General features: G+C 32.4%; 1 protein-coding gene and 2 long non-coding RNA genes across 5 annotated transcripts; 1 reads left to right on the top strand and 2 right to left on the bottom strand.

Annotated features, from left to right (window-relative positions):
- Nucleotides 1–75,552: 75,552 nt before the first annotated feature.
- On the bottom strand, nucleotides 75,553–111,923 carry LOC127717528 (uncharacterized). 3 transcript variants are annotated; one of them, XR_007989219.1, is made up of 3 exons: nucleotides 105,807–105,889; nucleotides 104,021–104,162; nucleotides 75,553–76,018 (listed from the first exon to the last, which is right to left on the bottom strand). It is a non-coding gene; the product is annotated as an uncharacterized LOC127717528 (long non-coding RNA). The 3 variants fall into 3 exon arrangements; XR_007989220.1 differs by lacking the exons at nucleotides 75,553–76,018; nucleotides 105,807–105,889 and adding exons at nucleotides 102,168–102,666; nucleotides 111,890–111,923; XR_007989218.1 differs by lacking the exon at nucleotides 75,553–76,018 and adding an exon at nucleotides 102,168–102,666.
- Nucleotides 111,924–115,960: 4,037 nt separating this feature from the next.
- LOC127717526 (uncharacterized) lies at nucleotides 115,961–120,179 on the top strand. Its single transcript, XM_052223206.1, has 4 exons — nucleotides 115,961–116,038; nucleotides 117,373–117,455; nucleotides 118,553–118,646; nucleotides 119,912–120,179. The coding sequence occupies exons 1-4, from the start codon at nucleotides 115,972–115,974 to the stop codon at nucleotides 120,145–120,147; spliced, it is 480 nt and encodes a 159-aa protein (XP_052079166.1). The 5' UTR covers nucleotides 115,961–115,971; the 3' UTR covers nucleotides 120,148–120,179.
- A 17,424-nt stretch (nucleotides 120,180–137,603) lies between these two features.
- LOC127717533 (uncharacterized) lies at nucleotides 137,604–141,748 on the bottom strand. Its single transcript, XR_007989227.1, has 3 exons — nucleotides 141,667–141,748; nucleotides 140,523–140,664; nucleotides 137,604–138,100 (listed from the first exon to the last, which is right to left on the bottom strand). It is a non-coding gene; the product is annotated as an uncharacterized LOC127717533 (long non-coding RNA).
- Between the last annotated feature and the right edge of the window lie 2,431 nt (nucleotides 141,749–144,179).

Raw genomic sequence — 144,179 nt, 5'->3', positions numbered from 1 at the left:
TGTGTTTAACATTTGGGATACTGCTGGACAAGAAAGATTCCGACGTTTAGTGTCTATGTAACTTCGAGATGCAAAAATAGCATTGGCTGTATATGATATAAGTAGTCATGTAGGATTCTTTTAGTCATAAGAAATATATATTTTCCCTGAATGATTTCTCATTTTGTCTTTAACATTGGCGGTTTGAAGGCGTCAATAGTTGATTAAGCTCATGATTACAACGTATAGGCGTGACATTTCTCTATGTTAATAGTTTATTATATATCAATTACTTATGGATCAAATTAAAATGACCATCAATAACCATCGGGATATTTCAGTACCCTACATCAAACGTTTGAAAGACTAAGCCTAAGGGTGAAAAATCAAAAAGCATAACAAACACAAAGGTTACATCATGTCAAAACAAAAAAGCTAAAACTATCCTCAGTCATGTCAGCCTGTATCTGTACTCGATCAGATGTATCTGAAGCTGTCAATGAGATGTAAATGTGCTTGATCCGTACTCAATCAAATATATGAAAAATTTTGTCTTAAACACTAGAGAGCAACATATGTCTTAAAACGAGTTTTACACTGAACAAACTTTCAAAACTAGCTAGGTTCTCTAAAATGGCGAACAGTTTCATCTCTTTTTCTTGGTGTCGAACTAATTTTTTTTTTATAACATGTAAAAAAAAAACAATGGCTTCTTCGTAAAGTTGCAATCAACGCTATTGTATAATATTATACACTTCAGAAATCCTTTGAAAATATAGAGAGTTGGATGTTACAGTTGCAAATGTACGGACATAGGGACTTGAAATGTGCATTGATTGGAAACAAAATTGACTTAGACGACCTGCGGGAGGTTCCAACGTAGGCAAAATAAGACGTTGCTAATTTTGATACACTTTAGGTTATTTTGCCTCTCCTGTAAAGTTGACCCTAAGATTAATCAGTTGTTTGTCGTTGTTCCAATCTCATAAAGTCATTAAGATTGATTTATGGTGCTAAATTCCAATTCCAGCACTTTTTCTGTATCGTGTTGGCAAGTTATTATTAGTTGAGGAAGACGGAGTGCTCGAAGTGAACCATCGACCGTTTCAGAAAAACTGACTTTGTTGTCAAATAAGAATCGAGATCGGACATCAAAATCGGAACATTTGTATTGCAAGTTTTAATAAATCCTGCAGTCTTTTAACACTAATCAGGTAAAAAAGGGAATCTAAAAAAGCAATAGTAGAATTCTGAATTCATATATATATAGTTATATTTTACGCATCTTTACTGTTTGTACGAAATGCTGTTCATTTTTTGCATTGACCTCCATTTACTAAGTGCGTGTAAAGAAGACCTGTGCAAAAGATACCAGAGACACATAATAACTCATAGATCGAAAACAAACTGACAACGCCATGGCTAAAAAAGAAAAGACAAACAGACAAATAATAGTACACAAGACACAACATGGAAAACTGTAGCCTAAACAACACGAACCTCGAACACGGAAGTATTATCAGGTGCTCCGGAAGGGTAAGCAGATCCTGCACCACATGTGGCACCAGTCGTGTTTCTCATGTTATTACAATCCCGGAAAGTAGTCTAATTCGGTTGTTCACATTCGTAGAAAGGGAACGGAATTGTAGTTACGACATTAGCAACATATCCGATATCATCCGTGACGGTCAACCAACTAGTGGTGGCATCGGTAAAATGTACAAAGGGATGATTTCAACTTCACCATTTGGAACTCGTGGTTAAATAGCTAACTTGTGAGCAGCAATCCTTTAACAAGGAAATCATGATTGGAAATACAAGCCCGGGAATATCGCATCAATTGGGAGATATATACTCCGTATGCAGGCTGCAACTGACGGACTGCACATATTTAGATCAGTCGTAAGTGCATCAGAAGTGACGTGAAATTTAGTATACTTTCTTGAAGTATACAGCTATGGTTTCGGTTTCTAGCATTTTAATAGTTTATTTATTCATGTTATTGTGCATTTTAAGTTTAACACATCACTATCAAATACCACACTTGCATTGCATCTATCTTATTGAATATTAATCTAATACTATTTTGTCTGTTTTGATGACAAGTTTTTAAAATCTCTGATTACCAACATTTTACATTCGAAACATTGTGTCAAGACAGTTACTCGACGTCAAATAGAATTCCATTCAAAACGTTTGTATAACAAGCATATTGTTTATATCTTGAAAGTTTTTAAATTTCTTCTTTTTATTTTTCTAATTTAAGTGGACACTAAAGACGTCTGTGCTTTCAAATACACCACGACATGTAAACAACATTCTGTCTCAGTATTATTTTATTATTAGAAGAGAATATTGATTTCCGCTATGAAGGAATGTCTTTCTGAATATCTTCATCAGGTATACTGGAGACAAAACGTTCGGTACGGCAAGGTATTTAATATTTGAGTGCATACACATATTAATGTAGTTATACAATAGAAACAAATAGTAAACTTTGATATATTCGTGGAAAAAGGCTTTACTCATCAGATTGACACATACGAGGCTAGCGCTCAAAACCCAATTAGCGTGAAGACAAAAGAACCATCTATCTTCGAGTACTAGTATATACTGAAAATCAGATCAAAGTAAATGACAACTAATAAAGAAACTAGGTTCTCCCATACCATTTTCCGTATTTTCTGAACTAAAACAATTGTGTAAAACGATCATTTTTTTTTATCTCAAAGGAAGGACAACTACTTGCAGAGGGCCATGGTTTGTATTTTGAAGAGACATCTGCCAAATCTGGGGAAATAATAGACAAAGTCTTTCGTGATATCAGTTAAACAGTACGAACAGTAGCAAATGTTGGAGGGTAAAAGATTGTGTTATAAAAATCAATGCAGCAAAGATTGAATAATTACCAGGGAAATATTTGAATGTAAGACAGGATTGCTTATGAAGGTATTTGAATTCAAGCTACACCTTTGAACATTTTTTAGAAGAAGGTTTATATTTTTTTCTAATTTGCATGATAGTCAAGTTATTTAAACTAATTAGAAATGGAAATCTTAGTCTTCAATCATATTTGTCTTATATAGATAAGTTCATCTGATCTACATTTTGTTGTATATATAATAATATACCAATACTTCTAAAAATGTTTTTGAAAGTGAACAAAAAAGCTGTTACTACTATTTCCATCATAATTAAATTCAAAAACAGATTACAAACCAGGTTTATAACACAACTTTCATATGTGGCAGCTACTTCGTGAATTTAAAAGTCAAATTTGGCAACAAGAAGTTTTAATATGTGTTTTCTTTGTTCTTTGTGGCTAAGATTCAAACTAATGAATGACAAAGTTGTGTATATTTGTAAACACCTAAGTTTGTAATGTATATATTTAGATTCCTGTTAGAAAATCAATTTTCCTTGTAGGAATTTATGAAAAAAATGCTACCAGGAATATTCAAATAAGAGGAAATTTTGACATATATCAGGTATGAATTTTACATTATTCCTACTACGAAATCCTGTTAATTTTAATTTTTCGACTGTTTTCCTTGCAGATTCCTGCTACAATCAAGCTGGAATATGCACACTTTCCTGGTAGGAATTCTTAACAAATTCCTACTAAATTCTTTGAACATTCCAGTAGGTAGTTCGTACAGGTAAAGTCACAGTGCTGGCGCCTTTATTTCTTGTCGGATCCTAATGAAATAAGAATGAAGATTTCCAATTATGGAAACCATGAATGTGTTAATTAGATAATTAAGAAAATTTGAAATTTGGCAGGAGCTTATACAAATCTTCTATACAATATTTTGTCACATGATTACGCCTCCATTTTTATTTAGATCTTCCTTAGCTTCGAAACGTGTTTCCAATTATTCAAACCAGTGAGGAGTTCAATTAAGAATTAAAATCAAATAGATAAACTTTTTTGTTTTGTTTTGTTTTGTCAATAATATCCAAAGTTACGCATTTAAGGAGGCGCGGTTAAAGTCAACTTACAACGTTTAAGTACTTTCTTTTTTTTTTGCTTAGATGTTGGTGTAATATAAGCATTTTATTTATTTTTGTGAAATAATGTCAGTATTCATATACATAAAAAAAAGGAATTATTGTAGTAGTAGACAGTTAAAAAAGGATTGTAGTAGACCATGAAAACTGAAAGATGTCAAATTTTTGCGCATAAAAATATTTATTTTCAATTAGGTACTTCATTAGTCGAAAAATGTAAAAAAAGAGAAACGATCATCTACTGTGTCTATATGTGATGCATATGTCCGACGGAAGAAGAAGATATGCTGCTGCTGCTAAGATAAACTCCTTTGACATGAAGTTTATAATCTCTATCATAATGTTGTTCGTTTTATCCAGATGGAAGTACTGGCTGTACGACAATAGCATATATACTTTTAGTTTACCGAATATAAATGGTATCGTTATGATGATGTACCCATTCCCTCTTTACGCAAGTGTAAGTGATTTGTTTGTCGTCCAGATGGAATATTATAGCTGCAATGAGGAGATAGAAATAAGACTTAGCTTAATTTATGTAAAAAGTATTTGGAAATATTACATTTTTATTAAATTTTCAAGATTGTAGAAAAAAACAACATTTTTTGTTGTATTTTTATCTAATTTATAAATAAAAAAAGTATTGATCATTTTTTTCACTGAACTTTGAATAAATAATCTCCAAACAGTCAAATACAATTTCAAAAAGAGGGATCCATGTATAATTTTTTCTATACATATTCCACTCCTAACAAAACTATGCATTACATTGAATTGGTTGATATGGAAAATGCCATTAACACAAATTGATATTCATATTTTCATCATATTTTGTTTTTAATTCCTGTAATTCAGTTCATACGCACGAACAGTACATCAAAATCTGTGAAGAATTAACTAATAAATATCAATTCCTTTTATTTCTAATTATTCTGGCCCTAAGCATGATAGGTGTTTGAATTATTTTGGTAGTATTTGTTTTTAGATTTTCTCCTTCGAAGACACCATTTACTTAAAAAGAAATGTTACACGATTGATTGTTTCGGTAACAATATTATAGTTTTTCGAAGGATATTACTCCAATTAACAGACTTTACACAGTGGCTTAAAATATTTAACATAGACGTAAAATGCAAATCGTTGCCAGATATGTTAAAAGTTATTATACAATGTATATTTTAAAAAATTAGAGATATTTGAAAAAAGAGCAATAAGATACCAAGGGATATTCAAAACTCGAAAATAAAAAATAAAAGAAAACCTGACAACTTAATTGCAAAAGTGAATCACATCACTACATAAAAAACTAAAGATATCAACGCCAAACAACTCAAAAGTGGGTTCGAATGGCTATGCATACCCTTCCGGAGCAAATGGGATCGCCCAGCTTTTTGATGGTGTTCGTGTTTTCCGTTTTCCATATAAAAAGAAGATGTGGAATGTTTATCAATGAAACAACTCTTCACAAGAGACCAAATGACCCCAAATGACACATAAATTAACAAGTATATGTCATCGTATGGACTTCAACAATGAGCAAATCCCATACAGCATAGTCAGCTATAAAAGGCCCGAAATGACTCATTTAAAAGAATTCAAACGAGAAAATTAACGGCCCAATTAATGTACAAACAAATGAACGACAAACAAATATGTAACACAGCAACAAACGAAAATCACTGACCTACATGCTCATGACTTGGGACAGGCACATACAAACAGAACGAGGTGGGGTTAAACATGTTAGCGGGACACAAAGTACATATCTGAGAGTATTTGCAGTTACTGACAGCTAGTTCGAAGCCAACTACAACTAATAAATTAAATCATGTATCTAAAATTAAATTATCAATCAGTTCACATCCAACATCCAATGAATTAGGGTAAAGACGTAGTAAACAGTCGGAGAAAACATGACCCTTAGCAATGCCCAGATACAGGTATCGACATTTTGTAGATCCTCGAGAGTGCATATGTATAGATCAATAATGTTTAGTTTGGTTTTATTTTACTGATAACAAAATCAAAATTCATAGAACTAATCACAGTGTTGAAATAGTAACTTTTAGAATAATTTTATTTAAAGGATCGATAAGTTTTCCAGGATCGTTCTAAATTTCCGGGTACGGTATCTTAAACGAAGACTTGTTTTTTGTTAAAATTTTGTTAGAACTTTTCCTATGATCATTATCTGATACAAAGTTTAAGACACGATAGGTTTGTACACACGACATTTTTTACTCAGGAACCACTCACTTATATCATAAATATCAAACCGATAACAATTATGAAAATGATTTGTTCAAAGACCAGTTGAAGGTCTTCTCTCCTCATTTGCATCATGTTTTAAATAAAAAATATCAGCTTTTGATATAAACTTCATTGCTGGTGTCAGTATATATCTTTCCCTTCACTGATGATTAATGGTTTAAAGAGAAAAGAAAGATTTATTTATCCAATTCGGGTTTACTCATAGTCAATCATTGTGTCAAGTAATAGCTGACCTTCCGCTGATTGCTATATAGCACAATACTTTGGAAAGTATCTTTAAATCCAATCAATCAATCAATCCGCAGATTCCAAAATTATAAGGCTTTTACTTGAAATAAGGCAGGTAGGTTGCAACTTTATGAAAACAAAATATCTTTCCAGGTCTTAAATAAAACCTTAGTTAAATCCGATTAAAAAAACATGAAGCTCTAGGTATTTTTGAAGCAGAAAAAAATGTGCAAACAATTGCTACTTAATCATTTGTGTTAATTTTCACAAAAAAGTCTCTTCCGGTGGGTGACATTCATCAAGGTCATATTTATGCAACCTAATGCAAAAGATGCTATAATTTTAATCATATATTGATATGAAGTAAGAGGAGAGGTAAAAATCTAGAACTCAATTTCATTGTTATAAAGCATGGACATAAAGTATTAAGATCCTATGTCACTTCTATATATGATAAATAGAATTTAAAATAACATAGATAATTTTAAACATAAGTGGGGAAAAACTCCAATCAAATGTCGAAGTGCAGTTTCAATCAAAAGTTAATTGTTACGACATGTCGGTAAGAAAAATTTAGTGAAACTATTTTTTTAGATATCCTTTACGGTTTCTGAGTAGTATCGAAAATAAGCAAAAGTAGAAGGAGTAAAACTCCCATCTAGAACTGGGGACTAAATTGAAACAAAGCTAAATATGTTTGCTGACGATACTCAACTTTAATAAAAGTGAGGAGTCTATCGAAGAAACATTTAAAACTTTAAAACTGTACGAAAACGCGTCAGGGGCAAGAATGAATATGGAAAAGACTGTGGGTATGTATTTAGGCAAGTTGCGAAATAAAAAACCAAAACAAAATAAATGGTCTAAGCGGCCTGTGTAAGCATTAGGGGTTTAACATGGGTATTGGGTGGACTTAGATCAAATCATGGTTAGAAATAATAAATAAAATAAAAAGCTGTATAGAGGTTTGGAAGTCAAGAGATCTCACATTTACGGGAAAAGTTTTTATTATTAAATCTTTTGTATTGTCTATGATTGGAAGCGAAATTGAAATGAGATGTATTCCAGATATATACGAAAAACAAATAAATAATATTATATGGTCCTTTATATGGGACGGGAAAACAAACCAAATCGCAAGAAAAGTGTGTTGTTCACCGATGGAAAAAGGGGGGGGGGGGGCTAGGAATGATAAACTTAAGAGACTTTATTAAATCAAAACAGATTAAAAGTATGTACAGTAATGTAAACCAAAAAACACAAAAATGGAATGCAATAGGTAAGTACTGGCTAACGTCACTAGACGAAAAATATGATATAGACTTTTTTATATGTTCTTGTTCGGACACTAGAGGTTTTAATCAAATAAAAATGTCTAAATATTATAAAGAACTTTTAATTTCCTGGACTGACTTATAGAAAACCCCAAAATCTGCCACGAAAGAGGACCTTTTAGAAGAAAGTATATTCGGCAATTGTAAATTCCAGTTCAAGGGTCATGCCTTATATTATGCAAATTTTGCCTCCAGTGGAATCAAAAAAAATAAAAGATATATGGGACTTAAACAATGAATACTTTAAAACTTCTTTTGAAATTTTTAGCAACCTAAAAGATAAAAGGAACTGGATAACACAATATAGCCGCATTAAAGCTTCGTTAACGCCTCAACAAATTGAGGTCAGTCCTGCTATCGAAATTAGAAATTGGTATATGTTAATTGTCGACAAAAGGTAAATAATTGGAACAAAAGAAAGCGTATTGAGTGGAAAAAATCTGTACTTGTGTATTTTGAATGAATACTAATCATTTCATTTTCTTAACTTACGCTAGCATTTTTCGAAAGATTTTAAAAGAGGAGTTATGCAAGATTACAACAAACACTTTTATGATAAAACGATATCAAATATTGACTTTTAATAATAAAAAATCAGCGAGTTCCTTATCATTTGTTTATAATGTTTTTTTTTTTGTGTTGTGGCTATCTGCAACACCCAAGCATATTCATTCTGCATAAAAAAAGAGTCGTTGGACAATGTTCGATCTTTTAAGCTCCACCTGCCGCCAAAGCGCGGTATAAGACACTGCAACAATTCTTAAAAATAAGGTGATATTTGTTGGTTGTTTTGAATTCATTCCTTCAAGATCTTATTGCTGCCTCATTAAGTTTTCCGCACGGAATTTCATAATTGTAATTACCTGGTTTTCTTCCAATTCAACATCTTTGACTACGAATTTGCTTGTTCGGATTCCACATATGTCAATAAAAAATCAATGAACAAAAATCTACATAATTCTTTGCAAGTTTTCAATTTGTTTTCTTATAACATTAACGTTCCAATTCGTTAAATGGACAATTCGAATGTGTTCATATTCATATTGGTTTGATAAACTGGTGTAACCGCCGTTGGAAACATGAGTAAGGTCAGAAACATTTCCTTCAACGTTCATATTGTCGCAATCATTAATGAACATGTGATCTATGGAGAACATTTTTAAAAATACGATATTGCAACTTGATCTGTCGAAAGCTTTTACTACTTTGTTGTTATGACGCTTTCTTTCAATTCAAATCGAAACGTATCAAATAATATTGAAATCAAAACAAATCAAGTGACCTGCTAAAAGTTTCTTAACACTAAAACGGAAAATTTAGAGAAATGACATATAATTTAAAGTCGCTCTTCTGTGGAGGAAACGCAGCTTAATGTGAAATAATTTGTCGTAAATTACATTTGAAACAATTATAGAGATATTTCAAAATTTTGTTATCTCTGGAATTTAATATTATAACATTTGTTTTCGATATACATATATACGTTATGCTTTCGTTAATAATTCTCCGACTTCTGTATTTCTAAATTTCGTTTGATATCTTCTGCCAATGTTTTGAATCATAGTAGAATTATGTAAATAATTAAACGTAACATTAAACAATAATGAAATTCAGACCGAAATTTCTTATCAACATTAATATCGTTAAGGATACCAAATCATATACACTAAATGCACATAACCTCTACTGGTGGACTTTCAGTCCCCAATGGTATCATCAGTTAAGTATTCAGTACTTCGGTACTGACATGTTTTATGACAATCCTTTCTTAAATTGTCAGTTTATAAATTTTAAAGTTATAAAGAAACTTAGGTTTCAACCCCCTCGGGCATAGTTGGCTATTTTTTAGGTTATTTTTGGTCGTATAACTCTTCAAAAGAAGTAAAATCACAAAAATTCTGAACTCCGAGGAGAAGACCTCATTTCGTGTGTCGCTTCTCTTCCTTCCACAGTAAATTAATTATCATGCTTCTGTGTTCTATAAGTTCCATGCATAGTCGCATTTGTCATCCTCGCTTATGATTATTTAGTTTGGATTATCTTGGGAGTAAAACGAAAATAAAGGCGTCCGGATATTGTTTCCGTCATTGGAATTCATAGCCAAGACTTTCGTTTAGGACTGTTTTAAAATTACACATAATTTCACAAGTACTTTGGGACAGGACAATTATTTTCGCGTTCTTCTGTATACTATGATCATGCATACACTGTAAATAAAGTGTATTTGCAATTTTAACTATAAATTCCAAGTTTACTATCCACGGCGGATAGTAAACTTGGAATTGATAGCAAATAGCAAATACACTTTATTTATAGTATATGTATGTTTATAGTATACAGAAAAACAAAAAATAAAAAATAACGAACTTTGGAAAAAAGGGGGAGGGCTAAAACAATTGTCCTGTCCTCAAGTACTCCTGACTTTTGAAACCTTTCCTGAAATTCTCCAGTCATAAAATATTTTACAAAAAGTAATCCTACAACAGTTTACATACGATTAACCGCGCTCAAAATGCCCGCGATTTCGTGGGTGTTTTCTAGTATTATATATTTATGTATTTCTCTGTCCTGAGTGTTATTCCGTTTATTTCTGTCACGTAATATTGTCATTTTAGCAGTAGTATTAACATTGCCTTATGAGCGGGAGGTTTTGTTAGCCATAAAACCAGGTTCTACCCACCAATTGTTCTAAAAATGTCCTATATCAAGTCAGGATTATGGCAATTGTTATCAAATAGTCCGTTTCTATGTATGTTGGCGTTTGTTTTTGTAACAGTATTTCTATTGTTCCGTTGTTTTCCTGTAATAGTTGATCTGTTTCCCTTGGTTTTGGTTGTGACCCGGATTTGTTTTCGCTTAATCGATTGATGACTTTTGAACAGCGGTATGCTACTGTTGCTCTTAGGCCAAAATTAAAATTAAGTTTGTTTCCCCACGCCCCGACCGACTGAGAAAATAGCCGCCGACTCAAAAATTTTTTTTGAGTTCCGAGTTGAAATTGTTTTTTTTTAAATATCTCGGGTACGACCAGATCCGGGTACGACCAGATCGGGTACGAACTTGCGTACTTGCCGGCATGGTACAACAAATGGAAGTTTTTAACGACCTTGACTGGCTACACAGCACTTGCACGGTCGGTCAAGGAAAAAAATAAAAACGACATGGTAGACTGGTTCCCTGTCCTTTTATCTGTTTGTTTTTGACAACTAGGGTGACTCAGACAGGAGTCCAGATACCCCGTATGTTCAGGGTTCTCGTTAAGACGCGTATACGCGTCCTGGACGCATGAAAATTGAGCTAGACGCGGTCATTTTTAAAACCAGTGAGTCCCTGGGACGCGTCCTGATTGGATCCCCTGAGTCCCAAACACATCGTTTTGCCTAGAAGATTTATAATTCGACATTGTTTTGACAAGAAACTAAACCGAAGTCGATGTCGAAAAATCTATGTGAAGCGTAGATCAATATTTTTGACAGCTGATTGATTTATAATTTACTTTTTGTCTGCATGGTTGAACAAGCCAATGAACGATCATGACCCAGTTTTGTCAAATTGAAAAGTAAAAATTGTTTGCAAACTTTTTTTTTTAAATACAAATGCTTGACTGTACCTTAAATGGAATGCATATAAATCCAAACTAATTATTAAAAGCAGTATTATCCAGAAATTAAATGAATTCCTTGACCACAAGTTTTCTTTTGTTGACAAATATGTCACATGTTCACTTTTGGCGGGAAAAATACTTGGGGAAACACCTAAATAACAGACAACCCTGTCTGGATATTTATAGACATTTAAAATAAACAGCTGATATAGGAGTGCTAGGAAAATAGTTAAACTTGGTATATATGATTCAATCTACACCAATTTAATTGGGAAAAGGGTGTAAAGGGGAAGGGGTTAATTTGTAAAGTTTTTTTTTTTGTCATTTAAATTTTGGTAACTAAAAATCACCAGACAAATTCTTTTAGTGAGTTTATTATCAAATAGTCCATTCATATTTTTCAAAAATATGTTCCTTTAGGATAAGGGGGACTGGCCAAATTCTTTGCAGTTTTTAAATTTTTCTAATAATTTAAAAGTCAAAAATCATGTTAATATAAAGGAAATTAAGGGGGTAGACATTCTAACACTTACATTAAAGTTGCTACAAATGGTCGATTTGTTATGCTCTGTTGGGTATTAAAAAAAATTTATCAAGATATAAAAAAAAACAAAAAAAAAACACCTACCTACCTACCCACCTACAACAATGTGGGTAGGGGTGTGGGGAAACATACATTTTTTTAATTGTGGCCTTATTTATAACAATTTGGTTAAGACTTTTTATTAGAAAACCAATTTTCTTTCATTTGCAGATATTTTGCTGGTAATTTGTTTATAAAATCATCTCTAGCCCAACCCCCATTCCCCACAATCTTGATGGGGTTCGTTTTGCCAAACACATTATAAACAATAATTGTATGTATGTAGATATAAGACGATGTGGTATGAGTGCAAATGAGACAACCCTCCATCCAAGTCACAATTTGTAAAATTTAACCATTGCAGTTCAAAGTACGGTCTTCAGCACGGAGCCTTGGCTCAAACCGAACAACAAGCTATAAAGGGCCCCCAAATGACAAGTGTAAAACCATTCAAACAGGAAAACAAACGTTAAATCTATATAAAAAACGAGAAACACTTATGAACAACACCAACAAACGACAAAGGACAGGTGCAAACATATGCGATGCAGCGGGTTTAAAATATTAATAACTATATTCGTCGGCATAAGCAATCACCTTATCTTTATTATTTTGAATATGTCCTAAATCATGTAAATGTAATACTACTCATTTAACTTATGATGTAGTTATATCTCAACCACATCATGTTAAAATAACCATTGTAAAATAAGGAATATAAAATAAATATAAAGTAAATACCTTTTTTCTACGAAAATGGATGTTTCATATACGATTCACTAAGGAATAGGTCTACATTTTTGAAAATATACCTGGAAAACCACTAAAATTAAATATATGTGCTATTTTAAGCGCATAATGTAATTTGGAATGAAAAATGAATTGTTTAAACCGAATTCACAAATTACCTGGAAATATATCCAAAGCGGATGTCCGAAACTAAAGTCGTGACATGAAATAAAATGCTATCAGGTGGAGTCAACAGTTTTCAGTGGAATTAACCTAAAACAAAATCTACATATCCCGAATATGAACATGAACCCATACTTTCACATTATTTTCCTATATACATTGTTGGAAAAAATCATAACCTTAAGACTCTTTTCGAGTTTTCTGTCTCACTTATTGTAATTCGGTTACTTTAAAAAGATCAATAACTGTTTTGAAATAATAACAAATGTGTTATCTCGTATCAAACAAATGAACACGGAATGGATGATACCATCGAAATAGCCTTTACCAACTCTACTCACGTAGTCATAGCGAAAAAAAAAACCAAATTGGTTATAAACTAAAATTCTTTGCTATAAACGGAAAAAACAAATATTTTTTATATGTCTTATGGTTCATGCGGGCATTTTTTGCAGTGTTATATCTTTCTTTTCACAATGTTTTCATTCTAACTAAAATCGATACATATAGTCTCTCTACTGAACACAAAATAATTGCACAGCACAAACAAAATTAACCCAGTATTTCATAATAATTTCAAAGAAATATTTCCGACTTACCTTCTGCAGAAGTTATAACTAAAACTACAATGTGAATAGAACAACCACTTCTTAAATCAACTTCTCAAATGATTTGTTTAAAAGTAAAAAAAATAATTGTATTTTCGGAAATTCTTTAAATAGATTGGTTATTTATTGTCAGCGCAAGAACGTTTGATTGGAGAAACGGAGTTAATTCAACTTAACTAAAAAGTAAAATAACAAAAATACTGAACTTGCATATGACTATTTGAACCGTAAGCGGCAAGCCTTTTGATACCTTAAATGTGTTATTCTATTTTCAAAGCTTGCATTAAGTATATATCTGAGTGTTAGTCTATGAGGATTGAATACAATATATCTTCAATCTTTCACACAATTGCAAACAAATGTTTTGCTTACAACTTATAAATGAATTTAAATATATGACTGCACAATATGCAAAATCACTGATTAAGTTGTTTTTAACAGAGATTTAATTTTTAGCAAGTATAGGTAAATCCTCCTCAATCAAATCATTTAATCTATCCCTATCATAGTTTTGGATCATGGTTTGTCTGCATAGATATAGAATAAGTATGACAAATTATCAAATGTGTTGTTTGATTATTGTTTCAGGGGTATACTCAAATTTCGTTCGTACGATAACGCCTCTTTTCCTGAGCTTACATTACCGACGTTGTACTTCCTTTGAGCAACATGATGAATGCATCACACATATGTCATTTATTCAATAAGTTATTAAAACTGACTATAGGGGGAGGGTTGAGATCTCACAAATAAAATTGAGAATGGAAATTGGGAATGTGCCAAAGAGCGAGACAACAATCCGACCAAAGAGTAAAAAAAAACAACAGAAGGCTACCAATGGGTCTTCAACACAGCGCGAAAGTCGAAATGGGGAATATATCAAAGAGACAGCAACCCGCAACCCGCAACCCGCAACCCACACCCAGAGGCATACATAAAAGCAACAGGAGAATACAGTTGTTCCATTAGTCATAGATCGATTCAGAGAAAACAAAAATTCGGGTTACAAACTAAACCGAGGAAACACATCAACTATCAGAGGAAAACAACGAAACAACAGAAACACTGAAGTGCAACAAAAATCTTATGACAATGCAACATACATAGAAACGAAATATTTGATAACAATTGCCATATTCCTGACTTGGTACAGGACATTTTACGAAAAAATGATGTATTGAACCTGGTTGTGTGGCTATCCAAACCCCGCGCTTTTATGGCAATGTCAAATATACCGCTAAAATGACATCATTACATGACAGGAATACAGTACAAATAAATGCAAGAACACTCGGGACAGAGAAATACATAAATAAATAATATAACAGTACATTTCGACATGTTAACCACAAATTAAACACGAATACCTGAAACAATCACTAGTAGCAATATTTGAGTCTGAAACGGTCATTTTGGTCTGATCAAGTCTTAATCGACTGGATTTACTGCTAGAGAAAAACGTCAAGACTTTTTCAGACTTTCAGACGCTGTCACGATATACCGTGTTAAGTCCGTTCAGTCATGTCAAGATAAACAAGAGAGATTGTTCTTGCATCCGATTAAGACTTGATCAGACCATGTTCAGATCAAATCAGACTAAAGGTAAAAATGCTGTTTAGACTTTGTAAGATCGTGTTCAGTCGTGTTAAGATTTTAAATATTCGGATGCAAAACGGGCGACACTTTCTCTGTGTTTATTAGGGTTTGTTTCCCTTTCATGAATAAAATCGGAAAAGAATGGAGGGTATTCTTTTGTGGTCTTTTAATGTTATGTTGTATTTCTATTAATTAAATAACGTTTGCAAAGTTGCAATTCATTTTTTTTCCGATGTTATTTCACGTAAACATTTAATTGGTTATATAAGAAAAGAATAATTGGTGTGACCGGAAAAGTGTGCAAGTCATAAAAACTTTGCAGTCGTGCTTTCTTGCATTAAGTAATTTAGTATTTATTCGTTCCGTCTGTAAAGATATAATGATTAGTAATAAATATCAAAAATGTTCTTAAACACATTTTCGTCTGTGATTTAAAATAATTGTTCTTACCCATATAAAATTAGTCAAGGAAAATATATTCTGAGTATCTTATTTACTTTATATTTTTCTAATTTTTGACAGATGACAGATGTTTGGTGAAAGTTATTTACATTTTAATATACGGATTATCTGAGCATTCAACCGAAACGGACTGTCAAACACTATCTTAATAATTATAAATACCCGTGCAACGCTGTGACTGTTTTATCCATGAAAGTTATGTGAAATATGTTGCCATGTTTTATCATATATAAGGATACACCGGATAAAATTATTACATTTACAAATTATACAACATTATTTCAAAATAAATGCAACAAGAATGCAAGCATATTTCAAAAATCTAGGTAACAGTTTATATTTAGTATAGGTACCTATAAAACCCGATTTTGATACTTCTCTGACCTTTTTAAGCATCAAGTCTTTTTTAACAAGAACTAAAAAAAAAGAATAAACTATATTATAGAAAAATATAACATAGAATAAGTTATGAAACAATTATTAAAAAGAAAATGTACATAATTATACATCTAGTTTACGGTTTATATTTCTGTTTCGTAGCAGATTTGTTTTATATAGCACCCGTGTTACTTCTCATTTCAAAAACAAAATGTCAAAGTGGCTTGGTGCCTAAATGGCTTCATGGTGCTTCAAAAAACATATCCTTCTAATGATTAAAATTTAATAAATCTTCATTTATCAAGGCTAATGAACAATTTCCCAAACAGTAAAAAGAAAATATGTAATAAAAAGTAATTATTTCAAGATTTGTCTCTTATATAATCAATCAATTGTCAACAAATTATATGTGACTTTTTGTCCTACCAAATTTGTAACTTTCTGTCCTGTGACTTTCTTTCCGCTGTCCGTTAAAAAGGACCTCCCGCACTCAGGGAGAGAAAACTGCCGAGACTACCAATGCTAATTGTTAGATAGAATAATAAGTACATCAGTCATTCTCAATTTTATATTTATATAATCAAAATATGCATGCTGGTGCTTAAAAAAATCTGTTTCAAATGTTTAATTTAAGGAATGCTCTGATTTCAAAACTTAAATCTTTCTCTGTTGCTTTCGATTGATATCATTTGCATATCATGTAATATTGTTCGCTGAACATTCAACTATCTTAGCCAAGCATGTGCACTTCGGAATGCAATCTATTGAAAAAAAAAATAAACCAGTTTTAAATTATGTACATTGTGCGAGTGTCGTGTTCGACTTATAATCCTTTAATCCATAAAATAGTCATCAGTTACTATTAATACAATTATACTGTTGCATTTTTGACACTTTACTCAGAAAGATGTGAATATATTTTAATTTTCTTTCAACAAAATTTCCTACTTCAATTTGCTACTCGTCTTAAAAAAAAAACACATTTATTATTTCATTTTTGCCATCGAACTTCCTGATAGATATGTTTTTTTTATCTATCTATCAGGTAAATATCAAAAATGAATCCAGAGTTTTTCAAGTACATTGACGGTTGTGAATTAAGGATTAGTTACTTTTGAATTAAGGATTAGTTACTTTATGGAAAACTCATTTACCTGAATGGTAATATTATCGTTAGTCTTTCTTTTAATAATTTGATAATTTTTCCTCTTTTGAAAATTATAGATAAAGAATAAAATGAAAATTTGTTTTCGATTGTATTCAGGCAGAGAGAAACATATTTTTTTTTTTTTTTATTTCAAATAATTACGGAAGATTTTTAGTACGGATATAAAACAATTCTTAATCTTTTCCAATTTGCAAATATAATTCGGTGGGTTTTTTTTTTTGCACATGGTTGGTGAAAATTGTATGATCTAACTTCTTTCAGAGGTCTGTTAAACCTTGAAAATATGACAATTCCGTGAATCACACGTTGCTACATAGAATTCTTGCAAAATTCAGAAACTTGCAGTACGGTTATATTTTATATTTTCTCCGTTGAAAAAGAAAGTGTTAAAATAAGAAGGTGTAAACATGAAAGGGGGAGGGTTGTTACACGACACGTTCTTCGCAATTTAATGTTGAACGAATAGAAGCTTTCTTACTTTTTTTCAAATATCGAATACACAATCAAATCTCATTCAACGTGCGTGCGCTCATCGTTCATCATTCTGTGTGTTTTCCATTCAACGTGCGCTCAACGTTCATTCATTCTTAATCGTGTTAAGTGCGTTCAACGTTCATTCATTCTCAATTGTGTTTAGTGCGCTCAACGTTCATTCATTCTTAATCGTGTAATGTGCACTCAACGTGTGTTAATTCTAAATCGGATGATATTCATTCAGTCTTTAGTGCATTTTGTAAGGTGACTTTACAGACTTGTATAACCATAACTGATTGGAAAACTTTTTTTTAATTGCGAGATACTCATTTTTTCATCTACTTGTACATGTGTATCATGATGTTATAGAAATGGGTTTACTATTATGTAACTTTATCTTTATTCAATTGCGATATATTTGAAACAGCAAATATCAAATCTCTTGTTCTCGATTTTGGGTTAAAACTTTACTTACGTCTATAATTGAGTCTGAAAATTAAACCCATTAGTGTAAGAATTAGATCTTTAAGCTGACAAATGTTTGTCTCTCAACGGGATTTGAACTCACACCTTTGATACACTGCAGCACCAATCGCAATATGCATGTATATATATATTTTGGACATCTTATTAATAACGTTCAACTTGAGTCATTTCTCCAATGTTGAACTATGCTAGATTTAAATTCTGAACGCTTATTTGGCAAATTCATATTCTACTTAGATATTTTCAATCATTTAGGTTTTGATAAATACCATGAAAGATATCAGATTTGTCCCAGTTCCTGGTGGTCACATGCATGTACATGAGGGTATTTCATCAAGAATATACAATATACAAGGTTGTCGGGTGAATGTGGATTGCGGATTAAGAAGATGAATGTCAAACTTGAATAAACAAACTGAGGCAAAATTAACACGGATATGTATTTTCTCTTTAGCAACTTTTTTATTCTCTGTTCTTTATTTTAATTTAAACTTAGCTAGATACGTTTTGTGGCATATAAAATAAAATGTAGTACGTGAGGTCTTGTGTGTATCCTAACCTAAGGATCGCTGTGGCTTTATAGCTCAAAACAGTATTATTTGTTTTGCCTGAGCATTTGATGATTCTTTCTTCTTGATTTCATAATGAGAATAAATCCAGAAATCTGGAGTGAATTCGGAACACTTTACATTGGTTAAATAATGAAATGTATGTTTCAGAAATTTATATACACAAGTCTAAATTCGGTTTTGACGCCCGGGGACACTGTCGTTTACAGTTAAGACGAAAATCTACACATGCATGTATGTTCTTATAAAAAAGAAGATGTGGTATCATTGCCAATGTTCATAATTATATCATGATTAATGTTCTCCCCTAATAATCCATCTAACAGTTGCCAATGGACGTTAAACAACCAACTATTAATTCATTCATCTTATCCATTTAGGTTTGTGATAATTTGTTTATCAACTACATGAAACAACTGCAGATTTACACTATAATTAGGAGGCCGAAATTATTGCACACATAAACCACTCATTCACATCCCTACGTCTTGATCCCCTCACAAAACAACACTTTAAGCACGATTGCCTTTATATACATGTAACTGCTTATACATTCTCTTGATTGAACTTACTTGAATAGTTGTCTCATTGGCAATTATACCACATCTCCTTATTTTTACATAAGAGCTAAATTCATCAAAGGCCAACTTAGTCTGAGCTGAAACCTTCATTTCTTAATAATTTTTTTTGCTAAATTTATATACTGACAATTTACGAAATGTTTGTTATATATTTTTGTTTGTAACATAAGCATCAAAATATATCAGCTATGAAGATTTGTATACCCTTAAATAAACTCATATTTTCCTCGGGCAATATCCGCGGTAATAACAATTAATACTTTAGTACAATAAAAACCATTATCAGGAAATCGGTATGAAAAGTGTTTGCAATTATTGAAACCAAGTAAAAAGAAGTGTATATATATATGTATCAGTCGGAGGTGCAATGGGGACCCTGAAGTCTGATTGTCACGCTGAAGTTAGATGGTCTGCGCCGAAGTGCAGTCGGCCGTCCGATGGTGTGCGATGGTCTGTATGACCTGAGACTACTATAACACATATAGCAGTCTCAGATATGACGCGTGAAAGCTAGATGTGCAGTATATTTGTTTCAAATTCAGTACATACATTTGCATTTACTAGTGTTATTGTATATGTATCTATTAGTTACAGTTGCGTACTAAATGAGAGATCGTCCTCTTTGATTTTCTGGATGTGGAAATAATTCTGCGTTAACATTTTTCTTTAACTTGTTCCTCTCATTGAGATCCTCGTTTACCGTTATATTATAATAAGAAGAGTCTTTGGACCCGTATGTGTTTAGGGAATGCATTTATTTCACGGTTCAAAGTCCTACATGCGTATATAGAATTTTACTCAGAACTCTGAAAGTTGATACCAGCACAGGTTATGCTTAAACCTCTTAATTCTAGATGTCAGATAACTTACTTGTGTTTGTGTTGGATTGCTGTCTGATTGACGCATACCCGCCATTTTAGTTTTCATTTTTTTGTTTAGGGGTGCATCCAGTTGCACCTTTTCATTCAAAATATATTAACGTGACGTAACCTTTAAAGATTCGTTACTTCAATATTTTAATTTTTTTAGGGAAAACGAAACATCTTTTCGCATGTCGCACTTTGGGTAATTGTTAACCTTGTTCTCTTTGGCAAATATGGCCTTGAATTTCAATTTTGATATAAATATAAAAAAGCCACAAATTGATTACTAAATGGATATTTTTTAAAACCCCAAAAGCTAGGTAATACCAATCTTTTGATATAGGTTCCAAAATCAGCACGTTTTAGAGATTTTTTGAAAATACGATGGTTTTGTGCATTGTTCTAACCTAAAACATGAACAAATATAACTAAATAAACTAAAAATAAAATAAACAAATGTATTCTTGTCAGATCAAAATACCTTTAACATGCCAGTGCATTGATACAGATTATATTCTACTGAATTTTCTATATCGATAATATAACATTCGTTAGTATTACGTAACAAATATATAAATCCTGTGTCAGGTGAGAAGTGACAACGGGTGGTATGTATACTAAAATGTTTATCGTCTTCCCTTATACACGAGGGTGTGGATGGGGGTTTACAGAATAGAGAATAGTTGACAAAAATATAAAGAATAGAGAAAATGACCAAACAAATAAAAAATGGTGAATGAAGAGGTACTAAAATATAAAAAATAAAGAATAATGGGCAAAAGTATACAGAATAGAGAAAAATGGCATAAAAATAATAAAAAACAGAAATAATGAATCCCTCTCCAGACCCTCATAGTCTGACATTAAGCTTTAGGGCAATTAAGGGCATACGATACAGTTTTGATCTCACGATGATTTTTTTTTACGAAAGTTTGCATTCAAGCTATTTCTAACCAAATCAATTTGAATATGAAATAAAAAGTATATCTTCATGTAAATAATAGAATACAGAAATAATGAACCCCTCTCCAGACCCTCATAATTTGCCGATGACATTAAGCTTTAGGGCAATTATGGGCATACGATACAGTTTTGATCCCACGGTGATTTTTTTTACGAAAGTTTGCATTCAAGCGATTTCTTACCCAATCAATTTGAATATGAAATAAAAAGCATATCTTCGTGTGCTAGATATAAAAGATAAATGGGTTCGAAATTTTCAACATTTACTTAAAATTTCGGTTTCTTGGACATTTCTGTCCTTTGAACAGACATCCTTAACTTTTTTGTTTCAAAAGATAAACATATGCAGATTTCGGTAAAGAGATTTGAAATATCTTCGTTACAAAATAAGCCTCTACATTTGTGTAACAATTCTTTGTTAATAATTCATTTTTATGAAAAGAAATTGATTTTAGAAAAAAAAACGGCATTTTTTTTATGTATATTTATGTAGTTTAAATAAGAAAAACGTCGGTGATTTCTTCATAAAAGTTGGAACGAATCATCTTCATACAGTATAAGTGTCTACAAAAAGAACGAATTCTACAATATATAAAATTCTGTCAAAAATCAAACATTATTAAGGTTATCCTTAAAAGTGATGAGAATAATAACATACTTATTGAATTTCATCCAATTAAATTTTAATGCAAAAAGTTCTGAGAGAAAGTTTAATGTCTGACTATTAAGATTAATTCTGCGAATTGTTTTTGTCTGCAAAAACATCATAGAGAGAGAGCGAAAGAGAATGACAACCACTTAAATGTTTATTATTAAAAAAAAGACTCCATGTAATAGAAATAAAACGACTAATTATTTTACACTTTAAATTTCGATTCTCGAAAATTCGTCCGAAGAGATTTTTTTATATTGAATTTGTCATTGTTTTAAATAGTTCCAATTTAGTTATATGCAATTATCTAGGGATCGTCGGGTTGGGTTTTATCTTTCCAATTAAAAACGCATGTTTTAAACTCCCGGTTACGCTTGACCACAGAGATAACGCGTATTCGTTGATAAACATACTTACCGTGTCGACAACATCGGCGCGTGCCAACTAATTAAATAGTTATTTGATTTTTTATATCAAGTACGGAAATGACATTATGTAGCATGATATCATATGTAATAAGTAATAATTCACAATGCCATGACATGATACAATTTAGATTGAACAAATTCTTGTTCAGATCCAGGGACACAGATGTTCAAATTCTGAAATAATATAAAATGAAATGGCCATTTAAGACGTTTTGTTTATCTAAGAGGGTTTTCTTTTGTCTTTTAGTATTTTCTATATAAAAATACAAAAAAAGCACTAAGTTTTATAATATGAATTTTTAAAAAGTATTATCTGCAATGTTGCATCCACAATGCACGCTTATATATATATATATATTTCTTTTCTTCTAAGTTCTTCTTTTATGTTTACTGCTACTTATATATATTTCCAAACATTTTGATAAATCAACGAATGGTTTAAATGTATAAATGTTATAAAGTTATTATTTTTTTTTTTGGCAACACAATATATTTTGTAATTAATAAATTATTATATTTTTAAACACGTAAATGCATGCATAGAAGGCTTCCCTTAGATATGTGTTAGGTGATTCATGATTGATGTTTGCGTAATGTCCAGTAGCAAATATTTCATACATTTTTGGACGAAAACAAATGATCAAAAAATAGGTAAGGTTACAAATAAAGGGGGGGAGGAGGAACTCCCTTTTTTGACCGTCACAATATGGCACAATAGTGCTGAAAGTAGCGTTAAACACCAACAATCAATCAATCAGTATTATCTTACCAATTTATCAAGATTGTTTTGTAACAAACGAAAAGTTTTCTGTTTTTATTAACACCACTGGGCTTACACTTGAAATTCCCACGGAAATTTATGGTCTTTACTTTAGTCTTGTGTTGTCATCCGTATCAATGCTGAGTTAATCCAAATTGCAAATTGGAAGTGAGATTCAAAAACGTCTCGGATAAGTGAATGATGTATCTATGCCAGAACAGTAGTATTAAATATACAATATTAATATTGCACACAATTTTGTATACGTATTTCTAAAATAACGAAAAGGCTTCATATGCGTGCCTAAGTTGTATGATATTGTTGAAATATATTTCTATTTTGAAAATCGTATGAATGTGATCTGTGTTAAATCTGGTGATGAATCAGTGGACAGGGATTGTGACAGTGATCTTCCGTGTGAATTGGATTTGCAAATTTAAAAATAGTGTATTTGTTAATTCCTGTTCTCTAAGATGCCGTATTTTGTAAGGAATTAGCATCTGTCAGATGACATGTTACATTTGTACCATTACGCTGTTTTAAAGTGTCCGAATCACTTGCAAAGGATGAAAAGATGAATTGAGGACTAGATTTGATTTAAAAATCTTCTTTTTGAGACCTTTATGTTTAATGCGATTTCATGTATGGACTACTAGCCAAAATGATTGCATGCATCCGTCCGTTTGGAACAAATCTTAACTTAAGTAGCTTGATGCATACGGGTCCAGTATTACAAGCCTTGACGGAATTTAGATAAATTCTGAAATTGAATCTATCTCCGTTTTCCTCTCAGTTTCTGTCATTCATCATATTTGGGTATTTTTCTAATAATCGAAATTAAGTTTTGCGTAAAACATTTTCGTATCACACTCCATGGGTGCAGTGTGATACTAGAAATATCTCTACATGCAAGAAATATATAACAGGCAAAGATCATAAGAGAAACTTTATTAAAATGCAGTGAAAGTGAGATTTTTTATTTTTTCTTCATAATCGTAAAAATGCACAACGCATAAAGTAAATTTAACAACATGAAACAATTCCTAAACAACTTCAAAATATCGTATAACGTGTATAATCTAATTTTATTCAAAACACTGTTTTAATACCATGATTTTCATAAGCAATAAGGATAATCCAAACAATTTTGTTAATTGGATAATTCACGGCTGAGTAATTGTGTAATCAGTGACACGTGCCCTCATTGTTTTAAAAATGATAAATATCTCTCGAAGTTCGTTTTTAAAATCTACCAAAATTTACCACTGAAATAAACAGCTTGCAACGAATACAAACATTCTTTACAAGTCATGATATAATGATATTCGTCACCGATATCACTTGAGCCGCGGTGATGATCAAGTATGTCTTAAACAGGTTTTATTGTTATAATTTTATGAAATTATAATGAATATAGAAGAGAATTACGGTATTGGTTTTGCTCATTGTTGAAGGCCGTACGATGACCTATAGTTCTTCATTTCTGTGTCATTTTTTCTCTTTTGGAGAGTTTTCTCATTGGCAATCATACCACATCTCGATCTTTTGTTGATGGACGGTTGATGAGTCACAGAAAAGACATGTGACAAGAAAACTGTTAACATCAAAATGATTTTTTTTTTATCAGTTTCACTATATACCTACGGGATATCATACATTCTATATAAGGGTTTCTACGTGGTAACTTTCCCCCGGGTTAATGCACGGTATTGTGAATTTTTTTTTCACAATTGAATTTATAGAATTAACTTTTTTAAGATTCATTTTCCTATGTATCAAGATCAGCGGCGGATACAGGATTTAGGAAAGTGGGGGCGAAGTATGGAATCTTTTGCCGAGCGTAGCGAGGCGAAAACAATTTTGACTTTTTTTTGGCTAAAAAACATAAAATAAGTGTAAAATGCACTAATTCAACGGCTCCTGATGTGGGGCATGTATATTCTTACAGTTAAAGTGTAAGGGTTAGACATTTTTGATGCCGTATTCTCCCCGTATTAAATGTCTATCATAAAATGATTGGATGGATCCAAAGCTATGTACCAATATATCTGATGTGGGATTTGTCAGTAAAAAATGGACATGGAAAAATTATCGTTTGTTTTATGGTTAGTTAGAATAACCTCACAGATTTCTTGTTGAAAACAAGATATACGGACATTCAATGAAATTTATAATACGAACGACACGAAGAAAGACAAAAAAGCAATTTTTATCCCAAACGCCCTCTACGCCCCCCCCCCCCCCCCCCTCTCTGGATCCGCCACTAACAGATAGCTTTCTATTACCAGTTTTATGGCATTGCAACACCACTGCATGGGCATCCAATTAAAATTTAAATATTTATTTTATTACATAAGTGTTGTCATCCGTATCAATAAATTGTTAATCAAAATTTGAAGTGAGTATTAATAACGTCTAGGATAAGTGTTGGATTTGTCTTTTGATGTGAATACACAAAATTTAGCTAAATTTGTATTATCTAAATTAATGAAAAGGCCAGCTAGTGTGTTTTTAAAATGATATTGTTGGAATGGATTTATAGCATGAAAATTGTTTGTGACAGAGATTTTCCGTTGACTTGGACTGCGAATTTGAAAATAATATATTTGTCAATTCACATTCTACAAGATGACATATTTTGTAAGTACTTTACCTTTTATTCTAATTATGGTATCTTTGAGATGACCTGTTACTTACAACTGTCACGTGTACATGTTCAAGGCGCCTGCCGCTGAAATAGGTCACCTTTCAAGTTTGAAAATATGTGAATAGGTCGGGAAAACTATCAGAAATATATATGATAAAATCAGTAAAGTTCCCACAACTTCTTTGGTAAACTTTCTTGCTGTTCCCGGGTGTGTTTTAATCGAAAAATATTCTCTCTTTTGACACTATGGTATTCCACCCTTACATTGCACACCACATAAAACCTAAACATTCCAAGTGCAGTGACTTGTAAATTAAATGATGAAAAATTGAATTGCGTATAAGAATAAGAATAAGAATAAGAATAAGAATATTTCATTTCCAATTAAAGGGCCCTATAAAGAGCTTTCATCACATTAAATACAAGTACATAAGATTAGACATAAATTAGAGACATATAAGAAAACACCACCGTTTAATACTATTAAAAATGCTATAAAAGGCCAGGACAGAACCAGATAATACAATTCACATCTTTGAAATATACCATTCAAAATCATATACCACTCAAAATATGTGTATTTGTGGCTTATTTGCATTTATTATCTTTGATGAACTTCTCCTTCTCTCAAGATTTTTAGATAAATACTTTCCCAAACCTTTATACATATTTAAATTTTCTTGTGTAAATAGCCATGAAGACTTTGAAAAATTGTCTAAAGATTGAAAATAATTACAAGTTAGAGAAATTTCAGTAAAAAACTCATTTCTGTTATCAACATATAGTGGACATTCAGTCACAAAGTGTATCTCATCTTCAACTTTATTTAATGTACAATATAAACATTTTCTAGACTTGTTAACATTTTCTAAGTATATATAGTATAGATTTGATTTGGCAATCTTCGTTTAGAGACCTTTGTGATTTATGCAATTTCATTTGTGGATTACTAGCATAAAGAATTACATGCACTTTATATATAAATGACATATTTTCTACATTAAAATAAAATTGAGAATGGAAATTAAAAGCCTATTTCAAAAACATAAAAAGGATTTTTATTTGTAACTTTAAAAATCCTCGAAAAAAACTTTGTAATTGAAAGTTTCTTTAATATATTCTACACGTATACGGAAGAGTGTTCATACCAATTGTGTTCGCTTAATACCGAACCCGCGTAACATTAAAAATTAAGACATTACACGATCAAAACATTAAAATTTTGTTTATTACAGATATTTTATAATATCCACGGTTGATTGCACAATGTCCCTATCCTAGAGAACCGTCTACTATTAGAGGAGGGACGACAGCCTAGATGTCGTGTGCAAAAATAATAATCACTTGGTACGATTTCAGCTTGCGTTTTGCAATTTTAAATAGTATAGATCGATTTGTACGTGTTTTAAAATCAAATAAACTCTACTGCATTCCTGGAAAATATAGTAAGTTTCACATAGAAAACCTTCATTGATGATCGAAAATCACTTTGATATATATATATGTAAAAATAATGTATTTGTTACTTCTTTTTGGTAAATTGTATCTTTGAAGATCATATTCCGTAATGACCGGAATTCTATTCGATGTCTATAAAAACACCAGGCAAAAGTTTTTGTTAATCTTTCGTTAGATCGCCAGTAGAAATCATTGAGATTTATAACAATTAAAGAATATTGTTCATACACACAAAAGGCATTATTATGTCTGCATCCGTTGCTGCATACTTACGACGCTAAAAACGACGATTTTCAAGTAAAATGTCCAAATATATTTGTCAAATACGTGAGAAAATACGTAACATTAGGACATAAAAACTTTTTTTTTTTGTGTATTTTGATTAAATTCAAGATAAAATAAACACCTGAACAAGCATGTATAATAAAAAAGCTTATTTAAAAATGAGTGTTATTTGTGTATTGGTCGACTTCGTTCTCTAGTTCTCGTTTGTGTTTTTTTTGTACAGATAAATGAAGAATGAGTACAATATATCTGATTTTGTAACAAATACAGTTTGGTACGAAATAAAAGCTTAAAACCAATCAAACTATTCTAGTAATCTCTCCTTGCCGTATGAAATAAGCCCTTGGGGAAAGCAGTTAAATATGGGGATAAGTATGACAAGTACGTGTATTCCCGACAAATAATGACATTTACCAAATTCGTTTATTACGTGTACATGAATGTATATTGTATAACCATTACATCTGTTTATAAATGTATAATTTCCTTTCGTATTTATTGACACGTGCATTGTGAAGTTAATTTAATTTGAATAATTAAATAAATAAATAAAGTTTGACGAATACGAATACATACGAATACTTTATTTCTCATAAAACTACAATTACATAGTTATAGGGAACATACATAAATATAACTATAAGGTACAATTATTACATGCATGTGCGAACAATACAAATGAAATTAACTTGGAGGATTGACTTTCACATTTATAACTTTGATAAATTTACATAGTTTTTCTAATATCACAATATTTGATGAATTAAACAGTTGATCAAATTTATAGATATTAGGGTTTGACAAACAGTATTTGGGTAAAAATTTCTTTCTTTCCAACTTAAATGTTCCACAATTCATAATGTAATGGTACTCGTCACCAATGTCGTTTGAGTCACAGAGACGGCAGATTCTGTCTTCTCTCGGTAAACCCTGCCACCTTCCAGACTCAATCGGCAAGTGGTGACTTCCACATCTATATTTGCAAAATGTATGAATAAATTTGTAAGGCAAAGAAGAAAAAGAAGACAGATAATACAAAACTGCCTGTATGAAATTATTAGTAATAACACGGGCTCCGCTTGTAAAAACTGTGTGATAGTGGTTTTAGTTCGTAACGTAAGTCCACGTTGGTAGACAGGGACTGTTTTACAACGGGAACGGTGAAATCGATGACATCCAAAACCTGTGATTTTAAAAACTTGGAACAAATATAGGAATCTAAGCCCTGCAATCAGCCAATTATTGTACAACTAAATAAAGTCTTTGACTTATTTTTACCTATAATGGTTTACTTTTACAAATTGTGACTTTGATGGAGAGTTGTCTCAAAGGCACTCATACCACATCTTCTTATATCTATCTATACTGTTACTTCGCTTCCATATTGAACAAACGGCAGTGTGAATATTTTGTGTGTGTGTGTGACACATACTTATCAGCCTTTGGTAGTTGTTGGTGTATATAATACAGGTTATAATCTTCCAAATTTCTTTCTTTATATTTTAAGCATCAAATAAAAAGTAGTACATGTTTGAACATTTAGGTGATGAAATTTAAGGTAAAGTATTGATTTAGTCCAAATTAAAAGGATAAAACACTTGTATGATTGAAGCTTTCAAACTAAATTGTAGACCCCAACCTGCAACATAGAATGGTTCACATTTTGAGTTAGAGCTGTTAGACTGCTCTATAATTTCACACTAAACACTGCTAAGGAGTCCTTAGTGCACTATAAGGACGTATACTATGCCACTAAGGACAAGAAGGGGTGCTGTTACATGTATTATGTTTACATATTAAGTTAGAGATTGATATTTTGATAATTTGATATAATTTGTCTCAAAAGTAGTACACTGCACTGTGAGCATCTTTTTTGAGATAGAGCACGCGCGATTTTATTATTTAAAAAAAGATGCTATACGAAATAACTAGGATCAGTTCATTTGTACTCGCTACACAAAAGGAGAAAAGATTGGTGCGCCTCTCTTTTTGTCCAGTTACCAAAGTTCGTAAAATAAAATTATATTTTTCGACAATGCACATATATATTGTATATGTTATTCCAACACTTACATTTTTCTTATTCTTTTAATTGTGTGGCTATTTAATGACCATTTTTATTTAAAGCCTGGATTTTCATCCTTCATTCTTAAGTACGTTTGAATTTCTACATAGATCACACTTAATTAATAAAAGTTTTGTGTTAAACGTCAATGACAAAGCAACCAATCCACACAAAAAAAGACATCTAGAGGACACATAGAGATCTTTCGCCAGGCAGCACGTATAAACCACAGTTATCGTAAATTATATCAAAGAACAAAATCGAAATATAAAAAAAAAAACATTATTTTTTTTTAAGACAAAACAGAGAAAAGAACTGATAGGTCCGGGTGATCCATTCGTCTATATATAGCTAGCTCCCGTTATGTTTCGACTTATTCAAAATTCATGTTAATTAAATTTAAGTTACTTTTAAATATTATACCACATGAAACCTACACTGGTGGGTTCCATGTCATAAACCCACAGTTCGTCCTGAACATGCATGCAATATTTGCCACTGGACTTTAAGCAACGAACAATCAATCACAATTCACAACTTATAGTATATATAGTTGTGAAATACAAAATGTATGTATAGTGATACAATTTTGCCAAATAAATAGAATACAAATACACACCACTTAATATAACTGACACAAATTAAAGGAATACTCTCTAAACTATATAAGTAGAGAAGCGAAAAGTTTCTTTTGAATACTAAACAAACTTCCGAACTGTACATGTTTTTTTAATGGTTTGCCATGCAGCGCTCAAATATTTTGCATTATCTTTTGGTATAGTGTTTAGAAATATATAATATTGTGAGAACCTTAAATTACACATACTAAGCTATAATAGATTCAGATTCATTATTTTATTGAATATAAAACATAGCATATATTAAAACTGACGGTCAAACATCAACAGCTTAAATACTAATACGTATACATAAATTCATTAATTCTTTATTAACTTTTAGCCCTAAGGCACCTTTTCATTAAGAATCATGAGTGTAATTGTAAAATAGTCATGTACTTCCTTACGTTATGGATCATTGATTTTGTTACCTGTTGACCCGGTTGATTACTAGCACGTGCCATTGAACTCAATCATTTGAACTAAAACGGAAAATTTTAAATTTACGCCATACACTAAGTACTATATATATATATATATATTATATGGGTTAGAAAATAAATATAAGGATACATTGTTTGAATGAAAATCTTTATACGGTGGTACTTTATTTATAGTTTAACACTGTCTCGACACAGACTGAATGCAGTATCATGATCAGCTTCATGTACTATGGCGACCTTGGTGGTGTTTACACGCACCACTATGTAAAATAAATTATTGTTTAATAATATAAAATTATATTGTACAGTACAAAGCTGTGGCAATAAAAGCTTTTCAAAGTTTAATAGAGTAACTCGCATGAAAATTTAAAAAAAAAAAAACAGCTCCAACGGTAATAGTAAACTAGGACATATCAACAGAAAACGAATTAAACCAACTGACATAAAACAAAAATACGCATGTGTTAATTTGCCTCCGCTTCATTTCTGTGGATTGTCTCATTGGCAATTATACCACATCTTCTTATTTTTTCAGGCTACGTTTAAGATTTTCCGTTACTAATTTTCAAATACGAAAAACATTTTCACACAGGGTTCACAACATATTTAGGTTAAATGCATGGCAATCGTTTTTGTAAGTATACAATTAACATACGTCCTTGCATTTAATAAGTATATAAATAAATAAACTAACATTTATTAAAAAATAAGCAACATATATAGACGAATAATTTATTAGTTCCTCAACAAAACAACAATAGAAATAAAGAATCTACAGAGGATTTAATCTTTAATTACTTTTTATTTATTCGAGAGATATACTTTAAATTCTAATAAATATATATATTAATCTAAAATGCATTATCAAGCAGAAGGGGCGTAACTCGTAGTATCATACCGGCATACTTAACGGATCTAAACATGGTCTGACAATTTTGAACGTTAATTTTGAGATTTGGTCTGTTTTGGTCTGACACTGTCGTAACGGATCTTAACAGCTTGCTAGAAGATTCAGTCTTGTTTATCTTAACATGCCTTAACGGACTGATTTACCTAATGAGACTGTCGATCGGAACGGCGTCTTAAAGTTCTTAAAAGTCTTGACGTTTTTCTCTAGCGGTAAATCCAGTCGATTAAGATATGATCAGACCAAAATGACCGTTTCAGACTGTAATCGTGCTACTAGTGAATTTAGGACAGAACACAAAAACAGCATAATAGAATTACGAGCTGTCCGTCACACGAATGTACATTTAGTTCATTTATATGTTTTGGAGTTTAGTATGAACTCCGTTGTCACTGAACTAGAACACATTTTCGTTAAGGGGCCAGCTGAAGCACGCCTTCGTAGTTAGGTTGCGGGTTGCTATCGAGCGTCCCTGCTGAGTCTTCTGTAGACGAAACGCGCATCTGGCGCAAATATAAAATTTCAATCCTAGTATCTATGATGAGTTTATTTGACACATTCTCCATTTCCATTCTCATTTTTACTATTTGTCAGAAAACAAAATTAGTTAATGATATACAGCGGTGTTTCAGTCCGTACTTTGATCTGTAATGGTTTATTTTTACTAATTGTGACTTGGATGGGGAGTTGTCTCATTCGCACTCATACGACATCTTCTCATAACTACTGTTAAATCAGAAGACATCATTAAACTTTCAATACCACCAAGTTTTAGAGTGTGATAACCAAAGATGTAGGTTATACTTTTTGTTTATCAATGGAAGAGTTTTTAAAAGAAAATTAACTGTTAAATTTGCATGTAAATTATTTTTTCTATGTAATGATGAAATAAAATAATTTGCTAAAAAACAGCAGACAATGTTTTGTTAAAAATTGGTTCGGAAGAATTTGATAATCACGATTTGTTTTCACTTTTATGTATTGACAATCAAAATAAAATTGCCTTTATAAATTGTAATAAACTGACATTTATTTCAATGAAAAAGGAATGTATATGACTTGTTATTTCTATAACATTTGTTATTTGCTACAGTAAACACGTGAAAAAAAAACACCTTAAAATCTACAACCGACAATAGTTTTTCTAAACACGGTCAATAAAACCATGTGGATGTAGTACATATGTGCATACTTACGCATATAATTAATATTCTTATCTTATTTCACTAGTTTAGTTCATAATTACCCGTTGTCGTAGCTTCAGTATGCAAAATGTTTTGTTGACCTTCTCTGTCAAAACTACTGAGTCAATCAATTTCAATCTAGATCATATTTATCCTTTTACTTGTTTTCAATATATCAATAAAATATGGTGGCCGGAATTTTAACTGAAAATAGAAAATTTGGGGGAAAACAAGTAATATGAATGTTAGGTGTGGCTCTATACTAAATTATTATCTTATTGTCGTAACATGTAATAAATGGTAACAAATACTCTGCCCCACAGTGTTCTAATTAGCATGGGGCATTTCATCAAAATAAAAGTTTTCCTAAAGTACAAATGATTTTTTTGGTTCTTTCTGTTTGGTCCTTTGCTGCATTGCGGACATAAGAGGGATTTTACACTGTACTTCCTATTTTGTTTACTCTTGCATGTACATTTTAATTATTTTTCACTTGATGGAGAAATTGTATACTATGAACGATAAGTACTATCAAAGACGAAAACATTTTTACAAGCGTCTTTGTCAAGTTACTATCAACGACAAAAACATTTTTGTTTGCGTCTTTGTCAAATTTACTACGTATTACAACACTTTGTTTGTATGCGTCTTTGTAAGATGTATGTTTGATTTTTTTAGTCAGTTGTGATGTATGTTTACATACTTTTCCTTGCATGATCCCTATTATTGTCACATTAACCATTACGTCTGATTTGGAAATTTAACGGAACAATCGTTAAACGAGTAAGATGTTAGCTAGCTACGAAATTAGATTTAACCCACAATTTTCTTCTGAATGTAACTCTAACAAGTCAGTATTATGTCAGCTGTTATATACTAGTTTCGTTGCTTGATAGTGTTTGATTTTGTTAGTCTTTTGGACTTCCCCTTTTTGAATTTACCTCTGACCTCGGTATATTTGTGTTACTTTTTAGAACTCTCTAAAAAGTAAGATAACAAAAATACTGAACTCCGAGAAAAATTTTCAACGAAAAGTCCTTAAGTAAATGGCAAAATCAAAAGCTCAAACACATCAAACGAATGGATAACAACTGTCATATTTCTGACTTGGTATTTTGTTTTGTAGAAAATGGTCGATTAAACCTGGTTTTTATAGCTAGCTAAACCTCTCACTTTTATAACAGTCGCATAAAATTCCATTATATCTTCCACTTGTGCCTTCTTTTTTGAAAAAAACAAACGATACAGATTATGCAAATATTCTCCTGTCTGATTTATGTGGTTATGACGAATTTATACCAATATATAATATGCATACCAAAACTACTTATAAATGAAACTACATAGCTGAATTATTAAGATGTTCAACTACACATCTTTCTAAAGTTTTGACTACTATTCTTTCTACAGTAAAAGATGTCCTTCAAAAATATTGTGATGAGATATATTCAACCAGTGGTAGCAATCAGATACGGTCTCTTAAAAATTCTAAAGATCTACTGCTAAATCTTAAATCACAATCTCTTTGATCGACAATATATTTGTTAAATTTGGAGGATTGATTTTTTAATAAACAGTCGGTATTCCAATGGGTACTAATTGTGCATATTTGTTTTTGTACTCGTATGAGCCAAAATTATTTCAGAACCTTCTAAAATACTAAAAAGAAAAGCACATTGCAAAATTCTTTAATTTTACTTTCAGATATATTGATGATGTCAAATCACGGAATAATCCATATTTCAGACAGTACTTACATCTCATATATTCATGAACTTTAAATTCAGAATACTACTGATACTAAAAGAACTGCTTCATACCTTGATCTTTACCTCAATGCTGACCTACATGGACGACTTTACACTGAAGTCTATGACAAACGGGACGATTTCAATTTCCCAATTATCAATTTCCCATTTCTTAGCAGTAACATACCCTATTCCCTATTGTATTGTGTTTACATATCTCAGTTGAAACGTTATGCCCGTGCATGTTCACACTATACGGATTTCATATACAGGAGTGTACTCCTTATTTTTAAAATTTTAAAACCATCACAAATTGGTTGATCTCTACGATGTGTCTGTGTCTTATTTAACTAACAACATTTTTACCACGTCTGAAATTGTGGATTACCATTTACGTCGTCTGGTCTGCTAAGTACCGAACGTGACCTAATCGCGTATATGACTGTCTCGCCGAGTGTGAATTCGCATTGCTATCAGACGTATCTTGGTATTTATACATCCAACATTATGTATTTAGTTATGATGTATCTTTTGTAACTCTGGTTCGATATTGTGTTATGTCTGATGTTTTTGAGGCTTAAATTCTATTTTTTATTTTCTATATGTATGTAAAAAATAAGATAAGTAATTAGGTATTTCATTGATATGAATTTTAGTTTAAAGCACCTATATGCACAGGATTTATTTGTTTTTAAAAATTTACCGGTGACGTCACTTTTTGTGGCGTTGATACATTCGTGTGACGCACAACTCATAATTCTATTGTCGTGTATTTATGTACTGTCGTTTATTAATGGAAGGTGTTATTCTGTGGTTTACATGGTGTAATGAACTATTATATCATTTATTTATGTATTACTCTCTCCTGAGTGTTCTTTCGGTTATTCGTACTGTATTTATGTCAAGAAATGAGATGTTAGCGGTATTTTTTACATTGCCTTATGAGCGGGAGATTTATCTAGCCAAAAAACCACGTTCAAACCCCCAATTGTGCTTAAAATGTCCTTTACAAAGTCAGGAAAATGGCAATTGTTATCAAATAGTCCGTTTCTATGTATATTGGCGTTTGTTTTTGTAACAGTTCAGTGTTTCCCGTTGTTTTCCTGTTATAGTTGTTTTGTTTCTCTCGGTTTTGGTTTGTGACCCGGATTTGTTTTCGCTAATCAACTTATGATTATTGAACAGCGGTATTTTGTGCTATGGTAAATTTTTGTATTCTTGTCTTACATTTTTGCTAATGTGCTTTATCTATATGCCTTTTTGTGTTTCTTTGTTACATATTTGTTTGTACTTATAGTGATTTAGATTATAACACATTGTTGACTGATGTACACCTACTTTTGACATTTTACCTACTGTGTCTGCTTGTGTTGTTCACACATTGTTGTCAATATAATGGAATTTTATGCGACTGTCATGCATGTGCGAGGTTCAGCTAGCTATAAAACCAGGTTTAACTAAATAAGAAAATGCCTGTACCTAATCAGCAATATGACATTTGTTATCCTTTCGTTTGATGTGTTTGAGCTGTTGGTTTTGTCATTTGATTTCGGACTTTCTGATTTGAATTTTACTCGGAGTTCGGTATTTTTGTATTTTACTTTATATTACTGTTGCCTTTATTAATAGCCATTTGATAAAGATAATTGTGTTAGAATATTAATTTTCCTTTATTTGCAGATATTTTGCTGGTAATTTGTTTATAACTCCATAATCAGTTTTTACACATGACTTATGAGTAATGTTTCTAGTTTTCCTACTTTAAGTTTAAAGTTATCATTAGAATAAAATAACTCTTCTTTGGTTTCGACTGTCGTTCAAATGTTAAGCTGATATGGTACTGAATAGATAAGAGAAATGATGTGATAAAAGAATTAGTTAAAACTTTTTCAGAATTAGTACTGAAAAAAAAAGGTTTATGTAAGTTTTACGAACGCCATTTAGGGTTGGTTGACCGTGATGAGATACCTAATTCACAGATGAAATCCTACTTTCATCGATTGTGACATCACCAGATTTGGATTCGCATGAGCAAAACAAATAGTGCCTCGTGTTGAGACCACCCTTTCCCCATCCCCCACCATTTTGAAAAGGTTCGTTTAGCCAAACACATTATAAACAATAGTTATATGTATATGCCAGTTTGTATTATATAAAATGACCCATAACCGCTAACATCTACGTTGGAGGAATTTTGTGTCTTGGAAAACCGCCTCGCTGTGGAGTTGTAGTTATGTGATCGAATTGAGTGCGGATGGTCGTAGGTTTGCATCCCGGCCAGGTCAAATCAAAGACATTTACTGCTTCTTCGCTAAAAGAGCAAAGAATGGTTGACTCGTAGTCAGAATAATGCGGATTATTACCCTGCGAACTACCCCTTTAAAATCTGACTTAGCGTATCGATTTCTAGTGCATGTACAAAGCAGGATTTATATTCATATTGCACTGACATGTTCTCGATCTGAGTACATAGTGATGCTTATCAATTTATCCAAAACAGACTTATTCACAAGCTAATGATACGATACTGTGGTCAAGTCATTTAAGATGACTTCAGTATTGATTCACTAATGGAGTCTTTGCATCGACAATAAAAACATTTATTCTAAAGCCAGTTGTTGACATGATACGAGTTATGTTCTTCTTATATGATTTATGACCACTTGATACTAAACACCTGACGCCGGGGATTGTAGTTGATTTTCATATATTGGAGAATTAGTTAAATGTAAGTAAGGAGCTGGCTTGCCAGTAACAGCTCGTAGTCCTTTATCAATCTATCTTGTTCTTTTTAATTTGCAATGTTTCTTCTGTTGCCTTTTTTAACATCGGGCTTAGACTTTGAACTGAAGTTTCTTTGCGTTTTGATGTATGTTTGTTAATTTCAATTTGCTAGAGATATAGGAAAAAGGACGAAGTGAGATCTCACAAATCATGTTTACCCAAACACAGTTTTGAGCTTGTCCAAAATCAAGAATTTTAGCCTTCTAGTAGTCTTGTGCGGATTGTTTTCTTTTTTTTTTTTCTTTTTTTTATTCTTTACTCATTTGAAGTGTGGCTTACATTCCGCTCAAGTATACATTACTGTTTAGTGGTCAGTTCAATAAAAACATAAGAATATGTGGAATGATTGTCAGTGAGACAATTTTCCGCCAGTTACAAAATGTTATAGCAGTAAAAAACAATAGGTCACCACACGGACTTCAACTATGAGCAAAATCCATACCACATTAAAACATTTTAAACGAGAAAACTAGCAGCTTGATTTATGTACAAAACAAAGAACGAAACACAGATATAATATATAGCAACAAACGACACTTACAATTACAGGCACATACAGAATGTGGCGGGTTCAGTCTAGTTTGCGAGTGCCAAACCCTCTCCCAAACCTAGGACAGTAGGATAACAGTACAACATAAGTACAAACTTTAAAAAACGACAGCCCGGACGTGGCAAGTCCGCCTCCATATGCAGGATTTTCTCAGTTTGTTGAATACTCATAGGTTGCCTTGGGCTGTTTTCTGCTCTTTGTTCTGGTGTTTTTCTCTTTGACACATTTCCCGTTTCCATTCTCTTTTCTATTTGGTTTGCAGCTAGACGTTAAACAGTCATCCCTGCATCCATCAACACCATAGGCAATCATAAAACCACATCATCATATTTTTATATGATTGGTGTTCTATTAAGAGATCGTCAATGTTATGAACTTATAATTGGTTCAAAACGTCATATTTGAGGATGTTTATATTAGACCAAATTCATAGGCAATCCTAAAACCATATCATCATAATGTTATATCTATAACAGGATTGTTACTGTTTTAGACGTTCTAATTGGATCTAAACATCTTATTTGAGGACGCTGAGTTTGCAAAATATACTTTGAGAGGACTTCTACTACTACTATGTTTTTATTTATATCGTATTTACTTTGAAATTTGAAAAATAGTTTGACAACCAATTTGTTCTGACTTGGTCGTATAAATTAATATGCATACATCTCGTCATCTGAGATAAAATACTAACTTATATTATCTGTAGGAATTCTTATAAATTAAAATGAGGAAATGGCGATAAACCAGTTAAATGTCGAGGACATCGAGGAAGTTTCACGCCACTGACACGAAATCGATCATGCAGACTCGATCACGATGACAAGGGCAAATGCACTTGTGTAGGAATAAGAATTCTGTAAGTTTGGTTGATGTCTAATTGATATTTCCCTGCAATGTCTTTGCATACATATCAATTATATGTTTCGAATGTATGTACGATAAACAAAGAAAAAAACTTAACTACTATGTTCTTATAGTTCTATTAGATTTATTAATTAGGAGTAGTATAATTGATTTCGTAAATTAACATGATTCAAATAAATGAAGCCTCTTTAATTTTTTGCATTCTCTAGTTTGTCCACTATTTAAATGTGTCACAACAGTAAACACCAAGTCGAAGTGACTTACCAAATTTGATTGATTTGGAAATGACATAAAGTTAACTGGCATATAATTGAGTAAAGTCCTGGTAATGTCCAGTGTATGTTTAACAAAGCGTCACTAGTTTAGACAAAAGAAAGGAGATTCGGTGCAACAAAACTGTTGTCCATTATATCTTAAATGAATAATTACGATTTTGTTTTGTTAATTTACTCTTTTTGAAATTGAGCGGGATTATGCAATATTACAAGACACACTACTATCTTCAAACGATATCATATGATGACGTTTTGTTGTCAACAATCAGCGGTGTTCTTTTGCTTTATTTCAATCTCATGAGTAGTTTCTCAGCATATCCTTTCAGGTTTGCTGGTGTTGAAATAAGAGACCCCGGGAACGGCAGTATCTTTTCAGCTCCACCTTTCTGCAAAGCGCTGTATACGGCACTGCAACCATTCTTAAAAACAATATGATACTTGTTCGTTGTTTTGAACCCATCGCACCAAAATCTAAATGCCGCCTCGTAGACTTTATCTGCAGGAAAACCGTATATGAAATCAGTTGGTTTTCCTTCCCATTCAACATCCTGTCCATATATATACGAACTTGATAGTTCTGCTTCCAGTGATTTCTATAAAAATCAATGTACAAAGATCTACTTTATTATAAAATGGAGATTTCTAAATTCATGTTGGTTTATTCTGGAATGAATTTAAGTTATGATCTTTGTCTGGTAAGTTTTTGTTAATGTTTGCATTCATGACTGCATTTCACAGAGATTCGTAATGTTGATGTGGTTTGTTTTGGGGGCCGTTATCCTTTCGGTGGTAGCAGGGGATATCTGTTTGTCTCAGGCTTTTCATCATTGCTGTATTTTCTTGTATGGTCAAATACCAAATAAATATTATTTCTAATGAGCAAAGTGAATGTTTAACAGCGTATGCGAATCAAAAACGTTAATAGTTCTCTAAGGAAAGGTACACAAGAAAATAGCGACTTAGACATGCTAGAATATCTAAATGATTCATTTTCGTGCATTTTAAATATACAATCATATAACATCAGACGTGTTATTGTTATAATCTTTGTCAGCTTGTTTCTTCAGTGATTCTCGAGGCCAAAAACATTAAAAGAAACATATCAGAGTCGACAAAACAAAACAGAACACTGCTTTGAATTGAAGGTTTGTAATTTTGAAATTGAACTCACCCATCTTTGGTTGACAGATTTCGCTTTGTCTTCCTTTGGCCACCAGCTGATATGGGTTCCATCATTTAAGGTCATCGATCCATGACCTACATTTCCTCCCCTTTCTGCCCATATGTATATCTTCACACCAATTGTAATTAAGCTAAAATAAAATTAGCTCTTGTATGACATAAACTCATGACTCGTTCATATAACTTGATTCTTTTACAAAACTTGTTTGTTATTTGTTATTCCTATTTCAAATGTATTGAAAAGACAAATTAACATAAATTAACATAACAGAAACGGAGTTGTTCCATTCGGCGTAACCCCAATCCCATTCCCTCGTTATTTGTTAATGACACCACCGAATGCAAATTATTTGCTATGTAAATTGTCATTTTAGTATTTCGTTTAAGGCAACAGTATTTAGCCGATTTCAAATCTTGTAAATCGATTAAGAAAAGACAAATCAAGGCGGAAACACGAAAATTGGAAAAGGCGCGTGAACTCTAGGAGCGATGACATTGAAAACGTCTTTTGCTAGGCATGCATCAAGTTCCATGCGAATTCACACTCAGTAACAATCCAGAATTGGAAACAATTGGTACAATTACAGTCAGACGACTATACTTGTATCTTAAAGATCGCAGACCACGAAAACAGACCACAGACGTGCAACAAAAAACAAACAACAATGCAACATTCATAGAAACGAACTGTTAGATAACAACTGCCTGACTTGGTACAGGACATTTTAAGAAAACATGGCGGGTTGAACCTGGTATTGTGGCTAGCCAAACCTCCGCGCTTTATGGCAATGTTAAATATACCGATAAAACGACAACATGACATGACGGGAACAGAGTACAAATAAATGCAAAAACAACAAAGACAGAGGAAATAGCACAAACATTAGAAAAATATTCCTTATTCAAAAATAATTTCCAAAATTTACCCAAACACTCGTTGTAAATTGTGTGTATGTGTGTGTGTTTTGGAAATTTCATTATGCAGAAACTGTCGATTTTTTCTAAATTTAATTGGTAGTGTTCATATTATTCGGTTGATAAATTCCCTATCTTAAATTCCTGAAAATGCGATAGTTTATACTACTCTAGTAATAGCTCTTCAACTTTAATTTTATAAACAGTCGTTGTAAAATGTGTGTGTGAAAGTAAAGTTGATATATTTGAAAATACTTGATGTGATTGAGATAATGCTTTAAATAGATTATTGTTCTTTTTTTTACCGCAAATGTAAGACTGTTTATGAAATGTTGTTTTTCAATTGACATTTTATATAGAAAAAGATAGAGAAAGTATCTCCAATTGTTAATTATTTTAAGTATTTTTAAATAAGTTCAAAAATAAATACTATCCATTTAGCATACCTTTAGAAATATCAAAAACATAAGATGTCAAAGACCCGTTGTAAAATCACCTGCTATTGAATGTTATGGTACCTTTGATAACTATGGAAATAGTAAGAAATTGAGATGTATGTGTACCGTCGGTATATATAATAAAAAATAACTTTATTGTTACAAAAATGGAAGTTCAGAATAGGTTTAACATTTTTTAGAAAACACTTGGAAAATGATTTCCTTGAAATACTGCTCCTGTATATCGTCATACACATATAAAATTTATGTTGCTACACTTTTTACCATACATGCTTCATATACAATTTGCAAAGCTGAGTTAAAAATATCTACACGGGTAGATCACAATAAAAATCGACAATCGTAGACAGAATTTCGCATTTCGTATTTTCATGCCATATCGAACATGTGGTTTCTCTTTGTTTTTTAGTAATATTTGTTTTATTTTATTATTAAATGCATTCATTTCTATGAAAGCAATCATTTCAGGGTATAGGGTTCAGAAACAATACTAGACATAATATTAATAACATTCTTTTCTTTGTAATATTTCTAAATTATTGATTAATCTAATAGACTAAATAGTAACCACACAAAATTAAATACAAAGATTACAATTTAAAATAATATGATTGTTATCTTGTAGCTTTCTGTAGCTTCTCGGCATATTCTTTTAAGTTTGCTGGTGTTGAAATGAGAGACCCAGGAAATGGCACTATCTTTTCAGCTCCACCTGTCTTCAAAGCATTGTAGACGGCAATGCAACAATTCTTAAACTCGAGATAATGTGATAGTTGTTGCTTGTTTTGTACTCATTCCACCAAGTTCCAATAGCTGCCTCGTCGAGTTTTCCGGAAGGAATTTTGTATATGAAATCAGCTGGTTCTCCTTCCCATTTAACATCCTGTGCATACGAAGTTGATGTTTCTGCTTCCACTGGTGCCTATGTATAAAAACAATGTAACGGCATATTTTTCAAAGATATATGCCTTTTGCTTTTCAGGTGCAACCATGTTAACTTCAAATTTGACGCTGTTGTATCAACATTGATCATTCAGAGTTAGAGTTTATTTTCAAATCATTACACAGTATGGAAGCTAATTCTATTTTAATTAAGGAAAGACAATTTTATATTTGCCATAGTCTTTTATAGCTATAAAAATGGAAATTCAAAACGGCCAGTTCTTTAAAACATGGCAAAATCAAACGCTCAAACACATCAAACGAATGGAAAACAACTGTCATATTCCTGACTTCGTAAATTTGCAGATTTCTTTATCAAGTGAACATAATTAATCTATCTGTCTTGTATATGTATGCCAGGTTTTGTTTGACATTCGTAAGCTGCCATTTCTGGCCATGGGCTATGAATTTATCAAGAAGTGCGTTATACATCGATTTTCGACAAATAAAGAACAAAAATAAAGGTTACAGGTTTACATTTACAAGGAATCCGGAAAATTGGCTTTAAGGATTAATGATTTTTTTTCGCTTTACGGCCAGTGGTAAATATCAAATTTGTATTCAGGAACAAAAACAAATTGATAATTAATTTAAATGGAAGGTTTTGTAAAAGGGGTCGACCAGTTTGAATGACGATACATTTGAAATGCCATAGAAAATACAGCTAAATTGAGGACAAATATGAATATCTTATGATCCCTCAAAGAGTTGTCGCAAAAATTCGTTAATGTACAAAAAGCGTAACACTCTTTCTACTCGATGTCTGATTCTTACCAACTACCATTGTGACTGGACGTATCTTCCAAATTATAAATCAGACGCCCTATTTAGACAAGGGTTTAACTACCCGTCGGACGAAGACCCTGGTGGACTTTAAATTTGAGTATAGAATGTTGAATAACGATATCATATGTTGAGTAGAGCAGCAATGAAATTATCATTAGTATAGATCTTACCATGGGTAACTGCTTTAAACGAGAGAAGACAATTCTGAAATTAAACACACCAACCATTGGTTGGCAGTCATTTCTTTCACTTCATTTGCCCACCAGCTGACGCGGGTTTACCATCACTCAAGGTCATGGATCCATGTCCAACATGTTTATCTTCTTCATTCCATATATATATTTGCATACCTACTGTCATTTAGCTGAAAAAATATGCACTCGCTGTTCAGACTCTATTTTCATAAAACAGTATTACTCCAGAAAATATCATTTTTTTCTTAAAAAAAACGACTATGATATGCTATTGCTATTGATAATTGACTGAGAAAAAACATATAGAGTAATCACCAGCAACGACGAAATTGTTCCATGTGTCGTACCCAAAATAGTAATAAAGCGACAGAGTTTAATCATGATGGTCATGACGGTGGTGGACGTCATCAACAGACTGAACATTGGTTCTGCGCATGTGTGACTGCAAATGGTTTCTATACATATCAACTTCCGAAGCAAGGTTGTCGGCTCTCCGAACTTTCCCGAGGTCCTGTGTTTAATTTATTGCAGAGTTTATGAGGTTAGGTCCTTGTTTGGAAGTTGTATGCATATAGTCAGGAACCGGACGAGAGTTGGACACTGTCAAATTAAACGCAGATTTTATACTGATGTTGCCTATGCATTGGTTTAAGATCATTTAATTAAATTCAGTGTGAAAACTACGCATGCGTGAGCGAAAGTTTCTATTTCCCGCTATATTTTTTTGTTCCGTAGAACTGAGAAGAATAGGTAATGTATATGTTTATTACATATGTATATGTATGCTTTTTTAGCAAAAAATAATGGCCAAATATTTAAAGACGGAGTAAAGTTACGAAACGTTTAAACACTAGTAAAGTTACAAGCATGTGGAATTTTGAAAGTTTGTCGTTGGAGCAGCTAATATGTTTTATGAAAAAGACTCACGAAGATAATGATGAAATCTGGACAGCAAATCTCTCCAAAAACAATATCATCACAAAGAATGCAAATAACCTTCCTTGATGATTTGTTTTGCATCAAAAGACGGTAAGTACAGTAACCTCCCTTTGTGAAAATTAAAACAGTAACTCCTTCGTGTATTTAACACACACACCCGGTTACAGAAATTGATATTGCGGAACTTAGATAATTGGAATTTAAATCATAGTTAAGTAACAAAGTCCGAGAAGGCGGATCCCATTAAATGTCATGACAAGAATTTGAACATATCCGTTCCGTAACCAGAATAGTTGGCACGAAATTAAACCATTGAAACCAAAGGTAAGATATATTAACATAACTAACACTACCGAGGCTTTAGGGCTTTGGGAAAAAGAAAAATTACATCAAATAAAGATTTCTGGTAATGCCTCCACAGTTGTGCTACTAGTATCAAGAAGGTTACCTTCACAACTCCCTTCCAGTAACATGACTTGTCACACATTCGCAAAACAACATTTCTGGTCCTTGATTTCAGCGTAAATCACCACCGCCGACACCACACATCAATGGTAAATGATGTGTGCTTATATACTACTCAATTTCTGTCTATTCTTCTTCGTTTGTAGTATGGCCTATTCCACTAAGCAAGAATGCTTACTTTTGATGAGCTTTCTCCTTCCGCAGTACCTCTAGGTTTCAGGTCAAACTGTCATTCAAAAAGATTTGTTTTCATAAAAAAACGTACTTGTTTAATCGCCCTTTTTATTTTGACATTACTATTTTGAACTAAACATTGTATCAAAATTGTACGGCCTTCAATAATGAAAAAACCCATACCGTATGATCGGCTATAATACGCCCCGACATGAAAAATATGAAACAATTCAATTGAGAAAACTAACGGCCTAAGTTATAACAAAACAATTTACGAAAAACAAATATGACCCAACGACAACCACTGATCTACAGGCTCTTGACTTGGGATAGGCACATACAAAAGGTGGCGGGACTAAACATGTTTGTGAGCGCTCAACCCTCCCCTAACCTAGGACAGTTGTGTAACAGTACAACATAAAAACAAACTATCAAAAACCAGTTGAAAAATGCTTAACTCATCGGATGGATACAAATAGAAATATATAAAACACAGAGTCAGAGAAAACAATACCTTGTGCAATGCCAAACTATAGGTATCGACAGATTGTTGAAACGTGAAAGGACAGATGTGTAATATTTACTATGGTTTTAATTTACTGATAACAAAATCAATATTCATACCAATAAAAACAATATTCAAAGATTTAATTACAGTGTTGAATAGGTAACCTATGAGATTTAGTTTATCTAAAGGATCGATAAATTACCAGGATCGTATATAAATCTCCAGGTTCGGTTTACAACATCACCGTAAAATTTAGGATGATCTATTCCGTTTGAAAAAAGTTTTCAACAGGTACAGACAAACTTGCAGACCAAATCTTTTTATGTATGGAAGAATTTAGTAAAGGTTTAAAGTAATTTGTGGTAACGAAATCCCTGACTTGATAATTCACTAGAAATACATAGATTACGCTCACTGAAATCCAACACATAATTACAGACATGAGCATAGCGAACGAGTTGGGATATATAAACACCGTTAGACGGTGCCAAAGGAACATCACCGTCCAAAAAGGGAAATTAACATTGGGAATAAAAAATCGTCCCTTTGTCATAAATTTATGTGTAGAATTTCTGGTGTAATACTAAAATATCTAAATCTAGAAAGGACAGTTATTGCTGTAAATATTTGATTTATTTAAAGTAAGATCTTTTGGGTAAATTTTGAGAAGAGAATTCTTGATTACTTAACAAATACATATCATCAACATAACGGTAAGTGTTGTTGAATTTATCAATTAAATGGAATTTAGTTCTTTACAGAGTTTGGTCATAAATGTGATTCATAACAGTATAGTCTGCTATTACAATAACCATTTTTATACAATTTCTGAATGTCATTTCTTAAATTTTGAATATTGGCCTATTAAGCAGTACACTTGCAACAGTTGTTGATTACCATTGAAGTAGAGATTTGCTACATTAATTTTTTTGCAAATTTACATTTATTTTTTTATTTGATAATATTTTATTGCATTAATCAAGCAATAGGATTGGACACAAGTTATAACAACTTAAATTAGGTCCTCTCCTTACATATACAATACACATATATGATGACAGCAAACATATACATAATATAGCGACAGTTATAGAAAATAAAGGAAGGAGTCACAAATTGCATGGCAACAATAAAAGCAAATAGGACAGAAAGAAAAAAAAAAGCTGCTGACTTAGAACGCTAACATCTTTTTGACTGTTTAATGAAATAACGAACTTTATCAAAAATTTAAGAGTTAGTTTCGTAATTATATGTATCTTTTCCAAACAATAGCGTTTCAATATCAATGTGTATGTTCATATTCATAAGATTATTAATCAGAGATATTCTTTGGTTATAATGTAATTGACATTCTAGAAAGTAATGGATGGCATCTTCAACAGGAGAACCGCAGGATCATTTAGAATCATTCACTACATTTATCTTATTTAAGTCTGCATTTAATGAACTGCACTGGTGCCTTAGTCTTGTATGCAGTATATTAGATTTTCTATGCCCTTCACCATAATATTTTGGAGGTCTAAATAGTTCACCCTTTATTTTTCGTTTAAATTGTGGGATAGTTGGTGCGTTTCTTATTGTTGGATTTAAATTATTTCATATTCTGACAGTAGATGGTACGAATGACTTTTCAGTTGTTCGTAGTCTCCATCTAGGGGGTATATAATTATCATTATTTCTTAGGTTGTATCCACTGACATCAGATGTAACTGGAGGTAGAAAGTCGATTAAATATTGGGGACAAAATTTATTATGCATTTGATAGAAAATTGTTAATTTTCATTGTCTACGCCTTTCTGCTAAAGTTTCCCAGCCCGTTTCAAAATATAAGGATTCTAAACTTAAAAATTATGTAAGCCCTGTTACTATCCTTGCAGCTTCCAATTGTATTTTTTCTAGTTTATTAGATTCATATTCAAAACACCCATCCCATACTTCGCATCCATATTCCAATAGTGGTCTTATAAAAGTGACATAGATATTTAATAAGCTTTTTTTGGGAAGTGTAAGTTTTAGTTTCCTCAGTACATTTACTTGTTTTAATGCAGACTTTGTAATATTATCTATATGGCTGGTCCAGTTTCCATCTGATGAAAGTGTGACACCTAAATGCTTGCTTGTGACAGTTAACAGTTTCAACGTTTTCACCATTAAATACAAGTATCATTAATGGTGGTTTAACATTTGCAATCACCAATGCTTTGGTTGTCCTTGGATTAAAATCTACCAACCATTTTTTGGCCCATTCATTTCAGCTAAAAAGGTCTTTATTAATATCACTTTCAATTGTTTGAAAGTTGCTACAAGAATATGAGAGAGAGGTGTCGTCTGCAAATTAACGGGCTAGGTTATGGAGATTATCTGTAATATCATTAATTTATAAAAGAAATAGTAGAGAACCCAATACAGATCCCTGCGGAACTCCTGCCTTGATTTCGCCCTGATTTTAAGTTTCATTGTTTATAAAAACAAATTGCTGTCTGTTGCTGATATAGTCCTTAACCCAGTCTAATAGTTTACCAGATATTCCGTACGAAAGTAGTTTCTGAATAAGGCCTACAAGCCAGACTCTATCAAATGCTTTTGATATATCACAAAATACTATAATCATAGTCGATAACTTTTTGTCTAGGTTTTGACAAACCCTATGATATATTTCCAAGAATTGGTAAATTGTCGAATGGCCTTTAAGAAACCCTGACTCGTATGCATATAATAATGAGTGCTCTATTATATAATTATAAATATGTTTATACACTACTCTTTCCATTATCTTTCCTACAGAACTCAATAAAGATATTGGTCTACAATTTGAAGGATTTGATTTATCCTCTTTTTTAAAAGAAGGCATAACTCTAGCAAGTTTCCATTGTGTTGGGAACTTACCAACTTGAAGTGAGTTATTGAAAAGAATCAGTAGAGGTTTATAAACAGATTCCGCGGTGCCTATCAGCATTTGATGGCTAACTAAATCATAACCACATGCTTTGCCTATTTTCAATGTTTTTAGTATATCTTTAATATCTTGCTCAGTTATTACCAGATCAGACAAAGAGAAATTGGTTCTGGGTATTATAATTGGTGCATCATGGTTGGTATCGTCAAAAAAAGTATTCATTTAAAAGATTTGCTTTGTCTTTATCACTGTATACCGTTTCATTTAAATCACTATCAAATAGTGGTGGAATATTATAACTACTATTTGTTCTCTTTAAAAGTTTTTTAATAAGAGACCAATAGGCCTTTGAATCGGTTTTCGATATAGAGTCGACAAGTTCATTGGCACTTAAAAGAAATGCTCGCGGGCGTATTTTATCATATTATTAACTTTGTTTCGCTGAAATTTGTACTTAATAAGAGCATGGTTTGTTTTGGTTTTCCTATGCACAGAATGAAGACGATTCCGAATTCTGATTTCCCTTCTGATTTCCGAATTAAACCAAGGTTTATCATTAGGTCGGACAAGAATTGCCTTGGACGGTATATGTTTCCGTATCATCTCAAGATATTTGTGTGTAAATCTTTCAGACATATCATCTACATCTGTAGTTGAATTCAGTAATACTTCCCAATCGTAATTATCAATTTCTTCATTTAATGAAATGAAGTCTGCATGTTTATATAACCATACATTTCTAGTATATGATTATTTGTTGTGGAACGATTTTTTAAGGTGTACTAGTGTTGCATAATGATCACTGATAGCTCCATTACTATGGTAGCAAGAACTATAGTCACTAGCTCTACCAACCCAGTCATAGTCTAAAAACGAATTGGCTACCGATGCTATAAACGGGAGAAAAATATGTTCAGATTTGTCTTATGATTCACCTTAGCAATGTGTGCAGTATTAGCTCACTTATTTTACACTATTCTCATTTTGTAAGAAATTGATATGTAAAGCTTCTCTACTAAATACGCAATGTAATTGAGTAGCATAAAAATAATTGTTATATTTTATAATTTTCAAAAAGAAATATTACCCACTTAACTTGTGCAGTATCTATATCCAAAACTACAATATAAATAAAACGATCACTTGTGAAATAAACTTCCAAACGTACATAAGCTAATTGCATGTATTGCCTGGCTACAACATAATGAAAGACAAAAATAGACGCAGCAGTAACGATCTTGTTTATAAAAATATGTTTGTACTTACTTTGGTTCCCGTTGTCTTCGGTATGCTTAATGTTTTGTAAATCACATCTTCCAAAATCTACTGAGTTAATCAAATCCAATCTAAATAATATGTATCCTTTCATAATAAAATTGAGAATGGAAATGGGGAATGTGTCAAAGAGACAACAACCCGACCATAGAACAGACAACAGCAGAAGGTCACTAACAGGTCTTCAATGCAGCGAGAAATTCCCGCACCCGGAGGCGTCCTTCAGCTGGCCCCTAAACAAATATATATACTAGTTCAGTGATAATGAACGCCATACTAAACTCCAAATTGTACACAAGAAACTAAAGTTAAAAATAATACAAGACTAACAAAGGCTAGAGGCTCCTGACTTGGGACAGGCGCAAAAATGCGGCGGGGTTAAACATGTTTATGAGATCTCAACCCTCCCCCTATACCTCTAGCCAATGTAGAAAAGTAAACGCATAACAATACGCACATTAAAATTCAGTTCAAGAGAAGTCTGAGTCTGATGTCAGAAGATGTAACCAAAGAAAATAAACAAAATGACAATAATACATAAATAAGCTCATCAATCCAAAATTGTGGCCGGCATTTTAACTAAGAATCGAAAAATTGAATATATATGAATGTATTGTATGGCTGTAACAGTAAGTTTTTATCTTATTTTTTGAACGTTTAATAAACAGTTACAGATAACCTGCCTCATAGTCTTCTAATATTCAGACATTTGATTTATTGTACAACTCGGTCCTCCGACATGGGACATTTCATCAAAGTAACGGGTTTTTTAAGTGCAAATCATATTTTAGTTTCATTCTGTTTGGTTCTTTTGTGCGATGCTGACAATAGAGTGGTTTTACAGTGTTGTTTCTATTGTGTTTATGTTTTCCTTAATTATTTTTAATTCATCGACAAATTGTATACATTGTATAAGGGCGGTATGTTCTATCAATAACAATTTTTTATCGGCGTCTTTGTCAAGCTACTACTAACGACAAAAACGATTTTTTTTTCTTTAGAGTCTTTGTTGGATATATGTATATGTTTGTTTGAATCTTTTAGTCAGTTGTGTTGACTGTCTGTGACGTATTTTTCATACCAGTAAACCTGAAAATGAAAATACAGGTCATGACCTGCATTCAAGAAGAAAATCTCAGGTCAAAACGCGAACGAGCTTTTTTTCAGCTGAAATTAAGAGCTTTAGGGATATTTTGTTTATTACTTAATTCAAATAACAGCTTCCAAAAAATATTCACATGGTTAAGTCTTAACTGAAAAAAAATTTAAACTTAAATTTTATGATTTCGTTGCATTTATCAATCATCAATTATTGATTTGTTTTACTGTATCAATTCAAGCCATACATCCTCTTATTGTTTCATTTAAAATATTAATATTATACTATTAGTGGTAGTTTGCTCACCTTGAGTGCGGGAGGTCGTGGTTTCGAACACCATATCAAAGATTTTAAAATTGATAGTTGCTGCTTCTTTGCTTAAAGAGCAAAGACTGGTCCGCTCGGAGTAAAAAAAATGTGAGATCTCACAAAATATGTTTAACCTCACTGCAGTTTTGTGCTTGTCAAAAATTAGGAACCTCTAGCCTTTGCTAGTCTTGTGTGTGCTTTTTTTTTATTATTTTGATTCATTTGAATAATTCGGAGTTAAATGTGGCGTACTTTTCACTGAACTAGTATACATTATTGTCAAGGGGTGAGCTCAATATAAAAATGAGAAGATGTAATATGATTGCCAATGAGAAATCTCTCCATCAAAGGCACAAATACATAGAAGTTAACAATTATAGGTCACCATACGTCCTTCAATAATGAGCAAAATCCATATCGCAAAGAACGAAAAACAAATATGATATACAGCAACAAACGACAACTACTAAATTACAGGCTCCTGATTTGTGACAGACACATACAGAATGCTGCGAGGTTAATCTTGGTTGCTGGCGCCATACCCTAGAACAGTGATACGTCAGTACAACATAACAACAAGCTAAATAAATGAGTTAAAAGGGCTGAACACTTCAGATCGATACAAAAAAGAAAAACAACTAACGAAACCACAGACCGCACGTGACATGTTCAGCTCCGGGTGATGGATTTTCTTTCTTCGTTGAAGACCCATTGGTGACCTTGCGCTGTTTTCTGCTTTGTTTGGTTGTTGTGTCATTGACTAATTCCTCGTTTCCATTTTCTGTTCCATTTAGTTTGCCGCTAGACGTTAAACAGACATCCATGCATCCATCAATCTCATAGGCAATCATAAAACCACATCATCAAAATTTTATATTTATTATGGGATCGTTACTGTTTATACGTCCTAGTTGGTCTAAAAATTCATATTTGAGGACGCCGGGAATTCATGAACCTAATAGGCAATCATAAGACCATATCATCATAATTGAATATGTTTTATGGGATCGTTACTGATTTAAACGTTCTATTGGACCAAAAACGTCATATTTGAGGACGCTGAAATTACATGTAATATACTTTGAGAGGACTACTTCTACTACTAATACTACTACTACTACTACTACTACTGCTACTACAATTTCGTATTGATTTCGTTTTGTACAAGAAATTAAAAACACAGTTTGACAACCAATTAGTTCTTAATCGGTCGTGTAAATTAATATGTATACATCTCGTCATTTCAGATTAAATACTAACTTATGTTATCTGTAGGAACTCCTTATCAGATAAAAAGTGGAAATATCGATAAACCTGATACTTATTAAGGATATATAATTGGGAGGTCCAAGTGACTTACTAAATGAGATTGATTTGGAAATTACATAGGTCAACTGACGTAAAATTGTAGTTCAATCAGGGAATGTTCCGGAACTTTAAAATTAGTATACGAGAATCGTCGATACAGCGGCAATAGTGGAGACAAAAGAAAGGACATTCAGTACAAAATATTGTCCACTTTTTTTTTATTTGATAACTAATTATATATGTCGTTTTATTGATTTAATCCATCAATTTTTAAAACTTTTAAGCAGAATTACGCAAGAGTACAAGAAACACTCTTATGATGAAACGATGTCATATGCTGATTTTTGGTTATATAATAAAATCAGTGCTGCTTACTATCCTTTGATTTAATGTTTGTTATTTTGTACCTTTTTGTAGTTTATCAGCATATTCCTTCAGGTTTGCTGGTGTTGAAATAGGAGACATAGGAAACGATGCTATCTTGTCAGCTCCACCTTTCTGCAAAGCGCTGTATACGGCACTGCAACAATTCTTAAAAACAATGTGATATCTGTTGGTTGTTTTGAATTCATTCCACCATGATTTTATAGCTGCCTCATCAAGTTTTCCGGAAGGAATTTTGTATATGAAATCAGCTGGTTTTCCTTCCCATTCAACATCTTGTTCATACGAAGTTGCTGGTTCTGCTTCCACTGATGTCTATAAGATAAATATACAGAGATCTACTTTTCATAAAATGGAGAATTTTTCAACAAAGTACTCATCAGTGACGCTCGAATCAAAAACGTTTACAGTTCTCTAAGGAAAGCTACACAAGAAAATAGCGACTTAGAACTACTAAATGATTCATTATTACGCATTTTAAACATACATATAACAGCAGACGTTTTATTGTTATAATCTTTGTCTGCTTAACTGACCAGCGCACAAGAAACTACCGCCAGTTTCTGGTTGTTGATGGGGTCCGTGATATAAGTGTTGCTCATATTTTAAATTCTTGTATATTGTTTCGTAGACTGTTTGTCTTTTTTTCATTTGGTAATGGTGTAGTAAATTATTCTCCGACTTCAAAAACACAATATCCATGTTTTAATTCCAGTACAAAAGTACTGGCTACGGAGCTGTTGATACTCCGGGTACAATCGTCAAAATTACAGAATTTTGTTTTAATAGAACATCTTGAGGATCCGGGTATACATCGTTCTTTACAATGATTTTTGTGAAGTTTAAATATGTCACATGTACTGTTTTTCGATGATTTTGTGATGTATAGAAAACATAAAACAGTAATTTTTTTCCACAAATTGTACCGAATGTAAGCTTTAATTTACTCTTTTAACTTGCTATAACTTGACCGAGTACCAGGATTTCCTACTGCAGAGTACGCAACCCGTCGAATAAATTATATAATCCGGAGTCAAAAGTAGGTAATATGATAATAGTCTATTTGAGAAACATAGATAACCAATACCAAAGCGAAAGCGTATAGGTCTTTCCAGAGTCCAAATGACCTGGATGTAATGACCTATAGGTCAGAGTAGAGCGCCTTCAACAAAGATCAAAACAAATACCGTATCGTCTCGACATGGCATAAACAGTACATGTGACATGAAATAAAAATGTTAATAATCTAATCTTTATACTGGATATTTAAACTTCACAAAATTTTAAAGAACGATGTATACCCGGATCGTCAAGATGTTATATAAAAAACAAATTCACTGTATCCATCAGGAATTTGTTTACCAATACAATGTATTTGTGTCTTAACTTATTAGGAACATTTTTTCGGTTCTTAGATCTTCAGTTACTAGTATAATCGTTTGAACTGTAATTTAGGCGATTGTGAAATTTAGACTGAGTGTGAATTCGCACGGCGGGTGGTGCATACATATCAGGAAACGTTTATCCTGTCGATGCACACTTGCTACACTTGCTACTTTTGGAGTTCTTGCAATTTCATCAGATTATGTTTGTTACCTTTACCATAGAAACAGAAATAAAAAATAGGATAATTAAATTTGTAATATGAATGACGATTTCTATGTAAGATATTATATACCACCATTTCTGTAAACAGATCAGAAAAATATCGAGAAACCATATTAACAAAATTTCCTTTCACTATTTATGTATATAACAGTAAAAGATGGCATTGACTGCACTTATATGTTTATTGAAATACTCACAATTACTGTTAGTAGTGAAGAATGAAGAAACCGCGCCTTTGACAATTGGTGTTGTACAAGCATATAAAATGAAAGTGAAACTACAAAATTAACAAATAACATGAAACAACTGTTTTCCAAAACAAAAAATTCACAAAAAGTCGTAAAAGAAACAATCTTTGATGAGGTTCATTCAATTGCTTCTAAGAAGAATAGAAAAAAGTATTTTCTGGAAAATATGGCTTGCATAAGGCTCATATCTGTAATTCCTTTTACAGAAAATATTCGTCAACACCAGCTATTACCTTTTGAACCTCTTCATCGAATAGCTATCTATTAAACATTTGTATGTTTTATCAATTAATAACATGCTTAGAATCGCAACCCAAACCCACATATAGTATGAGATTCCAATTACTTAATTAATTCAAAAGTTATGCCTCAATCATTTAATTGCAGATTATGTCAAACAAGTGCATAGTAAATAAGTTACAATGCGCCACATGTGGGGCAGGATCTGCTTATCTTTTCGGAACTCCTGGTTGGGTTCTTGTTGCTCGGTCTTTAGTTTTCTATTTTGTGTTTTGTGTACTGTTGTTCTTTTTCCTTTTTTGCCATGGCGTTGTCATTTTATTGTCGACTTATGAGTTTGAATGTCTCTTTAGTATCTTTTCCCCCTCTTTTGTATTTCATATGCATATACAATCTGGACATTAACACGAAAATATAACTTTTTGTAACACAGATCACGCATCTTGAGAACAAAATTATAAGCTTTCTTAGGATAAAGATGTTAGTGTTTTCAGAAAATACTAAGTTAATTTGCTTCCTAAATAATATCATGATTCAATTGGTGCGCTATTTTTAGTTTTATTTCTCATGATATTTAAAAAATACAAACAATGGCTTCCCCGAAAAGTTGCAGCTAGCGATATTGCGTAATATTATTCCCGTAATAAATCCTTTGAGAATGTAGAGAATTGGCTGTTACAGCTACAACAATATGGACCTAGAGACTTGAAATGTGCGTTGATTGGGAAAAAAGTTGACCTAGACGCTCTAAGGGAGGTCCCAATGCAGATAAGATAAGACTTTAGTATTTTGTTACACTTTTCAAAACAACCAACACCAATCATATTGTTTGTAAGAAGTTGCAGTGCCGTCTACAGCGCCTTGAAGAAAAGTGGAGTTGAAAAAATAGTGCCGTTCACGGGGTCTCTTATTTCAACTCCAACAAACCTGAAAGAATATGCTGTGTCGACATTCGAGCCCATCCTAGTTTCAGATGTTGAAATCAATATAAATAGGAAACAGACTAATATTTGAACCGATTTATTTACCAAATACGGTACTGTTCAAAAGAACAAGAAGATAATGTTTATTTACTGCCCTAATATTTTAAAGGTCATCTAGCACTGATCATATTGCCGACAAAACCGTTCTGATATGGAAAAGCTACATAGAGTTTTGAAGAATGGCTTTAAATGAAATCATTTCTTGATAAAACACGTTTTTGAAACAGACTAAAGTTTTTCCAAATTTCGAATATATGAAAATATTATTACTTTGGCTTGAAAAACTATTCTTTTACTACAATATTAAATGCCAAGTTTCATTTTTCTACTTTGCAGTTCAACACAATTATTGGTGTTTGCTTAGGGGCTCTTTTTGTCTATTTTCAACAAATTTTCTTTTTGCTAGAATTGCAACTGAGTCACGATTATAATGTTTAAAAACCAAAATGTATCTCCAAATTCATGATATATATACATGCTTTTCCCAATAAAAACAGTAGATATCACAAAAACGTTTTATTTATTTCACACTGTTTCGACATTCGAGTCCTACCTAGTTTCAGATGTTGAAATCAATACAAATAGGAAACAGACTAAAGCTTGAATGCATGCTGATGAAAAGTCCATTTTAACACATTGAAGTATTTTTGTAACATATCTTAAAATAGTTGTTTAAATCTTACGTATCCAGAATTGTATAATACATGTAATGTAACTTCCTCCTTACAAATCATTCGGCTCTTTGTTTTTTGCAGGAATTGTATTTTTCAAACATTAATTCTCTGTATAGTTATTTTTAAACTTTCGTTTATTCTTTTCATCATTTTCTTGTGGCCATAAATTCAAGTTGTTTATCCTTCCGTGCCATACGATTTCTCCCCTGCCTTGGGTATCTCAAGACTCACATACACAACAGTGAACGGTGTCAAATTGTAATCGGAAATTAATTTCATGCCAAGACATATTTGGTCACTATATCTTTGATTGTATTATCAATTGTTGAAAAAATTGACATTGCTAAATTATTTTGGCGGACAAAATACAAAAATTCTTTAGGAATATTATTTTGGCTAACTAGCACTGGGTGGACACCTCTATTGTTCGACTGTTAATCCCTTAATGTAACATTAGCTCAGTAGCCTCAGCAATGATATGATTTCTAACAGCCGCAGAAAAAATTTACCTTAGCTATCATTTTTTGTTCTTTCTAGGTCCTTTTTCTTTAGATACATATAGGTTTTACCACTGCATCGAGTGTGATACTATATATTTATCCACTCGAGACAGTTAAAGTTTCAAGTTTTTAAACGCGAGGCTTGCTGAACGTTTTAGATATTTAAAGTTCAACTGTCGAGAATGGATAAATAGCGTATTGCACGAGATTTGGTGGTGGATTCTGTTTCTATAATGACTTTTAGACGATATGCAGGCAATCTTAATCCTTCTTTTTGAATAACTTGCAGAAAGATGTGTTCTTTCTATGTGACGTCAGTCGTTTTTATGACGTCACAGTTGGAATTTTATGGGAAAGCAAGAAAATTTTACGTCATAATCGAATTATGACCAAAGAACAACTGGTATCAAACGAACCACACGTTGATTAAATAGAAATAATTAACAGGTCAGGAAAAGAATATATCAGCTAAGAAATAGATAAATGTACCTCCTAACGTTTGTACGTATTTATACAAGTCCGAAAACCTTATCATACGAACGAAATGTATATTGTTATAAACGGTACCAATTTTCCTGCACTGCACCAGAAACGCATTTCAAAAGTAAATGTCTCTTCAGAGATGTTCGAGGCCAGAATATTCGAAATCAAAATGTTCTAAAAAAAGATTGAAGAGTTAATAAAACGAAAAAGGACAATAATAGCCAAATCCCGTCATAGATCAGTGCTTTGCATGCGCATGACGAAGAAAATATATTCCTAAATTCGAAATAATTTCAATTTGTAACAGCAAATTTAAATTACACAATATCTGTATTTTAATGCATGTAACTAAGTACTGGCTATTGGGCTGATGACACTCTCGGGAACTAATAATCCACCAGCAGAGGTATCAACCCAGTGGTAGTAATAACATTAACGGTACCAATTTTACTGCAGCATATCAGCATTTCGACAAAAGTGTCGATTGATGCTCTAGGCCAAAAATTTTGAAAATCAAAATCGTATTCAAAAATTGAAGAGCTTAAACAATAAAACATGCAAAGGGAATCGGAGATTTGCGTGAGGGAGATATATTCCTTATTCAAAAATAATTTCCAAAATTTACCCAAACACTAGTTGTAAAATGAAAGTAAAGTAAATATGTTTGCATTTTCGGAAAATACTTGGTGTTATTGAAATAATGTTAAATAGATTATTGTTATATTTTTACCGCAAATCCACGTAAGACTGTTTATAATATTAAAGGTTGAATAGTATAAACCGTTGCAAGACATTTTGATGAATTAAAGATAGAAAAACTAATCAATCAAATAATATGAACACTACCAAAACAATTTACAAAAAAATTACATTCAAAATTCTCTGAAGAAATCAACGCCACCGCTTCCATTGAATCAAATCCAAGAGAGATGATAGCGGCGGCTGTAGCTTTGCTCAACTTTTTCGCGGCCGCCCATGCCTGAACATTGTCAATGTTTGACATCGCAGTATCACTGTCTTCTATCATTTTAATCCAAGAAATGTCTGAAACATGAATCGGCGTTAAGCAACGTATAGTCCATTGATCACTTCGATGATCACTACACCATCGCTGTGTGCACATTTTTTCTAAACGTCATAATAGGCAGAACAGTCTAACTGTATGAAAAATAACACTCGTGGAATGTCTTTCCCTGTTTCAGTTATGTACTGAGCGCAGCAATAAAATTCTTGTTCCGACGGCACATACCACGCTGGCAATTTAAGCAGATTTGAAACAACTTTAGCGAAATATTCATAGTCTAATTGCCCGAGAACACAGTTATTTCGTAGTGCATTTCTTTTAGACAATAATGTCAAATTAAAAAAATAGCACCTGCTCTATCTCGAAAAGATTTTTACAGTGTAGTGTACTACTATTGAGACAAATTATATCAAAATTATAGAAAAGTCTACCAGCTCTAACTCAAAATATTGACAATTCTATGTTAAGGGGGTCTAAAATTCAGTTTGACAGCTTCAGACATACTAGTTTTTGACCTTTTTTAACTGGACTAAATCACTGCTAAACATAAAGATTCAGCACCCAAATTTTTTTAACATGTAATTTCATCCCCTTACTTAATATTTCTTGCATAAAATATAAAGAAATAAATTTGGAAAGTGTATGAAAAAAATGTGTAAGTTATACACTGTCCACACTAGGGACTATATTTGTAGACAACGAAAATCTAAGGACGATAACTGTGTCCTCGGACCTAATAAATGATCCTGCATCTGTGTATTCATCGTTAATGTCTAATTAAATGGCACTTCATGATAAATACTAACGATCACTAACAAGTTGTGTACTATCAAACGAATTCTATAAACTGAATTTCGTTATTTTCAAAAGAAAAAGCATATTTTGCAAACGAAGTTAATTTGATGCTGGCTGTTGCAAGCCAAAATTTTGAATGCCAGGAAGATGCTGAGACCCAAACGGAGTCTTGGGATTCGACTTTTTCGATTGGCTCCTGTATTACCGCGAAATTTAAATAATGAAAACTGATTGGCTGATTAAAATTCCCAGACATGACAAATTTGAAATTCTCGGCAATCTGTTTAGTTGCTTAGATATACAGGCCCAACAAATCCGAAACGAGGTGCAGGAGTTAAGCAATATTCTAAATACGAAACAATGCAACACAATTTAGATTAATAATGTATTTTCAATAAAATACTCCCTTTCTGCATAATGAAATTTCCAACACACACACAGACACGAACAGTATACCCCAAATGCCCAAATGAAGTTCATGTAAGAAACTATAGGTCCGGTAAGGCTTCAACAATGATCAAAATCAATACCGTATAGTCAGTTATAAAAGGCCTCAACATTCAAAATAATTGAGATACTTCTTAACAAAAACACTTACAGCCTTATTTATTCATCCTTGGTATAAAAAAATAGACTCGTTAAAATCTTTTAATGATAAATGGGATACAGGTCAATAAGCCAGCACACAAAACAAAAACAAAAAAAAAGGATACATATGTTTTTGTTCTATATAAACAGACGTAATAATTAGCTAAGAAGCCGCATTGCAAATGTACAGGGTGTGAAAAAGTTAAAAAGTTGAATATTAATGTTTTAAATCTATTATTGATATACGTATCTAGAGTCTACTTTATTTCGGGGATTAATTAATACAAAAATTCAAACGGCTGGTACGTATAAAGATGATAATTGCAATCTGCCTATCCGTTCCTTCGTTACCATTATTTCACAATGGTTCATTCTAAAAACAATTTGCTATTACCTCTATTTGTCGGAAAAGCATTTCCTTCAAAACGTACTAATTTTGACACAGAGTTGCCTGTATGTTTTTTCAATTGACATTTTATATAGAAAAGATAGAGAAGTATCTCCAATAATTAATTACTTAAACTATTTTATAAAAATTCAAAAATAAATACTATCCATTTAGCATACGCATTAGTAATATCAAATAAAGGCAACAGTAGTATAAATGTCATAGACCCGTTGTAAAATCACCTGCTCATGAATGTTATGTGAATAGTATGAAATTGAGATATATGTGCACCATCTGTATATACAATGAAATATACCTTTATTGTTACAAAAATGGAAGTGAAGTCCTCGAAATACTGCTTCCATATATGGTCATAAAAATATCAAATTTATGTTGCTACACTTTTTACCATACATGCTACATGTATACAATTTGCAAAGCTGCGTTAAAAATATCTACACGGGTAGATCACAATAAAGAAAAAATCAACAATATAGACAGAATACACTTCGTATTTTTTTTTTCATAGAAGGAGTACAAAATAACAAATAATGGACAAAAAATGTCATATCGAACATGTAGTTTCTCTTTGTTTTTCAGTAGTTTTTGTTTTATTTTATTTTTGAATACATTCACTTCTATGGAAAACAATCATTGCAGGGTAAATGTTTTAGAAACAATACTAGACATAATATTAATTACATTCTTTTATTTGTGAAATTTCTAAATTATCAATTAATCTTATAGACTAAATATTAACCACACAAATTTAAATACAAAGATTATGGTTTAAAATTATATCATTCGGAAGAGTCACAATATCAAACTGTCGATGCCTCCTACCAAATGTGATTGATTTGAAAATGACATAGAATCAACTTGCGTAGAATTAATGTTAGTCCTGGGTATGGCCCGTAATGGTAATCGTTGGCAAGGCGTCAATAATTGAGACAGACAAAAGACATGGCATTCAGTAGAAAACAAAAATGTCCACTATATTTTAAATAAATACTATTAATAGCGGGGTTTTTTTTTCTTAATTTATGCTTACAAGTTTTGAAATAGTGTGAAGCAAATTTCCGTAAGATACTATTATAATCTTATAGATAATCCCATATGCTGACTTCATCTTATACAAAAACGGCAGTGTTCCTTGTTCCTTAATTTTTATGTTTGTTATTTTGTAGCTTTCTGAAGTTTCTCGGCATATTCTTTTAAGTTTGCTGATGTTGAAATGAGAGACCCAAGGAATGGCACTATCTTTTCAGCTTCACCTGTCTTCTAAGCATTGTAGACGGCAATGCAACAATTCTTTAAGATAATGTGATAGTTGTTGCTTGTTTTGAACTCATTCCACCAGGTTTTAATAGCTGCCTCGTCGAGTTTTCCGGAAGGAACTTCGTATATGAAATCAGCTGGTTTTCCTTCCCATTTAACATCCTGTGCATACGAAGTTGATGTTTCTGCTTCCACTGGTGCCTATGTATAAAAACAATGTAACGGCATATTTTTCAAAGATATGTGATTTTTGCTTTGAAGGTGCAACCATGTTAACTTCAAATTTGACGCTGTTATATCAACATTGGTCATTCAGAGTTCGAGTTTATTTTCAAATCATTACACAGTATGGAAGCTAATTCCATTTTAATTAAAGAAAGACAATTTTATTTTTGCCATAGACTTTTATAGCTATACAATGGAAATTCAAAACGGCCAGTCCTTTATAAAATGGCAAAATCAAAAGCTCATACACATCATACGAATGGAAAATAACTGTAATATTCCTGACTTGGTAAATGCATTTCCTTATGTGGAAAATGGTGAATTAAACCTTATTTTATGCTAAACCCCTTACTTGTATGACATTCGCATAGAATTCCATTATGTCGACAACAATGTGTTAGCAAAACAAACAGACATAATAAGTAAACACGTCAAAAATTGGGGTACAGCAGTAAACATTGTTATATAATCTTAACTATTTTAAAAACAAATAACTGTTTCAAAAAAGAAACACAAAATGGCATAAAGACAAAGTACCTAAGCAAAAATGAAAGGGAAGAACTGACTATAGCACAATTACACAATGGCGGGACGTATAAGTACCGATCCACGTCATAAGTATATAATCAAAAATGGATAAACAGTAAAGGTTACAAATACACATGGACAAAAAAGGGGAACTTTACACGTAGTTATTAACAAATACACTTACAGCCTTATTTACTAATCGACTTGCATAAAGCAAAGCAAATTTACAGAACAAATATATGTTTTGAAAATATATTCCAATATGTAGGCGAAGTTGGTTTGTTGCTGCTGAGGTAGGGAAATTTATAATTTCAAAATTAATATCGTCTCGCTTGTCATAGATGATCGTATTGTGATGACCGCTTACGTCTGTAAATTTGAGGTATAAGTCTAAAAACGAGGCGAAGCAAATCGTTTATATTGGATCTTTAAATTCTAGTTCTTGAGGATAGATTAATGGAACCCAATTAGAAAAGTTTGAATTTTTAATGGAAAGAACATCATCAATGGGACAGCTCTCAACATGACACAGGAATTAACAACTATAGGTCACCCCACAGCCGTCGACAATGTGTAAAACCTATACCACATACTCAGTAATAAAAGGCCCCGAACTGACGAATGTATAACGATTCAAACGAGAGAACGGACTTGGAAATTGGGATAGGCACATACAAAATGATGCGGGGTTACACTAGTTTGAAGGCGCAAACCCTTCAGTAACCTGGTGTAACAGTACAACATAAGAACAAACTTTTAAAATCAGCTAGAAACGCTTTACTCATCAGATGGATACAAAGCAGAAATACATCTAACAAAAATACAGACGTGGCAGTCAGTTTTTATTACTTGCCTTAAATGCATTTATTCATGATAGATATATATCCATGTTTAAATGGTAAACAGAATCTCATTTCAAAAATTGCTTTCTTGAAAGCCACAATAGTTTCGGCAAGCAAATTTCTAAATGTTTCGCAGATTTTTTTATCAAGTGAACATAATTAATCTATGTGTCTTGTATATGTATGTCAAGTTTGGTTTTACATTCGTAAGCTACCATTACTAGGCTATGAATTTATCAAGAACTGCGTTATACATCGATTTTCGACAAAACAAAGAACAAAAATAAAGGTTATAGGTTTCAATTTACAAGGAATCCGGAAAATTGGTTTTAAAAATTAATGATTTTTTTTCGCTTTACGACCAGTGGCAAATATCAAATTTATATTCAGGAAGAAAAACAAATTAATAATTAATTCAAATGGAAGGTTTTGTAAAAGGGGTCGACCATTTTGAATGACGATAAATTCGAAATGCCACTGGAAAATAAAGCTAAATTGAGCAAAAATATGAATATCTCGCATCAAGCAATCTTAAGATCCCTCAAAGAGTTAACGTTGTCGCAAGTTTTCGTTAACGTACAGAAAGCGTAACACTCCCTCTACACGAGGTCTTATTCTTATCAACTACCATTGTGACTGGACGTGTCTTCCAAATTATAAATCAAACGCCCTATTTAGACAAGGGTTTAACTACCTGTCGGACGAAGACACTGGTGGACTTGAAATTTGAAATTAGAATGTTGAATAAAGATATCACATGTTGAGTAGAACGACAATGAAACTATCATTAGTATAGTTCTGATCATTGGAAAATACTTTCAATGAGAGTAGACAATTCTAAAATTAAACACACCCAACATTGGTTGACAGTCATTTCTTTCACTTCATTGGGCCACCAGCTGATGCGGGTCATCCCGTCACTCAAAGTCATGGATCCGTGTCCTACATGTTCATCATCTTCGTTCCATATATATATCTTCATACCTATTGTCATTCAGCTGAAAAAAATATGCACTTGCCATTCAGATTCTATTTACATAAAACATTATGACTCGATAACATTTTTTTTTTCCAAAAAGACGACTATGATATGCTATTGCTATTGGAAATTGACTGAAAAAAAACATTTGGAGTAATCATCAGCAACGACGTAATTATTCCATGTGACGTAAAGGCAACAGTAGTATACTGCTGTTCAAAAGTCATAAATCGATTGAGAGAAAACAAATCCGGGTTACAAACTAAAACCGAGGGAGACACATCAGCTATGAGAGGAAAACAACTATAACGTACCCACAGTAACAATAAAGCGACAAAGTTTATTTATGAGAATCATAACGGTGGTGAACGTCATCAACAGACTGAACATTGGTTCTGCGCACGCGTGACTGCAAATGATTTCTATAAATATCAACTTCCGAAGCAATGTTGTCGGCTCTCCAAACTTTACCTAAAGTCCTGTGTTTAATTTATTGCAGAGTTTATAAGCTTCGGTCCTTACTTGCAAGTTGTATGCATATGTAAAAACTATTCAGGTAACCAAACGAGAGTTATGGAGACTGTCAAATTAAACGCAGATTTTATACTGCTGTTGCCTATGCATGGGTTTAAGATCATTTCATTAAATTCAATGTTAAAACTACGCATGCGTGAGCGAAAATCTTTATTTCCCGCTTTATATTTTGTTCCGTAGAACTAAGAAGAGTAGGTAATGTATATGTATATTACATATGTATATATATGCTTTTTAGCAATAAATGGCCAGATATTAAAAGACGGAGTAACGTTATGAAACGTTGAAACACTGAGTAAAGTTACGAGCCTGTGGAATTTTGAAAGTTTGTCGTTGGAGCAGCTAATATTTAACAGAAACAGACTCGCGTAGATAAAGATGAAATCTGGACAGCAACTCTCTCTATAAACAATATCATCACAAAGAATGCAAATAACCTTCCTTGATAATTTTTTTTGCAAGCAAAGACGGTAAGGTAAGTAACCTCCCTTTGCAAAAATTAAAACAGTAACTCCTTCAGGTGTTTGAACGCACACACCCGGTTACAGAAAATGAGATCGCGGACCTTAGCTAATTGGAATTTAAATCATAGATAAGTAACCAGGCCTGCGAAGGCAGATCCCCTTAAATGTCATGACCAGAATTTGAACATATCCGTTCCGTAACCAGAATAGTGTTGGCAATCAACCATTGAAACCTAAGGTAAGATATATTAACATAACTAACACTACCGAGGCTTTAGGGCTTTGGGAAAAAGAAAAATTACATCAAATAAAGATTTCTGGTAATGCCTCCACAGTTGTGCTATCAAGAAGATTACCTTCACAACTCCCTTCCAGTAACATGACTTGTCACACATTCGCAAAACATCATTTCTGGTCCTTGATGTCAGCGTCAATCACCGTTTCCGACATCACATACCAATGATAAATAATATGTGCAAATTTATACACACATTTTATACCAGTTTCACAAATTCAAGGTGTGTAAATGAAATTTATATATCCAATCCAACAATGTATGTTACAAGAGAATATTATGAATATCTTTGTTGTAGAAACATAGAATACAGTTACACAAAAAATGTTCAGAATAATAATCTATGTGTATGTACAATTAAAAAAAAATGAGTATGCGATCCCGCATTGTGATGTTTATAATTATTGCTATTTCTTTACAACATGTGTGTATACCAAATTGATATATGTGTATGGAGAAAATGCATGATTTATTTTGTGGATAGAATTGTAAACTTTTTAATATGTTATTTGATAACACAGTAAAATTGTGCAGCCTTAATGTAAATGGCATGCACGCAAGAGAAAAACGTATAACATGGTTTTGACATGGTTAAAATCTCAAAAAATATCGATAGCCTTAATACAAGAAACTCATATAGACTTAGATATTGAAAATGAAATCAAAAATCAAACTAACTTTGATGTTTTTTGCAGTAATGGTACATCAGCAAGCAGGGGGGTCTCGATATTTATAAACAATGTATTAAAGTATGAGATTATAAATCATTTTACAGATAAAGATGGAAGGATTGTTTTATTAAATATCCAAATTAATGACACAATTTTTTCAATAGTTTGTTTATATGGACCAAACAACACAACTGCAAGAAAGTCATTTTTTAAAAAGGTGGATCTCTTTGTGAAAGAAAATGGAATCGGAATCCCAATAATTGGGGGAGATTTTAATGAAACATTTAAAAATATTGACAGAATAAGTGCAAGTAACAATCACAAAAACAGTAAACCAGTATCAAGCTTGAAGTCGTTATTAAAAGAAAATAATCTTATTGATATTTGGCGAGTTATGAATGAAAATGTACAACAGTTTACTTGGAGGAGAAAAGATAAATCTCAGGCAAGTAGAATAGATCTAATATTGATTGGTAGCAATTTAAGACCTCAGATAGATACATGTAAAATTAAACCGGCAACGATTCAGTATACTGATCATCTGAGTGTTTGTTTAACATTTAAAATGGGGGCGTCAGAAAAAGGACGTAGATTTTGGAAACTAAATTATGTCTTAGAAAATAAAGATTAACAAAGTTTAATTAACAATGTGATTACTAACTTTTTAAATCAATACCAAAATAAAGATACAGACTGTCGGATTTTTTGGGATATATTAAAACTTGAAATTAAAGAAGCTACTGTAATATATTGTAAATCAAAAGCTAAAACCAAAAGAGAAGTCACACGCACGTTAGAAAAAGAATTACAAGAAAAGATGGTTGAAAGAGACCAATTAAATTTGTGTTACTCTAATTTAGATGATCATATAAAAAATTTAGAATCAGAACTGAATAAGATTTATGATGAGAAAGCCATTGGTGCACAAATCAGAGCCAGAGAAAAATGGGTTGAATTTGGAGAAAAAAATAATGCATATTTTTTGGGACTTGAAAAACAAAGGCAAATTAAGAAATCGATAAATAAGTTATTATATGAAACAAACAATGTTTTAAAGGATCAAAGTAAGATTTTACTTGAAATTAAAAACTATTATGAAAAATTGTTTTCATCACAAAATCCGAATGATACATTATCTCAAGAATACATTAAAAATACAAAATTAGAAAAAAAATTAAATGATGAAGAAAAGCTATTGTGTGATGGTTCAGTTACGCTTGAGGAGTGTTCTGAAGCAATACAAAATATGAAATTGAACAAGTCTCCTGGACTTCACGGTCTAACCGTAGAATTTTACAAAACATTTTGGGAGAAGCTTAAATATTTACTTGTTAAAGTATATAATAAGGGTCATGAAGATAATTTATTGACTTACTCGCAGCGGTCTAGTGTTTTGTCGTTAATATTTAAAAAGGGGGACCCATTAAAATTAGAAAATTATAGACCAATTTCATTATTAAATGTCGATCTTAAAATATTGTCCCATGTACTAGCTCAACGACTGAAAACAGTTTTACATAAACTCATAAACACAGATCAGTCTGGATACATAAAAAATAGATTCATTGGATTTAATTTAAGGCAAATACAAGATATTATAGATTATGCAGATATATATAATATAGAAGGGGCTATTGTTTTTGTCGATTTTAAAAAAGCCTTTGACACTATGGAAATTTATGTTAGATACTTTATATCACTTTGGATTCAATGAATCATTCATAAATTGGGTTAAAACTTTGTATATTGATATTCAAACATGTATTATTAATAATGGGTGGATTTCAGAAATGTTTAAGAATTCAAGAGGGATTAGACAAGGGTGTCCTTTATCTGCTCTACTTTTTGTAATATCCGTTGAAATATTGGCACTGAGACTTCGAAATAACGAAGATATAAAAGGATTTCAGATAAAATTTGATAGAAAAACACATTGTATTAAAATAAGCCAATTAGCTGATGACACAACTTTATTATTTAATGATAAAAATGACATCGAACTAGCATTGAATGAAATTGAAATCTTTGGATCTTATTCGGGATCAATTATAAATAAAAAAAAAAGCAAAAGGGATATGGATAGGAAAACTCAAAAATAGTAAAGACAAAATCGCAAATATTAGCTGGACAGATAAACCTGTAAAAGCTTTAGGGATTTATTTTGGACATGATAATGAAGAATGTGAGAAATTAAATTTTGAAAATAAAATAGATAAAATGGATAAATCACTTACTCTTTGGAAAAAGAGAAATCTCACTATATTAGGGAAAATTTTGATAATAAAGTCTTTGATTATACCACTCTTCACCTTTTTAGCTAGCTCATGTGTGTTTCCAGAAAAATATAAAAAAGAAATAGAAAGAAAATGTTTTAAATTTATCTGGAATGACAAACCTGATAAAGTTAAAAGAAATACGATGATTGGTATTTATGAAAACGGGGGTTTGAATATGATTGACATTGAAAGTCACTTTGAATCACTAAAAGCATCATGGATTGGTAGAATCTTAAATAAAGATATTGCCAGATGGCAACTTATACCTTTAAAATATTTACAAAGCTCAGGAAAAAATTGCCTAGCAGTTTATATGAATATGGATTATAATAAAGTTGATCAATATCTACCTAATATTCCAAAATTTTATAAAAATGTATTAAAATGCTGAATGAAAGTAGGAGGAGGACAGACAGATATACCAAAAACCTTTTACGAAATTAGAAAACAAATTATTTTGGGGAATAAATACATTAAATTTAATAACAAAAGTCTTTTTTTCAAAAATTGGATAAAAGGTAATTTGATTTATATAAATGATATTTTAGATGAAAATGGAGAAATTTCACAAGATTTAATTTTTCAAAAAATTGAAAATAAATCCAACTGGATAGCTGAGTTGACATCCATAAAAAAAGCAAAAGATTGGTTACAATGTCTTAGATCAGAGAATTCCACGAGAAGTATAGTCAATGTAAACAGACAATGTTTGTCAATAAGTGGTAATTATATTGACATTTCTTTTTTTGTCAAATAAGTTATTATATAACAGATTAGTAAAGAAAAAAGTTGTGAAACCGATTGGTATAAATGTATGGTTAAATGTACTACCATTACAGACAGAATTTCATTTGAAACCATTGTACAACTTTATTTTTCACTATTTAGAAGAAAATAAATTGAAGATGTATCGATGGAAACTTTTACAAAGTATATTACCTACTAAAAAGTTATTGTTTAGATGGAAGGTAATAGACAATGATTTATGTAACAAATGCTTTACTGAAGAAGATTATCAACATTATTTTATGTCATGTTCTTTTTTAAACGATTTTTGGAGAAAAATTCATAATTTATTGCAAAAAGTAAATATAGAAAAAGCTATCACATTGAAAGATATTGTTTTTGGCTATAAAATATCTGATAAATATTATTTTGGCTTTAACTATCTTATTACTATTATTGGGTTTTCAATTTATAAATCCTACTATGTATCTGATCAGAAAATGAAAAGACTTGATGTTTTTTGTCTATTCATTAGAGAATTTACAAAACGAATGTATTATTCAAAAAAGTTAGAAGAAGTTAAATTTTTAGTTAATGTTAAGAAACATTTATTAGATTGATGTTTTATTTATTAATATAATAGAATTGAAAATTATATTTATTCTTCACAAGAAGCTTGGACTTGTTGAAGACAATGTAACAAGCAACTGATGGAAATAAAGAAATTTTAAAAAGAACAAAATAATAATATGTGCTTATATACACTCATAGTCCCGTCTATTCATCTCTGTTTGTAGTATGGCTTATTCCACTTAGCAAGGATGCTTACTTTTGATAAGCTTTCTCTTACCGCAGCACCTCTAGGTTTCAGGTCAAACTTCCAGCCAAAAAGATTTCTTTTCATACAAAAAATACTTGTTAAGTCCTCTTTTTGTTTTGACATTACTATTTGGAACTAAACATGGTATCAAAATTGTCGAAATTCATTCATATATAAAAACAATGGAGATTAAGTATGATTGCCAATGAAACAACTATTCACCAATGTTTATATGAAGTGAATGTAAGAAATTAGAGTCAACCGTACGGCCTTCAACAATGAAAAAACCCATACCGTATGATCGGCTTTAAAACACCCCGACATGAAAAATATGAAACCATTCAATTGAGAAAACTAACGTCCCAAGTTATAACAAAACAATATACGAAAAAAAAATATGACTCAACGACAACCACTGAACTCCGGATCCTGACTTGGGACAGGCACATACAGAAAGTGGCACGACTAAACATGTTTGTGAGAGCTCAACCCTCCCCTAACCTAGGACAGTTGTGTAACAGTACAACTTAAGACCAACTATAACAAACAGTTAAAAAAGGCTTTATTCATCAGATGGATACAAATAGAAATACATCTAACAAAAACACAGAGTGGACGTGGACGGGTACTTCCGTCACCGTTACATTTCGACAACAAAGACTCTACGTGCAGATCTGAGAGTACTCGCAGTTACTGACAGCTAGTTCAAAGCAAATAACAACTAATAAAAAAATCATGTATATAATGACTTAGATATCAATCAGTACACATCCAACATCCAATGGATTTAGCGTAAAGAAGTCATTTACAGTCAGAGAAAACATTACCTTGTGCAATGCCAAACTATAGGTATCGACAGATTGTTATACCGTGAAAGTACATATGTGTTACTAAGAAGAATTAGTTCTATTAATATTTAGTATGGTTATAATTTACTGATCACAAAATTGATATTCATACAAAAAAAAAACAATATTCAAAGATTTAATTACAGTGTTAAATAGGAAACCTTTGAGATTTAGTTTATCTAAAGGATCGATAAATTTATCTGGATCGTATATAAATTTCCAAGCTCGATTTACAACACCACTGTGAAATTTAGAATGTGCTATTCCGTTTGAAAAAAAAGTTTTCTACAGGTACAGACAAAGGAGAAAAGAGGGACGAAAGATACCAGAGGGACAGTCAAACTCATAGATCGAAAACAAACTGAAAACGCCATGGCCAAAAATAAAAAGACAAACAGACAAATAATAGTACAGATGACACAACATAGAAAACTAAAGACTAAGCAAAACGAACCCCACCAAAAACTGGGGGTGATCTCAAGTGCTCCGGAAGAGTAAGCAGATCCTGTTCCACATGTGGCACCCGTCGTGTTGCTTATGTTATTATAAATCCGGTAAATAGTCTAATTCGGTAAGTCACACTTGTGAAAAGGGAAGGGTATTGTAGTTACGACATAATGAACATATCCGATATCATCTGTGAAACGGTTATTCCATAACGGTCAACCAACTCGTGATGGCGTCCGTAAAATTTACGAAGGGATGATTTCAACTTAACCTTTTGGAACTCTTGGTTTAAAAGCTTCCTTGTGAGCAGCAATCCTCTATCAAGAAAATCATGATAGGAAACACAAGCCCGGGAATATCGTATCAATTGGGAGATATATACTCCGTATGCAGGCGCGGCTGGAATGTTGCTACATAGAAATGGAAAGTTCACAAACTTGCAGGACAAATCTTTGTATCTATGGAAGAATTTAGTAAAGGTTTAAAGTAATTTGTGGTTACGAAATCCCTGACCTGATAATTCACTAGTAATACAAAGATTACGTTCATTGAAATCCAACACATCACTACAGACATGAGCATAGCGAACGAGTTGGGATATATAAACAATGTTAGACGGTGCCAAAGGAACATCACCGTCCAAAACGGAAAATTAACAATTATAGGGAATGAAAAATCGTCCCTTTGTCGTAAATTTTTGTGTAGAATTTCTGGAAACATACTGAACTATCTTAATCTATGAAAGGACAGTTATTGCTGTAAATATTTGATTTATTTAAAGTAAGTTCCTTTGGGTAAATTTCAGTAGTATATTTTTAGAAGATAATTCTAGATTATTTAACAAACAAATATCATCAACATAACGGTAAGTGTTGTTGAATTTATCAATTTAATGGAATTTAGTTCTTTTCTGAGTTTAACCAAAATGTGATTCATAACAGTAAAGTCTGCTATTACAATAACCATTTTGATACAATTTCTAAATGTCATTTCTTAAAATTTGAATATTGGCCTTTTGAGCAGTACACTTGCAACAGTTGTTGATCACCATTGACGTAGAGATTTGCTACCTGAGTTTGTATACAAATTTTCATTACTATGGTAACAAGAACTATAGTCACTAGCTCTACCAACTCAGTCATAGCCTAAAAACGAATTGGCTACCGTTGCTATAAAAGTAAAAAAATTTCCGATTAGTCTTATGATTCATTTTAGCAATGCATGCAGTATTAGCTCTCTACTTTTACAATATTCTCATTTTGTTAGAAATTGATATGTAAAGCTTCTCTACTGAATACATAATGTAATTGCGTAACATAAAAACAAATGTTCTATTTCATAATTTTTAAAAAGAAATATTACCCACTTAACTTGTGCAGTAGCTATATCCGAAACTACAATATAAATTAAACGATCACTAGTGGAATAAACTTCTAAACGCACATTAGTCGATTCAGAGTTAATTGCATGTATCTCCTGTATACAACATAATAAAGACAAAATTAGACGCAGCAGTAACGATCTAGTGTATAAAAATATGTTTGTATTTACGTTGGTTCCCGTTGTCTTCGGTATGCAAATGTTTTGTTAATCACCTCTTCCCAAACTACTGAGTTAATCAAATCCAATCTAATTCATATGTATCCTTTCATTGGTTTTTTTTATTCATCAATCTAACATGGCGGCAGGTTTTTCAACTAAAAATCGAAAATTTGATATAACACAAGTTATATGAATGTTTTGTAGTGCTGTCACAGTAAGTTTTTATCTTATTTTCTGAACGTGTAATAAACAGTTACAGATAACCTGCCTCATAGTCTTCTAATATTCAGACATTTGATTTATTTTACAACTCGGTCCTCAGACATGGGACATTTCATCAAAGTAATGGGTTTTTTAAGTGCAAATCATATTTTAGTTTCATTCTGTTTGGTTCGTATGTGCAATGTTGACAATAGAGTGGTTTTACAGTGTTGTTTCTATTGTGTTTATATTTTCCTTAATTTTTAATTCATTGAGAAATTGTATACATTGTATTAGGACGGTATGTTCTATCATTAATAACTTTTTTATCGGCGTCTTTGTCAAGTCACCACTAACGACAAAAAACGTATTTGTTGGCGTTTTTGTCAAATTGACTATCTACTACAGTACTTTTTTCTTTGGAGTCTATGTTAGATTTATGTGTATAAAGATATAAGAAGATATGGTATGAGTGCCAATGAGACAACTCTACATCCAAGTCACAATTTGTAAAAGTAAACCATTATAGGTCAAAGTACGGCCTTCAACACGGAGCCTGAGCTCACACCGAACAGCAAGCTACAAAGGGCCCCAAAAATGACTAGTGTAATACCATTCAAACAGGAAATCCAACGGTCTAATCTATATAAAAAACGAGAAACGAGAAACACTTATGAACCACATCAACAAACGACAACCACTGAACATCAGGTTCCTGACTTAGGACAGGTACAAACAAATGCGACAATGTTTGTTTGAATCATTTAGTCAGTTGTGTTGAATGTCTGTGACGTTTTTGTTATACCAGTAAACCTGAAAATGAAAATACAGGTCATGACTTGCATTCAAGAAGAAAATCTCAGGTCAAAACGCGTACGAGCTTTTTTTCAGCTGAAATTAAGAGCTTTAGGGACATTTTGTTTATTACTTAATTCAAATTACAGCTTCCAAAAGATATTCACATGGTAATGTCTTAACTGAAAAAAATTTTAAACTTAAATTTTATGATTTCGTTGCATTTATTTATCATCAATAATTGATTTGTTTTACTATATCAATTCAAGCCATACATCCTCTTATTGTTTCATTTAAAATATTAATATTATACTACTAGTGGTAGTTTGCTCGCCTTGAGTGTAGGAGGTCGTGGTTTCGAACACCAAGCCGGGTCATATCAAAGATTTTAAAATTGATAGTTGCTGCTTCTTTGCTTAAAGAGCAAAGACTGGTCCGCTCGGAGTAAGAAAAATGCGAGATCTCACAAAATATGTTAAACCCCACTGCAGTTTTGTGCTTGTCAAAAATCAGGAATCTCTACCCTTTGCTAGTCTTGTGTGTGTTTTTTTTTTTATTATTTTCATTCATTTGAATATTTCGGAGTTAAATGTGGCGTCCATTTCACCGAACTAGTATACATTATTGTTAAGGGGTGAGCTCAATATAAAAATGAGAAGATGTAGCATGATTGCCAATGAGAAATATCTCCATCAAAGGCAAAAATCATAGAAGTTAACAATTATAGGTCACCATACGTCCTTCAATAATGAGCAAAATCCATATCGCATAGTCAGCTATAAAAGCCCCGAAATCACAAATGTAAAACAAGTCAAATAAGAAAACTGACGGCTTTATTTATTAACAAAGCAAAGAACGAAAACCAAATTTTATATACAGCAACAAACGACAACTACTAAATTACAGGCTCCTGATTTGTGACAGACACATACAGAATGCTGCGAGGTTAATCTTGGTTGCTGGCGCCATATCCTAGAACTGTGATACAACAGTACAATATAACAACAAGGTAAATAAATGAGTTAAAAGGGCTGAACACTTCAGATCGATACAAAAAAGAAAAACAACTAACAAAACCACAGACCGCACGTGACATGTTCAGCTCCGGGTGATGGATTTTCTTTCTTGTTGAAGACCCATTGGTGACCTTGAGCTGTTTTCTGCTTTGTTCGGTTGTTGTGTCATTGACTAATTCCTCGTTTCCATTTTTTGTTCCATTTAGTTTGCCGCTAGACGTTAAACAGACATCCATGCATCCATCAATCTCATAGGCAATCATAAAACCACATCATCAAAATTTTATATTTATTATGGGATCGTTACTGTTTATACGTCCTAGTTGGTCTAAAAATTCATATTTGAGGACGCCGAGAATTCAAATACCTAATAGGCAATCATAAGACCATATCATCATAATTGAATATGTTTTATGGGATCGTTACTGATTTAAACGTTCTATTGGGCCAAAAACGTCATATTTGAGGACCCTGAAATTACATGTAATATACTTTGAGAGGACTACTTCTACTACTATTACTTCTACTTCTATTACTACTACTACTACTACTACTACAATTTCGTATTCATTTTGTTTTGTACAAGAAATTGAAAACACAGTTTGACAACTAATTTGTTCTTAATCGGTCGTGTAAATCAATATGTATACATCTCGTCATCTCAGATTCAATACTAACTTATGTTATCTGTAGGAACTCCTTATAAGATAAAAAGAGGAAATATCGATAAACCTGTTACTTATTAAGGATATATAATTGGGAGGTCCAAGTGACTTACTAAATGAGATTGATTTGGAAATTTCATAGGTCAACTGACGTAGAATTGAAGTTCAATCAGGGAATGTTCCGGAACATGAAAATCAGTATATGAGAATCGTCGATACAGCGGCAATAGTGGAGACTAAAGAAAGGACATTCAGTACAAAATATTGTCCACTTTTTTTTTTATTTGTTAACTAATTATATATGTAGCTTTGTTGATTTAATCCATCAACTTTTAAAACTTTTAAGCGGAGTTACGCAAGAGTACAAGAAACACTCTTTTGATGAAACGATGTCATATGATGATTTTTGGTTATATAATAAAATCAGCGCTGTTCATTGTCCTTTGATTTAATGTTTGTTATTTTGTAGCTTTTTGTAGTTTCTCAGCATATTCCTTCAGGTTTGCTGGTGTTGAAATAGGAGACATCGGAAACGATGCTATCTTGTCAGCTCCACCTTTCTGCAAAGCGCTGTATACGGCACTGCAACAATTCTTAAAAACAATGTGATATCTGTTTGTTGTTTTGAATTCATTCCACCATGATTTTATTGCTGCCTCATCAAGTTTTCCGGAAGGAATTTTGTATATGAAATCAGCTGGTTTTCCTTCCCATTCAACATCTTGTTCATACGAAGTTGCTGGTTCTGCTTCCACTGATGTCTATAAAATAAATATACAGAGATCTACTTTTCATAAAATAGAGAACTTTTCTACAAACGATTCATCAGTGACGCTCGAATCAAAAACGTTAACAGTTCTCTAAGGAAAGCTACACAAGAAAATAGCGACTTAGAACTACTAAATGATTCATTATCACGCATTTTAAACATACATATAACAGCAGACGATTTATTGTCATAATCTTTGTCTGCTTAACTGATCAGCGCACAGGAAACTACCGCCAGTTTCTGGTTGCTGATGGGGTCTGTGATATAAGTGTTGCCCATATTTTAAGTTCTTGTATATTGTTTCGTAGACTGTTTGTCTTTTTTTCATTTGGTAATGGTGTAGTAAATTATTCTCCGACTTCAATAACACAATATCCATGTTTTCATTTTTGTACTGGCTACGGAGCTGTTAATACTCCGGGTACAATCGTCAGAATTATATATCAAACGATTATACTAGTAACTGAAGATCTAAGAACCGAAAAAATGTTCCTAATAAGTTAAGACACAAATACATTGTATCGGTAAACCAATTCCTGATGGATACAGTGAATTCGTTTTTTAATAGAACATCTTGACGATCCGGGTATACATCGTTCTTAAAAATGATTTTTGTGAAGTTTAAATATCCAGTATAAAGATTAGATTATTAGCATTTTTATTTAATGTCACATGTACTGTTTATGCTATGTCAAGACGATACGGTATTTGTTTTATTCTTTGTTGAAGGCGCTCTAACCTGACCTATAGGTCATTACATCCAGGTCATTTGGACTCTAGAAAGACCTATCCGCTTCCGCTTTGGTATTGGTTATCTATGTTTATCAAATAGACTATTATCATATTACCGACTTTTGACTCCGGATTATATAATTTTTCTACGGGTTACGTACTCTGCAGTAGGACATCCTGGTACTCGTTCAAGTAATAGCAAGATAAAAAGTAAATTGAAACTTACATTCGGTACAATTTTTGGAAAAAAATAACTGTTTTATGTTTTCTATACATCACAAAATCATCGAAAAACAGTAAACTTTCCTCCTATAATGCACCGATTATATGTTTTGTTTTTCCTTACTTGACCGAGTACCAGGATGTCCTACCACAGAGTAGGTAACAGCAGAAATATCGGCCATGTACATGATGTAGTAGTAATAAAATAAACTATACCAAATTTACTGCATCAGATGCACATCTCGCCAATCATTGTCTCCTCAGTGATTCTCGGAGCCAAAATATTTGAAAATCCAAAACCTAATACAGACTTATTAGAGCTGATAAATCAAATCAGGTCACTGCTTTGAATAGAAAGTTTGTAATTCTGAAACTAAACTAACCCATCTTTGGTTGGCAGATTTCGCTTTGTCGTCCTTGGGCCACCAGCTGATATGGGTTCCATCGCCTAGGGTCATCGATCCATGACCCACATTTCCTCCTCCCTCTGCCCATATGTATATCTTCACGCCCATTGTAATTTAGCTGAAATAAAAATTAGCTCTTGCTTGACATAAACTCATGACTCGCTCATATAACTTGATTCCTTTTACAAAACGTGTGTGTTATATGTTATTGCTATTGCAATTTGATTGAAAAGACAAATAAACACATCATCAGCAGAAACGGATTCGTTCCATTCGGCGTAACCCAAATCCCCCGGTTTTTTTTTTATCGTAAATGACATCACCAAATGCGCATTATCGGCTGTGTAAGTTTTCATTTTAGATTTTCATTTAGGGCAACAGTACTTACCCGATGTTCAAATCTTGTACATCGATTAAGAAGAGACAAATCATCAAATGAAACATGAAAACTGGAGAAGATGCATGAACTCTAAAGGAGCGACGACATTGTAAACGTCTTTTGCTATGCATGCATCACGTTCCATGCGAATCCACACTCATTCACAATCGGGAATTGGAAACAATCGGTACAATTACAGATCAGGCGGCTATACTTGTATCTTAAGATCTCAAACCACGAAAACATGTCGCTAGTTGAGACACCGACACATCGTATCGGTCTATCAATTTGTGATGGTGACCGTAAAACATATGTATTGCCGATTTCAGTCGTTCCTACACCATAACTCTGTTAGAGCCGTGTTTGCGTAAAGAGCAATAATGCCCTTTAAACGAAGTCCATTTGGTGAGAAAGTGCACGAGCGTAACGTATTAATTGAGTTTTACAAACGGTATACGACGGAGCATTTCATGTTACTGCTAAGAAATTGGAGGTTGACAATTGGAAAGTTGAATTTATCTCCTTTGTAAAAAATAATAGTTTTTGCTTTAGTGTTTAATGTTTTATTTTGTTAAGATACTGTACTACACTTGTTTGGAAATCTTGTTTTTACTTTGACATTATTTATATATATGTGTGTATATATAAATATGTGTATATATATATATATATGATGGTACTGAAAGTTAGCGTTAAATTAAATGAATATTTTTTTTCGTACAATTTCTCAATATCGTTAAAAATGTGTTAAAAAAATAAAGCGGAAGCAATTTGTATTTCCAGAACTTACAAATAACGATTCATTTTCCCGATTGCATTGTCAGAAAATAATGGGTAAATAGCTTCCTTGAAAAAATGATTAAGATAGATTCACGTGCTATTTTTAGCGCAAATCAATGTAGTTGGAATACGAGATATTAAATAGTATTAACCAAAGGTTGCGAAACTTATTTCCATGCTTGTATTTGCAATCTTACAAAATATCTTCGAAGCTTATGTTACTTTATAAAACTGAATGATCAACAAATGTCTATGCTGATTGACAAATGGTAACGACGACGAAAACAAAATCAATTTCATTTAACATGTTTGAGTATTTGTTTTAAATTTTATAGTTAAATGCATTCAGTACCTTGAAATAAAATTTATAGTCTTTGAGTAGTATGGCATCTCGTCATGAAGAAAGTTAAATCTCTTAAAAAAAATCTACAAGATAACTAATCAAATGATATAAATAAATAATTTGCAAAATGTAATGAAGATGCTTACGTTATGAAAATATAGTACAATTTCTGTACACATATAAAACGAATATTGAGGAATTCTTTCATCAAAATTTCTTCACCCTATTTCTATATTGAAAATAACAGTAACCGATAAAATTGGCTTCAATTATCATGTCTATTAAACTATTAAAATACTTACATTTACTGTAATAAAAAATGTAGAGGAAGTCAATGTGCCTCTGAAAATTTACTTTGTACAGAAAACAATGGATAATATATAAATGAAAGTGAAACTACAAAATTAAGGACAAAATAAGTTTACTTCCTTGATATTATCATGATTATTGAATCGATGAAGGCAATTGCTTAGGATAAGAGCACATTGAATAATTGGTTTATAAAATATCTCACCATATTTCTACTTGTATTATCAATTGTTCAAAAACAGCAATTGCAAAAATGTTGTGGTGGCAAAGAAACAATTTTATATTTAGAATATTGACATATTTTCCTCATTTATATGTTTTCTTGTGAAAGCTTAAAAACTGTAAACATTTATTTCAAACGCAATGTTATTTCTTCAAAATTTGAATTCGGTCATTTACAGAAAAAAGCAGCTCACCGTGTTTGGTTACGAGTGAAATTTCACTTCAATAGACTAGTGGTTATCTTTTTTTTATATTTTAGCATTATATTGTCGTAGTGTCGACGTTGACGTTAAATTGTAATAATGCAATAATAATTTGTTTTCGTAAAATTTCGGAATATCTTAAACAATAGACCATTTTCATATTATCGACTTTTGACTCCGAATTATAATTTTTCGACTGTTACCTTCTCTGTGGTAGGACATCCTGGTACTCGGTCAAGTAAGGACAAACAAAACATATAATCGGTGCATTATAGGTGGAACTTTTACTGTTTTTCGATGATTTTGTGATGTATAGAGACCATAAAACAGTTATTTTTTTTTTTACAAATTGTACCGAATGTAAGCTTTAATTTACTTTTTTAACTTGCTATTACTTGACCGAGTACCAGGATGTCCTACTGCAGAGTACGTAACTCGTAGAAAAATTATATAATCCGGAGTCAAAAGTCGGTAATATGATAATAGTCTATTTGATAAACATAGATCACCAATACCAAAGCGAAAGCGGATAGGTCTTTCCAGAGTCCAAATGACCTGGATGTAATGACCTATAGGTCAGAGTAGAGCGCCTTCAACAAAGATCAAAACAAATACCGTATCGTCTCGACATGGCATAAACAGCACATGTGACATGAAATAAAAATGCTGATAATCTAATCTTTATACTGGATATTTAAACTTCACAAAAATCATTTTAAAGAACGATGTATACCCGGATCGTCAAGATGTTCTATTCAAAAAAATTCACTGTATCCATAAGGCATTGGTTTACCGATACAATGTATTTGTGTCTTAACTTCTTAGGAACATTTTTTCGGTTCCTAGATCTTCAGTTACTAGTATAATCGTTTGATCTGTAATTTTGACGATTGTGAAATTTAGACTGAGTGTGAATTCGTACGGCGGGTGGTGCGTACATATCAGGAAACGTTTATCCTGTCGATGCACACGGTTTTGCTACTTTTGGAGTTCTTGCAATTTCCTCGGATTATGTTTGTTACCTTTACCATAGAAACAGAAATAAAAAATAGGATAATTAAATTTTGTAATGTGAATGACGATTTCTATGTAAGATATTATATACCACCATTTCTGTAAACAGATCAGAAAAATATCGAGAAATCATATTAACAAAATGTCCTTACACTATTTATGTATATAACAGTAAAAGATGGCATTGACTGCACTTATATGTTTATTGAGATACTCACAATTACTGTTAGTAGTGAAGAATGTAAGAACCGCGCCTTTGACAATTGGTGTTGTACGAGTAAATGAAAGTGAAACTACAAAATTAACAAATTACATGAAAAAAATTGTTTTCCAAAACAAGAAATTCATAAAAAGTCGTAAAAGAAACAATCTTTTATCAGGTTCATTCAATTGCTTCTAAGAAAAATAGAAAAAGGTATTTTCTGGAAGATATGGCTTGCATAAGGCTCATATCTGTAATTCCTTTTACAGAAGATATTCGTCAACATCAGCTATTACCTTTTGAACCTCTTCATCGAATAGCTATCTATTAAACATTTGTATATTTTATCAATTAATAATATGCTTAGAATCGCAACCCAAACCCACATATAGTATGAGATTCCAATTACTTAATTAATTCAGAAGTTATGCCTCAATCATTTAATTGCAGATTATGTCAAACAAGTGCATCGTAAATAAGTTACAATGCGCCACATGTGGGGCAGGATCTGCTTATCTTTTCGGAACCCCTGGTTGGGTTCTTGTTGCTCGGTCTTTAGTTTTCTATTTTGTGTTTTGTGTACTGTTGTTTGTCTTTTTCCTTTTTTGCCATGTCGTTGTCAGTTTATTGTCGACTTATGAGTTTGAATGTCCCTTTAGTATCTTTTCTCCCTCTTTTGTATTTCATATGCATATACAATCTGGACATTAACACGAAAATATAACTTTTTGTAACACAGATCACGCATCTTGAGAACAAAATTATAAGCCTTTTTTTAAGAAAAAAGATGTTAGTGTTTTCAGAAAATACTGAGTTAATTTGCTTCCTAAATAATATCATGATTCAATTGGTGCGCTATTTTTAGTTTTATTGCGTGGGATATGAAAACATTGAAGTATTTTTGTAATATATCTTAAAATAGTTGTTTAAATCGTACGTATCCAGATTTATCCAATACATGTAATTTCCTCTTTACAAATCATGCGGCTCTTTGTTTTTTGTAGGAACGGTATATCCCCAATGCCAAAGTGACGTGAATATAAGCAACTATGAAATGGTAAACAGTTTCATCATTTTTCTTGGTACCAAATTTTTTTCTCATGACATTTTTAAATACAAACAATGGCTTCCCCGAAAAGTTGCAGCTAGCGATATTGCGTAATATTATCCACGTAATAAATCTTTTGAGAATGTAGAGAATTGGCTGTTACAGCTACAACAATATGGACCTAGAGACTTGAAATGTGCATTGATTGGAAACAAAGTTGACCTAGACGCTCTAAGGGAGGTCCCAACGCAGATAAGATAAGACTTTAGTATTTTGTTACACTTTTCAGAACAACCAACACCAATCATATTGTTTTTAAGAAGTTGCAGTGCCGTCTACAGCGCCTTGAAGAAAGGTGGAGTTGCAAAAATAGTGCCGTTCACGGGGTCTCTTATTTCAACTCCAACAAACCTGAAAGAATATGCTGTGTCGACATTCGAGCCCATCCTAGTTTCAGATGTTGAAATCAATATAAATAGGAAACAGACTAATATTTGAACCGATTTATTTACCAAATACGGTACTGTTCAAAAGAACAAGAAGATAATGTTTATTTACTGCCCTAATTTTTTAAAGGTCATCTAGCACTGATCATATTGCCGACAAAACCGTTCTGATATGGAAAAGCTACATGGAGTTTTGAAGAATGGCTTTAAATGAAATCATTTCTTGATAAAACACGTTTTTGAAACAGACTATAGTTTTTCCAAATTTCGAATATATGAAAATATTACTACTTTGGCTTGAAAAACTATTCTTTTACTACAATATTAAATGCCAAGTTTCATTTTTCTACTTTGCAGTTCAACTCAATTATTGGTGTATGCTTAGGGGCTCTTTTTGTCTATTTTCAACAAATTTGCTTTTTGCTAGAATTGCAACTGAGTCACGATTATAATGTTTAAAAACCAAAATGTATCTCCAAATTCATGATATATATACATGCCTTTCCCAATAAAAACAGTAGATATCACAAAAACGTTTAATTTTCTTCACAATGTGTCGACATTCGAGTCCTACCTAGTTTCAGATGTTGAAATCAATACAAATAGGAAACAGACTAAAGCTTGAATGCATGCTGATGAAAAGTCCATTTTAACACATTGAAGTATTTTTGTAACATATCTTAAAATAGTTGTTTAAATCTTACGTATCCAGAATTGTATAATACATGTAATGTAACTTCCTCCTTACAAATCATTCGGCGCTTTGTTTTTTGCAGGAATTGTATTTTTCAAACATTAATTCTCTGTATAGTTATTTGTAAACTTTCGTTTATTCTTTTCATCATTTTCTTGTGGCCATAAATTCAAGTTGTTTATCCTTCCGTGCCATACGATTTCTCCCCTGCCTTGGGTATCTCAAGACTCACATACACAACAGTGAACGGTGTCAAATTTTAATCGGAAATTAATTTCATGCCAAGACATATTTGGTCACTATATCTTTGATTGTATTATCAATTGTTGAAAAAATTGACATTGCTAAATTATTTTGGCGGACAAAATACAAAAATTCTTTAGGAATATTATTTTAGCTAACTAGCACTGGGTGGATACCTCTATTGTTCGACTGATAATCCCTTAATGTAACTTTAGCTCAGTAGCCTCCGCAATGATATGATTTCTAACAGCCGCAGAAACAATTTACCTTAGCTATCATTTTTTGTTCTTTCTAGATCCTTTTTCTTTAGATACATATAGGTTTTACCACTGCATCGAGTGTGATACTATATATTTATCCACTCAAGACAGTTAAAGTTTAAAGTTTTTAAATGCGAGGCTCGCTGAACGTTTTAGATATTTAAAGTTCAACTGTTGAGAATGGATAAATAGCGTATTGCACGAGATTTGGTGGTGGATTCTGTTTCTATAATGACTTTTAGACGATATGCAGACAATCTTAATCCTTTTTTTTTTTAATAACTTGCAGAAAGATGTGTTCTTCCTATGTGACGTCAGTCGTTTTTATGACGTCACAGTTGGAATTTTATGGGAAAGCAAGAAAATTTTACGTCATAATCGAATTATGACCAAAGAACAACTGGTATCAAACGAACCACACGTTGATTAAATAAAAATAATTAACAGGTCAGGAAAAGGATATATCGGCTAAGAAATAGATAAATGTACCTCCTAACGTTTGTACGTATTTATACAAGTCAGAAAACCTTATTATACGAACGCAATGTATATTGTTATAAACGGTACCAATTTCCTGCACTGCACCAGAAACGCATTTCAAAAGTAAATGTCACTTAAGAGATGTTCGAGGCCAGAATATTCGAAATCCAAATGTTCTAAAAAAAGATTGGAGAGTTAATAAAACGAAAAAGGACAATAATAGCCAAATCCCGTCATAGATCAGAGCTTTGTATGCGCATGACGAAGAAAATATATTCCTAAATTCAAAATAATTTCAATTTGTAACAGCAAATTTAAATTACACAATATCTGTATTTTAATGCATGTAACTAAGTACTGGCTATTGGGCTGATGACACTCTCGGGAACTAATAATCCACCAGCAGAGGTATCAACCCAGTGGTAGTAATAACATAAACGGTACCAATTTTACTGCAGCATATCAGCATTTCGACAAAAGTGTCGATTGATGCTCTAGGCCAAAAATTTTGAAAATCAAAATCGTATTCAAAAATTGAAGAGCTTAAACAATAAAACATGCAAAGGGAATCGGAGATTTGCGTGAGGGAGATATATTCCTTATTCAAAAATAATTTCCAAAATTTACCCAAACACTAGTTGTAAAATGAAAGTAAAGTAAATATGTTCGCATTTTCGGAAAATACTTGGTGTTATTGAAATAATGCTTTAAATAGATTATTGTTCTATTTTTACCGCAAATCCACGTAAGACTGTTTATAATATTAAAGGCTGAATAGTATAAACCGTTGCAAGACATTTTGATGAATTAAAGATAGAAAACCTAATCAATCAAATAATATGAACACTACCAATAAAATTTACAAAAAAATGACATTCCAAATTCTCTGAAGAAATCAACGCCACCGCTTCCATTGAATCAAATCCAAGAGAGATGATAGCGGCGGCCGTAGCTTTGCTCAACTTTTTCGCGGCCGCCCATGCCTGAACATTGTCAATGTTTGACATCGCAGTATCACTGTCTTCTGTCATTTTAATCCAAGAAATGTCTGAAACATGAATCGGCGTTAAGCAACGTATAGTCCATTGATCACTTCGATGATCACTACACCATCGCTGTGTGCACATTTTTTCTAAACGTCATAATAGGCAGAACAGTCTAACTGTATGAAAAATAACACTCGTGGAATGTCTTTCCCTGTTTCAGTTATGTACTGAGCGCAGCAATAAAATTCTTGTTCCGACGGCACGTACCACTCTGGCAATTTCAGCAGATTTGAAACAACTTTAGCAAAATATTCATAGTCTAATTGCCCGAGAACACAGTTATTTTGTAGTGCATTTCTTTTAGACAATAATGTCAAATTAAAAAAATCGCACCTGCTCTATCTCGAAAAGATTTTTACAGTGTAGTGTACTACTATTGATACAAATAATATCAATATTAGAGAAAAGTCTACCAGCTCTAACTCAAAATATTGACAATTCTATGTTAAGGGGGTCTAAAATTCAGTTTGACAGCTTCAGACATACTAGTTTTTGACCTTTTTTAACTGAACTAAATCACTACTAAACATAAAGATTCAGCACCCAAATTTTTTTAACATGTAATTTCATCCCCTTACTTAATATTTCTTGCATAAAATATAAAGAAATAAATTTGGAAAATGTATGAAAAAAATTTGTAAGTTATACACTGTCCACACTAGGGACTATATTTGTAGACAACGAAAATCTACTGTGTCCTCGGACCTAATAAATGATCCTGCATCTCCGTATTCATCGTTAATGTCTAATTAAACGGCACTTCATGATAAATACTAACGATCACTAATAAGTTGTGTACTATCAAACGAATTCTATAAACTGAATTTCGTTATTTTCAAAAGAAAAAGCATATTTTGCAAACGAAGCCAAAATTTTGAATGCCAGGAAGATGCTGAGACCCAAACGGAGTCTGGGATTGGACTTTTTTGATTGGCTCCTGTATTACCGCGAAATTTAAATAATGAAAACTGATTGGCTGATTAAAATTCCCAGATATGACAAATTTGAAATTCTCGGCATTCTAATTGGTTGCTTAGATATACAGGTCCAACAAATCCGAAACGAGGTGCAGGAGTTAAGCAATATTCTAAATACGAAACAATGCAACACAATTTAGATTAATAATGTATTTACAATAAAATACTCCCTTTCTGCATAATGAAATTTCCAACACACACACGAACGGTATACCCCAAATGCCCAAATGAAGTTCATGTAAGAAACTATAGGTCCGGTAAGGCTTCAACAATGATCAAAATCAATACCGTATAGTCAGTTATAAAAGGCCTCAACATTCAAAATAATTGAGATACTTCTTAACAAAAACACTTACAGCCTTATTTATTCATCCTTGGTATAAAAAAATAGACTCGTTAAAATCTTTTAATGATAAATGGGATACAGGTCAATAAGACAGCACACAAAACAAAAACAAAAAAAAAAGGATACATATGTTTTTGTTCTATATAAACAGACGTAATAATTAGCTAAGAAGCCTCATTGCAAATGTACAGGGTGTGAAAAAGTTAAAAAGTTGAATATTAATGTTTTAAATCTATTATTGATATACGTATCTAGAGTCTAATTTATTTCGGGGATTAATTAATACAAAAATTCAAACGGCTGGTACGTATAAAGATGATAATTGCAATCTGCCTATCCGTTCCTTCGTTACCATTATTTCAAAATGGTTCATTCTAAAAACAATTTGCTATTACCTCTATTTGTCGGAAAAGCATTTCCTTCAAAACGTACTTATTTTGACACAGAGTTGCCTGTATGTTTTTTCAATTGACATTTTATATAGAAAAGATAGAGAAGTATCTCCAATAATTAATTACTTAAACTATTTCATAAAAATTCAAAAATAAATACTATCCATTTAGCATACGCATTAGTAATATCAAATAAAGGCAACAGTAGTATAAATGTCATAGAACCGTTGTAAAATCACCTGCTAATGAATGTTATGTGAATTGAATGAAATTGAGATATATGTGTACCATCTGTATATACAATAAAAAATAAATTTATTGTTACAAAAATGGATGTTCAGAATAGGTTTAACAGTTTTTAGAAAAGACTTGGAAGTGAAGTCCTCGAAATACTGCTTCCATATATGGTCATAAAAATATCAAATTTATGTTGCTACACTTTTTACCATACATGCTACATGTATACAATTTGCAAAGCTGCGTTAAAAATATCTACACGGGTAGATCACAATAAAGAAAAAATCAACAATATAGACAAAATACACTTCGTATTTTTTTTTTCATAGAAGGAGTACAAAATAACAAATAATGGACAAAAAATGTCATATCGAACATGTAGTTTCTCTTTGTTTTTCAGTAGTTTTTGTTTTATTTTATTTTTGAATACATTCACTTCTATGGAAAACAATCATTGCAGGGTATATGTTTCAGAAACAATACTAGACATAATATTAATTACATTCTTTTATTTGTGAAATTTCTAAATTATCAATTAATCTTATAGACTAAATATTAACCACACAAATTTAAATACAAAGATTATAATTTAAAATTATCATTCGGAAGAGTCACAATATCAAACAGTCGATGCTTCCTACCAAATGTGATTGATTTGAAAATGACATAGAATCAACTTGCGAAGAATTAATGTTAGTCCTGGGTATGGCCCGTAATGGTAATCGTTGGCAAGGCGTCAATAATTGAGACGGACAAAAGACATGGCATTCAGTAGAAAACAAAAATGTCCACTATATTTTAAATAAATACTATTAATAGCGGGTTTTTTTTTTCTTAATTTATGCTTACAAGTTTTGAAATAGTGTGAAGCAAATTTCCGTAAGATACTATTATAATTTTATAGATAATCCCATATGCTGACTTCATCTTATACGAAAACAGCAGTGTTCCTTGTTCCTTAATTTTTATGTTTGTTATTTTGTAGCTTTCTGTAGTTTCTCGGCATATTCTTTTAAGTTTGCTGGTGTTGTAATGAGAGACCCAGGGAATGGCACTATCTTTTCAGCTCCACCTGTCTTCTAAGCATTGTAGACGGCACTGCAACAATTCTTTAAGATAATGTGATAGTTGTTGCTTGTTTTGAACTCATTCCACCAGGTTTTAATAGCTGCCTTGTCGAGTTTTCCGGAAGGAACTTCGTATATGAAATCAGCTGGTTTTCCTTCCCATTTAACATCCTGTGCATACGAAGTTGATGTTTCTGCTTCCACTGGTGCCTATGTATAAAAACAATGTAACAGCATATTTTTCAAAGATATGTGATTTTTGCTTTGAAGGTGCAACCATGTTAACTTCAGATTTGACGCTGTTATATCAACATTGGTCATTCAGAGTTCGAGTTTATTATCAAATCATTACACAGTATGGAAGCTAATTCTATTTTAATTAAAGAAAGACAATATTATTTTTGCCATAGACTTTTATAGCTATATAATGGAAATTCAAAACGGCCAGTCCTTTATAAAATGGCAAAATCAAAAGCTCATACACATCATACGAATGGAAAATAACTGTCATATTCCTGACTTGGTAAATGCATTTCCTTATGTAGAAAATGGTGAATTAAACCTGGTTTTATGCTAAACCCCTTACTTGTATGACAGTCGCATAGAATTCCATTATGTCGACAACAATGTGTTAGCAAAACAAACAGACATAATAAGTAAACACGTCAAAAATTGGGGTACAGCAGTAAACATTGTTATATAATCTTAACTATTTTAAAAACAAATAACTGTTTCAAAAAAGAAACACAAAATGGCATAAAGACAAAGTACCTAAGCAAAAATGAAAGGGAAGAACTCAAATTGACTATAGCACAATTACACAATGGCGGGACGTATAAGTACCGATCCACGTCATAAGTATATAATCAAAAATGGATAAACAGTAAAGGTTACAAATACACAAGGACAAAAAAGGGGAACTTTACACGTAATTCTTAACAAAAACACTTACAGCCTTATTTACTAATCGACTTGCATAAAGCAAAGCAAATTTACAGAACAAATATATGTTTTGAAAATATATTCCAATATGTAGGCGAAGTTGGTTTGTTGCTGCTGAGGTAGGGAAATTTATAATTTCAAAATTAATATCGTCTCGCTTGTCATAGATGATCGTATTGTGATGACCGCTTACGTCTGTAAATTTGAGGTATAAGTCTAAAAACGAGGCGAAGCAAATCGTTTATATTGGATCTTTAAATTCTAGTTCTTGAGGATAGATTAATGGAACCCAATTAGAAAAGTTTGAATTTTTAATGGAAAGAACATCATCAATGGGACAGCTCTCAACATGACACAGGAATTAACAACTATAGGTCACCGCACAGCCGTCGACAATGTGTAAAACCTATACCACATACTCAGTAATAAAAGGCCCCGAACTGACGAATGTACAACGATTCAAACGAGAGAACTGACTTGGAAATTGGGATAGGCACATACAAAATGATGCGGGGTTACACTAGTTTGAAGGCGCAAACCCTTCAGTAACCTGGTGTAACAGTACAACATAAGAACAAACTTTTAAAATCAGCTAGAAACGCTTTACTCATCAGATGGATACAAAGCAGAAATATATCTAACAAAAATACAGACGTGGCAGTCAGTTTTTATTACTTGCCTTAAATGCATTTATTCATGATAGATATATATCCATGTTTAAATGGTAAACAGAATCTCATTTCAAAAATTGCTTTCTTTAAAGCCACAATAGTTTCGGCAAGCAAATTTCTAAATGTTTCGCAGATTTTTTTATCAAGTGAACATAATTAATCTATGTGTCTTGTATATGTATGTTAAGTTTGGTTTTCATTCGTAAGCTACCATTACTAGGCTATGAATTTATCAAGAACTGCGTTATACATCGATTTTCGACAAAATAAAGAACAAAAATAAAGGTTATAGGTTTCAATTTACAAGGAATCCGGAAAATTGGATTTAAAAATTAATGATTTTTTTTCGCTTTACGACCAGTGGCAAATATCAAATTTATATTCAGGAAGAAAAACAAATCAATAATTAATTCAAATGGAAGGTTTTGTAAAAGGGGTCGACCATTTTGAATGACGATAAATTCGAAATGCCACTGGAAAATAAAGCTAAATTGAGCAAAAATATGAATATCTCGCATCAAGCAATCTTAAGATCCCTCAAAGAGTTAACGTTGTCGCAAGTTTTCGTTAACGTACAGAAAGCGTAACACTCCCTCTACACGAGGTCTCATTCTTATCAACTACCATTGTGACTGGACGTGTCTTCCAAATTATAAATCAAACGCCCTATTTAGACAAGGGTTTAACTACCTGTCGGACGAAGACACTGGTGGACTTGAAATTTGAAATTAGAATGTTGAATAAAGATATCACATGTTGAGTAGAACGACAATGAAACTATCATTAGTATAGTTCTGATCATTGGAAAATACTTTCAATGAGAGTAGACAATTCTAAAATTAAACACACCCAACATTGGTTGACAGTCATTTCTTTCACTTCATTGGGCCACCAGCTGATGCGGGTCATCCCGTCACTCAAAGTCATGGATCCGTGTCCTACATGTTCATCATCTTCGTTCCATATATATATCTTCATACCTATTGTCATTCAGCTGAAAAAAATATGCACTAGCTGTTCAGATTCTATTTACATAAAACATTATGACTCGATAAAATTTTTTTTTTCCAAAAAGACGACTATGATATGCTATTGCTATTGGAAATTGACTGAAAAAACCATTTGGAGTAATCATCAGCAACGACGTAATTATTCCATGTGACGTAAAGGCAACAGTAGTATACTGCTGTTCAAAAGTCATAAATCGATTGAGAGAAAACAAATCCGGGTTACAAACTAAAACCGAGGGAGACACATCAGCTATGAGAGGAAAACAACTATAACGTACCCACAGTAACAATAAAGCGACAAAGTTTATTTATGAGAATCATAACGGTGATGAACGTCATCAACAGACTGAACATTGGTTCTGCGCATGCGTGACTGCAAATGATTTCTATAAATATCAACTTCCGAAGCAATGTTGTCGGCTCTCCAAACTTTACCTAAAGTCCTGTGTTTAATTTATTGCAGAGTTTATAAGCTTCGGTCCTTACTTGCAAGTTGTATGCATATGTAAAAACTATTCAGGTAACCAAACGAGAGTTATGGAGACTGTCAAATTAAACGCAGATTTTATACTGCTGTTGCCTATGCATGGGTTTAAGATCATTTCATTAAATTCAATGTTAAAACAACGCATGCGTGAGCGAAAATCTTTATTTCCCGCTTTATATTTTGTTCCGTAGAACTAAGAAGAGTAGGTAATGTATATGTATATTACATATGTATATATATGCTTTTTAGCAATAAATGGCCAGATATTAAAAGACGGAGTAACGTTATGAAACGTTTAAACACTGAGTAAAGTTACAAGCCTGTGGAATTTTGAAAGTTTGTCGTTGGAGCAGCTAATATTTAACAGAAACAGACTCGCGTAGATAAAGATGAAATCTGGACAGCAACTCTCTCTATAAACAATATCATCACAAAGAATGCAAATAACCTTCCTTGATAATTTGTTTTGCAAGCAAAGACGGTAAGGTAAGTAACCTCCCTTTGCAAAAATTAAAACAGTAACTCCTTCAGGTGTTTGAACGCACACACCAGGTTACAGAAAATGAGATCGCGGACCTTAGCTAATTGGAATTTAAATCATAGATAAGTAACCAGGCCTGCGAAGGCAGATCCCCTTAAATGTCATGACCAGAATTTGAACATATCCGTTCCGTAACCAGAATAGTGTTGGCAATCAACCATTGAAACCTAAGGTAAGATATATAAACATAACTAACATTACCGAGGCTTTAGGATTTTGGGAAAAAGAAAAATGACAGAAAATTAAGATTTCTGGTTACGCATGCACAGTTGTGCTATTAAGAAGGTTACCTTCACAACTCCCTTCCAGTAACATGACTTGTCACACATTCGCAAAACATCATTTCTGGTCCTTGATGTCAGCGTCAATCACCGTTTCCGACATCACATACCAATGATAAATAATATATGCAAATTTATACACACATTTTATACCAGTTTCACAAATTCAAGGTGTGTAAATGAAATTTTTATATCCAATCCAACAATGTATGTTACAAGAGAATATTATGAATATCTTTGTTGTAGAAACATAGAATACAGTTACACAAAAAATGTTCAGAATAATAATCCATGTGTATGTACAATTAGAAAAAAAATGAGTATGCGATCCCACATTGTGATGTTTATAATTATTGCTATTTCTTTACAACAAGTGTGTATACCAAATTGATATATGTGTATGGAGAAAATGCATGATTTATTTTGTGGATAGAATTGTAAACTTTTTAATATGTTATTTGATAACACAGTAAAATTGTGCAGCCTTAATGTAAATGGCATGCACGCAAGAGAAAAACGTAACAGGGTTTTGACATGGTTAAAATCTCAAAAAATATCAATAGCCTTAATACAAGAAACTCATATAGACTTAGATATTGAAAATGAAATCAAAAATCAAACTAACTTTGATGTTTTTTGCAGTAATGGTACATCAGCAAGCAGGGGGGTCTCGATATTTATAAACAATGTATTAAAGTATGAGATTATAAATCATTTTACAGATAAAGATGGAAGGATTGTTTTATTAAATATCCAAATTAATGACACAATTTTTTCAATAGTTTGTTTATATGGACTAAACAACACAACTGCAAGAAAGTCATTTTTTAAAAAGGTGGATCTCTTTGTGAAAGAAAATGGAATTGGAATCCCAATAATTGGGGGAGATTTTAATGAAACATTTAAAAATATTGACAGAATAAGTGCAAGTAACAATCACAAAAACAGTAAACCAGTATCAAGCTTGAAGTCGTTATTAAAAAAAAAATAATCTTATTGATATTTGGCGAGTTATGAATGAAAATGTACAACAGTTTACTTGGAGGAGAAAAGATAAATCTCAGGCAAGTAGAATAGATCTAATATTGATTGGTAGCAATTTAACACCTCAGATAGATACATGTAAAATTAAACCGGCAACGATTCAGTATACTGATCATCTGAGTGTTTGTTTAACATTTAAAACGGGGGCGTCAGAAAAAGGACGTGGATTTTGGAAACTAAATAATTCTGTCTTAGAAAATAAAGATTATCAAAGTTTAATTAACAATGTGATTACTAACTTTTTAAATCAATACCAAAATAAAGATACAGACTGTCGGATTTTTTGGGATATATTAAAACTTGAAATTAAAGAAGCTACTGTAATATATTGTAAATCAAAAGCTAAAACCAAAAGAGAAGTCACACGCACCTTAGAAAAAGAATTACAAGAAAAGATGGTTGAAAGAGACCAATTAAATTTGTGTTACTCTAATTTAGATGATCATATCAAAAATTTGGAATCAGAACTGAATAAGATTTATGATGAGAAAGCCATTGGTGCACAAATCAGAGCCAGAGAAAAATGAGTTGAATTTGGAGAAAAAAATAATGCATATTTTTTGGGACTTGAAAAACAAAGGCAAATTAAGAAATCGATAAATAAGTTATTAGATGAAAAAAACAATGTTTTAAAGGATCAAAGTAAGATTTTACTTGAAATTAAAAACTATTATGAAAAATTGTTTTCATCACAAAATCCGAATGCTACATTATCTCAAGAATACATTAAAAATACAAAATTAGAATAAAAATTAAATGATGAAGAAAAGCTATTGTGTGATGGTTCAGTTACGCTTGAGGAGTGTTCTGAAGCAATACAAAATATGAAATTGAACAAGTCTCCTGGAAAACCGTAGAATTTTACAAAACATTTTGGAAGAAGCTTAAATATTTACTTGTTAAAGTATATAATAAGGGTCATGAAGATAATTTATTGACTTACTCGCAGCGGTCTAGTGTTTTGTCGTTAATATTTAAAAAGGGGGACCCATTAAAATTAGAAAATTATAGACCAATTTCATTATAAAATGTCGATCTTAAAATATTGTCCCATGTACTAGCTCAACGACTGAAAAAAGTTTTACCAAAACTCATAAACACAGATCAGTCTGGATACATAAAAAATAGATTCATTGGATTTAATTTAAGGCAAATACAAGATATTATAGATTATGCAGATATATATATAATATAGAAGGGGCTATTGTTTTTGTCGATTTTAAAAAAGCCTTTGACACTCTTGAATGGAAATTTATGTTAGATACTTTATATCACTTTGGATTCAATGAATCATTCATAAATTGGGTTAAAACTTTGTATACTGATATTCAAACATGTATTATTAATAATGGGTGGACTTCAGAAATGTTTAAGAATTCAAGAGGGATTAGACAAGGGTGTCCTTTATCTGCTCTACTTTTTGTAATATCCGTTGAAATATTGGCACTGAGACTTCGAAATAACGAAGATATAAAAGGATTTCAGATAAAATTTGATAGAAAAACACATTGTATTAAAATAAGCCAATTAGCTGATGACACAACTTTATTTTTTAATGATAAAAATTACATCGAACTAGCATTGAATGAAATTGATATCTTTGGATATTATTCGGGATTAATTATAAATAAAAATAAAACAGAAGGGATATGGATAGGAAAACTCAAAAATAGTAAAGATAAAATCGCAAATATTAGCTGGACAGATAAACCTGTAAAAGCTTTAGGGATTTATTTTGGACATGATAATGAAGAATGTGAGAAATTAAATTTTGAAAATAAAATAGATGAAATGGATAAATTACTTACTCTTTGGAAAAAGCGAAATCTCACTATATTAGGGAAAATTTTGATCTTTGATTATACCACTCTTCACCTTTTTAGCTAGCTCATGTGTGTTTCCAGAAAAATATAAAAAAGAAATGGAAAGAAAATGATTTAAATTTATCTGGAATGACAAACCTGATAAAGTTAAAAGAAATACGATGATTGGTAGTTATGAAAACGGGGGTTTGAATATGATTTACATTGAAAGTCACTTTGAATCACTAAAAGCATCATGGATTGGTAGAATCTTAAAAAAAGATATTGCCAGATGGCAACTTATACCTTTAAAATATTTACAAGGCTCAGGAAAAAATTGCCTAGCAGTTTATATGAATATGGATTATAATAAAGTTGATCAATATCTACCTAATATTCCAAAATTTTATAAAAATGTATTAAATTGCTGGATGAAAGTAGGAGGAGGACAGACAGATATACCAAAAACCTTTTACGAAATTAGAAAACAAATTATTTTGGGGAATAAATACATTAAATTTAATAACAAAAGTCTTTTTTTCAAAAATTGGATAAAAGGTAATTTGATATATATAAATGATATTTTAGATGAAAATGGGGAAATTTCACAAGATGTAATTTTGAAAAAAAATGAAAATAAATCCAACTGGATTGCTGAGTTGACATCCATAAAAAAAGCAATTCCAAAAGATTGGTTACAATGTCTTAGATCAGAGAATTCCACGAGAAGTATAGTCAATGTAAACAGACAATGTTTGTCAATAAGTGGTAACTATATTGACATTTCTTTTTTGTCAAATAAGTTATTATATAACAGATTAGTAAAGAAAAAAGTTGTGAAACCGATTGGTATAAATGTATGGTTAAAGGTACTACCATTACAGACAGAATTTCATTTGAAACCATTGTACAACTTTATTTTTCACAATTTAGAAGAAAATAAATTGAAGATGTATCGATGGAAACTTTTACAAAGTATATTACCTACTAAAAAGTTATTGTTTAGATGGAAGGTAACAGACAATGATTTATGTAACAAATGCTTTACTGAAGAAGATTATCAACATTATTTTATGTCATGTTCTTTTTTAAACGATTTTTGGAGAAAAATTCATAATTTATTGCAAAAAGTAAATATAGAAAAAGCTATCACATTGAAAGATATTGTTTTTGGCTATAAAATATCTGATAAATATTATTTTGGCTTTAACTATCTTATTACTATTATTGGGTTTTCAATTTATAAATCCTACTATGTATCTGATCAGAAAATGAAAAGACTTGATGTTTTTTGTCTATTCATTAGAGAATTTACAAAACGAATGTATTATTCAAAAAAGTTAGAAGAAGTTAAATTTTTAGTTAATGTTAAGAAACATTTATTAGATTGATGTTTTATTTATTAATATAATAGAATTGAAAATTATATTTATTCTTCACAAGAAGCTTGGACTTGTTGAAGACAATGTAACAAGCAACTGATGGAAATAAAGAAATTTTAAAAAGAAAAAAAAATAATATGTGCTTATATACACTCATAGTTCCGTCTATTCATCTCTGTTTGTAGTATGGCTTATTCCACTTAGCAAGGATGCTTACTTTTGATAAGCTTTCTCTTACCGCAGCACCTCTAGGTTTCAGGTCAAACTTCCAGCCAAAAAGATTTCTTTTCATACAAAAAATACTTGTTAAGTCCTCTTTTTGTTTTGACATTACTATTTGGAACTAAACATGGTATCAAAATTGTCGAAATTCATTCATATATAAAAACAATGGAGATTAAGTATGATTGCCAATGAGACAACTATTCACCAATGTTTATATGAAGTGAATGTAAGAAATTAGAGTCAACCGTACGGCCTTCAACAATGAAAAAAAACCATACCGTATGATCGGCTTTAAAACACCCAAACATGAAAAATATGAAACCATTCAATTGAGAAAACTAACGTCCCAAGTTATAACAAAACAATTTACGAAAAACAAATATGACTCAACGACAACCACTGAACTTCGGATCCTGACTTGGGACAGGCACATACAGAAAGTGGCAGGACTAAACATGTTTGTGAGAGCTCAACCCTCCCCTAACCTAGGACAGTTGTGTAACAGTACAACTTAAGACCAACTATAACAAACAGTTAAAAAAGGCTTTATTCATCAGATGGATACAAATAGAAATACATCTAACAGAGTGGACGTGGACGGGTACTTCCGTCACCGTTACATTTCGACAACAAAGACACTACGTGCAGATCTGAGAGTACTCGCAGTTACTGACAGCTAGTTCAAAGCCAATAACATAAATAAAAAAATCATGTATATAATGACTTAGATATCAATCAGTACACATCCAACATCCAATGGATTTAGTGTAAAGAAGTCATTTACAGTCAGAGAAAACATTACCTTGTGCAATGCCAAACTATAGGTATCGACAGAAAGTGAAAGTACATATGTGTTACTAAGAAGAATTAGTTCTATTAATATTTAGTATGGTTATAATTTACTGATCACAAAATTGATATTCATACAAAAAAAAACAAAATTCAAAGATTTAATTACAGTGTTAAATAGGAAACCTATGAGATTTAGTTTATCTAAAGGATCGATAAATTTATCTGGATCGTATATAAATTTCTAGGCTCGGTTTACAACACCACTGTGAAATTTAGGATGTGCTATTCCGTTTGAAAAAAAAAGTTTTCTACAGGTACAGACAAAGAAGAAAAGAGGGACGAAAGATACCAGAGGGACAGTCAAACTCAAAGATCGAAAACAAACTAAAAACGCCATGGCCAAAAATAAAAAGACAAACAGACAAATAATAGTACAGATGACACAACATAGAAAACTAAAGACTAAGCAAAACGAACCCCACCAACAACTGGGGGTGATCTCAGGTGCTCCGGAAGAGTAAGCAGATCCTGCTCCACATGTGGCACCCGTCGTGTTGCTTATGTTATTACAAATCCGGTAAATAGTCTAATTCGGTAAGTCACATTTGTGAAAAGGGAAGGGTATTGTAGTTACGACATAATGAACATATCCGATATCATCTGTGAAACGGTTATTCCATAACGGTCAACCAACTCGTGATGGCGTCCGTAAAATTTACGAAGGGATGATTTCAACTTAACCATTTGGAACTCTTGGTTTAATAGCTTCCTTGTGAGCAGCAATCTTCTATCAAGGAAATCATGATAGGAAACACAAGCCGGGAATATCGTATCAATTGGGAGATATATACTCCGTATGCAGGCGCGGCTGGAATGTTGCTACATAGAAATGGAAAGTTCACAAACTTGCAGGACAAATCTTTGTATCTATGGAAGAATTTAGTAAAGGTTTAAAGTAATTTGTGTTAACGAAATCCCTGACTTGATAATTCACTAGTAATACAAAGATTACGCTTATTGAAATCCAACACATCACTACAGACATGAGCATAGCGAACGAGTTGGGATATATAAACAATGTTAGACGGTGCCAAAGAAACCTCACCGTCCAAAACGGAAAATTAACAATTATAGGGAATGAAAAATCGTCCCTTTGTCGTAAATTTTTGTGTAGAATTTCTGGAAACATACTGAACTATCTTAATCTATGAAAGGACAGTTATTGCTGTAAATATTTGATTTATTTAAAGTAAGTTCCTTTGGGTAAATTTCAGTAGTATATTTTTAGAAGACAATTCTAGATTATTTAACAAACAAATATCATCAACATAACGGTAAGTGTTGTTGAATTTATCAATATAATGGAATTTAGTTCTTTTCTGAGTTTAACCAAAATGTGATTCATAACAGTAAAGTCTGCTATTACAATAACCATTTTGATACAATTTCTAAATGTCATTTCTTAAAACTTGAATATTGGCCTTTTGAGCAGTACACTTGCAACAGTTGTTGATCACCATTCACGTAGAGATTTGCTACCTGAGTTTGTATACAAATTTTTATTACTATGGTAACAAGAACTATAGTCACTAGCTCTACCAACTCAGTCATAGCCTAAAAACGAATTGGCTACCGTTGCTATAAACGTAAAAAAATTTCCGATTAGTCTTATGATTCATTTTAGTAATGCATGCAGTATTAGCTCTCTACTTTTACAATATTCTCATTTTGTTAGAAATTGATATGTATAGCTTCTCTACTGAATACATAATGTAATTGCGTAACATAAAAACAAATGTTCTATTTCATAATTTTTAAAAAGAAATATTACCCACTTAACTTGTGCAGTAGCTATATCCGAAACTACAATATAAATAAAACGATCACTAGTGGAATAAACTTCTAAACGCACATTAGTCGATTCAGAGTTAATTCATGTATCTCCTGTAAACAACATAATAAAGACAAAAATAGACGCAGCAGTAACGATCTAGTTTATAAAAATATGTTTGTATTTACGTTGGTTCCCGTTATCTTCGGTATGCAAATAATTTGTTAATCACCTCTTCCCAAACTACTGAGTTAATCAAATCCAATCTAATTCATATGTATCCTTTCATTAGTTTTAAGTCATCAATCTAACATGGCGGCCGGTTTTTCAACTAAAAATCGAAAATTTGATATAACACAAGTTATATGAATGTTTTGTATTGCTGTCACAGTAAGTTTTTATCTTATTTTCTGAACGTGTAATCAACAGTTACAGACAACCTGCCTCATAGTCTTCTAATATTCAGACATTTGATTTATTTTACAACTCGGTCCTCAGACATGGGACATTTCATCAAAGTCACGGGTTTTTTAAGTGCAAATCATATTTTAGTTTCATTCTGTTTGGTTCGTATGTGCAATGTTGACAATAGAGTGGTTTTACAGTGTTGTTTCTATTGTGTTTATATTTTCCTTAATTTTTAATTCATTGAGAAATTGTATACATTGTATTAGGACGGTATGTTCTATCAATAATAACTTTTTTATCGGCGTCTTTGTCAAGTTACCACTAACGACAAAAACGTATTTGTTGGCGTTTTTGTCAAATTGACTATCTACTACAGATCTTTTTTCTTTGGAGTCTATGTTAGATTTATGTGTATAAAGATATAAGAAGATGTGGTATGAGTGCCAATGAGACAACTCTACATCCAAGTCACAATTTGTAAGAGTAAACCATTATAGGTCAAAATACGGCCTTCAACACGGAGCCTGGGCTCACACCGAACAGCAAGCTATAAAGGGCCCCAAAAATGACTTGTGTAAAACCATTCAAACAGGAAATCCAACGATCTAATCTATATAAAAAACGAGAAACGAGAAACACTTATGAACCACATGAACAAACGACAACCACTGAACATCAGGTTCCTGACTTAGAACAGGTACAAACAAATGCGACAATGTTTGTTTGAATCATTTAGTCAGTTGTGTTGAATGTCTGTGACGTTTTTGTTATACCAGTAAACCTGAAAATGAAAATACAGGTCATGACTTGCATTCAAGAAGAAAATCTCAGGTCAAAACGCGTACGAGCTTTTTTTCAGCTGAAATTAAGAGCTTTAGATACATTTTGTTTATTACTTAATTCAAATTACAGCTTGCAAAAGATATTCACACGGTAATGTCTTAACTGAAAAAAATTTTAAACTTAAATTTTATGATTTCGTTGCATTTATTAATCATCAATTATTGATTTGTTTTACTGTATCAATTCAAGCCATACATCCTCTTATTGTTTCATTTAAAATATTAATATTATACTACTAGTGGTAGTTTGCTCGCCTTGAGTGCAGGAGCTCGTGGTTTCGAACACCAAGCCGGGTCATATCAAAGATTTTAAAATTGATAGTTGCTGCTTCTTTGCTTAAAGAGCAAAGACTGGTCCGCTCGGAGTAAGAAAAATGCGAGATCTCACAAAATATGTTAAACCCCACTGCAGTTTTGTGCTTGTCAAAAATCAGGAATCTCTAACCTTTGCTAGTCTTGTGTGTGTTTTTTTTATTATTTTCATTCATTTGAATATTTCGGAGTTAAATGTGGCGTCCATTTCACTGAACTAGTATACATTATTGTTAAGGGGTGAGCTCAATATAAAAATGAGAAGATGTAGTATGATTGCCAATGAGAAATATCTCCATCAAAGGCAAAAATCATAGAAGTTAACAATTATAGGTCACCATACGTCCTTCAATGATGAGCAAAATCCATATCGCATAGTCAGCTATAAAAGCCCCGAAATCACAAATGAAAAACAAGTCAAATAAGAAAACTGACGGCTTTATTTATTAACAAAGCAAAGAACGAAAACCAAATTTTATATACAGCAACAAACGACAACTACTAAATTACAGGCTCCTGATTTGTGACAGACACATACAGAATGCTGCGAGGTTAATCTTGGTTGCTGGCGCCATATCCTAGAACAGTGATACAACAGTACAACATAACAACAAGCTAAATAAATGAGTTAAAAGGGCTGAACACTTCAGATCGATACAAAAAAGAAAAACAACTAACAAAACCACAGACCGCACGTGACATGTTCAGCTCCGGGTGATGGATTTTCTTTCTTGTTGAAGACCCATTGGTGACCTTGAGCTGTTTTCTGCTTTGTTCGGTTGTTGTGTCATTGACTAATTACTCGTTTTTATTTTCTGTTCCATTTAGACATCCATGCATCCATCAATCTCATAGGCAATTCTAAAACCACATCATCAACATTTTATATTTATTATGGGATCGTTACTGTTTATACGTCCTAGTTGGTCTAAAAATTCATATTTGAGGACGCCGAGAATTCAAATACCTAATAGGCAATCATAAGACCATATCATCATAATTGAATATGTTTTATGGGATCGTAACTGATTTAAACGTTCTATTGGGCCAAAAACGTCATATTTGAGGACGCTGAAATTACATGTAATATACTTTGAGAGGACTACTTCTACTACTATTACTTCTACTTCTACTACTACTACTACTACTACTACAATTTCGTATTCATTTTGTTTTGTACAAGAAATTGAAAACACAGTTTGACAACTAATTTGTTCTTAATCGGTCGTGTAAATCAATATGTATACATCTCGTCATCTCAGATTCAATACTAACTTATGTTATCTGTAGGAACTCCTTATAAGATAAAAAGAGGAAATATCGATAAACCTGTTACTTATTAAGGATATATAATTGGAGGTCCAAGTGACTTACTGAATGAGATTGATTTGGAAATTACATAGGTCAACTGACGTAGAATTGAAGTTAAATCAGGGAATGTTCCGGAACATGAAAATCAGTATATGAGAATCGTGATACAGCGGCAATAGTGGAGACAAAAGAAAGGACATTCAGTACAAAATATTGTCCACTTTTTTTTTTATTTGATAACTAATTATATATGTCGCTTTGTTGATTTAATCCATCAACTTTTAAAACTTTTAAGCGGAGTTACGCAAGAGTACAAGAAACACTCTTATGATGAAACGATGTCATATGATGATTTTTGGTTATATAATAAAATCAGCGCTGTTCATTGTCCTTTGATTTAATGTTTGTTATTTTGTAGCTTTTTGTAGTTTCTCAGCATATTCCTTCAGGTTTGCTGGTGTTGAAATAGGAGACATCGGAAACGATGCTATCTTGTCAGCTCCACCTTTCTGCAAAGCGCTGTATACGGCACTGCAACAATTCTTAAAAACAATGTGATATCTGTTTGTTGTTTTGAATTCATTCCACCATGATTTTATTGCTGCCTCATCAAGTTTTCCGGAAGGAATTTTGTATATGAAATCAGCTGGTTTTCCTTCCCATTCAACATCTTGTTCATACGAAGTTGCTGGTTCTGCTTCCACTGATGTCTATAACATAAATATACAGAGATCTACTTTTCATAAAATAGAGAATTTTTCTACAAACGATTCATCAGTGACGCTCGAATCAAAAACGTTAACAGTTCTCTAAGGAAAGCTACACAAGAAAATAGCGACTTAGAACTACTAAATGATTCATTATCACGCATTTTAAACATACATATAACAGCAGACGATTTATTGTCATAATCTTTGTCTGCTTAACTGATCAGCGCACAGGAAACTACCGCCAGTTTCTGGTTGCTGATGGGGTCTGTGATATAAGTGTTGCGCATATTTTAAGTTCTTGTATATTGTTTCGTAGACTGTTTGTCTTTTTTTCATTTGGTAATGGTGTAGTAAATTATTCTCCGACTTCAATAACACAATATCCATGTGTTCATTTTTGTACTGGCTACGGAGCTGTTAATACTCCGGGTACAATCGTCAGAATTATATATCAAACGATTATACTAGTAACTGAAGATCTAAGAACCGAAAAAAATGTTCCTAATAAGTTAAGACACAAATACATTGTATCGGTAAACCAATTCCTGATGGATACAGTTAATTTGTTTTTTAATAGAACATCGTGACGATCCGGGTATACATCGTTCTTAAAAATGATTTTTGTGAAGTTTAAATATCCAGTATAAAGATTAGATTATTAGCATTTTTATTTAATGTCACATGTGCTGTTTATGCTATGTCAAGACGATACGGTATTTGTTTTATTCTTTGTTGAAGGCGCTCTACCCTGACCTATAGGTCATTACATCCAGGTCATTTGGACTCTGGAAAGACCTATCCGCTTCCGCTTTGGTATTGGTTATCTATGTTTATCAAATAGACTATTATCATATAACCGACTTTTGACTCCGGATTATATAATTTTTCTACGGGTTACGTACTCTGCAGTAGGACATCCTGGTACTCGGTCAAGTAATAGCAAGATAAAAAGTAAATTAAAACTTACATTCGGTACAATTTTTGGAAAAAAATAACTGTTTTATGTTTTCTATACATCACAAAATCATCGAAAAACAGTAAACTTTCCTCCTATAATGCACCGATTATATGTTTTGTTTTTCCTTACTTGACCGAGTACCAGGATGTCCTACCACAGAGTAGGTAACAGTCTACCAGCAGAAATATCGGCCATGTACATGATGTAGTAGTAATAAAATAAACTATACCAAATTTACTGCATCAGATGCACATCTCGCCAATCATTGTCTCCTCGGTGATTCTCGAAGCCAAAATATTTGAAAATCCAAAACCTAATACAGACTTATTAGAGCTGATAAATCAAATCAGGTCACTGCTTTGAATAGAAAGTTTGTAATTCTGAAACTAAACTCACCCATCTTTGGTTGGCAGATTTCGCTTTGTCGTCCTTGGGCCACCAGCTGATATGGGTTCCATCGCCTAGGGTCATCGATCCATGACCTACATTTCCTCCTCCCTCTGCCCATATGTATATCTTCACGCCCATTGTAATTTAGCTGAAATAAAATTAGCTCTTGCTTGACATAAACTCATGACTCGCTCATATAACTTGATTCCTTTTACAAAACTTGTGTGTTATATGTTGTTGCTATTGCAATTTGATTGAAAAGACAAATAAACACATCATCAGCAGAAACGGATTCGTTCCATTCGGCGTAACCCAAATCCCCCGGTTTTTTTTATCGTAAATGACATCACCAAATGCGCATTATCGGCTGTGTAAGTTTTCATTTTAGATTTTCATTTAGGGCAACAGTACTTACCCGATGTTCAAATCTTGTACATCGATTAAGAAGAGACAAATCATCAAATGAAACATGAAAACTGGAGAAGATGCATGAACTCTAAAGGAGCGACGACATTGTAAACGTCTTTTGCTATGCATGCATCACGATCCATGCGAATCCACACTCATTCACAATCGGGAATTGGAAACAATCGGTACAATTACAGATCAGGCGGCTATACTTGTATCTTAAGATCTCAAACCACGAAAACATGTCGCTAGTTGAGACACCGACACATCGTATCGGTCTACCAATTTGTGATGGTGACCGTAAAACATCTGTAGTGCCGATTTCAGTCGTTCCTACATCATAACTCTGTTAGAGCCGTGTTTGTGTAAAGAGCAATAATGCCCTTTAAACGAAGTCCATTTGGTGAGAAAGTGCACGAGCGTAACGTATTAATTGAGTTTTACAAACGGTATACGACGGAGCATTTCATGTTACTGCTAAAAAATTGGAGGTTGACAATTGGAAAGTTGAATTTATCTCCTTTGTAATAGATACTAGTTTTTGCTACACTTGTTTGGAAATCTTGTTTTTATTTTGACATTATTTATATATATGTGTGTATATATCAATATGTGTATATATATATGATGGTACTGAAAGTTAGCGTTAAATTAAATGAATATTTTTTTTCGTACAATTTCTCAATATCGTTAAAAATGTGTTAAAAAAAATAAAGCGGAAGCAATTTGTATTTCCAGAACTTACTAATAACGATTCATTTTCCCGATTGCATTGTCAGAAAATAATGGGTAAATAGCTTCCTTGAAAAAATGATTAAGATAGATGTTTTAGCGAAAATCAATGTAGTTGGAATACGAGATATTAAATAGTATTAACCAAAGGTTGCAAAACTTATTTCCATGCTTGTATTTGCAATCTTACAAAATATCTTCGAAGCTTATGTTACTTTATAAAACTGAATGATCAACAAATGTCTATGCTGATTGACAAATGGTAACGACGACGAAAACAAAACCAATTTCATTTAACATATGTATCTCTTTATGTTTGAGTATTTGTTTTAAATTTTATAGTTAAATGCATTCAGTACCTTGAAATAAAATTTATAGTCTTTGAGTAGAAGGGCACATCGTCATGAAGAAAGTAAAATCTCTTAAAAAAAATCTACAAGATAACTAATCAAATGATATAAATAAATAATTTGCAAAATGTAATGAAGATGCTTACGTTATGAAAATATAGTACAATTTCTGTTAACATATAAAACGAATATTGAGGTATTCTTTCATCAAAATTTCTTCACCCTATTTCTATATTGAAAATAACAGTTACCGATAAAATTGGCTTCAATTATCATGTCTATTAAACTATTAAAATACTTACATTTACTGTAATAAAAAATGTAGAGGAAGTCAATGTGCCTCAGAAAATTTACTTTGTACAGAAAACAATGGATAATATATAAATGAAAGTGAAACTACAAAATTAAGGACAAAATAAGTTTACTTCCTTGATATTATCATGATTATTGAATGGATGAAGGCAATTGCTTAGGATAAGAGCACATTGAATAATTGGTTTATAAAATATCTCACCATATTTCTACTTGTATTATCAATTGTTCAAAAACAGCAATTGCAAAAATGTTGTGGTGGCAGAGAAACAATTTTATATTTAGAATATTGACATATTTTTCTCATTTATATGTTTTCTTGTGAAAGCTTAAAAACTGTAAACATTTATTTCAAACGCAATGTTATTTCTTCAAAATTTGAATTCGGTCATTTACAGAAAAAAGCAGCTCACCGTGTTTGGTTACGAGTGAAATTTCACTTCAATATACTAGTGGTTATCTTTTTTTTTTATATTTTAGCATTATATTTTCGTAGTGTCGACGTTGACGTTAAATTGTAATAATGCAATGATAATTTGTTTTCGTAAAATTTCGGAATATCTTAAACAATAGACCATTTTCATATTATCGACTTTTGACTCCGAATTATAATTTTTCGACTGTTACCTTCTCTGTGGTAGGACATCCTGGTACTCGGTCAAGTAAGGACAAACAAAACCTATAATCGGTGCATTATAGGCGGAAAGTTTACTGTTTTTCGATGATTTTGTGATGTATAGAGACCATAAAACAGTTATTTTTTTCCACAAATTGAACCGAATGTAAGCTTTAATTTACTTTTTTAACTTGCTATTACTTGACCGAGTACCAGGATGTCCTACTGCAGAGTACGTAACCCGTAGAAAAATTATATAATCCGGAGTCAAAAGTCGGTAATATGATAATAGTCTATTTGATAAATATAGATCACTAATACCAAAGCGAAAGTGGATAGGTCTTTCCAGAGTCCAAATGTAATGACCTATAGGTCAGAGTAGAGCGCCTTCAACAAAGATCAAAACAAATACCGTATCGTCTCGACATGGCATAAACAGCACATGTGACATGAAATAAAAATGCTGATAATCTAATCTTTATACTGGATATTTAAAATTCACAAAAATCATTTTAAAGAACGATGTATACCCGGATCGTCAAGATGTTCTATTAAAAAAAAAATTCACTGTATCCATAAGGAATTGGTTTACCGATACAATGTATTTGTGTCTTAACTTATTAGGAACATTTTTCCGGTTCCTAGATCGTCAGTTACTAGTATAGTCGTTTGATCTGTAATTTTGACGATTGTGAGTCTGATTTCGTACGGCGGGTGGTGCGTACATATCAGGTAACGTTTATCCTGTCGATGCACACGGTTTTGCTACTTTTGGAGTTCTTGCAATTTCCTCAGATTATGTTTGTTACCTTTATCATAGAAACAGAAATAAAAAATAGGATAATTAAATTTTGTAATGTGAATGACGATTTCTATGTAAGATATTATATACCACCATTTCTGTAAACAGATCAGAAAAATATCGAGAAACCATATTAACAAAATGTCCTTACACTATTTATGTATATAACAGTAAAAGATGGCATTGCCTGCACTTATATGTTTATTGAGATACTCACAATTACTGTTAGTAGTGAAGAATGTAAGAACCGCGCCTTTGACAATTGGTGTTGTACAAGCATATATAAATGAAAGTGAAACTACAAAATTAACAAATTACATGAAAAAAACTGTTTTCCGAAACAAGAAATTCATAAAAAGTCGTAAAAGAAACAATCTTTTATCAGGTTCATTCAATTGCTTCTAAGAAAAATAGAAAAGGGTATTTTCTGGAAGATATGGCTTGCATAAGGCTCATATCTGTAATTCCTTTTACAGAAGATATTCGTCAACATCAGCTATTACCTTTTGAACCTCTTCATCGAATAGCTATCTATTAAACATTTGTATGTTTTATCAATTAATAACATGTTGTATGAGATTCCAGTTACTTAATTAATTCAGAAGTTATGCCACAATCATTTAATTGCAGATTATGTCAAACAAGTGCATAGTAAAACAGTTACAATGCGCCACACATTGAGCAGGATCTGCTTTCCTTGTCCGAGGCCCTGGTGGGGTTCTTGTTGCTCGGTCTTTAGTTTTCTATTTTGTGTTTTGTGTACTGTTGTTTGTCTTTTTATTTTTTTGCCATGTCGTTGTCAGTTTATTGTCGACTTATGAGTTTGAATGTCCCTTTAGTATCTTTTCTCCCTGTTTTGTATTTCATATGCATATACAATCTGGACATTAACACGAAAATATAACCTTTTGTAACACAGATCACGCATCTTGAGAACAAAATTATAAGCTTTTTTTTAAGAAAAAAAAATGTTAGTGTTTTCAGAAAATACTGAGTTAATTTGCTTCCTAAATAATATCATGATTCAATTGGTGCGCTATTTTTAGTTTTATTGCGTGAGATATGAAAACATTGAAGTATTTTTGTAATATATCTTAAAATAGTTGTTTAAATCGTACGTATCCAGATTTATCCAATACATGTAATTTCCTCTTTACAAATCATTCGGATCTTTGTTTTTTGTAGGAACGGTTTATCCCCAATGCCAAAGTGACGTGAATGTAAGCAACTATGAAATGGTAAACAGTTTCATCATTTTTCTTGGTACCAAATTTTTTTCTCATGACATTTTTAAATACAAACAATGGCTTCCCCGAAAAGTTGCAGCTAGCGATATTGCGTAATATTATCCACGTAATAAATCTTTTGAGAATGTAGAGAATTGGCTGTTACAGCTACAACAATATGGACCTAGAGACTTGAAATGTGCATTGATTGGAAACAAAGTTGACCTAGACGCTCTAAGGGAGGTCCCAACGCAGGTAAGATAAGACTTTAGTATTTTGTTACACTTTTCAAAACAACCAACACTAATCATATTGTTTTTAAGAAGTTGCAGTGCCGTCTACAGCGCCTTGAAGAAAGGTGGTGCTGAAAACATAGTGCCGCTCACGGGGTCTCTTATTTCAACTCCAGCAAACCTGAAAAAATATGCTGAGAAACTAAAAAAAAATTTTCTTCATACTGTGTCGACATTCGAGCCCACCCTAGTTTCAGATGTTGAAATCAATACAAATAGGAAACAGACTATAGCTTAAATGCACGCTGATGAAAAGTCCATTAGACCCCATAAATTTCTGTTTCGCATTTTTTCCAAGCAAAATGACTATTTTTAACATTTTTCAAAGCCTTATTAAAAAAAATGTCATTTTCCAAAACGGTAATGCAAATATTTTTCTAAAATCAAGCGCACATGCCATATGAAGCACGAGCGTCTATCTAGCTCATATCACAGCTTCAAAACATTATCTCAACACTCTCTGAATTTTGAGAATTATTTATTGGACGCCGATCCGGTCTAAAATTTGAACCGATTTTTTTACGAAATACGTTACTGTTCAAAAGGACAAGAAGAGAATGCGGAAATTTTTACTTTATTAAAAATGATAAATTACTGAGAAAGAAATTTATATTTTTGCTAGAATTTTATTATTTTTCTATTCCTAACGCATTTTTTTATTTAAATGCTACATTCTTTTCGTCATCTTGATTTTGTCATAACTTTCCTTTTTGGATTATTAGTTGAATTCTACTCGCTTTCGTTTACCTGTTAAATTACATACCTTTCTACTTCACTCCAAGATTTGTTTTCACACGGTAAACACTTAGTTCTTATTATATATTATTTTTGAAATTTGAGTTGAAGCGTCGATCAACAATTTTTGATAGTTTTGAGAACATTTTTTAACCCGCCCACCCGTGCCTATTTTTATTTATGGGTATTTCGTTATTTTCTCTACTGGTTTAAGGGTTAATTTTATGTATTAACAATTTTTGAATTTCTGTATTGGTTATTCTTAAATTTGTTTATTGAATAGTATTGAACTGTTGTGTTGTGTGAATCCATTTCATTAGCCTAATAAATGTTTTTATTGTATTGGTTGTTTCATGTTTTTGGTAGTAATTATTATTTACTGCCCTAATTTTTTAAAGGTCAACCAGCACTGATCATATTGCCGACAAAACCGTTCTGATATGGAAAAGCTACATAGAATTTTGAAGAATGGCTTTAAATGAAATCATTTCTTGAAAAAACACGTTTTTGAAACAGACTATAGTTTTTCCAAATTTCGAATAAATGAAAATATTACTACTTTGACATGAAAAACTATTCTTTTACTTCAATATTTAATGCCAGGTTTAATTTTTTTTTTACTTTGCAATTCAACTCAATCATTGGTGTTTGCTTAGGGGCTCTGTTTGCCAATTTTCAAAAAATTAGCTTTTTGCTAGAAAACAACTGAGTCACGATCATAATGTTTAAAAACCAAAATGTATCTCCAAATTCATGATATATACATGCTTTACCCAATAAAACAGTATATATCACAAAAACGTTCTATTCTCTTCACACTGTGTCGACATTCGAGCCCACCCTAGTTTTCAATACCTATTGTTGAAATCAATACAAATAGGAAACAGACTATAGCTTGAATGCACGCTGATGAAAAGTCCATTTGACCCCATAAATTACTGTTTCGCTTTTTTTCCAAGAAAAATGACTATTTTTAACATTTTTTAAAGCCTTATAAAAAAATGTCATTTTCCTATAGGTTACAAGAGCGCAATTATTCGTAATGCATTTTCCATAGGGTACCAGCGGTGTTCCGTATTTTATTTCTAAAAGACTACACAAACTAGGAAAAAACAAGTAGCAGTTCCTGTTACTAGAAATGCCAGGGTTGCATAACAACCAAAAAATATATATGGTCATGCGGCAAAAAAAATGCAGTTGAAAAACATCGTCTATTTTTTTTCGCTTAATGAAAAAGGCAGATTTTTAATGGCTCAGGCGTGCAGAAATGAAATATATTTTCTATACTTTGTACAATTGAATTTGATTTTCTGGATTTTTTAAACCTAATTTGATAAGCTTTTAAACAAAAGTTATACCAATCCTGTATCATCCAATCAGAAGCCGTACAAGATTCTATTCTGAGTACCATCTTGGGGTAAAACACTTGCAGGTAAAATGTAAACAAATAATTGCGCTCTCTTGTACAAGAGCAATTATTCGTAATGCATTTTCCCTAGGGAAACAGTGGTGTTCCATTTTTGTTTCTTGGAGATTACAAAAACTAGGAAACAAAAGGTGGCAGTTCCCGTTACTAAAAATGTCATTGTTGCATATAACAGCCAAAATATATCTTTGATCATGAGGCAAAAGTTGACTATTGGTTTTCTAAGTTATGTAATACCGAGTTCAATTTTTTTGTAATTCAACTCAATCACTGTTTAACGACCTTTTTCGTCAATTTTCACTATATTTGCTTTTTTCTAGAATAGCACCTGAGTCATGATCATTATGTTTAAAAAGCAAAAGTTGTTTCCAAATCTTAAATATGATACATTTTTTTTTTCCAAGAAAAACAGTAGATATCACGAAAACTCTCTATATACTGTGTCATCATTCGAGCCCACCCTAGTTTAATATATAGAAATCAATACAAATATGAAACAGACTATAGCTTGAATGTTCGCTGATTAATTGTCCATTTGATAACCATACGGTTTAGCATTTTTTTCAAGCAAAATTACTATGTTTAGCATTTGTCAAAGCCTTATTGTAAAGAAAATGGGGTAAAAAAAAATGGCCAATAAAACGTAAACACAATTATTGCGTTCTTGTAACCACGTGCAGTGTCTCTTTGTTTTTCAGTATTTCGATTCCATAGTTAAATGTATTCAGTTCCAATGATTCAAAATATAAGCACACCTTGTATGAATTGAGTACCTTCTTTTCTCATAGAAACAAAAAGTAATCAATCGGATGATACGAATACAAGTAATTAAATTTGAAGTGTAAATGACGATTTCAAAGTTATAAAATAACATAATTTCTGTAAACATATTAGAAAAATATTTAATTATATTCTTGTTTTTCAATTTACAAATGACAATAAAAGATAAAAATTTTAAGTTATTAGAATACTTACATTTACTGTAGTGGAGAGTGTAATGAAAGCAACCTCACCTATGACAATAAATTTTGTACAAGGAATATATATACTACAAATTAGATGGAAAAGATAAAACGGATGTCTGAATCAAAAGTCGTGAAAAGAAACAATGAAAATGTTATCAGGTGAATTCAATTGTTTCTCAGATTATCTGAAGAGGGTATTTTCCGGAAGATATGGCTAGCATATCAAAGGTTCATGTGGGCGATTTCCTTTGCAAACCACATTTGTCAGCATCAGCTATCTTCTCTGTAAAATATCAAATCAACAGCTTCATTATACAAGTGGGTTGGTCCCCTCTGTAAAATATTCAGTATGCCTTCGGTATTGTCAAACTTGTCAAATAACGGTCGGGTACCAGTCTAGTCTTTCATCCACCAACAATAATATCAATGAATATCGAAGAAGCTAATTGGTGCAACACTTCTCCCGAAATAGATGAAAAGATTATAGTTACTTAATTAATTCAGAAGTTATACATGTTAAATTGCAGATTATTTAAATCGAATGCATGCTTAATTTAAAGTAAACAGGTTGTATTTCATATGCATGTATAATATGGACATAAATAATAGACTATAACTCTTTGTTACAAAGATCACAATTTAGGACAAAAGAGATTTGTGTTTTCAAAATATACTGGATAAATTTGCTAAGATTATTGAATTGAAGCACTAATTTTAGTGCATTTGCATGGGGTGTAGATATATTGAATCATTGTCTTTTTGATATTTATCTATTTATTACTTGCAGAATTTATCTCTCTACATGTAATGTAATATTCTATTTGCAAATCTTGCGGGTTAAAAAAATTGTGGCAATTGAATGTATTCAAACTTTATTTCGCTGTATAGTTATTTGTAAACTTTTTTTATTCATTTGATCTTATTTATCATATGACCATGGTGTTGAATGACTCGAGGGTGTGGATGGGGGTTTACAGAGTAGAGAATAATAAGGTGCTAAAATAAAAAGAATAGAGAATAATGGACAAAAGATATAAAGAATAGAGAAAAATTACATAAAAAATAGAAGAAAATAGAAAAGACCAGCATACCCTCTTGTTAAAGAATACAGAAAAAGACCCCCATCCAGACCCTGTTGTTAAAGAATACAGAGAAGGACTCCATCCAGACCCTCTTGTTAAAGAATGTAGAAAAGGACTCACATCCAGACCCTTTTGTGAAAAGTACAGAAAATGACTCTATCTAGACCCTCTTGTTTCAGAATACAGAAAAGGACCCCATCCAGACCCTCTTGTTAAAGAATACAGAAAAGGACCCCCATCCAGACCCATTTGTTAAAGAATACAGAATAGATCCCCATTCAGACCCTCTTGTTTAAAGAATACAGAAAAGGACCCCATCTAAACCCTCTTGTTAAAGAATACAGAAAAGGACCCCCATCCAAATCCTCTTGTTAAAGAATACAGAAAAGGACCTGCATCCAGCCCCCATCCAGACCATCTTGTATCCATGGTGTTGTGTGTCTTTCTGTTCCTTATGATTGTTGCCCCGTGCCTCAGGTATCTCCCTGTTTTAACTCACACACACTAACGAACGTTGGCAAATTTTACCCAGAAATTCTTTTAACTCAAAAATGTATTTGGACACCATATGTTTGTTTGTATATATTATCAATTGTCAAAATATTTACCTCCTATAAATGTTTTGGCAGGAAATATACAAACATACTTATAGTCTTAGATATATTATTTTTTATAAGTTCTTATTGGTTTTGAACTAGCTTTCAGTAGCTGCGAGTTCTCTTAAATCTGTACAACTACTGTTGTCTTTATTTATTCACCCCTTATTTTATTGATTTTGTATTCACATTGTGTCATAGATCAAATTTATTCGTTCAGTGTATGTTCACTTGTGTTAATATGTCTTTTGATTGAGTTAAGCCATTTCAATTGATATTTTATAGTGTGTCTTTCTATGTTGTGATGTTACACTATTGTTTCAGGTAAGGGTGAAGGTTGGTACCTATTAAAACGTTTAAACCCACTGCATTTGTTTGCACCTGTCCTAAGTCAGGAACCTGATGTTCAGTAGTTGTCGTTTGTTGATGTGGTTCATAAGTGTTTCTCGTTTTTTATATAGATTAGACCGTTGTTTTTCCCGTTTGAATGGTTTTACACTAGTCATTGTTGGGCCCTTTATAGCTTGGTGTTTGGTATGAGCCAAGGCTCCGTGTTGAAGACCGTACTTTGACCTATAATGGTTTTCCTTTTAAAAAATGTGACTTGAATGGAGAGTTGTTCTCATTGGCACTCATACCACATCTTCTTATATCTATTAGAGTTTTTATGTGCTTTGTAGTGATCTGATAAGTAAAGCCCTTTTCAACTAATTTTGTTAGTTTTCTTATTATGGAATGTTACCTCTCTGTCCGAGGTTATAGGTGGGAGGGTTTTTTGGCGCCAGCAAACAAGTTTTATCATTCTGCCATCTGTATGTGCCTGTCCATTAAATAGCAGTCTATTAACCTGGGGTATCTGCTTACTCAGGAGCAAAACGAAAATTCTGTAAACATAATATTAAATTTATTAGGAGTCGAAGAGATTCCTTATTGTTCAGATATAAAGCATGACCACACGCACATCATAATCTAAGTTTGTTTTGGGTTTTTTTGCGGAGGTTGTTTGTAAATCACAATATTTGCAAGCTTATAAAAAACACTGTAGACTTGTATTAACAAAATTTACTCACACTCAAATATGTATTAAAAAAACAAACAGTAAAAAATAAAATTACTTTAATTTATAATTGAAGTTATTAAATGCTTACATGTACTGTTATATAGAGTATGCGAATAAAGTATAAAAACCGCGCTTCACACATTTTCCTTGTACAAAGAATATATAAATGAAAGTGATATCCTCGTTAATTCTCTTTTATTTTAGATGCAATGAAATGTGGAGTATACGTAAAAACAGCACTCTAAAGTCATTGATGTCGATGGTGGAAACACGCCTGCAAAAATACGCAGTTGTCAAACGTATCAAATAAAAAATCAACATTGGCACTGCAAGCTATGAATATTTCCAAGGACATGCAATCACTTCAACGGTCTGTATGGTAAATAAGCACGCGGATTGCTACCCCTCGAAAAGACATTGTCAACCTTGACTTTGCCTCGATTGACAATGTTTTCTCGGGGTAACAGTCTGCTCTATCACCCTCTCAGCTATGAGTTATTGATATAATAATACATATGGAATTAGACCAAACTGAACTGAGCAAACATAGATTTCGTTTCTTAAATTAGAATAAAAATTATTCTACGGCGTCGTTTATGGGAATATTGGCAAAACTTAACCAGGCAATTTATGAAAGGTGACAAATATGGACTTAAAATTGATATCGACACAGTTCCTTTTTCATCTGTAGCATTTTTATATCTTCATATGTTCGAAACCTAAGAATATGTAAACAAATTCTGAAATGAGTTTCATAGTACTTACTAACAAATGTACATAAGAGGAAGTGAGAACAAAACTGCCTCATAATTTAATAAAAAAAAAAATGTTTGAGACACTTCCTCTCGAGGTTGGTGGATACATTATAACTATTCATACAGCCTTGTATTGCATTACTTGGATTTGTCTTGATATGATATCATATCATAATAGGTGCACATTTGAATTATATCAACATCAATAATGCATATATAAACACACACTATGTGACAGAATAGCAGATGTTGTTGTAATTATAAATAAACACTATTTTTACATATATATTGATTCTAAGCTTTCTCATAAAGAATAGAGAATAATGGCATAAAAAATAAAGAATACAGAAATGAAGGCCCCACCCAATCAAGACCCTCATATAGAATCAACATTAAAAGCTACGACAACATTAAATGTTTCGTCACACGGCATGTTCTAAGATTTTCATGATGATTCTTAGAATCGCATTAATTAAGATCGATTGTCAAAATATGTTTCCATCACTAAAATGATAGTTGATACCAAGTTGAAGATAATGATATCATCATAATTATATTATAAAACTTCACTCTATTGTTTGACAGTCACTCTGTTCAGTATGTTTGCTAATTCGATTTATGTTGTGGCTATATGGGGAATAGTGTTGGTGTATAGCAGTCATGCAGGTATATATTTTTTTATAAATAAGACCTTTGGTTTTCCTGTTTGAATTCTTTTACACTAGTCATTTTTGGGTCTCTTATAGCCTGCTGTTCGGTGTGAGCCAAGGCTCCGTGTTGAAGGCCGTACTTTGACCTATAATGGTTTACTTTATACACATTGTGACTTGGATGGAGAGTTGTCTCATTGGCACTCATACCACATCTTCTTTTTTCTATATGTTACACTTAAAGTCTTTGTATGTGTAAATGGTTTTAAATTATCTTTTGTTAAAATTATCTAGCCAGAATATGCAAAGTATTCTTAATTGCTATCGCCACTTGTCCTATGGTATTTGTATTGTGTTTTCTTTGAACGAATTATTTTGTGTTCAATGAATAAGTCATATTTGACACAATTTCAATATGTTTTCCGTTTTGTACACAGTCCTTCTGATATACTGCTGCATATATATATATTGTGAAAATAATATCTGGAAAACTTAACTTATAGAATGTACACTGTTAACTCGTTGTTATCTCGATATGAAGAACAAGTTTCTCTTGCTTTTATATAACTCGTTAGCGTCCAACAAATAAGTGCAATGTTTGTCACTGGACGTTAAGCAACAACAACCAAACATTTAAAATGGTTATTTTTCCAGAAAGCACGAGTTTTCTTCGGGATTTAAATGGTTTTTTTTACTTTGGTGTAATTCCCTTTCATTTGTCTCTCTGGTGTCTTCGGCTTTCTATTCACATCTTTCTCAATCTGATTAAAATTAAAATCTATATTAACTCGCATGGTCGTATATATAATATATGAGGATAACAAAATCAGAGGTCCTTGGTTTAATTAGATTGTAACTTTCTATCACTGCACAAGGACTTACACTTACAGTGTAAAAAGAATAACAAAAATACCGAACTCCAAGGTCAATTCAAAAACGGAAAGTTCATAAAAACTGACAAAATCAAACGTTATCAACAAACGGAACAGTGGAAAACAACAGTCATCTTTCTGACTTCATGGTACAGGCATTTCCGAAGAAAATAAATGTAAAGAAAATAGCAGAAATACTAGTAAGTCTGTTTGGATTTTCTCCTCTCTGTTATGAATACACCTTATCGCTATTTGTCCGCCATAACTGGACATCACACAATTTCCCGTAAAATTTTGACGTCATAATAGAAAATGTCTGACGCCACAATGGAAAAGTGATTGTTGTATGACGTCAAAAGTTCGAGCGGGACAGATTCTCGGGTCAAGCGGGAATAGCGATAAGGTGTATTAATCATAGGTAAGTCTTTGGGAACACATATTCACGACTATCATGCTGACATACTTTTTTAACCAACAGATGAATGCAGTTATCCATATCGAAGAATTGGCAAGAGCTGTTACCTTATAAATACACAAAAAGTGACAGCAGATACTGCCTTTGTATGTTAAGTATATATACTAATAAGATCATTAGTCAATAACTTTTGCCTACGTCCAAAAGTGTACAGGTTAGAGGGAGGATTTGGTGCCAGCAAACAAGTTTAATCCCGCCACATTCTGCATGTGCCTGTCCCAAGTCAGGAGCCTGTAGTTCAGTGGTTGTTGTTGGTTCATGCCTGTCATATTTGTTTTTCGCAAATTGTTATGTTATAAAGTAGGCCGTTAATTTTCTCAATTGAATTGTTTCATATTTTTCATGTCGGGGCCTTTTATAGCCGACTATACGTTATGGATTTATCTCATTAATGAAGGCTGTACGGTTGCTATAATTGCTTACATTCACTTCAAATGAACTTTGGTGGATAGTTGTCTCATGGGCAATCATACTACATCTCAATATTTTTACATTATATCGAATTTGCTGCGTTATTATGAGCGAACGGTCATATCAAAATTACTGTATAGGTTAGTGCCTTCTTCAAAGTATGTGTCAAAGCAATGCAATGGTCGATATAAAAAAGAAGATGTGGTGTGATTGCCAATGAGACAACTCTTCACAAGAGACCAAATGACACAGAAATTAACAACTATAGGTCACCGTACTTATTTTAACAAATTCAATGACTGGGAAAAATTACTAAACATTAAAAGCGGACACTAGACTGAATTTTTCCCGCTATGAAGTTAGTACAATTATTTTGTATATCTTCTGATAATGAAATATTATTTCTTTTTTTATGTTAATCACGGTAATTTATAGATTGAGCAGATATTAGATATATTTGTGCTTATAATTAATTAATTTTATTGTTATGTGTATATTTGTATCATTATATTAACTTTTGACATTTCTTCTTATCTGCTACAAAGTAGATCTGAAAAATAGACTTTTCAAGCTCAATTTTTCAGACTTATTTGAAAGCAATAAAAAAAATGTCAAACATTCTTTAAATTTCTTTAACGATTCGTGTACAACAATAAACTTTATTAAAGAATAAAATACCAATACACTTGTAAATGATCTTAAAAAAAGTAATTTAGAGTAACTATCACGCAATGTCAATGTATAACATAAATAATATTTACTGAATTTTTAGGCGATATGCTTCAGACATGGTGCATACATGGCCAATTTTGAGACTTTAGAAGAATTGATGTTAATGAAATATGAATTGAAGAAGATGAATACTGGTATGTTCATGTCTGATAACATTATTAATTTCACACCGCGTTCTTCTATGATGAATATATCATCGAAGATAGAAATAATAAAATCTTCGCGTAAAAAGGCAGACAACGTAATAAGTTTTAGAAAATCAATTTTACAGAACTGTAAAAAGAATCAACGTTGTGTAAAGATGTGTGAATTATACTTAGGTCGTGTATGTTCCTCGTCGAAATAATAATAAAAGTGACTGTTTGCATTTCGAAAATCTTTAAGGAATGCAATATTGAAACATTATTTTTAAATTCCGATTTTTTTCTAATTTGTGAAAAACTAAGCACTAGGTATAATCGCCTGTTTTACAAGATGGTCCCAACATGTCAGATTTTTAACTGGTCCGATCGGATTTGGGTATGAAATTAACCGTCAGAATCAACTAGCGCCAATTACAGTTTTGAAAAGGTATCAATTGCGCCACTCTGTATTTTTCTGGTGGTATCAATTGCGCCAATACATGGAATCAAATTGCGCCAAATTTACCTACATTTTACCTATATTATACACGTATCATGTACTATAACTAACATATCGATTTGAGATTAAACTGAACACCTATCAAAATTAAGAAAACTCGCCAATAAATAAATTGTTCAGTAATAGAATAGTTCTCTACACGTAAAGATGTCTGATTGATTGATTGTTGGTAGCTTAACGTTTAGTGGGTAAAAATGTCTGATATATCGTTAATAAAATAGAGTCTGATAGAGGGAAACCTATCATCGTTGTAAAAGATCACCATTCCGCCAGAAGTAGCATTGGCGCAAATGAGTTGTGGCACAAATGGATTCCTTATTGGCGCAAATAGATATCGGCCAAATTAACGGCCTGTGTTGCAAGACCCTTTAATGGAACAGTAGTTGGCCTGTTGCAAAAAAGCTACATTTTGTCTTCTTCAAGCTCTAACTCCCTCTTTAAGATGTTGTCTAAATGTCCAATGCATGAAACATATATTTTGCCACTAGAAGTTAAGCAAGCAAATTTCAATCAACTCTTCTAAATGATTTTAAAATAAGCAAAACAACTATAGTTACAGAAAGATTTTAAAATGTCACTTTACATTAAATCTTAAATTGGAAGAGAATTTTCATTTTATAATTTTCCTTGAAAATAAGCGGCTATTGAAAATGTGTGAATGTAATATTCATACCAATGAACTCTTGTTTAATGAGCTAACATTGTTATTTCTTTTTCTTTTTTTATATTTATATATACCTTTATTTTTATATACAAGGTCACCATTTCTACATTGGTGGACGTAACGTTAACAGATATATGTCTGGCGGCGATTGGAGATGGATTAAGCATGGAAAGATGACCAAAATGGCATACTTTGCTTTCGATTCTTCAGAACCAAATGGATCGTTTTCTGCACCAGAAGATTGTTTACTTTTCCATGGTGGTCGTGGTTATGTATTCCATAATTCCTGCTGCGACTGTTACGCTGCAGGTTTTATCTGCGAAAAATAATTTTACTTACTCCAATAAATGAATGTCACGTGTCTGATTGTACTAATATTGTTTTATTGTTGAAATCCAAAAGCTTATGACGACACATTATTAAATCTGTTGATGTTGCATCTTCATAAGCCAATGATGTCAAGGTCGATAACATAACAGGTTTTTTTTTTTGGGGGGGGGGGGGGGGGGGGGGGGCGTGCTTCCATTTGAACCCCTAATTAGTGATCGAATAAGCAAAATACAGATGTAAGGAGGGATCATATGGAAGTTTTGACATTGGAGGGATAAATAGACCTGACACTATCCATATGAATATGAAGAATATTGGGGGGAAATGGAAAAAAGCAACCCAACGACAAAAAACAGCACACTTCTAGAGGTCAACATACTGTCTTCAACAATAGACAGATGTCTGTAAAATATGTGCAGTTCTAAATTGCCTCAACTTAACAAGTTGCTTTCTTTTAAAAAAAAACTCTGATTTACTGATGGACATTTTATTTATCAAATCAATCTCTTCTTGAAGTCTAACTTTCCATTTTATAAATATATTAATTGCTATACAAAACATAGCAGAGACTTATACAACCATACTAAAAACGGTATAAAAAAAAATTAACGTAGTAATTAAAAGATTACTGTACAATATTAATAACGTCATTGTGAAATGCAAGGATTTAAAATCCTTGTGAATTGAACCATGCAAGTATGTTTTCATTCACTATAGTTTAATTTTAGGTACTAACTTATACGTACGCATCCTTGATAATTGGTGCTCATATGTTGCTATCTTACTATAGGATGTATGTTCTACTCCTAGATAATGTAGTACTAGTGTTTGAATACTAATTCAAGGAAGATGCTTTTGAAATTTTGAGTTACTTCTATTTTGATTAGCTTACAGCTTGAATTAAAATGTACTGAATGTTCATCGATAATTCAAATGAATTCAACTTCATTTTGAAAATGGCTATCACAAACACTACTTCGCGGATCTGCGCTGCGCGGAAAATAAAATCAATACACATCTACACGAGACAGAAGTTTCTACGTTATGATTTTATCGGTATTCCCCAGACATGCGTGAGATCCATATATGTGTGCCTCCCGACGAGAGAACAATAATCCCGGTTTCAGGGGTTTCCTCTTGTCAGCCGGTTGAAGAGAAAATAAATACCGTGTTTAAAATATTTCATGAATGAACATTTTTCGACGCTATTTTTACTACGATTTTTACAAATGTTTATTAAAGACGTAAAAGCCCGAGTGTATCGAAAGTATCCTGGTATCTCATCTTGGCCCACAACAGACTCGGACTATAACAAACTCAGGCTGTTACATAATCGGCCTCAATAACCGGACTATAACAAAATTCGTATATATACTATTTGTTATTAAGTCTCCCAAACAAAGTTTGAAGACTTATTGTTTTTGCTCAGTTATTATTTTCGTATTGGGGTCTATTTAGGGGTATTTTGAGGGGCCTACAGAAGGGAGGGATTTACTATAGAACCCTATGGGATTTATTTTTTTTTAATTTTCAAATGAATATAACTTGAAAACAGTAAGTTATAGACATACGCGGTCTTCAGTAATGAGCATAGAACAATAAAACAAATCAAATGAAATATAACCCCACCCCCTTCTGTTTGAGAACTTGTAAACGGTCGAGATCCCCACCCCTAAACCATATAATTTTCTTGTATGGGACAATAAAACAAATCAAATGAAATATAGGGGGAGTCCCTGGGGGTCACCCCCACCCCATCCTGTTTGAGAACTTGTAAACAGTCGAGATCCCCATCCTTAAACCATATATATTCTTGTACGGGACAATAAAACAAATCAAATGAAATAAAAGGCGAGTCCCCTGGGGTAACTCCCACCCCCTTCCTGTTTGAGAACTTGTAAACGGTCGAGATCCCCACCCCTAAACCGTATATATTCCTGTTCATGATTTCAAGAAGATTTGAATGAAATACAGGGTTAATCCCTAGGCGTCACTTATGCATATCACTTTGTACTGGACTTTGCCCAATGTCAGGCGACCATGGGAATGACTAATTATGGGAGCTTTGTTTGGGAGACTTCGTAACAGCATCCTGTTACAATTATTTCTCGTATTAAGTTTTTTTTTTTTTAAAGTCGGAAAAAAAACATTAACCACACAATCTACACATCTACAACCTATTTGAAATAATACACATCTACCGTTGCAAACTTTCCACAGGTGCGATCCAGCACTTTGATTTCTCTAGGCTCGACAAACACGAAAGGCAAACAAAATCAGTTGATATCATTATGAAGCTGATACCTTATTATAGAAATTTTAATAAATGTTAATTTCGTTTCGTTTCGTTTTGGCAAAATACATTTGGCGTTGTTTTGAATTGTTTTGTTTTGTTCCGTTTTTATTCCGTTTTGCACTTTACAGGTACCCAAAACGCGCAAATGATACAAATGTTCTCTTTTCGTCCGTTTTCTTTTTTTTTCAATTTCTTAAGGTGGTACCAAACACCTTCACTAAAATTAGTTTGGCTCGTTTGATTTTCATAAAATTTTGACAAAATATTTACTTTGACCCTTTGACAAAAATATAAAAAAAAAATCAAAAAAAAAGAATCACACACTTTATCGGAAAAGATTCATTGGATACATAGCAGTTTGACAAACACTAATTTTGTTCATTGAGACTTTTTGAGCTTAATATTTCATTAACAAAAGATCGTGATTAAAACGTTCAGCTGATTTTTACAGAGTTATCTCCCTGCAGTGTTATGTACCACCTTAATCAAAAATTAAAAAAATGCAAACTTAAGTTTAGTATTTTGAAAGTTTTATTAAATATCTAAACTACTTTGACCTATAATGGTTTACTTTTACTAATTGTGACTTGGATGGAGAGTTGTCTCATTGGCACTCATACCACATCTTCTTATATCTATATAAAATTTTAAAACAATTTTACGAAAATTGAAATAATAAAAAAGCACGTTATGTTTAGTATTTTTAAAGTTTGATTAAAAATCTAAACTATGAAATTTTAAAACGAATTTTACGTAAAGCGAAATAATCAAAAATGCACGTAAAGTTAGGTATTTTTTTAAGTGTGATTAAATATCTAAACTATCAAATTTTAAAACGAATTTTAGAATTTTAGAATTCTAATTATTTGGTGATATTTTCAACCTTTCAAAAAATTTCAAAAATTTGGAACGCTGATATTTTAAAATTTGATCAAAAATAAAAAAAAAGCTTTCTAAAATTTTGAATTGTTAAGTGTTACAAGGACCCTTTTACTGTTTTTTTTTATCCTTTTTAGTTCTAAAAGTTCGCAATGTAAATATAAGAAGATGTGGTATGAGTGACAATGAGACAAATCTCCATCCAAGTCACAATGATGATTGGTTTTTGGGTCCGGCTATCCTTTTGGATATTGCGGACTAATGTACGTAAGTTACAGATTTGGATCTGCCTCTCTTTTTGCTTTCATCTTACTCCGACTGCGATGTTGTTGCTGGTACGGAGTGTTTGGCCGTTCTGACAGTATGTCATTTTCTATAGCTTCTTTGAATTGGAGGTTCAAGAGCGACGTATGCGGTGGTGTGGTTAGTAGGTCAGGGTCGTCGATGTCAAACCCTTCATCAAAGTCGATCCTACTACGCTTGCCTCTTTCTGTTGCCGACGTGTAATAAATAAGGCGATGACATGCCTTCTTGGGGTTGTAAAGCCTGATGACAGTATCCTTGTTGATGACAACTCACACTGGTTCATCTCTGTACTTAGTTGGTGTGAGTAGTTTACCAACTATTGTGTCACTAGCTTCTGTCTGACTGTTGTAGTCTACGCTGGCCTGGGTGTTTTGTTGTTGTGCAGCAGCGGGAACAACGGCTGTCTTTGTGTCCATCCACTGGGCGAAACGGTTAGAGTTGCGTATCCTGGTAGATGGTGGCTTGTTCTTCTTTTTCAGGGCCGGCTCAGGTTTCCTGGATAATGTGTCCGGTGTCCGGTTCCTTAGCCTTGATCTAAGTGAGCTGTACAGATACCTGGTCAGAGCTGGCGGTGAATTTCCATTCCAACTCTTTTCCATCCAAGTTCATATTTACAAGTAAGGCTTTCAATTCATTTGGTAGTTCCATAATGATTGTTCACGAAGTGATCGATTCTCAGTTCAACTCACGAAGCAAAGTCATCCAAGTCACAATGTATAAAAAATTGACAATTATAGGTCAAAGTACCAGATGCGGATTGAGGGGTGGGCGCAGGGTGCCCTCCCCCCTTTTTGTGGGAAAAATTTGGTTGTTTTTTTTAGGAATCACTGAAGTATGACTGGAGCGGGCCCCCTCTTAGGCACTCAGTGGGCCCCCCTTATGAAAATTTCTGGATCCGCCACTGCGTACGACCTTCAACACGGAGCCTTGGCTCACACCGAACAGCAAGGAACAGCAGTATGTTCTCAGTACGCTCTACTCGTTTCTTTATTGCTTTCTTATGCAGTTCTTAATACGTACACTCCGTCTTAGTACAATCAGACAGGGGATTGTATAAAAAGAAACAGTTTTCTCAATGGTTGATCATTAAGTTACTTGTATGCCCAGGGCTGGGTGTATCTTCAGTGAACGTGATCACAGTTTTAGTCTGTAAAGAGGGGAAATAATATACATACCTACTATTATAATATTAACATATGTATTTTCATGCTGTAGTTCAGCTTATAACATTGAAGACGAATATCACCATAGCATTAGAGGTATCAAACGGAATATCAGACCATCATAAAGCATGTCACCATAGGCATGTATCATTATTTAAAAAAAAACAAGCTATAAGAATACCAGCACAACTGAAAAATATATAAAAAGTGGCTGTCTCGAATATGATTGCCAATGAGACAAATATCCACCAAAGTTCAAATGCAGTGAATGTAAGCAATTATAGGCAACCATACGGCCTTCAACAATGAGAAAAACCCATACCATATAGTCGGCTATAAAAGACCCCGACATGAAAAATATGAAACGAGAGAGTAACGTGCTGGACTTTTATAGCCGTCAGGCCAGGACGTGATGACAATTACGTTCTGAACCCACTAGGGACGAGATGACGACGTACTCAGAAATAGTTAAACTGTCTGTGAACGAGGCGATTGAGTTACGAACTAATTCGACGTATAAGGAACGAAGTAAGAATATTAACACCTCGGTTTAAACATACTACAGACATCCTTGGATATACGTTCTAGCCAGACCACAATAATTATATGAATAAGGAGATGTGGTATGATTGCCTATGAGACCACTATCCACCAAAGTTCAAATGGAGTGGATGTAAGCAATCATAGGCAACCGTACGGCCTTCAACAATGACATGCCTTCTTGGGGTTGTAAGGACTGGTGACAATATCCTTGTTGATGACAACTTCCACTAAGACAAAAATAGACGCAGCAGTTACGATCTAGTTTATAAAAATATGTTTGTATTTACGTTGGTACCCTCTGTCTTCGGTATGCTTAATGTTGTGTTAATTTTCTCTTTCTAAACTACTGAGTTAATCAAATCCAATCTGAATCATATGTATCCTTTCATTAGTTGGTATTCATCAATTCAACATGGCGGCCGGAATTTTAACTAAAAATCGCAAACTTCAGATAGCATAAGTAATATGAACGTTTTGTATGGCTGTCACAGTAAGTTTTTAACTTATTTTCTGAACGTGTAATAAAGTCTTCTAATTTAAAAGCCATTTGATTGTACAACTCTGTCCTCCGACATGGGACATTTCATCAAAGTAAAGGTTGTTTTTTTAAAGTACAAATCATATTTTAGTTTCATTCTGTTTGGTCTTTATGTGCGATGCTGACAATAGAGGAGTTTTACAGTGTTGTTTTTATTTATCCTTGTGTTTATATTTTTCTTAGTTTTTAATTTATCGAGAAAGTGTATACATTGTATGACATGTATTAGGACGGTAAATTCTATCAATAACAACTTTTTTATCGGCGTCTTTGTCAAGTTACTACTAACGACAAAAACGTATGTGTTGGCGTTTTTGTCAAGTTGATTATCAGCTGCTACTGTACCTTTGTCTTTGGCGTCTATGTTAGATTTCAGCTGCTACTGTACTTTTGTCTTCTGCGTCTATGTTAGATTTCAGCTGCTACTGTACCTTTGTCTTCTGTGTCTATGTTAGATTTCAGCTGCTACTGTACCTTTGTCTTCTGCGTCTATGTTGGATTTCAGCTGCTACTGTACCTTTGTCTTCTGCGTCTATGTTAGATTTCAGCTGCTACTGTACCTTTGTCTTCTGCGTCTATGTTAGATTTCAGCTGCTACTGTACCTTTGTCTTCTGCGTCTATGTTAGATTTCAGCTTCTTCTGTACCTTTGTCTTCTGCGTCTATGTTAGATTTATGTATATGTTTGTTTGGATCTTTTAGTCAGTTGTGTTGACTGCCTATGATGTATTTTTCATACCAGTCAACCACTGAAAATGAAATACAGGTCATGACCTGCATTCAAGAAGAAAATCTCATGTCAAAACGCATACGAGCTTTTTAAGCTGAAATTAATTATTTCAGGGACATTTCGTTTATAATTTAAATCAAATACCAGTTTCCAAAAGATATTCACAAGGTAAAGTCTTTCGTTGCATTTATTAATCATCAATTATTGATTTATTTTACTTTATCAATTCAAGCAATACTCCTTCTCGTTGTTTCATTTAAAATATTAATACAATACTACTAGTGCTCGCCTCGAGAGCGGGAGTTCGTGGTTTTAAATCCCGGCCGGGTCAAATCAAAGACTTTAAAATTGATAGTTGCTGCTCGAAGAAAAATGAGAGATCTCACAAAACATGTTAAACCCCACTACAGGTTTACGCTTGTCTATAATCAGGTACCTCTAGCATTTGCTAATCTTGTGTGTGTCTTTTTTTTTTATTATTATTTTGTTTCATTTGAATGTTTCGGAGTTAAGTGTGGCGTCCATTTCACTGAACTAATATACATTATTGTTTAGGGGTCAGCTCAATAAAAGAATGAGAAGATGTAGTATGATTGCCAATGAGAAAACTCTCCACCAGAGACATAAGGAGATAAAAGTTAAAAACGATAGGTCAACATACGGCCCTCAATAATGAGCTAAATCCATATCGCATAGTTAGCTATAAAAGCCCCAATATCTCGAATGTAAAACATTTCAAATAAGAAAACTAACGGCCTGGTTTATGAACAAAACGAAGAACAAAAACAAATATGATATACAGCAATAAACGACAACTTCTGAATTAGAGGCTCCTTGTTCATGTTACTAGTATTGGTGACAGACACATACGGAATGCTGCAGGGTTAATCTTGGTTGCTGGCGCCATACCCTAGGACAGTGATGTAACAGTACAAAATAAGAACAAGCTACAAGAATTAGTTAAAAGGGGTTAACACTTCAGATCGATAAAAAGCTGAAAAATAACTATCAAAAACACAGACCGGACCTGGCAAGTGCGGCTCCGGGTGCAGGATTTTCTTGTTTCAATGAAGAACCATTGGTGGCCTTGAGCTGTTTTCTGCTTTATTCTGTTGCTATGTCATTGACTAAGTCCCCGTTTCCATTTTCTATTCTATTTAATCTGCCGCTAAACATTAAACAGTCATTCATGCATCTTTCAATGCATTATGAAATAGTTACTGTTTTAGACGTTCTGAACGTCATAGATGAGGACGCTGAGATTGCATCAACCTCATAGGCAATCATAAGACCATATCATCATAATTACTATACTTTATACAAAATATTAATTTTCGCGAACCATTTAGGTAACGGAAATTCCAAAAATTCACAAGAGTAAGGAGAGTTGTACAAATAATGTGAATACACAGAAACCCGATCCAATTCATCTTTTGCTAAAAGTGTTCATCATTTTCTGTTTTGTAACTACTAACAACATTCCATTTTTCTATAATTCCGATTAAAATATGCCAAAACCTGCAGTAAAAATAGATGTATGCCCCAAATAAACATAAACGGGATTGTGCGCATGCTCTGACTTGATAAGACGTCTTTTTTTTCTGGGGAAAAAAAATGTAAAGAAAATGGATTTATAATTAAACTTTAAACGGAGGATTGAGTATATAAGGATGAAATTAATATTGTGATAGTGACGATGAACTAATATTTGAAGTTTTTTATCCTGATTATGATTTGACACTATATGGAATATTGTGTGTGAGCTGTTCTCAACAGATTGTAGGTATTCGTTTAAAACTGTTAACTGTGTAATAATAAACAACAACAAACAATATAAACATTCCAAGTTCCTGTTTTGCATACCAGCCTTACACTGTTAATCCACCTTTTTTATTACAAAACTACGACATTCATCCTTAATCACTGACAAAATGCAACCCGAAACTCCAGTAAATACAAACAGGCTCCGTCATCACAGCAAGCCTACACCACCTGAACAAGATTCAAGTAAAAAATTCGCAATGTCTTCTCCGGGTTCCTCACCCGTTCATGTTGACCCTAACGCTATTCATCATGCTTCTGTCCCTGCAGGCCTCAGCTCTCTGCAATACCAACCAACGACTGGAACTACATCTGAAACTTTACCGCAGCCAATTACATGCACTTTAGCCCAGTCAGATATCCTTCAAATAGCCTTGCAATTAAAAGAGATGATACATTGTGAGATCGACTACACAATCAAAGCCACAATAGATCAGTACAAATTTGAAATAGAGAGGCTTAATAAAGAAAACCAATCGCTGCGTGATGGCATGGATGCGTTAGAACAATACAGTCGACGGGACTTAATTCGTATCAACGGCATTCCTGACGGTGGTATAGATGAATCTTCCATTCAAACAAACGAGTTAGTCAAAGATCTTATCAAAACCATCGATGAACAACTAACACCCGAAGACATCATTCGATCTCATAGAATTGGTAAACCACGCACAAGGGAAGGCAATGAAGACGGCCGAGTTAACAACAAGTTTCAGCCTCCTAGACAAATAATTGTCAAGATTAAGGATCATAATGTTAAAAAGAGGATCCTCAGATGCAGAAAATTCTTAAAAGGGAAAATAGAATACAAGTACGTCAGAATGAATGAGGACCTGACCAAGCCGAGAAACGCCATTGCATACAAAGCCAGACAGCTCAGCATTGAGCATCATCTAAGAGACACGTGGACAGTTGATGGGAAAATTTATGTAAAGGACAATCAAATGCAAGTCCATGTTGTCAACACAATGCCAGCGTTCCTACGTTTTGTATCGATATACTGCTGTCCTGGTTCCATGGACTTCCTTGATAGGCTAGACTACAACAACAAACAAAACAGACGCGAGTACACACCACCACAACTCATAACATATGCGGAAGCACGAGCGAAGGAATTAGCAGAGAGAGCATCTTCAAATGCATCAGCTGAAAACACGAGTGTCCAAATTTCATGATTTAACTTTGAATAAAACTGCATATATTGACAACATTTTTTTTTTGTGTACGTATTTCTACATGTATTCAGACTATTTGACAGTCCTGTTTCAGAATTTTTTGCTTTTTTTTGTATTGTTTATTTATTTGTTTATTTTTCTATAATTACATGCTACACAATTCTCGTACATAATACATCTAATTTGTAATTCATCCAAATTCCTGTTAATTACACGGGAATACTTACCTTGATCGCTGATTTGTCACGTGACAAATTTTAACGTATTGAAGTTCACAACACAAACTCTCATAGTAAAATAAATTACTCATGCGTGAAAAAGGTAAAACTATAACGGTTGTTTTTACATGATGTTAAAATCCATGGTAAGGAAATTTTCATGGCTAACTTCAAGCTCCTAAAACAACTTTAAAAAAGAAGATATTACTTTCAATTTGTAAATTTTATCGTATACAAGCAATCTTTAAACAAAACGTACAGCGATTTGTACTGTTTAAAACGTGTATGCTTACTATAAATGGTAAATTGTATGGACAGATCTTGTCAATTCAGCGATCAAATAATCAATCAGGCAATATTAAATCGAGTTGATTTGACACGGCTGGTATTAACAGTTGTACTGAATTACTACGTAGATAAAGTTGTATCATTTATACATGTGTATACTCATTCCTCCAAACTACTTGTTCAATCCATGTACATGTGCATACTTTTTCTTTTGCTTCATGCATATAACATATTGTTATTCAATTTTTGTTCTCACAATTTTTTCTTATTTTTTACTTACACTTTTTTCACAAAACAAACGAAATGCTATGGATTATTTAACTTTGTATACGGCCGCTCTCAGTTTGACCAATTTCAGCCAGATGTAACATAACTCATGGGGGTAGGAATCGAGTTATATCGTATGAGAGTTGGCCAATACTCACCAGGCAAAAACATCAAACAAAGACTAAATTATATTGATTTTATCTGTATCAACTTACTTCTCGCTTGTAAAAGTGTCTCGCAGGCACTGGTGTTATCAATTTTAATCTTCACGTTGTCGCATCAACTAGGTGTGTGCCCTAAACCTTCAGAGATGAAACATGTAGACTCAAATGTACAAAAAACAACAAGTGTAAATGTGAATCTTAGACTATTTATTATTTCATTTTTACTATTTGTTATACAAATTTTGCTAATCCTAGCAGGAATAGAGGTAAATCCAGGTCCAAGTGACGATATCGATTCTTCTCAAAGTTCAATTAACTCAACTGACATGTCGGATTTCAGTGAACTTTTCTCAAAATCAGTCTCAATTCTTCACTTAAATGTACAAAGCCTAGCCCCGAAAATAGATCTGATTCAAGCTGAATATTCTGATTTCGACATTTTAGCGTTTAGTGAAACCTGGTTAAACAATAATCATACAGACGAATCAATTGAAATCCTAAATTACCAGCACCCCTTCCGTCGTGACAGAGGTCAACACAAGGTTGGAGGGGGGATAATTGTTTATGTAAAAAATGATATACATGTTCAACGTCGAAGTGACCTCGAAAGCGAAAGTTTGGAAGCAATATGGTTAGAACTTAAATTTAAAGATAAAAAGGCTTTGCTCGGAACCTTTTATATACCTCCTAATAGTGGATCAGATATCTGGGAAAAAATTGAATATTCTCTTGATATGGCGTCTAATGATAATACTATTAATTACATAATGGCCACTGGTGATTTTAACGATAACCAACTAGCCCCTGTTAATTCAAAAATTACACCTTTGTTAAGCCAATTTAGTCTTACTCAAATGATAGACGAACCTACTCATTTTACTGAATCGTCGTCATCATTGTTAGACCTTTTTATAACAAACGATGCTCACATAATAACATACTGTGGAGTCGGACCACCTTTATTAGACCAAATACGTTTTCACTGTCCTATTATTAGTCTTTTGAACTTTCCAAAATGTCGTCAAAAAACTTTTAAGCGAAAAATTTGGCTATATGATCGAGGAGATTATGACAGATATCGTAACATTTTATCTGAAAAAAAATTGGGATTCCGTAATAAACTTAAATAACGTTGAACAATTTACAACCGAAATAACAAAAACTATCATAGAAGCTGCTGAAAAATGTATTCCAAATAAAATAATAATTGTTCGTAAAAATGAACCTCCATGGCTAACAAATGATGTTAAAAAAATGATAAGGAAAAAAAATAGAATCCACAGAAAGGCTAAAAAATATAATAACCAATCGGATTGGTCAAAATTTAAGAAAATACGAAATGAAGTTACCAGTTTAATAAGAAAATCAAAGGATGATTATAACAACAATTTAATTAAAAAAATCATGAACAGTAACCCGTCCACTACTAATTGGTGGAAAACGGTCAAACAAATATCCGGATTAAAAACAAACGACGCAAGTATACCTCCATTAATGGTTAATAACAACTTAATATTTGATGAAATCGAAAAGGCAAATGAATTTAATCGATTTTTTTCTTCCCAGTCAAATATTGATGATTCAAGTGCTATGTTACCTGAAGAACTTCATACTATTAGTGATGACATTAGTTATATAGAACTTACGGTTACTGAAGTTGAAGATATATTGAAAATTGTTAATCCCACAAAAGCTTCTGGCCCAGACCTCATAAGTCCCAAATTGTTAAAAGAAGCATCTTCTGTTTTGAAGTATCCACTATGTAAGCTATTTAACTTATCGTTAAGTACGTCTACTTTTCCAGATCAATGGAAAAGAGCAAATGTTACCCCAGTTTATAAAAATAGTAAACCGAATGACGTTAAAAACTATAGACCTATTTCCTTGTTGAGTGTAATTTCAAAGTGTATGGAACGTTGTGTATATAAAAATGTTTACAATCACTTTAAGCGTAATAATATTTTAACGAAAAATCAGTCAGGCTTTACACGGGGGGATTCAGCGGTTAATCAATTAATTAACATTTCAAATGATTTTGGGAAGGCTTTAGATAGCGGTAAAGAAATAAGGGTAGTATTCTGTGATATAAGTAAAGCGTTTGATCGAGTCTGGCATAAGGGACTGCTATTTAAACTTCAACAAGCGGGCATATCGGGTTCTTTACTAAGGTGGTTTGAAAATTATCTTACAAATAGAGTCCAGCGGGTGGTTATTAACGGTTCAAGTTCCGAATGGTTACCTGTAAATGCAGGCGTCCCACAAGGGTCCATTCTGGGCCCTCTCCTTTTTTTGATATTTATAAACGATATAATAGAAGACATTCAAGCTCAAATTAAGCTATTCGCAGATGACACTTCATTGTATATTATGGTTGACAATCCAACAGAAACAGCTACAATTTTAAATAACGATCTAGATAAGATTTATAATTGGTCAAAAAAATGGCTTGTGAATTTTAATGCCCAAAAAACTGAAAGTATGATAATTTCAAAAAAAATAAATAGACCCTTTCATCCTCCATTAAATATGAATACCCAAGAGCTACAAACAGTAAGTAAACACAAACATCTAGGTGTCTTTTTTTCTAACAACGGATCCTGGAACGACCATATTGAATACATAGTTTCTAAATCTTATAAAAGAATAAATATATTGAGAAAAATGAAAAATGTTCTTGATAGGTTTACACTTGAAAAAATTTACATATCATTTGTTCGCCCAATTCTTGAATATGCCGATGTCGTTTGGGACTCTCAAAATCAGAATTTGATTGCTAAACTTGAAAATATTCAGCTTGACGCAGCGCGTATCGTCACGGGGGGTACTAAACTTACCAGTATAAACAATTTATATGTTGAAACTCGATGGGAAAAATTATCTGAAAGACGACGCAATCATAGATTAATTCATTATCACAAAATTTTGAATAATAAAACCCCAGAGTATTTAAGAGACTTATTGCCCGATTCAGTAGGAAGTAGGCATGATCATAATACAAGACAAAGAAATAATATTACACAAGTCAATACTCGGACCCGTTTATATTCTGAATATTTCATCCCAGCAACAACAAAACTATGGAACACTCTTAACTTAAACATAAGAAAATGTGAATCTCTATCATTATTAAAAAAACAAATTAGTACCCAAAATTGTAAGGTCCCAGCGTATTATTATATAGGACATCGTTTTGGTCAAATTCTTCATGCTCGCTTAAGAATGGATTCAAGTTCATTGAATTCTCACCTATTCGTTCGTAATTTGGTAGACTCTCCAAATTGTCGTTGTGGTGATGTAGAAACAAATTCTCACTTCCTGTTATCTTGTCCCATATACACTGATTTAAGACATGAACTATTAGATTCTGTTTCAGTTCTTCCTGTCCAAGTTAACACAAAAACTTTGCTTTTTGGATCAACGGTACTCTCGGATGAGCAAAATAGTCTTTTATTTAGTTTGGTGCAGAAATATATTATTAAAAGTAAACGTTTTAACCCTTGATGTTAATGCTTCATCATTCAATAGAAACCCAAGCATTTCACACTGTATAGATTACAATAATTCATGTTTATTTATTTTTTTTTTTTTTTTTTTTTTTTTTTTTTTTTCTTCTTCTTCTTCTTTCACCTTTTTTCATATTGATATATTTATTACAGAGCATGCCAGTATTTATATTTATGTATTGTCCAATAAGTGTATTATTTTTTGTAAAAGGAGACAGATTTGTAAAAGCAAATTGCTTGTTTCTGAATCCTTAATATTATTTCATTTGTATAATATCGTTTAATGTTGATTTATCTGAATAAATATTGTTTAAACCAAATAAACATTCCCCGATTGGTTGAACTACTGTGGCCTCGATGTAAAAGAACGCAAAAATTTACTTTAATATGTTGAACTTCGACCCCTGGATTCAACCGATTCACAAACAGAGATTTTCTTGCGCTCAAATGTAATTCTAAGTGAAGTATACTGGTAAAGTAATATTCTATTCTTTTACAGAAATATATACACATTTTATCATTAATGTATTCTCATGCTTTTGCATATTTACTTTTATTTACGAGAAATAGAGTTAAATTTAATTCTATAAAAATGTTGTTACGTCAAGCAATAGGAGTAAGAATCTTTCGCGCCAAAACAAGAAAATAACCTGCATCATTAAATTATTTTATCATCATCTTTTTGACATTTCCAATAGAAAATAGCGTTTGGTATAAGCAATAATGGTAAGTATTACTTATTATTGTTAAGGTTTTCTTGACCTGGTTCGCTAGACCTTCTTGACGGTCAATTTAATCCCATTTATCAATTATCCCCGATGACAGAAATGTCAACCCAGTCGATTTGAGCTAAGACTACTGTGTTATAGTAGTCTCAGATTTGAGTCATTGGTGAAAATCTGATCTATTTGATGACATAATTTCTTCATTAACTGTACATGCAATATGTTTGTATTTTTTGTTAACCGTGCACATACATACCCTTTGCATGTCTGCAAGATAAATGGGTTATGTATGTGTAATTTGTGTAATAACAATAATGGCGGACGATTAAAGTTGGTGAAGTCATTGCGTGATCACGTGACATTATTTGTAAACAAACGGGCTCCCGATGTAACACGTGTCGGAATTATCCATACAAGGTGCAATCAATCTTGTATTTCACTATTTGATGCTATTTCTGTGTCTGTTAGTAGGTGTTGTAGATCAGACGTCATAGTTTCATAGTACCATAATAGTGTTGGTGTTCCTGTTCAGTAGTTAGTTGTTAATTTTTTAATAGAAGGCAAGTCTACATTATTAAACTATTAAAGTCTGTGAAAAAATAGGGGAAAATAAACTAAAAAGGCAGGACAAAATTTATCATTCTAAGCCCCCCTTCCCCCCCCTTTTCAGCTATTTCACACTCTAATGCGCACATTAAAGGATTTTCATCATGCTCAACAAGATCCAAACTGACAGCAGAAAACATTAAAACAAAAAACTCGAAGACAATTCACAGCATCAACAAACATGATTACTTTCTATAAGTCAAGTTTATTGAAAGCAGCCAAGTCAGCTTGTCAATATAGAAAAAAACTGTTTGCTATCTTCCCCAATATATTTGTACATGCACTTCTCTAGCATGTTTCAGTAAATGTGTAAATTATGACTGACTGACAAAACTTTGACAATGACCACTTATTTTTATGTTCAATGTACATGTACATTATGTAATATACAGGATAATGCATAGACTCGATACTGCTGCAAGTTTATACAGGATTGTCGATGAAAAAAATAATTTGTTTGCCAACTTACAGTGTTTCCTTTAGGAGGTTTTGGTGTGGTATGCAGGGCTCACACTACTTCAAAATCATAGGGAGAAGTGACTTCTCTTTTTGAAACTGGTAGGGAGAAGTGGTGAGATTTGAAAGAGAAGTGCTCGTTCGCTCGCGGCGCTACAATGTTTGGTTTTTGGAAAATGACGCTGTCAAAGCGTCAATTTTACTATACCATTGACCAGATTTCATTTTATCGCTTCCGGTCGCTTCCAAGCCGCCTTCCGAACTCGGTTCCGTATTTTACATAACTATGTCCTGTACAGAATTTCATTCTTATCCTGTCCATATGTTTATTGTTATTAAATGGTATTTTGAGCTATCCCTTTGGTATATTTTTCATATTTATATGAGCTTTCGCTTTTTTGTGCATGACTTTCCATCCGTAAAAAAATCAGAACATAAATAGATCCGTATTGTTATGGTTTTGAACTTTTTACATACCAATGATAACAAATCGCTATCGCTAGAAAATAGTTCTTGAAAGAATGTTTACCTTTCTTGTCAGCTGAACTTTGAAATCATTCAAAAAATATTAAATGGAATCATCTTGAAATCATACGAAAGATAATGGTCTTTATCAAGATTTAAGAAGTTTTTAAGAATCGAAAATTAGTAATACGGTTATATCCACGCGGTGCGTATGTATTTGTAAGTTACTGTTGCAGACATAATATAGGTCAAATATCGCAGGGGCCAGTTCTATTAAAGAATACAATGGCGATAATTGCAGAAGTTTATCTGTCAAAAAGACTTTATTTCTTTCTGGATTTCTTCACTTTAAAAAGAATTATAAGATGCAGAAGTTAATGAAAGGAGTAGGCAGTGCTCAATGAATCATACCAAAAGCATTTAAGGAAAGTTTTACCCTTTCTCTGACAACGTGGTCTCGTCCATTTTTGAAACATTACGATTATTTCATTACGTTTTCGAGTTAACAACTAAACTATTGAACCTGTGTTGTTTTGAGAAGAGCATTCCCGTTGTCCAGGTGTTCATTACAAGCCCGTATTTTACGATTACTTTTTTTCAAAATCGGATACGAAAATTTCTTGAAAATAAATAAAAAGTAATGAGATTTGCCATCCACTTTTCAATAACTATTAATTTAAAATCAATGTTAACTGTGGATGACTTGGATAAGGAATGGCATTTAATGATTCCTTAAGATACAGCAAAATGTGTAAACAGGAAGTTGAGTAGGGAGACAATTTCAAAAGTGCTAAAACAAGTATTGTCAAATCTTGTTTTATATATATATATATACATTATGTGATAGTTACTGATTTAGACGTTCTAATTGGTACAAAACGTCATGTTGAGGACGCAGAGATTACACAATATACTTTTAGAGGACTACTTCTACTACTACAGCTACAAATTCTTATTCATTTCGTTTTGTACATAAATTTAAAAACACAGTTTGACAAGCAATTAGTTCTGACTCGGCATGTAAATTTATATGTATACATTTCGTCATCTCAAATAAAATACTAATGTATATTATCTATAGGAACTACTTATTAAATAAAAAGAGGAAATATCGATAAACCTGTTACTTATTAAGGATATATAATTGGGAGGTCCAAGTGACTTACTAAATGTGATTGATTTGGAAATTACATCAGGTCAACTGACGTAGAATTGAAGATAACCAGCGAATGTTCCGGAACTTGAAAATTAGTATATGAGAATCGTCGATAGAGCGGAAATAGTGGAGACAAAAGAAAGGACATTCAGTACAAAACATTGTCAACTGTTTTTTATTTGATAATTAATCATGTCGTTTTGTTGATTTAATCCATCAATTTTTACCACTTTTAAGCGGAGTTACGCAAGAGTACAAGAAACACTCTTATGATAAAACGATGTCATATGCTGATTTTTTGTTATATAAAAAAAAATCAGCGGTATTCATTGTCCTTGGATTTAATGTTTGTTATTTTGTAGCTTTTTCTAGTTGCTCAGCATATTCATTCAGGTTTTCTGGTGTTGAAATAGGAGACATCGGAAACGATGCTATATTTTTAGCTCCACCTTCATGCAAAGCGCTGTATACGGCACTGCAGCAATTCTTAAAAACCAAATGATACTTGTTGGTTGTTTTGAACTCATTCCACCAAGTTCCAATAGCTGCCACATCAAGTTTTTCGGAAGGAATTTCGTGTATAAAATCAGCTGGTTTTCCTTCCCATTCAACATCCTGTTCATACGAACTTGCTGGTTCTGCTTCCACTGATTTCTATAAAATAAACGAAGAATGAACTACAAAATGTCTTTGCTAGTTTTCAACTTTTTTCATTAATAACATTAATTGTACCTGTTCTTTTAAATGGATAAATTAAAAGCTTTCATATTCATATTAGTTTAATAAATTGCCGTAACGTTGTTTGTCTGAAAAGTTGTTGTTTTAATGTCTGCAATAATGACTCAATTTAATTGGGATTCGTGAAGCAAAATAGTACAATTTACGCACTTGTTTTGCGGACAACAGTTCTTCATTTTCCCTTAGGTCATAGCAGATTATGTCTGTCCTTTATCACCTTTTATGTATTGATTACGCCTTTGCATTTTCTTGTTTGTTCCAATACACAAAAAAAACTATTTGCTAAAACTAATGTGAAAAGGGATTAAATATATCAATTTCAAAAGTGGTAGAAGTTATTGGCCAAAACAATTTTATATTAATTAATTGTTTGTAGTTTTTCTTACGCACACAGTGGTAAATATTCCATGAATATCTAGCATATTCAGGACAAGAACCAAATCAAATATGAATACAATAGATAGGTTCTTAAACGTGTGTGTACCGTGATGAAGCGCTGGAATATTTGACTGGCATTGGAAAGTGAGAATTCTATGGATAAGCTCAAAAACTTTGCAGTCTTTTAAGATTTATGAACATGTGATGTACGAAAAATGTTTTTAAAAAATCGATTTCGCAACTGAACGTTGTCACGAAGCTTCTATTACTTTGTTGTTATGAACCTTTCTTCCACTTCATATCGAAATTTATTAAGCATTTAAAAAGGCGAATCTAACCTGCGAATAGTTTCATATCATTAAAACGGAAATAATTACAGAAATGACATATAATCTAAAATTAGACATTTTACTGGGTCTTCGTTATAAAAAGATTCTTGTATATTTTTCGTATAATGTTCGTTTTTTGTTTGTTTGTTTTTTTTTATGCTTTCGTAATATTTCTGTTTTTTTTCAGTCTCCCTTGATATCTCCTGCCTATGTTTTGAATCATACATGTGGTTAAATCTATACAATTAAATTTGGAGACCAACATTGTTTAGCCAGTTTGTCTCCGAACCGACGATCGTCTTAAGTATTATATCACAATAAATAGTTAGTGTATGTAATGTACTTTATAACTTCATATAGTAATTGCTTTAATTAGCGTAGCTTAATTAATTAAACCCCAAATACAGTTCCGTAGCTGGTTCCTTACCGTCTACGTTTTGTAAGCAAGCGGAAATGGTTTTGTTTTCAATTTGTCTTGAATTTATGACAACTCGGCCCACGGCAATTCGCCCAACTCAAACACTCAACTTGCATCACTTTATTAAACTCGCATCATTAAAAAAAATATATAATAAACTCGAAGAAATGTGTTTTATCATTAGATTTTTTCTTCTTCTCTAAGTAAACTCCTCCTTTATCGGAGCACACGTGTCACACAGAAACAGAACTCACACCACTCGAAAAAAATAAAATACAGTACTACAAACTCGCACCACTGAGGAAATGTTTTAAATTATCAGAGAGTTCTAAATTGTCTTTTATTAGTTATTTCCTCCGTTCTTGGAGCACCCGTATCACAGAGAGACAGAACTTAACTCGCACCTTTCGAAAAAAAAGAAATACTACAAATTAGCACTACTGAGAAATGTTTTAATCATCAGTGTTCTAGGTTGTCTTCTTATTTTCTGAATTATTTCCTCCGTTCTAGGAGCACCTATGTAACACTGTAATGTTTTAAAATTTAAAGATATTATGAACCAAAAACAGAAATCAAAACTTCGAAAATTGTGCCAATTTATTAGAATTATAAATGACAAACTGGAATATCTCTGAAGTTAACCTGTCGACTGTGCTGATCCTGATACTGTTGTAATATAACTCATAATTATGCTTCCTCAACAAATGTACAACGCAATGTAATGTAAAATAATATCCTTTTCTTTATACCTTTGTTCAACTTAGGTGATACCAGAATAAAATGATATATATTAAACACCGAGACAGAAGCTAATTGGACATTCAAACTCCTATGGAAGAAGAACTGACAAACTAATCAAAACTATCAACACAATGCACCAGTGCATAAAAACAGTTTGAGAAACACGAACCCAAGCTGTGTATTACCATAAACATTTCAAGTAGTGTTCAACCCGCGCAAGTTATATATATAATTGAATGTAGCATTAACCTATAACAAAATTCCAACCTTAATTTCTTATCAGCGATAATTACATTAACGGTACCAAATTTAATGAACCAGATGCATATTTTGTCAAACATTGTCACTTCATTGATTCCACAGGCCGAACTATCTGAAAATTAAAAACCTAATACGAGCATAAGAGAGCCGATAAACCAAATATAAGACACTGCTTCGAATTGAAAGATTGTAATTCTAAAATTAAACTCACCAAACTTTGGTTGGCAGATTTCGCCTTGTCTTCCTTTGGCCACCAGCTGATATGGGTTCCATCCTCTAGGGTCATCGATCCATGACCTACATTTCCTCCCCCTTCTTTCCATATGTTTATCTTTACGCTCATTGTTAATTAGCTGAAAAAATGACATAGATAACATGACTTGTTCATACCTCTTGATTCTTATACAAAAGTCGTCTGTGGTATTTTTTGCTCTTGAACAGACAAATGAACTAATCATCAGCAAAACCGGTTGTGTTTCATTCGGCGTTACTACAATCCGGTCCTCCTTCCTTTGTTCACGGCATCACCAAATGCGAATTATTAGTGGATTAAATTTGTCATGAATAGCATGCACGCGAGTAACACAAGTGGAGAAGGAACTATGCAACCATCTAAAGAATTTCAATATTTTAAATCAAATCGGTAGTACTAAAACGATTTTCAAATCTCGTACATCGATTACAAAAGTAAAACAATTAAAACTGGGTAAACCGCAAGAAAAGTAGCGAGAACGGTTGAGTAGACGGGCCTAGTGTTATCATTGGTATTTGTGACGGGGCCCTTTTAATTAATTTTCGCTATCTTTGCCTTTTTCTAGAATTAAACCTGAGTCACGATCGTGATGTTTAAAAACCAAAATCTGTCTCTAAATTCTAGAAAACGTTTAATTATATTTATACTGCATCGAAATTGGAAATTGGAACCCAATCTAGTTTCATATGTAAAAATCAATACAAACGTGAAGCACGCTGATGCAAATGCCTATTTGACCCCATAAATTTCGAAATAAATGGGAAAAAAATATAAACAAATAATTGAGCTGGTGTACCCACATGCAGTGTTTCTTTGTTTTTGCCGTATTTCGATTTGATATATAAATGCATTCAGCTCCAATGATTCAAAATAATAGCGCACCTTGTATGAATTGAGTACTGTCTTTTCTCATAGAAACAAAAAGAAACAAAAAGTAATCCATCGGATAATACAAATGCAAGTTATCAAGTTTGAAGTATAAATGAGGATTTCTATGTTATAAAACAACATAGTTTCTGTAAAAATATAAGAAAAATATTTAATGGTATTCTTGTATTTCAATTAATAAAAGATAAAAATTTGAAGTTATTAGAATACTTACGTTAAATGGCACTGTAGTGTTGAAGTAATAAAAGTAACCTCGTTTATGACAATTAATTTTGTACAAGGAATATATATACTATAAGTTCACCAATAAGATGGAAAAGATTAAAAAAACGGATGTCCGAATCAAAACTCGGGAAAAGAAACAATGAAAATCTTATCAGGTGAATTCAATTGTTTCTTAGATAAACTGTAGAGGTTATTTCCGTAAGATATGGCTAGCATGTCAAAGGTTCATGTTTGCGATTTCCTTTGCAATCCACATGTGACAGCATCTGCTTTTTTCTCTTTAAAGCTGACACGGTAGTATTTCCTGGTCCAAAGGGATGGTGATTGACTTTTAAGAACTTTTAACCGGATTCTAACACTGCCCATACATACACAGTAAACTGCAGTACTTTCATTGTAACTTTCTGAAATCAATTTGAATTTGAAAAATATAAAGAATAGAGACAAATGGCATAAAAATTAAGAATACAGAAATAAAGCCCCCCCCCCCTTCTTTCTCCCATTTAGACCCTCATATAGAATCAACATTAAAAGCTACGACAACATAAAATATTTCGTCACACGTCACGTTCTAAGATTTTAATGATGATTCTTAGAATCGCATTAATTAAGATCGATCGAGTCCCGACATTTGAGAGGGGAATGCAATACTCAGTCCAATAAGATCGATTGTCAAAATATGTTTCCATCAGTAAAATGAAAGTTGATACCAAGTTAAAGATGACGGTATCACCATAATTATAAAAATTCACTCTATTCTTTGACAGTAAATCCGTTCAGTATGTTTGCTTATTCGATTTATGTTGCGGCTATATGGGGAATAGTGTTGGTGTATAGCAGTCGTGCAGGTAAATATTTTACAAATTGGGAATAGGATAGAGAGTTGTCTCATTGGTCCTCATACCACATCTTGTTATATCTATTTGCTATACGTAAAGTCTTGGTATGTGTTAATGGTTTATCTTTTGTTAGAATTATCTAGTCAGAATATGCAAAGTGTTCTTGCTATCGCCACTTGTCCTATGGTACAGACATTTCCGAAGAAAATAAATGTTAAGGATGTTCGCTCCTCTTGTTTTTGAATTTTTGCCAAATATTCGGAATCCTCTGGTTTTATCCATGTAGTGCCATTAAAAAATTTTGCCCACTAACCCCTACTTTTCTTTTCATAATTTGATTAAATATAGTTTAAAATGCCATCTTTGAAAATCTTATTAAATCCTTGTTATTTTTTCATACTTTTAGACAGAAAAAGGTGCCTATGTTAAATGTATGAAAAGTCTAGAGAGAATCATTTCCCGCCAAATTTTCAATGGCTTATATCTCGAAAACAAGCACACGGACCCTTCATTTTTATCTGCTTTTTTAGTTCTTTTATTTATATACTATCAATTTATAACAGTCTTTTGAAAAGCTGATTATTTTGAAACAGAGTAGCGAACATCCTTAAGATAAATAGCAGAAATACTAGTAAGTCTGTTTGAATTTTCTCCTCTCTGTTATGAATGAATGACAGGTTAGTCTTTGGGAACACATATTCACGACTATCATGTGGGTCTCATTGGGGTCTAAGCGTGACGCGGGATTGCCGATTTTTTGTAAGCGTGACACGTGAAAGTCAAATTATTGTGCCGTGAAAACGGGAAATGAAGTCTAGCGGGATACGGGAAATTACAAAAAAATGAGAATTGCTTACGTACATAGTGTAAGCGGGATACGGGAATCTGACAAATCAGTAAGCGGGATCCGGGATCAGAACCCCCCAATGAGACCCCCTATCATGCTGACATACTTTTTTAACCAACAGATGAATGCATTTATCCATACCGAAGAATTGGCAAGAACTGTTACCTAATAAATACACAAAAAGTGACAGCAGATACTGCCTTTGTATGTTAAGTATATAAAAATAAGATCATTAGTCAATAACTTTTGCCTACGTCGAAGTGTACAGGTTAGAAGGAGGGCTCAGCAAACTAGCCACATTCTGTATGCGCCTGTCCCAAGTTAGGAGTTGTCGTTGGTTTTGTCTGTCAAATTTGTTTTTCGCAAATTGTTTTGTTATAAAGTAGGCCGTTAATTTTGTCAATTGAATTGATTCATATTTTTTTCTTGTCGGGGCCTTTTATAGCCGACTATGAGCTATTGGTTTATCTCATTGTTAAAGACCGTACGGTTGCCTATGATTGCTTATAGCCACTTCATTTGAACTTTGGTGGATATTCGCTCGTTGATCTAAATATTTTTACATTATATCGAATTTGCTGCGTCACTATGAGCGAACGGTCATATCAAAATTACTGTTTAGTTTGGTGCCTTCTTCGATGTCTGTGTCAAAGCAAAACAATGGTCGATATTTGTTTTTAACAAATTCAATGATTGGGAAAAATTACTAATTATTTAAGCGGAAACTAGACTGAATTTTTTCCCGCAATGAAGTTAGTACAATTTATCTTCTGATAATGAAGTATTATTTTTTTTTTTTGTGTAAATGTTATTTAC

The sequence above is a fragment of the Mytilus californianus genome, unplaced genomic scaffold (genome assembly GCF_021869535.1).
Source record: "Mytilus californianus isolate M0D057914Y unplaced genomic scaffold, xbMytCali1.0.p SCAF_10, whole genome shotgun sequence".
Classification (NCBI taxonomy): domain Eukaryota; kingdom Metazoa; phylum Mollusca; class Bivalvia; order Mytilida; family Mytilidae; genus Mytilus; species Mytilus californianus.
This window is presented reverse-complemented; position numbering and strand designations above follow the sequence as displayed.

Coding starts and splice junctions, on each gene's coding strand:
- LOC127717526 (XM_052223206.1), top strand. CDS start 115,972: ATGTTTGCTAATTCGATTTATGTTGTGGCTATATGGGGAATAGTGTTG. Junction 116,039..117,372: donor GGTGTATAGCAGTCATGCAG/GTATATATTTTT, acceptor TTTAACCAACAG/ATGAATGCAGTTATCCATAT. Junction 118,647..119,911: donor ATTGAAGAAGATGAATACTG/GTATGTTCATGT, acceptor TTTATATACAAG/GTCACCATTTCTACATTGGT.